We start from the raw sequence: 144,179 nt of genomic DNA, 5'->3' as shown, positions 1-144,179 counted from the left end.
CATATAAGTGAATTGATCTGGATTGATCAGAAACAAAATATGCAGAAGAAATTCCTTTAAGATAGAATGAATTATATTAGCAAAATTGGCTTTATTTGGAGGTGAAACTAGCGCCTATCCAACTACTTAATGGTATTTGAATGTCCTAGAAGACCCACCCCCACTAAATATGTTTGCACTTAACCCACCAGGATATGTCAATCATCAGAGCTAAAATATTGCCTCCAAAAAGGCTAAACATGTCTTATTTCTTCAGCTATAAGACATGGCACCAAGTTCAATCAGTACTGTGGATGTTCTCCTTTGTCTATGTGTTAATTTTAATTCTTCTTAATGGAATCCAGTAATAATGGCTTATGTTTATATAATGCAAATAATTTTATAAAGTAATTCCCTCTCAGCAACCCTGTGACATGGGTCATAAAAAAAAAATGTTATTACCATTTTATAAATGAGCAACCTGAGACTCATAGACTTCAAAGGATTTACCCAATGACATTTAGTAAGCAAGTAGTAGAGCTGTGACTTGAATCAAAGTATTCTAACCCAAAACATTGTATGCCAAAGGTGTAACCAGAGAAAATATGATGCTGGAGAGAAGTAACATCATCACCCATTGTGACTGATTATTTCATTACTAGAGAATTGAGCCCTTAAACAGTGGGGAATCAGATGGATGCAGTTTTTATTCAGGGAAGGAAAAGACAAGACAGGAACACTAAAAGAGGACATTCAGGGGTCACCAAAGATTAATTTTGCCTACTTCACAATTTTGCATAGGTCTGGCCCTTACTTCAAGTAATAATCAACATTATGTTCACTGACCTTGCAGAAATATACCTACATACGTAGTAAGGAAAAGAAAATGTGTCAAGGACAGAAAATATGTTAAAGGCTAATATATATTCCCTCCAATGAATGAAATGTAAGTTTTTCTCAAAGGCCAATGAATATTTTTGACAGTCTCTATTTGTCTTTATTTGCATGTGGGTAACTGTTACTCTGGTATTTTCCTATCGATAATCATTTAACCTTTGCATTACTAATTTTCTTCTTTATTATTAGCATATTCTTCTTTACAGAGCATTTGTAGAGGCTATCTGGCAAGGGTCTATTGATTAACTGGCAATTTTTTATACAGTAAAAGAATAAAAGCTTCTCTTTATCCAGACTCCTTTTTGTGAAATAATGCCTTTGGCCTATTTACAGTACATAACCTTTCTACTTTACAAATGAGAGTGTTAGGTTTTAAAGGTCTCTTTCTATTTTTAAAAGGTGATAAAGGGAGGCTAAACAAAGCCCCCTAAGCAAGCAAGCATCACCTCTACAAAAAAAAAAAATGCAGCAGTGATAATTTTCCAAAATTCAGCAAAATTCTTAGCTGTTGTGTCCAAGAATAAACAATGGGCAAATATTAAATCATGAATAAAAGATTTAGAGAATACATAACATTATATCCATATTATTTGAGACTGATCTCAAATGTAGCAACCTATATGAAGCTTTCCTTTGTCAATAATTTTCCCATTATTAGTTCATAAGCACATAGGCACATAGATCCAGAACTAGAAAGGACCTCAGAAGACAGCTAGTTCAGCCAGCCCTCTCATTTTACAGAGAAATAAACTTAGAGTTCACATAATGCCTTCTTTGCACCTCTATTACTTGTTCATTTTTTAGCGTTTTTCCATCATGCTTATCTTTTTGGTATTATATCCTCTAACAGACTGTGTAGCCCACAATTTGCAGCTCACCCTTCCAGCTGCCATCTAACTAGCAGGCTGAGTCCCCAGATGGTGCCTACTACTTCTCTAGGTTGTAGGAATAATCCAGAGGTTTTAGGTATGTGGTTTACTAATACTACAACTCATCAGCCCCCACTGGTGTGCTTCCCTTATGGATTATCAATTGGTAGCAATTAGCTAGCCAGATTTAATTAGCTTATATAAACTAGTAACAAACTAGGGTCTAGTGAGAACAGTTTATTTGAAAAACAGGGCACACTGTCTCACAAATATATAAGAAAGGCAAGGGAGAGTGGCTTCAAGTATACAGAACACATATTGCAAAGGAAGTAATTCAAATCTCTTGGAAGTCCTTTCTTTACCTTCCGTGGGGGGAAGAATGATGAGTGACCTAATTCTCCTTAGGTACTACGTAATGTTCTGTTTGGTTCAGCATACTGTACTAAAGTCACCTCTCCTCAGAGCATCTAGTTCCTCTTTGGCTCCTAATTTAGATACATCTACCAGCTATTCTGTGGACATTGATAGGATGCCCATGGAAAGTCCAAAGTATTCTTCCAACTCTTTTGAGTTCACAAGGTCACCCTCTAATCAAGTTTTGGAGAAAGAAACCAAAGCTCTTCTCCTCCCCTGACCCCCAAATGATTCCTGTTTAGGAGCTTGGCTTGTTGTTGTTCAATTGTTTTTCTGTCATGTCCGACTTTCTGTGACCCCATTTGCAGTTTTCTTGGCTACAGCACTGGAGTGCTTTGCCACTTCCTTCTCTAGCTCATTTTACAGATGATTATGGTGACTTGCCCAGGGTCACACAGCTAGTAAGTGTCTGAGACCAGATTTGAACTCAGGTCTTCTTGACTGTAGCCCCAGCACTCTATCTACTGCACCACCCAGCTGCTCTGGAGCTTGGCTAGAATCCACAAATGAGATGGCCAGGCACTGGGTTGTCTAAGATCCAGAATGGTTTACTATTTTAAACAAGCATGAAAGAACACTGAATCTCTTTGGCAAACTTTACATGTTTTTTTTTTCATTTTTTGATGGCTTTTATTCCTGTCAATTGACTTAGGTCTTTTCCACATTTGGTTGAAATGCTTTTGATTAATTGATTCAGTTGATGTATTCTCACCTGATAAAGGTCTCAGGGTAAAGTATTTTTTTTTATTTTCAAATTTATTTATTAATTTTTCTTTAACTTTATGGAATAAAATAAGCATTTCCATAACATAGTGCAATAAAAAAGATGGTTGCACATGAAACCACAAATTCTCTATGCACTAGTTATTATTCCATTTAAATATACAACAAAGTTATCTTATAAATTTCCTTATTTCCCACTTTTTTCCTTTTCCTTCCCTCCCACCCACCCTAGAGATGGCTATAATTACACACAAATATGTATACATACATATACACACACACACACACACACACACATAATATATATATATATATATTATATATAATATATTATATATATATATATATATATATATATTCTATACATAAATTTATTTATCAGTTCTTTCTCTGGATGCAGATGGCATCTTTCTTCATATGTCCTTTATAGTTAATTTGGGTATTTATAACAGTTGAAATTACTTATTCACTCAAAGTCATTCTTAAAACAATATCACTGTTACTGTATACAGTATTCTCTTGGTTTTGCCCATTTTGCCCTTCATTATTTTGTGCAAGTCTTTCCATGTTTTTCTAAGATCACTGAGCTCGTTGTTTTTTATAGCACAGCAGTATTCCATCACAATCATATACCACAACTTATTCAGCCATTCCCAATTGATGGGCATCCCTGGGTAAAGTATCTTGTTGGTTGTGTTAAGTGGGGGTGAGATCATTGATTGGTTGATTCAATTGATTCTCATATATACAATTCCCATGAAAGCAAGTAGTGTATCTTTTTTTATATATTCTCCATCTCTTCTAGGACATAGTCCAATGCTTAGTATTCAGGAGACATTGTTGAAATGTTTCAACTCTGTTATATTTTCTTTATTAAAACTATCTTTTTCTAGATTTAAATTTTTTTCTGGAATCATTTTGCTTTGCAATTCCTCCTACCTCAATATACTTATCAAATTAATCAGCTGCAAAATGTTCCTACACCTTTTCTTTGCAGAGGTGGAAGACTATGGATATACATCATTGCATAAGCTGTCAGATTTGGTTGACAACTTGATAAGTTTTGGTAAAGTCTTATTTTTTTCTTTTTCAGTTTTTGTTTAAAAAAAGATAGCTCTTTGAAATGTTAAGGCATCAGTAAATGTTGAATCATTTAGGAAAGGACCTTAGGGACCACTCAGCTTACTCACCCTTTATTACAGATGAAGAAACTGAGAAAGAGAGGGGTTAAGTGATTGTGCAGGGTTATAGAACTCATAAGCAACTGAGGCAGGAATTCAACTCAGGTATTATTCCAAGTCCAGTGACATATCCATCATGCTATGCAATTAAACTATATTAGATTCATATGTGGGCAGCTAGGTGGTGGAGTGGATAGAGTACTGGGCCTGGAGTCAGAAAGATTCAAGTTCAAATATGACTTCAGACACTCACTAGGTGTGTGACCCTGGCAAGTCACTTAAACCCTGCCCACATAAAACTTGAGAAGGAAATGGCAAATCACTCCAGTATCTTTGCCAAGAAAACCTCATGAATATTAGGTCACAAAGAGTCAGACATGACTGAACAACAAGAGATTCATGTGTGTAACAACTTTTTTTTTTAACCTTTACTGGGCTTTCTAATTATTCCTCACACACTTAGACTCCAAAAGGATTATTTATGTGGATTGTTTGTTCAGGGTTACTCATGTTTGGTACTAGTGGTATGAACAGAAATTAATTTTGAGGCTGCTTGCTCCATTAAGCTTATTATTAAATTACATATATGTTTGCAAATAACTTGCAAGATAAAAGGATCATGATATCATGGAAGTCTTTCCCCAATAATTAACTACCTCTCTATCCTCCAACCCCCAATATCTTCAATTAATACCACTGCTCAGAAGCCATAGTAGCTTGCAATAATTACCTATGGTTTGTTGATATATACAATTTATCAACATGAAATTACAGAGGTAGATAGGTGGCATAATGGATAGGTCATTGAACTTAGAGTCAGGAGAACCTAGGTAGGAATCCTGTCTCTCACACTTACTATCTACTGGGCAAGTCATTTAACCTTTCCCTGCCTCAGTTTCTTCATCTATAAAATGAGGACGATAAGAGAGTTACAATGAAGTGAAAGTGAGACAATATGTGAAATGCTTTGTAAACATTAAAGGCCTTATATAAATGTTAGCCACTTTTATTATCATCTCAGAATCACTAAGTAAGTTGATATCCAGTTACATTATCCTCCTAACATAAAAAGGAGTTAAGGAACAAAACAATATTAATACATAATTGCTCGTGTAAAAGTTCCCATATTCAGTATCAGGTACAAAATCTAAGCTTACACATTTTGCTAAAAGTCTGATGGGCTTTAACATAATTATATTATTTGTAATTTTATATATTTAGAGCTAGAAAGGACCTCAAAGAGAATCTAGTTAACTTTCGTTATATGGATTAGGAAACACAGTTCCAGAGAGTCTAACTGTTCTACCCCCAGGTGATATGGTCAGAGCCAAGATTGGAAACCCAAGATTCTGACTCAAAATACATTGTTCTATTTCACCCAAGGAATTGAGAGCTTTTCCACAAAAGGGAAAAGTTGAGGTCTCCTACTGGTACAGATTTACTATGCCATCCTCTAACTCATTTAACTTCTTTAAAAATGTGGATGCTATCCCATTTGGTGCATATTGATATGGCTTCATTGTCTATGATTGTTGTTGTTTGTCCTTTGTTCTTGAAGAGGAGCATGACATCAGGGAGATGACACCATGACATGCAAGTGAATTGGATTTAAATGAGGAAAGTGCGAAGTCACCAGCCTTACTTTCTTTTCTGAAGCCATCTGGGTCCAGCAGCAGCAGCATACATATCAGGATGATTGGAGATGGCACCCTTGTCCATGAAACCTTTTAGCAAGATGTAGTTTCCTTGCTTATCTCTTTTAATTAATTGTATTTTTGTTTTTGCATTGTCTGAGATCATGTTTGCTACCTCTGATTTTTTTTTAACTTCAGCTAAAGCACAATAGATTCTGCTCCAGTCCCTCCACTTTACTCTGTGTGTATCTCTCTGCTTCAAATGTATTTCTTGTAAATAACGTAGTAGTCTGTCTGTTAATCCACTCTGCTGTCTGCTTTTGTTTTATGGGTGAGTTGATCTCATTCACATTCATAGATATGATTGTTAACTGTGTATTTCCCTCAATCTTATTTTTCCCCTGTTCTCGTTCTCTCTCTCTCTCTCTCTCTCTCTCTCTCTCTCTCTCTCTCTCTCTCACTCTCACTATCTCTCTCCCCCCTTCTCTCTTTCTGTCTTTCTCTCTGTCCCTCTCTCTCTCTCTCTCATCTTGTCCCTCCTCACAGGTGTTTTGCCTTTCCCCTTCTCTCCTCCTAGTTCATCCTTCTTTCTCACCCCTTACTTTTTTTTTTTACATATCATTCAATCAGTCAAGTCATACCTGCACCCTTTGTCTATGTATATTCCTTCTAACTGCCCTGATAGTGAGAAGGTGCTTAAGAGTTACAAACATCATCTTCCCATGTAGGAAAGTAAAAAGTTTAACCTTATTGAATCCCTTATGGTTTTCTTTCCTGTTTACTTTTTCATGTTTCTCTTGAGTCTTATATTTGAGAATCAAATTTTCTGTTCAGCTTTGGTATTTTCATCAGCTCCTCTGTTTCATTAAATATCTATTTTCCCCTCTAAGGCTTATACTCACTTTCACTGAGTAGGTGATTCTTGACTGTAATCCTAGCTCCTTTGCCTTCCAGAATATCATATTTCAAGCTCTCCAATCCTTTAAGGTAGAAGTTGCTAAATCCTGTATTGTACTGACTGTAGCCCCATGATATTTGAATTGTTTCTTTCTGGCTGCTTGCAGTATTTTCTTCTTGACCTGAGAACTTTAGAATTTGGCTATACTGTTCCTTAGAGTTTTTATTTTGTGATCTCTTTCTGTAGATGATCAATGATTCTTTCAATTTCTATTTTCCCCTCTGGTTCTAGGATATCAGTGCAGTTTTCCTCAATAATTTCTTGAAATATGATGTCTAGACTCTTTTTTTTTTATCATGGCTTTCAGGTGGTTCAAAAATTCTTAAATTATCTCTCCTGAATCTGTTTTCCAGGTCAGTTGCTTTTTCAATGAAATATTTCACATTTTCTTCTATTTTTTTCATTCTTTTGATTTTGTTTTATTGTTTCTTGATGTCTCATTTTTAGAGAATCATTTTCTTCAATGAGTTTTTGAACCTTTTTTTCCATTTGGCCAACTCTACTTTTTAAGGAGCTCTTCAGTGAATTTTTGTGTATCTTTTTTTTTCATTTTTTATATTTCCTTTACCAAGCTGTTGACCCTTTTTCATGATTCTTTTTTGTTACTCTCATTTCTTTTCCCAGTTTTTCTTCTACCTCTCTTATTTGGTTCCTCTTCCAGGAATTATTTACTGTCCCTGAGACCTATTCACATTTTTCTTTAAGGCTTTGGTTGTAGATATTTTGACACTGTTGTTCTCTTTTGAGTTTGTGTTTTGAGTTTTGTGTTTCCTTGTCACCATAGTAACTTTTATTGTCAGGTTCTTTTGTTGTTTTTTGCTTCTTTTGCCCATTTTCCAGCCTATTTTTACCTTTATGTTAAAGTTGGGCTGGGTTCCTGGAGTGGAGGGAGCATTATCCCAAACTTCAAGTTTTTCATGATGCTGTTTTCAGAACTAATTCTAAGGATCTGTAAGTTTTCAGTTCTTCCAAGGTGATATAATCTAAGGAGAGGCATTGTCACTGCTCTCCTGGACTATGTTGTAGTCTGTGAGCAACAACAAATACTCGTTTCTGTTCTGAAACTGTGACCAGAATCTCTACTCCCCTATGGTCACACATTCTAGTGCTCCTCTTCAACCTGGAACTGTGACATGGGTCTGTGATCCTGATCCCCATATGGAGAATACAGCAAAATACTGTATACAGTGCTAGTAACCTTCTGACCAGTTGTTTCACACACCCTCCTTACTATCTGTGACCTGAGAGCTCCAGAATTTGCTGATGATGATTCAGTAGCTCCCAACCCCGTGCTGATTTGCTTAAGCACACCTGCACTGAAATGCACTAAACTCCCACCCCAGTGAAACAGACTTTTCCTATTTACCTAAGTTGTCTTGGACTAGAAAATTGTTTCACCCCACCCTTTTGTTTGTTCTGCTGATGTAGAAATCATTTTTTTTTTGGTGAGGCAATTAGGGTTAAGCCCAGGGTCATACAGCTAGTAAGTGTCAAGTGTCTGAGGCCAGATTTAACTCAGGTCCTCCTGACTTTAGGACCAGTACTCTATCCACTAAACCACCTAGTTTCCCCTGTAGAATTCATTTTGAGGCATTACTTTAAAGTTGTTTGGAGTGGAATTTGGGAAAACTCAGGTGGGTTTCTGCCTTTACTCCATCATTTTCTATTCAACAAATTTCTTATTTTGTCTGAAGAGAAATGATGCAATATTTATACATGCATTTTCCTATATACAAAATTTTATAGGATGAATTTCAAAGGTCTAATTTATAATTTTAGTTTCACAGCAAAAGTAGTTGCTTAGGAATGGGTGGTGTGTTTGAATATAGATGTTGCTCTTATACAAATACTAAGCTGTACCACAAAGACAAAATTATTTGCTTGTTAGTCTGGGGAAAATATAAATGAACTACAAAACAAAGTTTTCAATGATTTTACAATATTTTGAGAGACAAATCATTCGAACATAAAACAATTAGATAACAAGGCAGCATGTAATGAAAGTGGTAGGCATATAACAGATGCTTAAAATGAATCCTTGTGGCTTTCCCAGTTACTGGACTCTCCATTCATTCATAAAACCAATATTAGATGCCTCTAAACTTAAGATACATAAGATATAGATCCTTCTGTCTTACTTTCTACATCAGTTGTTTTGCAGAGATCTGTGTATATGATTCTGAAAGTTTTCAACATGTTTGGACCTCGGTTTCTTCTCTGTAAAACAAGATTGTACTATATGGCTGCTGAGCTTCGAGCTCTAAATTTATGCAACTATGAGAAGAAAATGGACAATCACTTATTGAGGATGTAGCAGAGGACATTTAAAAGATGTTATAGTGGATGTCTTTGAATGTCCTTTCCAATTCCAAGATTTGAAAACATGAATTCAATCATTTTATCCCTGATGAAAAAAATACACTAAATTGTTCATAATAATGAAGACATCATCTGAACAATCTATGTCACTTTGGTTATTCTATTTTGTATAACCCCTATCTTTTATCCTGATGTCAGAATTATGATGATATATTTTTGTAAAGAATAATATTTAACACTGAAATCTCCCATGTCCTGAAATGTTATAATAGTGTTTAGTGAATCAATATCCTGTCAGAAGAAAGTGTATAAACAAATGTGTTTAGCAGTTCTATTCTAACAGTGCCAGGAAATGTTTGACAGACTCTCAGAGCTAGATGGAACCTCAGAGGACATGTAATCTAACTTAAGCTCAAAAAAAATTCCTTCTTCCCCACACTCAGCAAGTAATCAGAGCTTTTGCCTGAAGAATTCCAATGAAGGGGAAATCCACTATTTCCTGAGGAAGCCCATTTTACTTTTTGACATTTCTAATTGTTAAAAATACTTCTCTTTACATGAAAATTAAATTCACCTCTCTTCAAATTTCACCCATTACTCTTAGTTCTGCCCTTTGGGGCCAAGAAAAACAGATCTAATACCCTCCTCCATATGACAACCTTTCAAATATTGGAAGTAGCCTAAGCTCTCTCCTTAAATTTTATTTTATCCAGGCGTGGTATCTTCATTACCTTCAACTGGATATCATCTCAAGGCTCTTTTCCCTCTGGTCACCCACTTGAGAATATTCTCTAGCTTATCAGTGTCATTTCTAAAATGTGTTGACCAGAACAGAGCATAATAACCCAGATATCTGACCTGCTCACAAAACAGTTAAACTAGCACCTCCTTTGTTCTGAATATTACACCTTTCTTAATTCAGTGCAACATTGTATCACTTTATTGACTATTATTTCACACTAAACTCTCAGTCTTTTTTTTAAGTAACAAGTGCTATCTAGCCATATCTCTCCCACTCTGTCTTTGCACTTCTTACTGTTATTGTATCAAGACTTGTTCAATGAGATAATTTTAAAATATAAGGTAGTAGTAAAGAGTAAAATTCAGGGAGGGAAAAGGGCTCAAAAATTGGCATAAATATTTTCTATCCTGAAACTATTAACATTTATGGATATCCCATAAGCTTGAAAAGGCTAGGGACTGTGAATCCTGTATATCCCTCAGCATCCAATTATGGGGTCTGCATAGAAAAAGGGCTATTACATAGACCTATGATCTCATTGATTCATAAATACCTTCTGAAAATGCAGATCACACCCCATCAATGCCAGTTCATCCTGCATGACTCTTGTCTATGTCTTCCCATAAGCTCCCTAACACTGTATTTTTTTCCTGATATCACAAGAGTACCAGAGGGTGGTACTCTGGCCATCCACTTGTCATTCCTTACCCAGGCCAAGAGACTAGCCCATATTTGCTTTCTAGTGTGCAATTCTTCAATGACATTTATTACTCTTGTTCTTTGGAGATCCTCTTTGATTACATCACAAACTACTCATTCCCACCACATGATGACTCTATATTGCCCTCTATGTGATATTCATTTTTAATTTATTCCCAGGGAGTTGAATTCCATGATTCATTACCACATAGTAACATTGGTAGCATGTTAGTATTGAAAAGATGAGGTTTTGCTTTCATGGAAAACTTGAGTAAATAGAAGAGTTTTGCAATTTATTTAAGGCAAGATAAGCTGCTGTCTTCCATCTGTTCAATTCTGGTTCAAGTACTTGTGACAATCACCATAATTATCATTTGTTAATAGGAGCATTTGAAGGCCCTCACCATCCATGAGACTGATTCTTCAGCCTGGACTCTGTGCTAAACCTCCATCACAGGGACAAATAGCTTTGGCAAACATATATCTCTTTTTTTGTGTGTCTCTCCTAATGTTTATGTTCAGATATCTTCCTTGAATATCTTCCAAGGAATCTTGGATGATTGAGATGTTTCAGTGGGAGACTCTTTGATGTAAAAGAGCTTATAAGGAGGAATGTTGTACTACTGAATCAAATCAGCAAACAAGTACAGTGCTTTTTCTTCTATTCTCTACATCTTTCAGTTAAATATGAAATAGCAAAGATAGAGTCCATTGTTGAATATTGCTTGTGAAAGCTTGATTGTTCCCTACTAATATCCTCATCAAGGTTGTTCTTAGTTCATGTACATTTCTTCAATTTATGTCTCTCACAAAGATTTTGAATAGATGGCAGACTGTGCTCATGGGTCCATAGTTATTAATATTTGCTAAATTGCTTCATCTGGGTTTGATAAATGATGAGATTTTTCTCTCACACCTTTGATTTCTTTGCCTCTTTCAGGTAATTTGTAAAAGCTTCCATTATTTCCCTTAAAATTGTGGCACCCCTAGTGAAGAACTCTTCTGTGTACATTCAACACAATCCAGCTGCTTTTCTCATCTTTGTTCTCTTTAGAACTTATTGACTGCCTTTATAAGTGGTTCTGGAATTGTGATGGTAGGTTCAAGGTTTGGTGTTCACACTGATCTTGATAGAAAAAAAGCTTGTTATAATGGATTTAAATATATATATATATATATATATATATATATATATATATATATATATATATATATATATATATATTCTGATTTTCTTCTGTTATGTTCCTCTTTTATTTTCACACTGAAATAGCTTTGGGATAACTACTTATTCTTGTATCTTACAAAACTTTCCTGAAACTGGTTTTAGCCTGCACTGCTCATCTCTACTTTATCAAATGAAATTGCTCATGGTAATCCATTATCTTTCATAATATTTTACAAATAAATCCATATTATTATCCATTTTTGTCTATATTAGCTCTCTGTTTCACAGGTAAGAAACATGCTTGTTTATCAAAGTGTGTTCTGGGTTCCTTTGGTTTTCTTGTTGCAGCAATTAATTTATGTTGATTTGACTTGTGTATAAAATTATTGTATTTGATGTTGATGTCATTTCCTATTTTTATTTACAATTACTTGCTTAAATAGTCCAGGGTTGAGTTGTTTCAGTCATTTGCCATAGATTTTTGTCTCTTTTTGACTTGTTTTTTCCATTAATTCCAAATTAACTTCTTATGAGTTGATGCTCTGATTGCACACTGATATCTAACTTTAGGAAAATTCCCACATCAATAAGAACTTTTCTTTCTGATAAAGTGATTCATTCTTTATTATTAAAGTAGCCAATTTCATTTCTTATGGGGCTATTTGGTGTTCCTTGTGTCTGGCACCTAACAATTATTTTCCGTATCATGGAAAATATAGATGAAGCTTCTGTGTAAGCTCCAGGTATTTGGCCTTTCTCATTCCCTCTTCCTATATCAAGCTTTCATATATATTGCTCATTTTTCTCACTCTTCCCTTTTTTCTTAATTGATGATACCAATCAGAGTACATGTTGAGCACAATTTTAAGTTGCTGACGGAATAGAAAAGACCAAAGGTGTGGGGAAAATGTTTACACCCTCATTAATACATAAAAAGGACAATCAAGATAAATATCAAGTTATTCATAAAGTCTTTCCACCACTTCATCCTCTCTACCACAGCATCTAATGCCGATACATAAGCTACAATTATTTTGATGCTAGCCTTTTCACAAATACTTATAATTAGTATTGCAATACATGATAATCAAATATTACATGAAATAATTTTCTTCTTACTGTTGGGCATATGATAAAAACCATAGATTATCCAGCTCCTTTTTTTTTTGACGCTCCAAGGATTATCTATGAGATATGGAAAGTGTGGGAGAGAAGAGGTATTAGACTGACTACCAAACTGAAAGTCTACAGAGCTATTGTGCTGATCTCATAGGTATATGAGTGCCTGTGAAACCGGGACAGCATACCTGCACCATGATGGAAAACTGAATCATTTCCATTTGAATTGTCTTAAGAAGAATCTGAAGATCACCTGGCAAGCTAAGGTACCAGACACTGAGGTCCTTTCTTGAGATGAACTGGCAAGCATTCAAACCTTACTGCAGAGAGAGCAACTGGCTGGCCATGCTGTTCAAATGCCAAATGTACTTTGCCTAAAAGACTATTTTACAGAGAACTCACACAAGACAAGTGCACACATGGAGGTCAGAAGATGTGATACAAGGATACTCTCAAGATCTCTCTGAAGAACTTTAGAATTGATTGTGAGACATAGGAGACATTGGCACAGGGCCACCCAGCATGGCATGCCCACACCAAAAAATTCGCTGTGCTCTATGAGCAAAGCAAAGCAGGATTGCAACAGAGCAAAAAACAAAGAAACAAACAAAAAAAAACATGAGATGAGCAAATTTAGACATTTCCACTCCAAACGTTCGTATGGACTATTTGTGACCAACTTGTGGTAGAATCTTCTGAGCTTGCATTGGTCTGATCATCCACACCTGGACATACTGTACATTGACCCCAACATACTAATGTTATTTTAGCCCTCTTAGAATGAAGAACAAAAACCAATTAACTAAAATGTAGGTATATCTTCCTTCTTTCTCCTGGACTTATTTGTACTCAGAATGTCAATATTGATATGATTCAGTTTCTCCAGCAATATGTCGTCTCATTTGTCATTGAAATAAGCTTCTTTCTTATTTAGAGCACTAACAGTCAAATTTAAATATATCATTAGTCTAAAAGCTGAGTGATTCTTAGTACTCTATGCCCCTTTCTATGACATTTGCTACCATTACTAGATGGTTGTAAGAGGGCCACTAAGGGCTAAAGGTTTTTTTTTGGGGGGGGGGTTGTTGTTTCTTTGACTCATGGTTTCCATGCAAAACAACATTAAATAATAAAACAAAATAAAATAATCGCCAGATGGCAGCCCACTGGTGATTTATCACTCCAAAGTTAGCTATGTAGATCCTCATAAAACAAGCTCTGAAAAGAACAAAAGAAAAGCCAGAAATAAGAACAGAGTTTTAAAAGATACAAGATAAACTTATACTTGAAAAGTAAGCTATACATAATAGGGTTTTAGAGTTTCTTGCATAATCTTTTTTTCTGTTCTACTACATACACCGAAATTTGTTTTATTTGTTTTTTTTTTAACTCAGGAAAAAAATAAATTGATTAAAAAATTAGTCTATTACTGGAGTCATACTCAGTGTTCTTCCAATATGGTAGAATATACCACAGCTTGAGATCTATTAACATAACCTTGGAGAATCTTAATTCACTTCCACATCACATTTAAGCATTGAGGCAGGACTTTGTAGAAGTTGGTGCTTTATAAAAGTTTCATAAAGAAATGAGTTGATGGGGGCAGCTAGGTGGCACAGTGGATAGAATACCAGCCCTGAAGTCAGGAGGACCTGAGTTCAAATCCAGCCTCAGACCAAACACTTGACACTTATTAGCTGTGTGACCCTGGGCAAGTCACTTAACCCCAATTGCCTAAAAGAAAAAAATTAAAAAATTTTTTAAAAATTAAAAAAGAAATGAGTTGATAAAGAAAAAATGATAAATGAATGAAAGTTGAAGGAATTAATGAGTTACATTAGGCTTTTGAACATTTTATTGAATCATATTTCCTTTGGATGAGTAAGCAAGGTAAAGAGATTGCTTTCCTTTCTATAACTTCAGCCTTGATTTGTATTTCCTTGTTCTGAATTCCCCCACCCCTCAAATTTAAAATAGTGAAACATGATTAGAGAAATTACATTAATATATTTTTAAAAATTAATGGAAGATCCATTTTTGGACCACATAATAAAACTGGCCTTGAAATGAAGCAGTTAGCCTACATTTAGAGAAATACTTGGGACCATTCAAAACCAACAGGAAATATTTGCCATATTCTTACTTCTCTTTTACATTTTCTTTACATTTGTACAACATTGATCAGAACATTAGACCATAGACATACCTTACTTCCAAGTATTTCTACTGTAGACTTTTCCTTTGGGACCTTAGCAGCTCATATGTCTAATAACTTTCTCTGGAAATGTGGTAGCACAAAACCAAATTACCAAGCTTGCTTCTCCCAACCATCAATGATGGCTGTTATCTATGATCATACTACCATTGACTCAGATAACCAGCCAAATGTTTAGAAAATCTTTAGCAAGATGTGCACAGCCCACACACTATGTTTTACAGTAATTTCAGAAGCCGATGCCTCTCTATAATAAAACTTCATTGGGTTTATGGCTATAGTTTCACTTATTCACATAAAATCATTGCAGCAATTTTCAATGTGCAAAGGAGTAAATTTCATTTATCCGCTACTCACGGTTCCAGATCTCAGACTGTACTCAGCTTCCAGTTTTTAAGTGAAGATGTGCACCTGCCTGAAATCAAAAGCCCAGAGCAATAGCTTTCCCCTTCAAGGAAATATGCAAATCGAACTATCAATTTAGACCAAACTTCATTGCTCACAAAAGCCATTTCATTTTGCAATATGAATTACGAAACCTAAAAAAAATTATCCAATGCACAAAGGAAGCTTATGTGAAATGTTGAAGTGAAGCTTGGCTTTCAAAATAGACTTTAGGATTTTAAAGAAAGCCATTTTCCATTCTTAAGCACACAGAGTAACAAATCCTGCCAGCCACCACAGACCAGGACATGTTTCTTATATTACAAATAAAGTATATATATATATATATATTCAATCCATATAACTCTATTATTTTTATAAAGTTTTAATATATTATACACATATTCTATATACATGCAAGTTTCTAAGAATGTGATTTCCATTAATATAAAGGGATTTTTACTGTATTAGCTATCTCAAACATGTTACCCTAGTCCTGTTATCCCTAGTTTTTACCACTTCTGAGGCAGCTAAGTGGTCCAGTGTAGAAAGTGGACATTTGGCCTTGAGTCAGGAAAATCTGAATTTAAATGTGTCCTCACACACTTAGTAGCTGTGTGACCCCAGACAAGTCACTAACCCTCTGTCCATCTCAGTTTCCTCAACTGAAAAAAGGAGATAATAATAACAACTACATAACAGGGTTGTAGAGAGCATCAAATGAGAAAATATTTCTAAAGTACTTAGCACAGTACCTGATACATGGTAGATGCTTAATGAATGTTTTCTTCCTTCCTTCCTCAGAGTTCACAGGAGTTTGGGGGAGAGCTCAGGTGAGTTCCTGCCTTTACTCTGCCATCTTGGCTCTACTTCTCCATAGCCTATAGGAAAGAACTGAAACTGGCTCTAGCTCTGGCTCCATTGGCAATTTACTGGGTGACCTTGAGTAACACAAGTAAAATTTCAAAGTATCAGTTGGACAATGTGATACAATTCCTTAAATTTTCAGTCCCTCACACATATAAACCATGAGGTTTGAGGATGATGTAAGAGAAAATGTAGAAATATTTTGGGTATAAAAGTGTTGTATGAGGGCAAATAATTACTTGAGTGTTGGGGAGTTACTTGAGGGCTGGGACAGTTTTATTCAGCTTACCACAGTCATAAAAAGTGAAAAAAAAATAGATTTGCCCAAAGTCTTTCTTAAAACAATATTGCTATTACCATATACAATGTTCTCTTGTTCTACTGTATTTGCTCTTTGTTATTTCATGTGAGTCTTTCCATTTTTTTCTAAGATCATTGAGCTTTTCATTTTTATAGCACAGTAGTATTCCATCACAATTACATATCCCAACTTGTTCAGCCATTCCCCAACAGATGTACATCCCTACAATGTACAGTTCTTTGCCACCACAAAGAGAGCTACTACAAACATTTTAGAACATACAGATTCTTTTCCTTTTTCCCTAATCATCTTTGAAAATAGACCTAGTACTGTTATTGCTAGGTCAAAGGGTGTAGCCAGTTTTATAACTCTTTCAGCACAATTCTAGATTATTCTCTAAAATGGTTGGATCAGTTCGCAATTCTACCAACAATGAATTAGTTTTTGTATAAATGGGACTCTCCCCAAATTGACAAAAGCTATCCATCCAAAAGCATCACCACACCATATACAATGGTGACAAGCTAGTAGCCCCATCCCCAATACCCAGCAAAATCAGGTATGAAAGAAGGATGCCAAAGATCACCAACACTACTTAACAACACTCATTATTTTCCTTCTCATCCTCTTCTTTTACCCTGTCCCTGTTACCTTATCTCCTCCTTAACCTTCCTATTCCTATTTTGCCTACCCCCTAAGAGTCCTTCCCTTATGTTCTCCCCCACCCTCCTAAATCTTAATCTATACACCCTTCTAAAAATTCCTGCCCCACTTTTTCCCCAGTTTTCTTATTTCCGTACAAGTTCAGATGACTTCTACACTCTTCCAGATGTACATGTTGTTTCCTCTTCAACTCAGATGAGGGTAAGTTTCCAACATTGCCAGCCCTCCATCCCCACCTGCTTCCTTTGTGTTAGTTCTTCCTTTCATACCCAGTTTTTGTGAGATAAGTGCTCCTTTTTACCTTTTCCTATCCAAATTTGTTTCTTTTAGAATCACTCCACTATACATAACTCAGGCCAAACGTTTCTTTCAAACTACCTTAGTAATGATGACAGCTTTAAGAATACTGATAATATTTTCATATATATATATATATATGTGTGTGTGTGTGTGTGTGTGTGTGTGTGTGTGTGTGTGTGTGTGTATGTAAACAGTTTGACTTTAATGAGTGCCTTATAACTAGTAGTTAATGATTTCTTTGTATTTCTTCTGGATCTTTTATACTGAATTTTCCATTCAATTTTTGTCTTTTTGTTACAAATAACTGAAAGTCCTTCAGTTCATCAAATATCCTTTTTTTCCTTGAGGAACTTTGCTGGATAGTGGTAGCATCTCTAGGTTGGGTGGGGAGAAAAGAAAAAAATAAATTTACATGATAACTTTATTACATATTTAAAAGGAATAGCAAGTTGTACATAATAGATTTTCAGTTTCATGTGCAATCACTTTTTTATTATATTGTGTTATGGATGCTTGTTTTATTCCATAAATTAAAAATAAAAGATTTTTAAAAGTAAAAGGTTTGTAGAATGTTACATTTAGAGGGAAATCTAGACTCATTTTGTTCATTTAAAGAAATTACAAAGAATAAAGTTTTGCCTACTATGCTGTTATTTGGAGTGAGATTATTAAAGGAAATCTCATGGCTAGTTAGGGTCAAAGCTGGCCCTAGGTCCCAGGTCTCTTGACTCCTGGTTTGGTTCTTTTCCAATTATGCTAAGGCTTCCTTTGGTGAGCTCAATAAATATTTGTTGAATGAATTCTTCTTATTAGAATCACTTTAATTTACCTAATATTTCATATTCAATAGCAATATTGAAAAATATCCATTCCTCTTTATCTTTCAAACTCTTACCATGCTGATTGTAGTTTTCTTCTCCCCAGTTCTTTTAGTTCTCTGTTCATGATTTAATATGGAACTAAGAGGGGGGCGGAGCCAAAATGGCGGAGTGAAAGCAGTGACTTGCTTGACCTGTCCTCCGAACCCCTCCAAATACTCATGAAAAATGGCACTAAACAAATCCTGAAGCAGCAGAACCCACAAAAAGACAGAGTGAAACAAATTTCCAGCCCAAGACAACCTGGATGATCGATCAGAAAGGTGTATCACATCGGGCTGGGAGCACAGCGCAGCGTGGCGTGGGCGTGCAGGCGTCAGAGGACTGAATCTCAGGCAGCTGTGGAGGTTTCCACACTCCTCAATCCACCAATGCCAAAGACAACTTAGAAGGCCAGTAGGAAAAGTCTGTTTCTGTCAGTGCTGAGAAAGGAAGGTGGGGTTTCAGCTCCATTCCCCAAGAGCATGGCGGGGGGTGGGCAGCTGCTTCCTGAGCTTTCAGCCCACAGACTGAGGGGGAATCCAGTGGCTGATCAGAGAGGGATTGAAGGGATCTCTTTGCCAGTGCTGAAGCAGGACTCTCTTGCTTTGCCCGTGTTTGGATCTGGGTCACAGTTCTGGGCAGCAGTGCTAGGCTGAGGAGGAGCCTTGGCTTGGTGGAGCTTGTAGTGGCTGTGGAGAGGAACCCCTCCTCACAGTTACAGGACAGAAAGGACTACTTGTGGTCACAGGCCAGGAAAGGAGTAAACACCTCACCCCTTATCATACCACCTTGGAAGAACTGAAAATTTACAGGTCCCTACAAGTATCTCTGAAAACAGCTATACAAACCCCTGAAGCTTGGGACAGTACACTCTCCTCATTGGAAGCAGATTCTTACCTTAACAAAGAGTTTAAAACTCAAGTAATTGACTGGGATCATGAGCAAGCAGCACAAAAAGAGTCAGACTATATTATCTTACTTTGGTGAAAAAGAAGATCAAAATATACAACCAGAAGACAACAAAGTCAAAGCTCCTACATCCAAAGCCTCCAAGAAAAATATGAATCAGTCCCAGGCCTTGGAAGAGCTCAAAAGAGATCTTGAGAAGCAAATAAGGGAAGCAGAAGAAAAACTGAGAGCGATGAAAGAAAATCACAAAAAACAAGTCAACAGCTTGCTAAAGGAGACCCAAAAAAATACTGAAGAAAATAACACCTTAAAAAATAGCCTAACCCAAATGGCAAAAGAGGTCCAAAAAGCCAATGAGGAGAAGAATGCCTAAAAGGTAAAATTGGCCAAATGGAAGACATCATCTTTCAAGAAATTATCAAGGAAAACTACCCTGATATATTAGAACCAGAGGGCAAAATAGAAATTGAAAGAATCCACAGATCTCCTCCTGAAAGAGATCTCCAAAGAAAAACTCCTAGGAATATTGTAGCCAAATTCCAGAGTTCCCAGGTCAAGGAGAAAATATTACAAGCTGCCAGAAGGAAACAATTCAAGTACTGTGGAAACACAATCAGGATAACACAAGATTTAGCAGCTTCTACATTAAAGGACCCGTAGGGCATGGAATATAATATTCTGGAGGGCAAAGGAGATAGGATTACAACCAAGAATCACCTACCCAGCAAAACTGAGTATAATCCTTCAGATGAAAAAATGGTCATTCAGAGGACTTTCAAGCATTGTTGATGAAAAGACCAGAGCTGAATAGAAAATTTGACTTTCAAATACAGGACTCCAGTGGAACATGAAGAGGTAAACAGGAAAGAGAAATCACAAGAGACTTATTAAGATTGAACTGTTTGCATTCCTGCATGGAAAGATGATATTTATAACTCATGAGGCCTTTGTCAGTATTAGGGTAGTTGGAGGAAAAGAATTATATGTATGTATATGTAGACAGATAGAGGGCACAGGGTGAGCTGAAGATTAAGGGGTCATATCTGGAGAACAAAATTAAGGGATGAGAGAGGATTATACTAGGAGAAGAAGAAAGGAAGAGGTAGAATGGGGTAAATTATCTCACAAAAAAACAGAAAAGAAAAAGCTCTTACAGTGGAGGGGAAATGGGGGAAAGTGAGATGAATGAGTGAATCTCATTCTCCTAGGATTTGGCTTAAGGAGGGAATAATACACATTCAATTGGGTATGGAAATCTGTCTTACCCTGCAGGAAAATGAGGGGAGAAGGGGACAAGAGAGCAGGGGGATGATAGAGAGGAGGGCAGATTGGGAAAGGGGGGTAATCAGAAGCAAATACTTCTGAGGAGGGACATGGTCAAAAGAAAGAATAGAAATAAATGGGAGGGCAGAATAGGATTAAGGGAAATAGAGTTAGTTTTTCACAACATGTCTACTATGGAAGTGTTTTGCATAACTGCGCATGTACAACCTATATTGAGTTGCTTGCCTTTTCAGTGAGGGTGGGTGGGGAGGGAGGAAGAGAGAAAATTTGAAACCTAAAGTTTTAAAAACACATGTTTAAAAAAATGTTTTCACATGCTACTGGGAAATAAGAAATACAAGAAATGGGGTACATAAGTCTATCCTGCCTCACAGGAAAATAGAAGGGGAAGGGGATAAGAGGAGGTGAGAGAGAGATAGAAGAGAGGACAGACTAGGGGAAGGGATATTCAGAATGCATGCTATCTTGGGGTAGGGGAGGGGGGGAGACGGGGTGAAAATTTGGAACTCAAAAACTTGTGGAAGTGAATGTGGAAAACTAAAAATAAATAAATTTATATTAAAACAAAAAAAATATGTTGGAACTACAGAAAAAGATACTATTTTCTTGAAGGCAAAACAAGGTTCTTTTAAGAAAGATTTACTTTTGTCAATCTCCAAAATATTTTTTCCAGTATTTCAGATCCTTGGAGCATATAACTGGAAGGGAACATAAAGACCATCAATGCAAAGAAAGAACACTAAAATATACCAAAGTAAACATTACAAACTTTTAACTTCTATAACATAATAAAAATTATTCCACTGTGGCTTTGACTGAATATTGCTATTACTATGCTGTCAACTACTAATTCTACTGTCAATGCATAAATTTGATCAAACACATTTTGTTACTATGGATGCAGTGAACACAATTAACATTGTAAAAAAGAATTAATGTGCTAGTTGACAGTGAGGATGCAAAAAACTTGACAGATTGAAGCAAAGGGCCCAATGTAGTAAGATGAAATTCAGTATGGAAAACTGAATTCAGAAATATAAGATAGGAAGATATGTCTGCAAAACATTTAGTGTGAAAAACAACTGATGGTTTTGTGCTCCAAAAATCTAGTGTGAGTCAATTTAAGCCCCCAAGAGTTCACTAGAACTTAAGATGCAGAAGGAGAAATCAAGGTTGTTGGCTTGATAACTACCTTTTTCTATCACCACAAACAAGAGGTCAAGGAGGTAGAGACAGCAGTCTCTATACTTTTTAGGTTAGCAAAGAACCAGCTATGCAGATGATAACCCTGGTTAATTTGACAGTAATTCAGAGCTGGGTTAGAAGCTGAGTTTTTCTGCTCAATGAGAGCATGGGCTCCTCACACAAACTATTCCCACGCTGTGCTGACTCAGTTCTGATCAACAAAATAGGAATGATTGCTCACCCAGCTATATGCACTCCCTGTTAGGAAGATTATATGTTGCTATATAACTACTGCTTATCCTGTCTTGGGACTTAGAAATCAGACATATAGATGGATATAACCATGCTGGTTTTTCTTCTTCTTTTGTGACTATGGCTCTCTGCATTTTACACTTTTTTTTTCCTTTTTCACCCTCTTCATGACCACTTCTCTATGTTGCATCACGTCTTTGAGTTCAAACCGATGCGGGCCAAGTAGGAACCAAAGCCAACCAGAAAGTTTCTGAAAGTTTCTGTGGAAACTCTGACTTCTTTCAAGACTCAGCTCAAATCTCATCTTTCTGCAAGTATGTCCTCCGTCTGAGACTACCTTCTTTCTAATATTATCTAATAATCTGTGGTTATGGTTTTGTCCTTTGTTCTCAAAGATGGCCATGACATCAGGGAGATGATGACATGACTTGCAATTGACTTTGATTTGAGTGAAGCGGAGCTGTGCAAGGTCACCAGCCTCACTTTCTCCTCTAGAGCCATCTGGGTCCAGTGGCCATATATTGATCAAAATGACTAGAGATGGTCCATTCGGTCAATAAGCCTCTTTAAGAAGTGAGTCAAGGGATGGTCCCTTTAATTAAAAAAAAATTAAACTGGGAGGAGAAGACTCTCAGAATTGCTGACCAAAAGAGAAACAGCTACTATTTACATTCACTCTGAGCCAGGAGGGCCCAAAAAATAACCATTAAGTGATGCTTGGGCAGGGACCTGTTGTTGACCAATCTATGAGATTCAGAGTGAATTGGGTTTAAAGCATGGTCTTTGAGAAAGAAATCTAGGCAGTAAACCCCAAGTTAATTAGGTACCTGTTAGCCATCAAAATTTGTTTTCCTTTGGGCAGAACATGCTCGGGTAAGGGTGGAGGAAAGGAGAGGAGAGGAATCTAATATCTAATTATATACATACATATGTATATGTATACATATATATATCATATGTATATGATTGTTTGAATATTGTTTCCACCATTAGAATGTGAATTCTATGAGGACAGGTGCCATGTTTTCATTGTCTTTATATCTTCAGTATTTAGGGTAAAGCCAAGATTATAGTAGGTGATTAATACTAGCTTTTGTTCTAGTTTCTGGTGTTGGTGATGGTGTTAGATATATTGTATCCCCAAAGACTCATTTTCTTCATGTGTTTCTCCCATTTTCAACAGCAAAAATGGAGAAGCAACATTCCCTTGGAGGGAAATGGAATTTAAATTTCATTTACTCTCCTCTAAATAGCAGTTTCATGTACATGCATTATTGGAATAGTCAACTTGTAAGTCATTAAAGACACTGAGGATTAGCAGTGAACTATTTTCTTCTCTTTGTGAGGAGAAGGAACAGGACAAATAATAAAAACATTCCACTTATTTATAAGCAAGTACAGATCCTACAGAATATGGTTTTGCACCAAGATATTAGAAAGCAAAAGGAACAGAAATGTTTACTACGTGGCCAGCATGAGTTGCTTTTTTTTCCAATTTGAGAGTTTGAAATGTTTACTTGTTTGTTTTTCCAGTAGACATATACTGAGTTAGTCAGATTCTCCCTATGCCTCAGCTAGTTTCAACTAATGTCAAGTGTCTTTTGAAGCCAAATAGATTCCTTAGGCTCAATAAGTGAAATGATCCTTGTGGATGATATGGTTTTGTGTGACTTTTGGCTGGGTACTGATTCTCTTGAAATGAAAGCATCTTCCTCCTTTTCTGTTAAAGGCTGCGAAGGGAAGCAGAATATACACATATAAGCCTTGATTTACCCTTTTGTTTGTAGGGACTTCAGGGACATATTTAGTGCAGGTGATGAGGGGTGAGGAACCTGCTTTCTAGCTTATTTGGGATTGTTTTGTATTTAGAATTAAAGAGATGTTTAGATATATATTTCTATCACTTTTACTCATCACTTTTATTACTTGCACATTTCTATACCAACCCCCGTCCATCTTCACCATTTTCTCTTCTTGAGAAAGATTAAGAAAAATTTTCTCTATACATTTGTGTAAATCCAACAGTTTCTTGTTTAAAAGAGGCTTAAGATATAGCTATGTATCTGTCGGTTTAGAATTTGCAGCTGGATCACACAGCTTAACCCTGCCCTCAAGTTATTTATTTTCACCAAATGAAAGGCAAATACAGACTCTTAGGCTAGGATTTAGAGTTGAAAGGAACATTGGATACCATAGAGTCCAATTTCCCCTTTTTATAAATGAGGAAACTGAGGTCCAGAGACAGTAATTGACTTGTCTAAGGTAACTTAGGAATCAAGTGACAGAGCTAGCTGCCAAATGCAGTCCTATGATTTTGAGTCTGGAACACTTGTTACATTTTCAAAGTTAAGTCAGACTACTCCAGGTAGACCAGGGACAATGTGGTACAATGGGGGGGGGGAACAAACAAACAACTGGATTTGGGATCAGGAGACCTGAGTTCATTTTCCAGCACTCCTGCTCAGATGTGTGTGATATTGTGCAAGGCACAGCCTCCCTTGGGCTCCAATGCCTATGAGGCATTGCCATGCCCCTTGGAAACTAAAAGAGGGAATAATGCATAGTTCTGACATTAATGTTAAGATAAAAGGAGAGTTGCTTAAAACAGGTATCTTTCCAAATAAGTACCCCAAAACTGATTTATGCAAAACTTGAGTACAATCTATAATCACACACTTTTGTCTGGATTACCTCTGGTTTTCTCTAGTAAGTGACTGAATTTATTACCAATCCTTATTATCTATCATTCATTTTTAACTCTATCTGTCTAGATGTGAGTTTTTTAATTTTCTTTTTTTAAGGAAATGTTTGTATTTTTGTTCTAGCTATAACTTTGAAGAAAATTTTCCTTTGTTTTTACTATATTTATTTAATATTTTATTGTTCTGCAATGAAATGTAAAGTTTTTTAGCATTCTTTTTTTTAAATTTGAGTTCTAAATCTTTCCCTCTCTCCCTTTCCTTCCCCATCATTGAGAAGGCAAGCAATAGGTTATAAATGTGCTTTCACATATGGGGTCTCTGAATTTTCTGAGAGGAAAGGTATAACTAAAATGGAGCAAGTGGGGCTTTGCCCCAGGGTAAGATTATCCTAGGATAATGAAATTCAAGGAGGGGGTATGCTTCCTCCTTTCAATGGTCCTCTGGGATGTTTTCCATCATTGGACCATCTCTTATGGTAATATGGTCACAGGGATGGTCCAATCTCCTGTATGGAGCTATCCTTGTAACTTGAGATCCTCTACTCTTGTGTCATTTGACTCTCACTAAGGCACCAGCCCTGCCCAGTCCAAACTGACTATCTCATTGCCATAGAGACCCCCATCTTGCTTCCTTTTCTAGCCTTTGCAGTATCCAAGGTTCTCTAACTAAGAGTGCTATTCCCGGGTTTCTATCTCTACCCAGAGTATAGTGTCTTATGTGTCTCTTTTCTCTATTGCTTGTCCCTTTCCTCAAGTGAATGCCATGTGGACTAGAAATCCTAGATAAATGATCTGGGGGAAAGTGTTTCTTGTCATTACAGGTCTTAGGACCACCTTCTCAATATCATCTAGAATAGTTTCTTACTGTACACATTCACCCCTACCTTTCCTCAATCACCCACTTATTCAGAGAGAGATTAACACAGAGAAACAGAAACAGACAGTGAGAAGTATTTCTTATGTGTATGTGTGTGTTTCCTCTCTTTGTATATTTTCCTTGCAAAGAGAACACATTTAGAGCTGTGGCATTTATAACATTTATTTTCCACACAAAATGGCAATTATTTTATTTAGTCAAGCATCCTATAGTAACGATTACATTAAGCCTCTGAAAGTATCTAGAAGCACCTTTTCCATGAGGAAGCTATTGATATTGTCAGGAAACTAGGAATCCTGCTACAGCTGTCACCCTTGGGAAAAGAGAACCACTTGGTCCAGTTATGTTAGTATATACCAGCAGCCAAGCCTGAGGTATGTCTTACATCATTGGAGCATTCCCTGTAGGTATATGAATGTTCCAGTTTCTGCATTAGTTGGTATTTTTTTCCAGCTTCAGGGAAATGAGCCATGGGCATTCTGTTCTCTCAAGAGGAAAGCAGACACAGAAACGTCCCTGGCATTTTGAGCTAATTGATCTTCCTTCCTGGTAACCCATGAAGGCACAAAGAATGATCACACAGAGGGAAGGGCAAGCACTAATACCCAGGATTCCTCAAGTAACAGTTGCTGCTGCATCAAGTCCCATGGAAACTTAATTTCATCTTTCTCTGGATGAACTCACTCTAAACTCTATTTTGACTTTAAGAAAATTAAGTGGTAATTAAGTACACATTAAGTACATGAGGGCATGAACATGTACACACACACACACACACACACACACACACACACACACACACCAGTATTTTGCTTGTGTTCAAAGAGATAAAAAAAAAGAAACAGGAAAAGGACAAAAATATTTATAGCAGTGCTTTTTTTGTTGTAGGAAAGAACTGGAAGCAAAGTGGGTGCCTAGCAACTGGGGAAAGGCTGAACTATTTATGATATATTTGTGTAATGGAATATTATAAGTAATGAAAGGGACAGATTCAAAGAAACCTGAGAAGACTCATTTGAGCTGATCATCTGGAACTTAATGACTCTCCCTAAGGAGCATAGATTAATGAATTGCTCTCAACCTGGAGGCTTTTATTGGCATATCACAAGGCTCTATCCTCACCCTGCTTTTTAATCATCACTTTTTCTTAGTTATTTGAATTTGGACATGGATGGCTTGCTAACTAAAATTTTGATGAAACAAGAATGGAGAATGGATAACAAAATTGGAATCAAAAATTTTGACAGCCTAGAAAAATGAACCCAATCTGATCATATGAAATACTATAATGATTAATACAAAGTGCTATGTTTAAGTTTCAAAATCAAATGAAAAAGTACAGGATAGTGGATATAAAGTTTCACAGATGATCATGGGGAAATCATGAATAGGAAATGTAATACAAATCAACATGGCCCCAAATAAATGTATTTTAAATTGAGGCTGCCTAAACAGAATATGAGACTGATAGTCCCATTGTACTCTGCTCTTATCAGATCACATCTAGTTAGCTAACATTTATATAGTGCCTACTATATACCAGGCATTGTGCTAAGGACTTTAAAAATATTATCTCATCTGATCCTCACAACCATTCTAGGAGGTAGGTGTTATTATTATTTCCATTTTTCAGATGAGAATACTGAGACAAACAGAGGTTAAGTGACTTGCTTAGGGTCACACAGCTAGTGAGCATCTGAGGCCATATTTGAACTGAGGTCTTCCTGACTCCAGTCCCAGGGCTCTAATCCACTATGCCATCTAGCTGTATCTGAAATACTCATGGAAACTTAATTTCATCTTTCTCTGGATGAACTCACTCTAAACTCTATTTTGACTTTAAGAAAATTAAGTGGTAATTAAGTACACATTAAGTACATGAGGGCATGAGCATGTACACACACACACACACACACACACACACACACACACACACACAAACCCCAGTATTTTGCTTGTGTTCAAAGAGATAAAAAAAAAGAAACAGGAAAAGGACAAAAATATTTATAGCAGTGCTTTTTTTGTTGTAGGAAAGAACTGTAGTTCTGGGTGCCATTATCTGAAGTTGATGTAATTATGCAAATAAATGTAGTTTGTATGCTTCTGTTGTCTGTGTGTGTGTGTGTGTGTATAGATATATAGATATAGATATAGATATAGATATAGATATAGATATAGATATAGATATAGATATAGATATAGATATAGATATAGATATAGATATAGATATAGATATAGATATAGATATAGATATAGATATAGATATGTGTGTGTACATACATACACACACAGATGCATATACATATATACACATATAAACTGAATATTTAAGAATAATATATGTGTAAGTATATACATATTAGCACAGTGACTCATATAAATCATGTACTATTAAAACCATGTTTATTTCCTTCCTTCCTTAGAACATTGTACATTGTTATTTGTTTGCATTCTTTCTCTCTCATTAGATTATAAAAACTTTGAGGACAGGGATGATTTTTTTTCAATTTTTACGTAGTGTCTAAGAAAGTTATTTGTAGAGATACTAAAGAAATGATTCCCAAATAAGATTAGCTATACTATTGTCCCTCAGGGTTACTTCTAAAATTGGTACTTAAACTGAAGTGTTTGATCCCCAGAAAGTGGCTTTGGGTTCTGAAAGGTTATCCTGTGGTATTCACTTCTTGAACATTACAGTTCACAAGCCACTACATACCTGTCACACTAACAATCTTCCTGTACATACAATCAGCTTAAAGCAAAGGCAATTACTAAGACTACATATTGAGAACAGTAGCTATAAAACATTCCCTGTGTAAACCTGAGATACACTCTCATGAAAGTTCACAGTATCTATGGAAGAAGTGAGTTCAAACTTGTTTTTGTATATTGTTTTGTTTATTGTTCATGCTTCATTCTGGAAGAGGACCGGTGACATCAGGATGGTAATGTCTTGACTTGCAAGTGAATTAGATTTAAGTGAGGCCGAGCTGTGCAGTGATCAGCCTCACTCCTCCACACCCATCTGAGTGCAGTGATAAAGACATAGGTCAGGATGACTGGAGATGACCCCAGATGCAATGGGAGACCTTGGCCTTTTTAAGCTAAGATCGCTCCCAGGTCTCCATGTTAGAGCACAATAATGACTCTATTGTCTGATGTTGCTTGTTTTTTATTGTTCTATCAAATAGCATTGATAAGGATGCACAGAGGTAAGGAACACATGCAGCCAAGGCAACTCACAACTCTGGTACTCTCCCCTTACATTTGAAAACACCATATAACACAGTAACTTATTTGTCAATCAAAAAGCAGTTATGAAGTACTTGTAATGTGAACTGTGGTACGTATTGGGGATAGAAGCCCAACAATCTACATTATTGAGCTTGCATTCAAATGGGAAGGAGAATATGTATATAATATATATATATATATATATATATATATATATATACTGCTTAAATATCAAGTTAAATAATTATATACATATGTATATATTCATACGTATGCAACAACTGAGAAAAAATGGAAATTAAGCATATTTTCCCTTTCCATCTCTCTTGCTGCCTCATTCTTTCTAAATTTGTTCTTTCTCTTTATCCTGATTTCTAGTAACTCCACTCTTCCTTGCCCTCCCAATTCATCACTGCTACTCTGACTTCACCCCCTTTGAGTTTAGAGTTAAACACACTGAGATCTACACTTGAATTTCTTGCCCTCTTGTTCTATGACCAATCATGCCTTTCTCACCTTTAGCTTACCTCTCTACCCTCTGCTTTCTTCACTTTTACTGAATCCTGCCAAAAACTATTGGAGGAAGACACACAACCTGACTAAGTGAGTCTGATATAAATTTATGTTCTGTAATCTCAACTTTCACTTTAGCCTGATGGACACTTAGTCCCACTGCACATGTTGGAATCTCTTCCATCCTCAAGCTTTTTACACCATCCTCTCCCCTTCTCTAATTAGAAGATTTCATCCACTATTTTATTGAGAAAATAGTTAGCAGTAAGCTCCCAATGCTCCCCTATGCTACATTCCACAATCACTATCTGCTTTTTTGTGTTAGTTTCTGGTGAAAAAGTGACTTCTGGTCAAGGCTAATCTATCTCTTTGCATTCTTGATCCAAATCCTTTTCACCTGCTCAGGGGACTTGGTCCTCTGATCATCCTCTCTCTCCCATCTTCAGTCTCTTCTTATCTACTGCTTCCTTCCTCAAAGAAAATAAACACACAGGAATTTTTCTTGCCCTGAGGAAAATATTTGACACTGCAGTCTTTTCAAGCTGTTTTCCTACTTCTCTCCTGGTTTTCACTACCACCTTCAAAGAAGAAAATATGAAGTTCTTATATACTTTTTTTTTCAATAAACAAGTATTTTATTTTGAAAGTAAATTTGACATATTGTGTTTTTACATTGCCTATGTTTTCTCTGGCATCCCTCCCTCTTCTCAGAAATCCATCCCTAAATCATAGAATTTATTTTAAAAAGGAAAAAAAGAAAATGGAGAAGAAAATTCAATCAATACATTAAAATAATCTGATGATATATGCAATGTGCCACATATCTGGACTTTAACCACCTCCCCCATTCTTATATCTCTTTTTGGGGAGGCCAAGCTTGTTATTTGTAATTTTGCAACACTTATTTTCACTTACTTTCTGCTTGTTTTTCTTTCCTTTTACATTGCTCTAGTCACCTTGTATATTTGCCTTAGCTTATTTTACTCTGTTATTTTTTTGTAAGTCTTTACATGCTTCTCTATATTCATCAAACACATCATTTTTTTTTTGTTTTGGCTAGGCAATGGGGTTAAGTGACTTGCCCAGGGTCACACAGCTAGTAAGTGTTGTGTCTGAGGCCAGATTTGAACTCAGGTCCTCCTGAATCTAGGGCCGGTGCTCTATCCACTGCGCCACCTAGCTGCCCCCACACACATCATTTTTACAGCATAGCAATATTCCATTACATTCATGTGTCATAATTTATTTTGCCATTCCCTGACAGATGGGCATTTACTTTGCTATTATAAAAAGAGCTGCTAAAAATATTTTGGTGTAGATGGGTCCTTTCTTTTTGTCAATGACCTCCTGGGGATGTGTATCTAACAACAGAATTTCTAGGTAAAAACGTATGGACATATATGACAGTAATGTCAAATTGCTTCTATGTGTATGAAGAGTCAAGCCAGGATCAGAGTTGATAAAGCAAAAAGAGGAATGTGTCAAGATAAATAGAATAATTTTGAAAGAGGTAAGAGAACCAGGCCATTAAATCAGCATGAAAAACTTCCACTTTGCAACATATTTAAAGATTTAGTAATTTCTACTAAATGAAATAATAGGTAAATTAATTAATAGTGATCTCATTGTAAACAACATTAATTCTAAATTAAGATCAAACATTTAAAAGTTAATGCAGGGACTTCTGGTGCCAAGATGGTGGAGTGTGGAAGAAGCTCTCTGAAACTCCCAAATTCTCCTCCAAATAATTAAAAAAACTGCCTCAGAATTGATCGAGGAGCAGGGAAGTAGCTTACCAGCATGCCAGGAAAGGTCTTTCTCACTGGGCTGGGAGGGGCTGTCCAAGATTAGCTGTAGCAGCCAACCCCACAGCAGATAACCTGCAAGGTTCCAAGCCTGGGTAATCCAACAGTGAGACCTCGCCTGCAAAGTATCAGACACCTAAGCAAGTGAGCATTCTGTGCACTGTAGCAAGGCCCCATCCCAGTGATCCCATCCCCAGCACAAGCCACCAGCCAGGCCTTGAAGCCATTGTTGAGCAGTAGTGAAGTCCAACCCCAGGGGCCTGCCAGCAGAGAGATCCATAGCAAACCAGCAGCAGGGCCCCATCCCTGGGGCAGAACAGCAACAAGATCCCACATCCAGGTTCAGCCACCAGTAAGACTCGGATACCATGGCAACCCCCCCCATCAGGCCAGTAGCTAAACCCTACATCCAGGGGAGGCCAACAGGTAGTGCCACCCCCCAGTACAAGCCAGAAGGGTAGCTACCCTCCAGTGAAAGCAAACAGCCAATCCCTGAAGCCCAGTGAAATCCAATGAGACAATGAGACTCAGCACAAAAAGCCTGGGATAGTGCAGGACCAGAGTTCAACTCTCACAAAAAAAAAAAGGTCACACAAAAGTCGGAAAAATGAGCAAAACACAAAGAAAATAACTTGACTATAGAAAGTTATTATGGTTACTATAGATCAAGGCACGAACTTAGAAGAGCACAACTTAAAAATGGCTACATGTGAAGCCTCAGAGACAAATGTAATTTGGTCTCAGGACCCAAAAATAATTCCTAGAAGAGCTTCAAAAAATTTTAAAAATCAAATTAGAGTAAAAAAAAAATTGGGAAAAGAAAGAAGAGTAATGCAAGAAAATTGTGAAAAAAGAATCAACAGCATGGGAAAAGATATATAAAAATTTAGTGAGGAATATAAATCCCTAAAAGATAAAATTAGCTAAATGGAAAAGGAAGTAATAAATGTCACTGAAGAAAATAATTCCTTAAAAAGTAGAATTGACCAAGTAGAAGCTAATGACTCTTTCAGAAATCAAGATATGATAACACAACATCAAAAAAGTTTAAAAAAAAGAAGAAAATGAGACATTTTTCATTGGAAAAACAACTGAACTGGAAAATAGATTCAGGGGAGATAATATAAGAATTATTGAACTACCTAAAAGCCATGGTTAAAAAAAAAAGACCTGGACAACATCTTTCAAGAGATTATCAAGGAAAACTACCCTGATATCCTATAACCAAAGAGAGCAAAATAGAAATTGAAAGAATTCACCAAACACCACCTGAAAGAGATCTCTAAATAAAAACTCCCAGGAACCAAATTCCAGAGCTCACAGGTCAAGGAGAAAATATTTCAAGCATCCAAAAAGAAAAAAAATCAAATATCATAGAGCTACAGTCATGATTACAAAGAATATGGTAGCTGTCACATTAAAGAACCAGAGGGCTTGGAATATGATATAGCAGAAAGCAAAGGAGTTAGGATTACAACCAAGAATCACCTGGCCAACAAAATTGAACATAATATTTCAGGGGAAAAATGGATATTTAATGAACCAGAGGGCTTTCAAGCATTCCTAACTAAAAAAGCAGAGCTGAATAAAAATTTGGACCTCTAAATACAAGGCTCAAGGGAAAAATAAAAAGATAAAAAAAGAAACAAGAAAGGGAAAATATAAGAGATTCAATAAGGTTAAATTCTTAAATAAAGTTAAATATTTCTATATGGCAAGATAATATTTGTAACTCTTAAGAACTTTATTACTATAAGAGCAATAAGGAGTATAGACAGACAGAATGTATAGATAAAAGGTGACTTCAACGGGATGATACCTTCCACTCCAAAAAAACTAGAGGGGTAAGAAATAAAATTACACTGGAAGAAGGAGGGGTATGATTGAAGAAAGTAAATTATCCCACATAAAAGAGTCATGAAAGAGCTATTATAATGAAGGGAAAGATAGTGGGGGTGATGGGCAAAGCTTCGCTGTCATCAAAATTCGCTCAAACAGAGAATGACGTACATGCTCAGTTGGATATAGAAATCTATCTTATCCCAAAAGGAGTAAAAAAGAGATGGGGATAATAGGAAGGAGAGGGGAGATTGATAAAACAGAGGGTATATTGGGGAAAGAGTGATCAGAAATAAAACACTTGTGAGGAGGGAAAGGTGGGGACTAATGGGGGCGCAATAAACAAGGGAAAATAGCATTGAGGGAAATATATAGTTAGTTGTAACTATAAATGTGAATGGGATGAAATCACCCATTAAACAGAAGTGGATAGTAGAATGGATTAAAAAACAGAATCCTACAATTTGTTGTTTACAGGAAGCACACCTGAAGTAGAGAGATACACACAGGATAAAATTAAGACCTGGAGCAGAATCTATTATGCTTCAACTAAAGCAAAGAAAACAGTGGTAGCAATCATGATCTTAGACAAGGCAAAAGTAAAAATAGAGTTCATTAAAGGAGATAAAGAAGGAAACTATATCTTGCTAAAATGTTCCATAGACAATGAAGTCATATCAATATTAAACATATATATGTATGTATATATATGCTCTTTTGTTCTATAACACTAAATACACAGTGTGTGTGTGTATGTGTGTGTGTGTGTGTGTGTGTGTATGTACACCAAATGGCATAGCACCTAAATTTTTGAAGGAGAAGTTGAATGAGTTACAGAAGGAAATAGATAATAAGTTGAAGGGGACCTCAACTTTCCCCTCTCAGAATTAGATGAATCTAATAAAAAATAAATAAGAAAGAGGTTAAGGAGGTGAATACAGTTCTGGAAAAGTTAGATATGATAGGTCTCTGGGGAAAATTGAATGGGAATAGAAAATAATACCTTTTTCTCAGTAGTAAATGGCACCTACACAAAAATTGAGCATGTATTAGGACATAAAAACTTCACAACCAAATGCAGAAAAGCAGAAATAGTAAATACATCCTTTTCAGATCATAATGCAATAAAAATTACGTTCAATAATAGACAATGGAAAGAGATTAAAAATGAAGTGTATATTAAATAATCCAATTTAAAAAAAATAGGTGGGTCAAAGAACAAATCATAGAAGCAATTGATGTTATTAAAGAAAATGACAAAAACAAGACAATATGCCAAAATTTATGGGATACAGCCAAAGCAATACTTAGCAGAAAATTTATATCTCTGATTGCTTACATTAATAAAGTAGAGGAAAAGCAGATCAATGAATTGGGCATGCAACTAAAAAAAAACTAGAAAAAGAACAAATTAATAATCCTCAATTAAACACCAGATTGGAAATCCTGAAAATCAAAGGACAGGTTAATAAAATTGAAAGTATGAAAACCATTGAACTAATAAATAAAACTACAAGCTGGTCTTATGGGAAAAACATTAAAATAGATAAACCATTGGTTAATTTTATTTAAAAAAGGAAAGAATACCAAATTATTAGTATCAAAAATGAAAGGGGTGAATTCACTACCAATGAAGAGGAAATTAAAACAATTGTTAGGAGCTGTTTTGCCCAATTATATGCCAATAAATTTGACGATGTAAATGAAATGTATGAATATCTACAAAAAATATTAATTACTCAGATGAACAGAAGAAGAATAAAATACTTAAATAACTCAAACTTAGAAAATGAAATTTAACAAGCTATCAATGAACTTCCTAAGGAAAAATCCCTGGGACCAGATGGATTCACAAGAAATTCCAACAATTATTTAAACAACAATTAATCCCAATACAATAAACTATTTGGAAAAAATAGGAGAAGAACGAGTCTTACCAAATTCCTTTCCTGACACAAATACGGTGCTGATATCTAACCTAGTCAAAACAGAGAAGGAAAATTATCAGCCAATGGCCCTAATGAATATTGATACAAAAATTTTAAATAAAATACTAGCTAAAAGATTATAGCAATATTTCACAAGGATCATGCACTATAACTATACATTATGGGATTTATACCAGGAACACAGGGCTGGTTCAATATTAGGAAAACTATCAGCATAATTAACCATATCTGTAACAAAACCAACAGAAATTATATGATTATCTCAATAGATGCAGAAAAAAGTCTTTCACAAAATATAACACTCATTCCTATTAAAAACACTAGAGAGCATAAATGGAGCTTACCTTAAAATGGTAAGAATTATTTATCAAAAAAAACCCATCATCAAGCATTATCTGTAATGGCAATAAGCTAGAAGCTTTCCCAATACAATCAAAGGTGAAGCAAGGATGCCCCTCATCACTTCTATTATTTAATATTGTACTAGAAATGTTAGCTATAGCAATAAAAGAAGAAATAGAAATTAAAGGAATTAAAATAGGCAATGAGGAAACAAAATTATCACTCTTTGCAGATAGTACGAGCTTATATTTAGAAAATCCTAGTGAATCATCTAAAAATATTTGAAACTGTTAACAACTTTAGCAAAGTTGCAGGATATAAAATAAAACCACAGAAATCATCAGCATTTCTATATATTACCAACAAAGTCCAGCAGGAAAAGATAGAAAGAGAAATTCCTTTTAAAATAACTGTAGACAATACAAAATAATTGTGAGTCCACCTGCCAAGACAAACCCAGAAACTATATGAACACAACTATAAAACACTTTTCACATAAATAAAGTCAGATCTAAAAAATTGGGAAAATATTCATTGCTCATGAGTAGACTGAGTCAATCAAACAAGAACGACAATTCTAGCTAAATTAATCTATTTATTCAGCACCACACAAAACTACCAAAAATTATTTTATAGGGCTAGGAAAAATAACAAAATTAATCTGGAAGAGCAAAAGCTCAAAGATATCAAGGGAATCAATGAAGAAAAAAATGCAGTAGAAAGTGGTCTAGCCATATCAGATCTCAAGCAGTATTACAAAGTAGTAATTATCAAAACAATTGGGTACTGGCTAAGAAATCAGTGGAATAGAGTAAGTATAAATTACATTGTAGTAAATGACTATAGTAATCTAGTATGAAAGAAACCCAAAGATCCAGGCTTTTGGAACAAAAATGTATTATTTGACAGAAACAGCTGGGAAAATTGGAAAAAAAAGTATGGCAGAAACTAGGTGTAGACCAACACTGTACACCAACATAAAGTCAAAATGAATACATGATTTACACATAAAGGATGATACTATAAGCAAATTAAGAGAGCAGGGAATAGTTTATCTATCAGATCTATCAGATAAAAGAAGAATTTAGGACCAAAGAAGATATGGAGAGCATTACAAAACAGATAATTTTGATTATGTGAAATTTAAAAGTTTTTGCACAAACAAAACCAATGCAATCAAAATTATAAGGAAAGCAGAAAATTGGCGGTGGGGGGGACTTATAAAAGATGTGAACAGGCAGTTTTCAGACAAAGAAACCAAAGCTATCTATAGTCGTGTGAAAAAACATACTTGAAATCACTATTGATTAGAGTAACACAAATTAAAACAACTCTGAGGTACCAACTCATGCCTATCAGAGTGGCTAATATGACAAAAATAGGAAAATGTTGGACATTGGAGGAGATGTGCGAAAACTGGGACACAAATGCACTGTTTGTGGAGTGGTGAATTGATCTAACCATTCTGGAGAGCAATTTGGAACCATGCCCGAAGGGTTATAAAACTGTGCATACTCTTCGAACTAAAAATAGCACAGCTAGGTGTATATCCCAAAAACATACAAAAAAGGGAAAAAGACCTATTTGTACAAAAACATTTATAGTAGATCTTTTTGCGGTGGCTAAGAATTGGAAATGGAAAGGATACCCACCAACTGAGTGGTGGCTAAACAAGCTATTGTATATGATTGTAATGGTACTTTTGTGCTATAAGAAATCATCCTACAAGCAGGATGATTTCAGAAAAATCTGGAAAGATTTATATGAACAGATGCATAATGAAATGAATAGAACAGAAGAATATTGTACACAGTAACAGCAATATTGTATGATGAAGAACTGTGAATGACTTAGCTATTCTCAGCAATATGATGATCTAAGACAATCCCAAAGGACTAATGATGAAGCAAACTATCCCCCTCCAGAGAAAGAACTGATACTGTTTGAATATAGACTGAAGCATCTTATTTTTCACTTTCTTTTTTTTATTCAAGTCTTCTTGTACAAAATGACTAATATGGAAATGTCATACCTAATTGCACAGTTATGACCTATATCTGATTCCTTACCATCTCAAGGAGGGGGAAGGGTAGACAATGGCAAAAGGATAGAATTTGGGACTCAAAACTTTAAATAAAAATGTAAAAAAGTTAATTCCAAAAATTAGTAATTTTTTAGAGGAAAGCAATAGCTATCAAATAAAATTATAAATCTTTACTCTATTTTTTGACTCAGTAACTGAATAAGATCAAAAAGGTTAAGAGTCATAATTATCAATTAGCCCAAATTTCTGGAGAAAGTAAAAAAGAAATGATTGGCTCATTCATCTTGTAAAGGAAATTATGATTATATTACTATCAATTAAATATCAACCTCACTTATAAAAATGTAAAGTTGTGTGTAATTCAATACACTAATTTTTTAAAAGTGTTGGCAAAAGCAACTAAATTTTATTTAATAAAGTCCTAAGTTTTATTTTTTTCTTCAAGGAAAAACTGTTGGTATAGTTTGGTAGACTATTTTATTTTTAACTTTTTTGCCTCACACTCAATTCTAACATCTTGCGATGGAACCCTGAATGTTCTTTACTCAGAGGTAGGTAGATAGAAAATGAAGATAAACCACTTTTCACATCTGTGGCTTCCCATAAGAGCCTGCCAATACCACAAAATTAAAATTTACTACTGAAGCCATAACATTTTTTCCTAGGGTCCTACAGGAAATCATACTTTCATTTCATTCCTATTGCATACTCAGATGGGCCACAAAATTCTGATGATGCGTGTGTTTATTTGGCATACGCCGACCCTGGAGGCAGCCTTGGAACCTCAGGGATTTTCTACATGATTCGGTAGTGGCTATCCAAAGCCATCCGAATCCTGCTTCCCTATCCCTTCCTCTTCCTTCTGTCTTGCATTCATTTCCAGCATATTTTCAAATGAAATGTACAATGGGGAACAAAGACATGCCACTGGAATGATGTTAATAAACATGAGGTCCAAAATACAGTACAGTTCCAAGGAGGGTAGCAAAAACAAAGCAGTTGATCATGTCCCAAAACTTTAATAAAGTGCTGGGCCTCCTCTAAACATGTGCTGCCGTAATCTCCTTCTCTAATTTAAGAGTACTTGGAAGGTTCATAAAATATATTCACATTTCAATGTGGCCTGGCAACCTCACCCCTAGACCAAGCAAGAAAAGCCTGATTTCATTTTCTCTTTCTCCCAGCTCATTCAGGGATGGATGCCTTGGCTTGAGCTATGCACAGGGATTAGCAATAATCAAACACCAGCTTAACACAACAGCAAAACCTCATCATTTGTGCTTCTCTCTTCCATCTTTCTGACTAGGAATAAAATGAGAGAGAAAAAGAAAGGACATTTAGCTTCTAACCTGCTTAGGGACCATATCCCTTTGTCTGGATCCACAGAGTGGCAAATCCACTTAATTTTTCTTTCATCCAAACAACAGAGCAAACTGTGTCAAGTTGTCACATCACAGTGCAAGCATTTATACCTCCTTTCTGAGTCTTTTTACTATTATCCTGTAGAAAATTCATGAAAAATTAAAATATCTCACTGCTTCTCTCCTCTTAGCTATCATCTTGTCCTCTTAGCCTTCTGATAAGTCTGTTTCTGAATCCCATCACTCAAAAGCTTTGTAATCATTGGTGAAGTCATCAGACTAGACACTTGTCTGTAGTTAAAAATACTGAATCAAGTTCAGTCAGTCTGCTCATCTTGTCTCAAGGTACTGTTAATATGGATTGTTATCAGATCAGTTCACCCATACTGCTGGGTTGATCATTTGTCGCAATGAACAGATTAGGTAAGTAGCAAACAAAGCACCATAGCTAAATAAGGCTACATAAAGGAAGGATAAGATATAATCTAAGTTGCCAACATATGAAATCATTATCATCATCATCATCATCACTGCATATTTTACATGGCATTTTATACAGGGACAGCAAAGTATGGAGGAGTTGGCTTCAATACAAGGAAAGCCACATATTGGTTATGTGATGCTGGATAAATCACTTAACTTCTCAGTTCTGTGGTAACCTTCCAAGGTGGAGAGAAAGTGACAACCTTTATTAGTGAAAAGAGTTTGCTTCCCTATATACCAACAAAATCATAGGTTTATTTCCTATCTTTTATGCTGTATAGTGCTTCATTTTCCAGTTTCATATATTGATTTCCTCCTGAAATCAAACTGTTTTATGATTTTTTTTTACCACATTGCTAATGGTCAAAATAACTTTTAGAGTTTCAGACTAATTAATGGGCTCTCTTATTTTCTGCACATTGAGATAGTCAAAAGATAGAAATAAGACAGTGCATGATGTTTCAAAGCCACTTCATTTCACTGTACATCTACTGCTCTGCCAGGTTTCAACTTCATGGAACAAGATGCCATACCAGGTTAAGCTCATTACCTCTAATCTCATCACCATGGGGGCAGCTAACTCAAGGCTTAACTAACACCAACTCCTTCAGCCTCCTTTACCCTCTGATTAGAGGGCTGGAGGATACAATGCCAAAATTCTCCCAATGCCTTTCTTTATAGAAGACAGAAACGGGACTTTTGATCTCATTCATCTCTCCACTGGCTTCCTTGCCTGGCTTTTTCAGCTCCACCAAATAACTCCCTGGTTCCCGTCCACTAACCCCATTCCATGCCTGCTTCTGTGAGTTGTCTTCCCCCATTAAATTTAAGATTCTTGAGGGCAAAGAATTTCTTTTTATTTATTTCATACATTTATTTATTAATTGTATCCATAGGCTTAGCACAGTGCTTGGAACATAATAAGTGCTAACAAATATTTATTGGATTGCAATGGGCTGCTAAACAAATTTGCCATAGTGAAGTGGATATATCCAAACAAATAATTGATTAGTTCATAGGATCATAAATTTACAACTAGAAGGCAAATCAAACTTTAATTAGTCCAATGCTCTCATTTAGCAGGTGAAAATACAACAATTTAAGTTTAATTTAAAGGAATCAGGACCAGAAAGATGAAGTGATTTCCCCTAGATGGTACAGGTAGTCAGTGTCAGCACAGGGATTCTAACCCAGGGTTTGTAGTTTTCCCCATGGTACTAACCATCCAAGCTCCCTGAATAAATTAATGAGTAGTTCCATAGCCTGTGGAATTGAGATGAAAAGTGCCAGGTCTAGGTCAATATGCCTAAAATCATTTTACAGTTAGGCTACAGATAATTCTTCTAAAACTCTCTGCCCTGTCTTCAGGTACTACAGACAAAAATCTGCACTCTCACCCATGCAATTTCAAGAAGCTAACTAGGCAACCTGGACCAATATCAATTGTTACTGAAATTGCTGGAACCACTTTTATATATTGTGTTGTTATTATAACAATTTATCTAAGGGCCAACTTACCCCCTGAATGCCCAGTTATACAATGCAAATTTGTTAGTGAAACCAAAAATGATCAGATGTGTCACAAGTGACATAATTGTCAGCACATAATGGCAATCGTAACTGAAGAAAATGCATAATCATTAGAACAAATGCAATCATAAAGGTTATGCTGCTTACAAATAAGCAGAGTACCACAGCCGCTAATTCCAAGTCTTTATAAACACATTCTAAAGAGAGCAAGGTGGAATAGAGAGAGCATTGGATTTAGAGTGAAGGTCTGGGTTCAGTTCCTAGCTGGGGGACCCTGGATAAGTCACTAAGCTTTTCTGTACCTCCTTCTCATTTTAAATTTATGATTATATGAACTTATGACCTGCTCACAATTTCTTTTTCCTCCAGTTCACCAACCGCACAAGTGTCAAAATAATCTCACTATACTATAACTCTGACCACATCACACCACTGCTCTAGGACAGTTAGTGATTCCTTATTATTTTCAAGATATGTACAATATAAAGTTCCTAACTAAATAGTAACAATAATAGTTAAGATTTATGTAACATTTTAAGACTCGCATATGTATTGAATATATGTTCACTTATCTGATCTTGATAGCAACTCTGCAGGTTAGGTACTGATATTATCTCCATTTCAGGAGTAAAGTGAAGCATAGAAAGATTTAGTGACTTGTCCAGTGTTACTCAGCAATTAAATGTTTGAGGCAGGATTCTAAGGTCCTTTTGACTCAAAGTCTTGAATTTTATCTATTCTACCACCTAGCTGTCTTTTTGACATTTAAAGTCTTCCACAATCTGATTCTAGTTTATCTTTCCACACTCACTTTGCATCAATCCTTTTCATGAAAACTATATCCCACCCCCTACCTCACAGTCTCATCATTGTTCCCAAAATTTGTTATTCCATTTTCCCCTGCTAAACCTTCTTACAGGTTGTCCCTGTGAATGTACTCACTATTCATCTCCTCCTTTAGGAATCTTTAGTTTCCTTCCAGGTCCAACTCAGGTACCACATCCTACAGGAAGCCACCTTTGATCCCTTAGGTGTTAATTTTCATACTTTCCTTCCAGTATCTTCCATTTATTTACTTATTCATTCATTCATCCATTTATTCATACATTCATTTATCTAGCCACTCATCTATTTATTCTTTTATTTATTTGGTCATTCATTTGTTTTTGCATGTTTATTGTTCATTCATTCATCCATGCATCTATCTATTTGCTTATTTATTTATTTATTTGTTTGTTTGTTTGTTTGTTTGTTTGAATGATATATCTTACCTTCACCCCAACCCTGGGAAAAAAAAAGAAGTTCCTTCAGGTAGGAACTATCTTTCCCTTTGTCTTTGTATACCCTGTGCAAAACAGAGGACTGCACACACAGTTGGTACTCAATAAATGCTTGCTGAATAGAAATGAATGCTGATGGAGTTGGAGCTGGCCAAACTATGGCAGCACACCTTCCTCTATTCATAAGAGATATATGTTATGGAAAGTTTGTATAAAATAAATAAACAAAAAACAGGGCATATCATCATTAGTGATCACTGGGGCATTCTGCTTCCATCAGAATACTGATGAAGTAGAAGAGTTCCTTTTACTTGAAGCCTATCACACAGAGATAGATAGCAAGAAAGACAAGGAGACAGAGACAGATAGATAGACAGATACACATGCATATATCAACTCACATACATGCATATGTACATAGATATTGCACGTGTGTCTATTGACTGAATCCAAACTTCACAGAACAAATATTGTTCTGTGAAATTTGGGGCCACATTTGAGAACCTAGAGGGCCACATATGGCCTTGAAGCCACAGGTTCCCCACCCCTGAAACTCTGTTATTCAGATAGTTTCTTGAAGACAGCTCCATTAATGATTGAGCAGCTATAAGCATTCAGGGACTCAGGAAAAAATGTATTTAAGCTGTAATATGAATTTTTAGCACACAATAGATGTGTGTTAAAATCTCATCACCTTCTTTAGTGATTGTGGCAATGGCAGAAAAGGGAACTTGAGGTACTAAGAATAACATAATTTTTAGACTATCTATAAGTTTTAAGTTGGCTGTTAGAACCGTAAATATGACTGTTATTCAAGGACCAAGAAGGAGACATGTTACTAGAGGAAACAACTCATATTAGACTTGACATTCTCCTTATAAATGAAACAAGAAGAAAGTGAGTAGTCACAGCTAAATGGAAAGATGGCTCACAGGAGAGGCAAAGTAAGATGTTGGAGTACTTGATTTGATCCTGTCCTAGACAACAAGAAATATTGTTTCACCATGCAGAGGTGAAACCTAACAGTTGTTCACCTTTACTTTACAAAGATATGTGTAGTGTGTTGGGGGAGGGGGCAGGGCACAGAAGATACTTCACTAGTAAGAATGGGCATTGTGTATGTGCTATTTTTCTTAATAATAACACATTTATATAACATTTTATGGTTGATGCACTTTGAAAAATAATCCTTTGAGTTAGGAAGAACAAATATTATTATTACCATTATATAGATTAGGAAACAGGTTTAGAGAGATCAAATGATTTACCACTATCACACAATAAATACTGTCAAACCCAAATCTCCTATCTCTGAGATGCTTCAATTGCCTCTAGGTTAAGAAATGAATAAAATGCAAAAAGGCATGTACAACCAGTTTTTAAAATAAAGAGGAGATAAAGATGCTTAAAAGGAAATCATGCCATCCCGTCTGGTATTTCTTTAGCCTGAGGGAGTAGATGTTGATAAAGCCAGTGGCATCAGAGGGCCATCATCTATCCAAGGGCTCGTAGGCAACCCACGCAATCATTCTCACCAGCTCTTCATTGAATAATGAATGGAGACTCCTCAACCCAGAATGTAGAACTGGCCTTTGAATATTGACACCTGGACTTTGATCTCAACACCATCCTAGGACTTGGCAATGCAATGGTTGATGAATTCTTACTCTGGGCTGTGCCAGAAACCATTATATAAAAATTTAGAGAATTTCAAGCCTCAGACCATTTGATTTTGCACACTTTCCAATCCATGGTGAAAGCCTTAATCTCTAACTGAGCATGGTAGAAGATCGTTCCCACTGGATCTCATCCATACCTATGGATTTCATTCCAATGAAGTAAGTTCTCCACAATGCCAATTCAGCTGACTCCATGTTTCCCTATCATTTTATTCAGGTAGAGGAAGAATTCCAATGATATGTGGTGGGATGTGTCACTTTGACATTGGTTACCCACTTGGAGGCACCTTTCTTGAACTGAACTCTAAGATATCTAGGATATCAGGAGTCTGTAGAGCTGTGAGTCTTTGTGTAAAGGCCATGAGAGGGTTGGTTCTTGGAGTTCTCCAGAATTCTAGCCTTGTAGCTGTTGTGGATAAGGTTCTCATCCATGTTCTATGGATTCCAGTCATTACGTGTTTTAGTAGAATTAGTAGAATTCAGGCATCCTCTGGGAAACAATGACCTTAATCTGAGGTGTCAATTAATGAGGGAGCTCCAGCCATATCTGGACATTTCCCTTTCCTGTAGCTCTACTGACCACATACCTGTCCCCTCCCCAGCAGATAAATTTCTACCTGTTTTCAGTCAAAGCAGTGTCTGGTGAGGGAGGTGCTCAGGAGATATCATTCCTGATATAGAGCACTGGGATGGACAGCTGACCAGATGAACTAATCTGCAAATTCCATACTGATATCCTCAATCAAAACATTTTTTGGCCTCAAACTTCAGTGCCTCCTTCCTGACCTCTTCAAATTCTTCCTTCTCTCCACTATTGGCCAGATAGGCAATAACATCATAGCCCTGTTCCTTCAGCTACACCAGGATATAGGATATGCCGAGGTCCCTGCCTTTTCTGACATCTTCTTAGCACTTGATGAGGCTGGAGGCATTAGACTGGCTCCAAAGGCCAAAGATTGAACTCTATAGTAGTTATTCAAATGTTTTTGGACTCATCTAGCCATTCTGAAAACTTTATTACTTTAGCTATTAATATTTTCCTTGTTGTTTTATCTGCCTGTACGTATTTTTAAAATGAGTTTTCTTCTTTCTGAGACTTTTGGTAACCAATATGTTTTTGTTTTCTGGCCTTTATATGCCTCTGCACTCAGAAAAGTGCCAGAGAAGTGGCAGTCAAGGCTGTCTCAGCTTCCTATGTTGGGAATTTACATGCACTGGCTTTTGTCTCTACCTCCAAGTGATTTATGGAAGGACAGAACTGGCCTCAGCTGTATGTCAGTCTCCTTTTCATCAGCCCTGGTGGAGCTTGTACATAGGCAATCACAATACCCCCACTCCCTCTGTTCTTTCACTCTCTGACTAAGCATAGCTACAGAGCAGTGCGTGTGTACTACCCCAAGGAGACCATACTTCCACTTTTCTATAACTGTACTTTCTCCTTATAGGATAGAAATAGGCAGAGTTAAGATCTATTGCTTGTTGGCACAAAATATTAGCGTATGGGAAGGAGTGGGGGAGAGGGGCCTACTGGCAGAGATTATAGCAGTAGAAAGGGAACTGCTGAGTAGATCCCAGAGTGCAACCCATGAGAGCTGGTGGGGCAAGGAATGCTGGGTGAACATGTTAAGGATTAAGGATTGGACTTCTCTGCTATTAATTCATCAGGTGGTTACCTCATTAGGATTCTTGGTATCTTCACCTAGAGATACAGCTGTGATTATTTTATCTCATATCAAAAAGCTTACATTCGCTCTGGAGATGCAACATATACCTGTAGAATATGTGAATATACAAAATGAATACAAAGTAATTAGAATTTGAGGGGGGTTAGTAGCTGGGAGATTAGGGAAAATGTCATAAAAGCTATGATGTCTGAGTTTCTTTGAGGGCAACTAGGGATTTTAAGGAGCTGCTGGGGGTATGGTAGATAGACTCATCTTTGAGTTGAAATCCAGCCTCAGAAACTAGTTGTGTGAGATCCTAGGGTAGGTCACTTCACTCTGTTTGCCACAATTCCTCATCTGTAAAATGATCTGGGGAAGGAAACAGCAAACCATTCAGGCATTTTTGGCAATTAAGCCCCAAATGCATCAAGGGTCAGACATGACTGAAAAAATGACTCAACAGGCTTAGATTCTTAGAATCTAGCCACTGCTGGAATTCTTATAATCTAGCTACTGCTTAGATTCCTAAAATCTAGTCAATGCTTAGATTCTTATAATCTAGACAATAAGCCAATAGCTTACTAATATTCAGACTCCTTAAGAATCTACCCAATATGACAGATGTTCTAATAAACTTTGTGTTTTGCTGAGAGAAGGCTTGGGTGGAATTCTTTCGGGCAAGAGCTGCATGTTGTGATATTGGGGTCCCAGGACCCCTGAACCCCTAAACCACAGCATTTTGGTGGCCCATATGGGGAAACTGCCTAACCCAAAGTTCTTCTCCAGCCAAGAATGGAAGGTGTGTAAGCTTCCTCTCCCTCCCTTTCTTGCTCTGCATTTGGGGTCACTTTCCAAGCACCAAGGCTTGGGAGGTGCTTTTCAGACAGACAGTTATGAGGCCGTCTCACACTTGGCCTGACGCTCTCAGGCTCTCGGTCCACTGTGTTGGTTCAAGGTCCTGGACCTGGGTACACGTTCTGCTGCACAGAGGACAAGGACAGATGCCCTACCTGGAAGTGCATGCCCAATGTCAGTTCTTTAGACACTAGAGAAGTGGGTAAAACTGCAGTTGCTTTTTTGGTCCCCTTGGGCTCACTTACTCCCTTCCCTCTGCACCTCTGAATCCTCCTTCATGGAGGTTACAGGGAAAGTTAGAACAGCTAAAACTACCTTGGCATATTCTGGAGGTTTTGTGATTGATCATTAAGAAGTTTTGAAACACCTGTACAACCTGGTCACTCCCTTCCCTTAGTCAAGAGGGTATCTGTTAACATCTCTCACAGGAGAAGAGAGTTTCACCCTTTACCCCTCACCTTTGATTTCCCCCTCCCCCACCTGGGAAAGGAAGGTGGGAGGAGAGGCAGCAGCTACAATGTGGGCCCCCTGGTAATGGCCTTGAGCCCTAGGGCAACCTTTGCCTGGAAGCATCACCCAGGTTCAGCACATCCTGCTCAAGGTAATGAAGCTAGCCTCCAAACTTGGGTAAGCATGCTGTCTTGAATTTGTAGTTTTAACCGTTAATGATGAGATGCTGATTCTCTGTGTAAAGTGATTTGGAAGTGCATTTAACAAAACTGAAGTCACCTGATTGGTCATGGGTTTATTTCAAGTTTCAAATTGGTGAATTTTCTGTATCACTTATGTTAAGTAACTTTTCATAATTTGGTTACCCCTAAAATAATTTAGCTATTGTTGGTTATTGTTTTAATGTGTAAACTAGCCAAAAAGTTTGTTTGGGTTATATACGGCTTGCTGAGAATTTGCAGGTGTATAGAGATTTCCATGATTGGCTTTTTACAACAAGACAAATTTAAGTTTGAGATGTAAGTCCTGGAGAAGTTTTCCTTCAGCTATGATTAGTAAAACTTGCTGTTTGAGGTAAAAGCTCATAGGATTTTATTTTGAGTTGTCTGATGGGTCATAATCCATCAATAATCAATAATCCACCATCTGAGAGAAATGCCACAAGCTACTCAAAGAAGGTGATACTGGTGGAAAGTCAGCATTGGGAAAAGCTGAGAGGACAATTTAGCCTCAGTCTAAGATGGGATCCTCCTTGCTCAGTTTCCACCTTATGGTCCTTTGAAAGGGAATGTTACCCACTTGACTATTCCTGAGTCTGACTATGAGGTGGATTTCATACTGCATGGTTGGAAAACTGAATTATCTGAATCCAAACAGAGCTAAGGATGTTTTATCCTCTCACAGTTGGGCCCTAAATCTAGTCCCTGCTTTATATCTGGGCCCTGCATTTTTTTCTGTGAGATTTATGTCTCCCAGACTATGGGCCACTCACCTACGGTTGGTAGCAAACAGCGAGTACCAGCCAATGTCCCCACATTGTTCCCTGGATGCAGCCTGTGCTCAGTTCCAGTCAACGTCCTGTTTGGGACCCCCTTGAGACAGGAACAGCTTTATGCCTCTTTCCAGCAGGAAGCAGTTTCAGAAGCTGAGACCTTCCCCCCTTACTCCAAAAGAATTTGTGTCCCATTTGTTTGAGGGGGGAATGATGGGGTTGGGATCTGGGCCCCAGAAAATAAAAACCCTGGACTTTCCCACATGGCCAATCTTATAGCCTGAGGCTATAATCCCATCAACTGGCCTTTCATTGTGGCTACACCCAATCTCCCCTCCATTGTCTCCCCTCCCTATGGCCCCTGGCCATTTCCCACCCTTAATCCTAGCTAGGCTCCATTCTCTAGGTCCCTGTCCAGGGAGTTCTGTTCACCCTAGTTTACTGGCCACTCCTAGATCCCTTCCACAGTCCTTCTGTATGTATATAAAGTACACCTTGTCTCCATTAAGATGCTTAGATTCTTAAAATCTAGCCACTGTTGGGTTTCTTATAATCTAGCCAAGGCTTAGATTCTTATAATCTAGCCACTGCTGAGATTGTTATAATCTAGCCATTGCTTACTCATATTCAGACTCCTTAAGAGTCTGCCCAGTATGACAGATGTTCTAATAAACCTTGTCCTTGACTGAAAAAATGACTCAACAACAAGGAATTCTAAGGGGTGGAGGTAAGAAGGGAGAACATCCCAAGCATGGTAGAAATCAAATCTCTGTGCTTTTGTACTGATATGGGGAATAGAATATATAGTATGTGAGGAAGAGTAGAAAGGCTAGTTTGACATGAATAAAGAACATGAGAAAAAGTATATGGGGCAGCAAGGTAGCGCAGTGAATAGAGCACCAGCCCTGAAGTCAGGAGGACCTGAGTTCAAATCTGGCCTCAGACCAAAAGACAAAACACTTGACACTTACTAGCTGTGTGACCCTGGACAAGTCACTTAACCCCAATTACCTAAAGAAAAGAAAAGAAAAAATATAATGTATAATAAGCTTGGAAACGTAATATCATAGATCTAGTCAGAAAGGACCTCAGAGTCATCTAATCTAATTCTCTCATGTAACAGATGGGAAAATGTAGGTTGGAGCCAGGTGGTAAAGCACTTTAAATGTCAGATGGAGGAGTTTGTATTTAATCCTAGAAGTAATAAAGAAACACTGGAGTTTACTCAGTAGAGGATTGAGATAATTCAACCCTTTGCCTTGAGAAAATCACTTTGGCAGCTATTTAGTCAACTGACAGTAAGGTGATACAGATTTGTTAAGGACCAGCTGTGTTCCAGGCACTGTGCTAAGTACTGGGGATACAAAGGAAAGCAAAAGATAATTCTTCCTGTCAAGGAATTCACAGTCTAACTGGGGAGACAATGTGTAAAGAACCACATGCAAATAAACTGAATATAGGATAATAAGGAAAAATAAATAGAGGGAAGGCTAAGATGGGCAAAGGCCAATAGAAGGTGGGAGGTAGAGATGAGGAGGCAGATCATTCTATGCATGAGGGACAGCTAGTAAAAATGTCTGGAGTTGGGAAATGGAGTGTTTTGTGTGAGGAGCAGCAAGGAGGACACTGCATGGCAGAGAACATGGGAGAGTTTAAAATATAAAAAGACTGGAAAGGTAGGGGGAGCAGGTTATGAAATGCTTTGAATGCCAAACAGAGTACTTTATACTTGAAGCTGGAGGTGATAGAGACACTAGAGTTTATTGAGTAGGGGTAAGATATGGTCAGACCTGCACTTTTGGACAATCACTGATGGATGAGTGAAGGATAGACTAGAGTTGAAAGAAAGTTGATCTAGGTAGACCAACCAAGACATCATGGAAATAGGCCAGGCAAAAGTTGATGAGGATGATCAACAGGACCTGGGAGCAGCCTTTCAGTAGATTATCAAGGACTTCGCCTTCTTGCTAAGGCCTGAAGATCATGGTACCTGAGCCTCTCAGGTACCTTCCCTAATATTGTGGAAAGAAAATCAAGTCACAAGTCACAAATATAAGGCTTTATTGTGATCCTTCACTGCAAACCAACATAAGAAGAGCCAGCTGGTTCATAAGAAAGATATCTCTCTGGAACAAGTGGGCTTCTGAATATCTTCCATTTACCACAAGAACTTGGGGAATACAGGAAGCACATTTTCATTCTGCAGTAGTTTGTTGTGTTTCAGGAGGGGGAAGACAGAGTCTTTCTATTTAACAGTATGTGTTTGGTTTCAGAGGTTTGAGACAGAGTAAACTTTCTTTTTTCTCTCTGTTTTCTGTACATAAGAATTGGAATAACGAAAGGGAAAATATAGAGGCTAGATGTGAAAACTGACTTGAACTAAAATGGAAGTTGTTTTAAATTCTAAAATGTCATTACTCATGTCAAGATGAGTAAAATACAGTTTTGCCTTCTCTGACAACCACACTGCTCCTTTGAAGGATCACTTTGAGGGCCTTATTTCCAGCTCCATTATGAAGAGGTTTCATGGGCTGCCCTAGTTTGGAAGCATCCAATTAGGCCACAGCATAAAAGGAGGAAGGAGATCTTCCTCCTTTCTGGTGCTGTTCTTGTGTCTTACATTCTTTGATAAACCTAGTTAAGGCATATGACCTTGTCTTTCAAGACTTTCTTTAAACAGGTCAAATTTTAAAAGCGGTGGGGTGGGGAGAGAGAGAGTTCTGCTTTCAGCATTGATCTGACAGCCTAATTCTTCTGGAAAAACCTTTTAGTTTTATCTATAAACATTGCTAGTATGAATTGGACCAATTAAATCAGCTGATCACATAGATCTCCTCAGGGATGAGAACTTTGGGCTGTTGTCTACTAACAGAGAGGCCCATTACTGTGGAATCAATTCTCTGAATGTTAGAAAAGAGGTTGAAAGGGATGCTACTTCTTGACAGGTAAACTAATGAAACCGTTGCTCTTTTCATTGTATTATATATAAATACAATGGATTGTGTTCTCTCTAGGGCCTTGCTGTAAGTGTTAAATTAATTGCTACTTTAAACACCTTAGTAACAGAACTGACTGGCCTCCTGAATAACCAAAGGTAGTTGAGTTTAATACTGAAAATGATTTTTAGGTGGTGGGGATAGAAAGCAAGAAGAATGATTTTATTAGCATTAATGTCAGGTTCTAAGACTGTATTTGGAATTATAAGGATGAAAGATACCAAAATTACTTCATAGTATTTTTTTACTGCTCATATTATTCTCATCAAGATTCAAAAAAATAATGCAAGATTGCTAATATCCCTCTGGGGGCCTTCTACTGAGATGACTGTGGGAGAGTAGAGATGGAAGAGAGCCTGCAAGGAAAGTAGAACAAAGTAATTTTCTTAGAAACAGAGCTCAAAGAATTCCCCTGATGCCTGTGAAGAAAGATAATGGGATATTTCCTGTCAACCAAAAGAATCATTTCCCAGAATGTCCTTTTACAGCTATTTATTTTCAGTAAAACCTTGTTAATTATAACTTTGCTAATCCAGAAATTTGATATTTCTCACAAGAAATCTGGTGTTTTTACTCACTCCTCAGTACATTTAACAGAGCTGAAGTTAGCATTTCCATTTCAAATACTTCTGGAATACTATGAAATACCACTATGAATAATTAAAACTAAATGACAATCATCAAAATAAATGAACCAAGCATAATTTCCTTGAATAAATACATATCAGTTTGTTCATATCCTTGGAATTTTCCCAATTTTGTAATGTATAAGAATACTTTCACTTAAGTAAATTAACAACGTTTTCTATTTGGTCTCTAAATTAATCCAAATCCCTCTTGCTCACACATAATGATGGGTAAAGATAACGCAGAGATGGAAAAGGCTATGTCTGCACAGTCAAAGGTGAAGAAAAATTTGGCATTCCTGATTTCTTTAATTAAATCAATACACAAATCAAAATAATTCAAGTCCCAAAGGCGATTTTTTTTTCCCAAGAGAATCATTTGGTTTGACCATCTACCCCACCCCAGAAATGTCTTACCCATCACTTCAGTGTGGATTTTGCCAAAAATCTCTTCCAACCATGTTCCCTTATCTATACAATGAAGATAATACTACCTTATCTACTTATGTATTATATAATAGAATTAGTTGATGGCTGGCTACATATCTTGTTACATATAAATTATTATATAAATCTATGTATGCATATATTTACATATAAAGGTCATTGTTAACTGCAATAATGATGATGATGTTGCTATTATTATTTTTATCTCATCCTCATTTTTTAAAATGATTTTTAAATACAACATGGTCTTGGGAATAGTTTCTATCCTCCTATGAATCTTTTATATTTAATGATCTGTAAATTATTGTACAGATGAATATAATAACTACTTTTTAAAGTAATTGAATTGAAATATTGGGATATAAGTTCATGCTCACGTTAGCTGGGACAACTCCAGTAAAATAGAGGATGACTGGGATGATATATACTTTATCCTATTCACATATTGCTTTAATTTTTTCTACTTGGTCTGTATATTTTTAAATATTTAAGCCCCCCATAACTTGGAAATGATATATATTTTATATTGTTTGGGTAATATTATTTTGAGTTAGTTGTAGGTAGAAGCTTAGTCTGTGATAATTTTCTTGCACTGGTATTATTTATTTGCTGAATTTGTTTGAGTTCTGTTTTTATAGTATGTGGGTTTATGATTGATTTATGAAAGATAATAATTTTCTAGAGATACCACCAACAGTGTGTGAATGGCAAAATGATTATTTCTAGGTCATTACTTCACAAGTGTCTGCATAAACAAAATTTGGCCGTCTGGACCAATCACGTACTTTAATCTGATCCAATTTATTCATTCACAAATAAATTTTGGGGAAAAAAAAGATTTTTTTAAATTCCTAGGAATTATTTATCTGATAAACTATAAAACAGACAGATTCCTGAAAGTAGGAAGAAGTCTCTTAGAAAATAGTTGCATGGGCTTCTGAGAAATGTAGTCCAGCATTGTGCCAACCCATTCTGAGAGGGAAAGAAAGATCAGGAGGGGGAGCAATATGAGCGATGGGGAATTCAAAGGCAGGGTAAAAGTATGGTTGACAGTAGTGCCATAGTGGACTACGACAAGAAAGAAAGAGCTATTCCAGAAAGCAATTGGCAACACAAAACTAAGCCTGGAGGCAGCTTGAATTATCTCCCTGATCTGGACCTTTATCTATTCAAACCCCTAAGAAGAGGTATGACTGGCATGGACTCCACCAGAAATCTGAGGAAAGCTGGTCAAGGGTTTAATTCCTCATCCCCACCTCTCTGCCTTTACATAATAGACATTTACTACATGATTATTCTGTCCCTTAAGTTTGTTCATCATCCCTGCTACAATGATTCATTGAACCTTAAAAATGATATCACTTTTAATTTAAAAGTATGACCATTCATAACTTTTTTTTTTTAGATGTGTGTATGTCTTTACCTGAGAATGGTGAAACTATAAGGATATGAGCCAGTGAATTTCAGAACATTCTCCTCAAAGGCACTTAGCCTCAGGTAAATTCATCATCCTTTCATTAAAGCTAATCTAATCCTGAGTAGAGAGACAGGTATGTGGTGCTGTAAATAGAGCACCTGGCTTCAACACTTAATAATTATATGATCCTGGGCAAGTAACTTAACCCTGTTCATTTCAGTTCCTCATCTGTAGAGTGAGTTGGAGAAGGAAATGACAAACCATTCCAGCACCTTTGCCAAGAAAACTCCAAATGGGGTCACAAAGAGTCAGACACCACTGAACAATGACAAAAATCCCTGGGTAGGAGTAGAGTGGAAGGGTTGACTAAAGGAAACTCATGCCTCCCAGAACTCTGTAAGAGAAGATCCGGGAAAGATAGAATGCAGATAGCTATTTATATATACTTTATATAAGTGGACTGTTCTGCAGACCTCTATGTAAAGAGATTTTTATGCAATATGAATTTGCCCCTACCCATCCACTTCAATTGGCCTATATAACAATTGGCCTATATAAAATATAATAAAATTAAGACATATTAAATACTGTACCATGATAATAACCAGAATTATGAAATGAAAAGTAAAGTTAATGATAAAGTATACATAGTACTGTATAGTAAATTTAACATGAGTGTGTAGGATGTTGCCCCTTTCCCACTCACTGCACCTAGCCTTTATCACCAGTGATTGGCTGAGCAACTTTTTTTTTTAATGACATTATCGAGATGTTTAGACAGTGGATCTCTTTTCGCCCTTTTATATTTGACTGTAGCAAGCAATATTATCCTCAATTAGTCTTTGAACTTTAAAAAATCTTGAAGTATTTGGATTCATATTTTCAATACAAGAAAAAAATTCAAATGATGAACTGCTTCTGCCAACTGTTTGGCTGTGAATCTTTTTGGTTCAAGACTGAATTCTGAAGCTTCCCTTTCTTCTGAAATCTTTACAGGTAGCGGTTGAATCCATTCTTCATTCAGAATCCTCGTTTGGATTTCTTTCAGAACTCTTTACATAAAGCAGAATTTGCATAATGTAAATATACATGAAGTAAGCGGTATCTGTATATTCCACAGGTGAAGCCATCCAGGAAGAGTGGTCTTTCACCCATACAAATAGCCCTGCCTCTCAGTACCAAGATGTGGCTACAATGATACTGAACCAAAGAACATTTCCATTTAACTGACCATTTAGTTAGCCAGACATTTGAATCTTTTAAAAAAAATTATCATGATTCAGAATTTGATGATGTTTTGTCTACCTTTGTTTTCAATGGAAATCGCAGTATTTCCTGTGATCAGTAACACAAGAACATAGGTAACATCCAGACTGAATTGACAAAGTTATTGTTAGTTTAGAGAGTGTTAGCTGTGGAAGTGTCTGCTATGAGCCAAAGGGCTGAGAACCAGAGGATAAAGGCAGAAAGCAAAGAACTATTATGTTACCATTAGAAAAAAATAAGCATCTATTAAGTGACTACTATGTCCCAGGCATGATGCTAGAGACTTTATAAATATCTCATTTAAGCCTTATAAGAACTCTTCATGGTAGGTAATATTTTTATCCCCATTCAGCACTTGAGGAAACAGGCAGATAGAAGTTGAATGATTTGCCCAGAGTCACACAGGCAGTAAGTGTCTGAGGTCAAATTTGAACTCAAGTCTCCCTGACCCCACACCCACTGCTATATCCGTTATGCCACCTACCTGGCAAAGGACAGAAAGAGGCACTTATTCTCTAGGGTCAAGGTAGGGAAGGATTAAGAGTTCTAAGAGTAGGTCATTCAAAGAAATTATATTTAAAAAATGTGTCTATATAAAATTTTGCCATACTTAGAGTCACCTAGCCATTCATCAGGAAGAATATATATTGATGAAAATGATATTGCTTTTAAACTGACATGTAGAAAACACCTGAGCTAACCCATTCCTAGTGCCTCATTTTCTCTGCTATATTTCTGCTTATATAGAAAATGGTATGAGGAACTGGAGATGTTGGAATGGAGATAATAGCTACTTGCTGTTAAAAGACAAGATTCAGAAAACAATAACTTTTAATGGACTCCTGAAGACTCATTCTTATGCTAACTTGGTCTAGAAATATATTATTTCCTATTAAATATTAGAAATATTATTAATACAGCATCATAGAATACTATATTATACATATAATGTATACTATATACATGTGACATCATAGAAACCATATGACATAATGGAATACTAAACAGATCTATATGTAAATATAGATCTGTTTAGTATTCCATATTGTTAGATAGACTACTTATCTATCTCTGTGTATGTATATAAAATATGCATATAAAAATATGTCATAAATACATACATATGTTTTACATATATATAAATGTGTGTAAATAAAAGTTTAGTGTATTTAGGGTCACCTAGCCATTTATCAGATAGAAGGAATATATATTGGTGAAAATGATATTGCTTTTAATCTTTTAGTTTAAATAACTAAATTAAAAAACCTTTCAAATATAGAGTTCGTATTAGAAATTCCAAAATCTTTTGGTAATAGTAAAAGGCAAGGGTTCCAGATAATGCTATCCAACAAGATGCATATAAAAAAGATTTAAATCTTATCTATAATTTCTTTGAAATCAATAGATCAGGATGAAATTGTGATGGGCCAGGATCTACATATAGACCTAGGAATGATGCCAACAACTAAATGCTTTGTTGAGTGAAAATTAAGGTCAGCATTTTGAGATCATTTGTGATGCTCTCAATATTAAATTGTACTTTATCTCCTCTAAGACAAATACTTTACACTATCCTTCTTCAGTTAAGCATGGGGTTACCTTTTGAATGGAATTGATCTGTTTTTTCCCATACCTTGAATTTCATTGTCCGTTACTATAATGTTTCATCAAATATTAAAATTGTTAAAAGGTAAAAGAATCCAGAAGTCATCCAATGAAAGTAATTGAATCCAGAAGATTTTTACCTTATCCAAATATCTTTTTCTTATGATTTCATTCATGAATCTTATAGATTCTGAAAGCTCTTATTTCATATTGAGGGTCTGACATTTCTTTCAGAGTGAGGTTAATTTTTTTAATTAGCTTAGAGTCAAGGGGCTCTAATAGGTTACACACATACACACATATGTAGATAGATGGGTAGATAGATATACATAGATATAGATATATAGATATGCATGTATACATATGTAGATGTGTATATATACATGTCTTATATATCAATTATATATTATTTAGGCTCTCTATATACATACACACACACACACACACACACATACACACACACATACATACATCTCTTTTTCCATCAGAAGGCAAACTCTTTGAGAATAGGGCCTTTTATTTTTGTTTTTATATCTCCAGTACTTAGCATGGTGCCTGGCACATAATAAACATTTAATAAATATTTGTTTATGAGTTAAATATGAATGTTAGGACTGAAAATATCTTTAGACATCTAGTCCAAATAACTTGTTTTAATGATAATAATTGGTAACATTTATATAGCACTTCAAGATTCACAAAGAATTTTACAAATATAATCTCATTTTATCCTTGTAACAACCCCAGGATCTAGGTGCTATTATTATTCCCATTTTATAGATGAAGAAACTGAGGCAAATAGAGGTTAAATAATGCTTCAGATCAGTCAGCAGTCAGTCAACTAGCACTGATTAAGTACTTACTATGTGCCAAATACAGTGTTCCAGGAGAGGAATGAGACATGACAGGCATGGGTGACCTCTTTAAATGGAGAATCTAGGAGAAGCCATCCAATCAGGTAACAGTGGAATCAGTGTATAAATTCCAGGCCTAAAGCAAAGCTTCAGGATGTAGACCTGGTGCATGATGTCTCAGTCAGGTCAGGTCATCCTGACTCCAAGTCCAGGGCTCTATTCATCGTGCCACCTATCTGCCTATTTTTGCAAGAAATAAAAGGTACAGGAGGAAACTGAGGTTCAGAGAAATGATATGATTTCTCTTAGGTGACAAAAGACTTCTCTACCTGTTACCTCTTATTGACTCCCACAAGTACCATCCATCTCCATTCCAACATTTATTCTTCCCTCCTGGAATCTTCAAAAATTACCTGGTATCATTGCTAGTTTCTAGAAGCAAGCAAATATCTGCTGCTAACTCTTTTCTCCTTGATTGATCTTTTCATTATTAAGTAATTAAGCCTGTGGGATTTTCACCCTGGACACTTTTCACTTTTCAACTCCATTTTGCTTTTCTAGGATACTGGTTGTTTTCTTAAGCAAAATAAGATCAGATGCAAACACAAATGTACCTGCACCAGCATCGCCCTTTCTGTTTCTGCTTTGTTTTCTCAAAGGCAATCATTTCAGAGATCGTAAGCAGGATTTTTTGAGGCTGCTTGACTAACTAGACACTCTGAAGACAGTAAACAATGCTACCTATTAGAATGAAAATGAGCACAGAAAATTTTCGTTTATTATTTCTACCACAAGGATTTTGGGGTTTGCAGAAATCAAAGTGTTAACTTTTTTATATGAGATAAACTAAAAATTATCTTAGTTTTCCTGTTATAAAAATGATTCAAAAAAACAGTAGTAAGAATAAGGTCAGGAACTTTAGCAAAGTGTAATAATAATATTAATGATAATTCACACTGCTACAGCATGTTAAGGTTAACAAAGCACTTTTCAAATATTATTTCATTTTTAATCTTTAAAACGACTCTAGGATGTTAAATTCTATCATTATGTCCATTTTGCAAAAGAAAAATCTAAGATAGACGGTTAAGTGACGTGTCTAGGGTGAGAAAGCTAATAAGTACTTGAGGTCAGATTTGAACTTGGGTCTTCTTGACGCTTGGGTCAACACTCAGTCCTCTGAATTACTATTAGAATGAAGACTATTTGTCTAGAGTGGCTCTATGCAACAGGTCTGGATTTTTTTTTTTTTTGCAAATGGGCTAGAGAAACTCAAAAGGAATGATTAATAGTTAGGGTTCCCCCAAACTTTTTCACTCAAAAGATAGTGATGTTGAAAATTGACCATGACTTAGCCAATTTATTTTTTGTTCTTGACTCCATTTTTAACATTTCGGCCTTAGTTCCTATTCTTTGCAACCTGATTGGCCAGGGGTCATTGATATAAGTTGTTAGGTGGGACATGGTAAATTATATTTTATCTCCAATGAAGCCATCCACATAGAACATTTTATTCAACGTGTTTGTGCTACATTTAAGAGGGTGAGTTGCAGAACTTGAGGATAGGATAATATACTGCCATGAACATACAGAATCAGAAAATTATAGGCAGCTAGATAGAGCTCTAGGCCTGGTGTCAGGAAGATCTGAGTTCAAATTTCGCCTCAGACACTTACTAGCTGTGTGACAATGGACAAGTTATTTAAACAAATTGAAAAAAAAAATGCATCAGTTTCCTCAACCATAAAATACAGGGCAATAATAGCACTTACCTCACAGTGTTGTTTTGATGATCAATTAAATAATATTTGTAAAGCACTTAGCACAGTGCCTGGTACATAGTAGGGGCAATATCAATGCTTATGGCCCCATCCCTTTCATAAAATTGTAGATTTTAAGCTAGAAGGGACCTTAGAAATTGTAGTGTCCAATCTCGTCATTTTATGGATGAGGAAACTGAGACCCAGAGAGATTAAATTACTTTCCCAGGGCCAAACAGTTAATGACATAAAAATAGAATACTATACATGTAGCAAGCTTGATTTAATTATTAAAAAAAAAAAAACATTTCTCAATGCTTTCCATTTAAAGGAGGTTTTATGTAAAAATATTATTATGTAAAAATAGTACTTAATATTCAGATTTACATTTGGTATTTACATAATAGTAATTTGGTATTAGATGTGTTTCTCTAGCAAATAGCCCATAACTGGATTTTAGAAGTTTACTTCATTAATAAGAATTATTTGTATCCTTAAAGTAATTGTAGGGTGCAAATTAAAAGCAAAGCATATCCTTTTCTGCTAACAGTCATAGCAACTATGTGTTTTTGTGTGTGTGTGTGTGTGTGTGTGTGTGTGTGTGTGTAATTTCAATTCTTTTTGCCATAATCATACTGCTTCCCACGCTCTCGTGGATCAAAATCTTAGAGCACTGTGGGAAAAGCCTCTTGGTTATATTTGCGTTACTATTATAAGCGTCCATTAACAGAATATTTTAGTGCCTCATCGTGACTTGGAGGTGACTATGAAGGTGGCATTTTTAAATACAGGAAAAACAATTTCTATTAAGCTACTGAAGTTTCAAGTGTGGGGCCTATGATTGACTGTATGTTTTAACATCCAAAAACAAGAAACATAGGGTATTTTTTTTCTTAGTCATGACAACTCATGAAAAGGCACCATGGTCTAGTAGAAAGAGCCCTTGCACTTGAGATCAGGCCCTCACTCAAATTAAATTTGTATTACACTAAGCATGGTGTAATGGAAAGAAAATCAGATTAGGAGTCAGAAGACTTATGTTCAAATGCCAATTCAACCATTAACTGGCTATGTGAGCTTAGACAATTCATTGAAGCAGCTAGTTGGCATAGCGGATAAAGCATGGACTTGGAGTCAGGAAGACCTAGCTTCTACTGCTACCTCAAATGTTGTGTCACCCTGGGCATGTCACTTAACCACTCTTGGCCTCAGTTTCCTCATCTGTATTATGAGACTATAATAGCACCTACTTCACAGTTATTATGAGGATCAAATTAGTTAACATATGTAAAAAAGTTTTTCAAATTTCAAGTCATTATATAAAGGCTAGCTATTATTATCATTTGATCTACCCAGACTTCAGTTTCACTATCTGTAAAGTAAGGAAGTTACATTGAGTCAGGGTTCTTAACCTTTTTTGTGTCATGGACTCTTTTGCTAGTCTGGTGAAGTCTATGGACCCCTTCCAAAGAAATATTTTTAATGTATAAATTTTTTATTAATTTTAAATTTTAATTTAATTTAAAATTTTAATTATGTTTAATGTATATATATAGTAATACAAAGGAAACTTTATATTGAAATATAATTGTCAAAATATTTTTTAAAAAAAATGTTCATGAAGATAGGTCACTTTACCACCATGAACATGTAGAGTCCTAGAATCATAGGCAGCTAAGTCATGCAGCAGTTAGAAAACCGGGCCTGGAGTCAGGATAATCTGAGTTCAAATCTGGACAATTCATGTTCATAAACAACAGGTTAAGAAGCCCTGCACTTGAAGATACCTAAAGTTTCTTCCAACTCTGATAATCTGTGAACTACCAGTTTTTTTTCTCTCACCTATTTGTGCTAAAAGTTAAAACACAAAAGCAAATTTGCCCAAAGATCAGCTTGTGAACAACAAACATGTTAAGAAATACACTTTAGGCAAGAGACACTTTTTTTAGGAAAATAGTTGCCTAAATGACAAAATACATAGAGACGTTTTTAAAATATCGAACTTTAACAAAAATGAAGTGTGATTTGAATGAATGAGGAATAACGAATCACCAAACCAAAGAGGTCATTTTTGCCTGATAAATGAAACCCCTCCACAACATTTCTGACAAACGTTTTTTCCACCTTTTTCTTGTCTTTTTTTTTTCTTTGAGGCAATTGGGGTTAAGTGACTTGCCCAGAGTTACACAACTAGATACTGTTATACATCTGAGGCTGGATTTGAACTCAAGTCCTCCTGACTCCAGGGCTGGTGCTCTATCCACTGTGCCACCTAGCTGCCCCTTTCCACCTTATTCTTGAACATCTCCAGTGACCGGCAATTTGACACTCCTGCAAAAGCACCCTGTTTAAGTTAATGATAGTAGCCAGTATTTATGCATCACATTGAGGTTTGCAAAGCTTTTCACAAATTTTATCTCATTATATGACAAAGAGATTTGCATGGTTTTAATTCTTCTCTCTTCTTACTTCATATTGGACGTCACCTGATCATGGTTTTCAGATTAACTTCAGGCAACATTACTCCTATCTTTTCCCTAACATTTTGTAACTCTAGCTCACTCTTTTTTGTCTACTGCTCTAAACTTTCCTAAAGCTACCCCCTTGCTTCACTTTTTCCCTTATGTCCCTTATTTCATGGGTTACTTGGTTCCCACCTGTCTCAGCCATTCCAACCTAAAGTATACCACCATGGAAAGTCTAGTACTCTCTACATGTCTTAGCCCCAATACTTGGACTATATACTTAAGCAAACTTCCACAGTCTAAATTGACATTAAAAAAAAAAAGAAGAAGAAAAATATAAAAGAAAATGTACTGATAGTTACAAGGAAAGAACAATCCTTTCTCTTTTGTTAAAAATTACATTTTTTAATATGCTTAAGATAGTTTGGCATTATAAAAAAGCAATTTTAGGATTCTGGAAGTTGACTACTCTCCATCCCAGTGATCTTGAAGCACCACCTGCCATCATACGAACCTCATTCTACATCTTCTACTGCCCAATCCTTTATTCATGTTTCCCTCATGTCAACCTTCCCCCCTCAATGTACCAGTCTAAGGCTGCATATCCCTTCTACTGTGTTCTCTGGAATGCCTGATTCGTAAGTAATAAACTTGTTTTCATCTTAAATCTTTTCCTTTCAGACTTCTTCCAACTTCTGGCTCTCAATTAGACCTGTCTCCTTTCTGCTGGCATAGACTTCTAGGCCACCCTTTTTGTCAGTGATTCCACATTCACTCTTTCCCCTTCTCACCCCCCATCATGATGTCATTAATCAAGTTGGAAGAGTTAAATACATTTTGGTCCCCATTTCCAGTTCTAGACTCTTCCTCCACCATCATCACTCAGTAACCTCTCCTTTGCTATTCATTCAGTCCATACTTACTATGCAATCAAAATTCTGGTAGCAACAGGATATGCACTCTGCCACATACACAGTTCTTTCCACAGTGAGTTCAGTACCTAACTCATAGTCTTTCTCTCCTCCTCTCTTAATAGGAGACTTCAATATACATATCGATTTTCTGTAGAAGGCCCTAAATTCACAGTTCTTCAACTTACTCATTTCATTTGCATGATCTACTCCTCCATTTCACCTAAACTAAACACCAAGGTGGTCATACCCTTGATGTTGCTATCACCTACAAATACATCACTTCCATGTTCATGAACTTGGAAATTCCTGTATCTGATCAAAATCTGTTCCCATTCCACCTCTCCTTCTATGTCAACACTCTAAATTTTGTTCTTTATCTTCAACTGTGACCTCCAATTCCTCAACAACTCAGTTATTTCTCAGGTCATTACCCCTATGCTAGCTGAACTCTTGCCTTCTCCATATTGACCTCTGGATGAACCAAGTAAACTCAGCACTTTCTTCTCTTCAGTCCCTTCCCCTCTTACCCTATCACTCATCTGACCTTGCCTAGTCTTAACCTTGGATTACTCTCACCACCCACTACCTTCCTTCCTACTCACTTGTTGTTGAAGAAAATCAAGAAATCAAACAGACTAGGCTCACTAAAAATTTACGTTACATAATCTCAACTGGGACCTCACTATGGCAAGGCAATCATTTTAGACTTTCCAAATGAACTCATTATGCTACTCACCACAGTGTCTCTTCTAAACCTTTTTATCCCTCCTCAAACTGCCCACAACTTCCTCCTCCATTCCCCCTCTCAGCTGAAATCCTTGCCTCATATAATGCTGAAAACATTGAAGTCATTCACTGAGAACTCTTCTGTCCCCTCATTATCATATCACAACTTCTACTTTCTTCTTCCACTTGTCTCCTCCTTCACCCCTCTCTCATTTGAAGAGGTGACTCTTCTTGCCAAAGCTAGCTCCTCTATGTGTAGAACGTATTTCATCCCATGTTCTCCAGCATATTACCCTATCACCTTATCACTGTCTCATGTATCTACATTCTCTTCCTGTCTACTGTCTCCATTCTTATTGCCTACAAATAGGTCTACAGAGCTGTCATCCTAAAAAGAAAAAAAAAACACCTTATTTGATTTGTAATCCCCACTAGCTATCATCCCATTCTTCTTTTCTCTTTTTGGCCAAACATATACAGTTAAACAAAACAATTTACAATCTTGGCTATATTTGAAACAAAACAAAACAGAATTTTTTTTTTAAAGGATGCAATCTGCATTCTGAGAATTCATTATGTTTCTTCCCAGACCATCACCTCTTCAGAACTTCTTCATTACTTTGGATGGTACTACCATCCCATTCACTGAGTCTCCCAATCTAGAGGTTACAATTGACTACTTACTCTCTCTCTCTCACCATCCCCATATCCAATCTGTGGCCAAATTGATTTTACCTTCTTAACATCTCTTGTATCTGACTCTTTCCCTCCTGTTATACCACTGCCTCCCATTTAGGCTCTTATCACCTTACTCAAACTATCACAATTGCCTTTGGTTGTTCTGCCTCAGGTCTCTCTCCACTTTCGTGTGTCCTTTGCTCAGTTGTCAAATGGATTTTCTTAAAGTACACAGATTTGACCATGTCCCTCCACTGCACAATAAATTCCAATGTCTCCCTATCACCTCCAGGATCAAATGGAAAATCTTATGTTTGGTATTCAAAACCTTTTAAAACCTGGAAAAATTTCCAGTCTTTTGACACCTTCTTCCTCTCTGCCTCACATATTTTGTGACGAATAGTACTGGCCTCCTTACTGTTCCTTGCACAAAACACTTCATCTCTTGACTCCAGGCACTTTCAATACCTATCCTTCATGTATGGAATTCTTTCTCTCTTCATCTCTACCTCCTGACCTCTTTAACTAAAATCCTGTCTTCTACTGAAAGCTCTTCCTAATGCCCCTCACTGTTAGTAACATTTCTCCCAGCTATGAGATCTATCCCTTCTAAGATTGCTTTCCATCTACTATATATGTGTTTGTACTTAACACTTAACTAGAATGTAAACTACTTGAATTTGGTGAGTGGTTTTTTTTTCTTTCTTTGTAGCCTCGGAACTTAGCACAGTGCTTGGTGTTCCTTAATGAATTTTCTCCATTTCTTTAGTACCTTCTCCTCCTTCAAAGACCTTGTAACCCCTCAATGATCTCAGAATTGCATTTCCTTAAGGATGGTTTTCTTCTATGTACACTTGGCTTAATGTGGTTGTTTTTTCTAATGCTGCTCTCTTTAGTTTCATTCTTATCTTTTCTCTAAGCACACTTGAGCCTGGGATGTATTTATCTAAATTTGGTGGCCTTCTATTCTTGGTGGTGAAAAAAAGTTTGTCATTAAAAAAGAATCCTTTGAGGAGTTTTTTTTTAAAATTAATTTTGTTTGCTGTTATTCCATTTTCTCTTTTTAATATCTTTGAGAAAAATTGGCTCAATTGGGTCTCTCATCAAATGCTTTGAAGTACCTGGAACATAATAAATGCTGAATAAAAATGTTTGTTGACTGAGTGACTTTAAATGGGTTTTACCCTTCACTGCTTCTCTCTGTTTTAGGAAGCAATGTTGTTCATAACCTTTCATTATCTTCCTCCATAAGATTTTACAAATGAATTTGTATTCCAAACTGTTGTTTCTTTGGCTGCCATATCTCTTCACTTGGCAAGTAAAGCAAATATATGTTGCCTGAGGATCTTTTGGTCTCCTTGTTGTGGCAATTGGTTTCCACTGGTCATATTTCAGTTTCAAATTATTATCTGTGCATTACCTAGCTTTCATTACTAATGATTATTTAAATAGGACAAGGTTGAGTTGTTTCTGTTGCATGCCATATATTTTTAAAATTTTATTCCTTCTTCTAGCTAGCTCCATATTTTTAAAAAATCTTTGTCCTAATAAACTGGTAATCTGACTGCACCATGGACAACTGATTCAAGAACTATTTCAGCATCAGAAATGAATCCTGTCCTGACTGATATATAATCATTTTCATTTTTTTTTCTGATGTTGTTTGGCCTTGTCAAGCTCCTTCTAATTATTTTCAGAGAAAATGCTTAGGATATATAGTCTTGCTTCAGTTTTCATATCTCATCCAGTCATTTGTCCAAACTAGAATTCACCATCTTCTTGTCGCTACCGACTTCCTCACTCCCCACACCATCCCAAACTTGAGACGGCACAGTCCATGTTGGATCTGAGTCCTGGACCTACAGACCTAGTTCTTCTAGAATTCAGATTCTATTTGTATTAATCCAAGCCTGGTACCATTAATCCAATCATCTTTGGATCTATCTCCCTAGGATCCAACCCAATTGATTGCTGACTGAGTGGTAATAGGTAAGCCAATTCTGATCAATCTGTCAATCAGTCAATAAGTATTTGGTAAGCACCTACTATCAACCAGGCTTTTATTCACAAATGGTTGTGTAACTAAATAAAGGTTTTAGGGGACACATGATGAGGATAGAACCACTTCTCATGAAGTGGTGGAAATTCTGTCTGTGTCAATTCTTAGCATATGAAATGCTTCTTTTCATAATCACTAGGAAATTATTTTAATGATCATAGGACTCAGAGATGGAAAGGATCTTAGATCCTTACATTGCTAAGAGGTAAGTCTATCAAAGCTGGTCATCATACAATATTGCTATTACTGTGTACAATGTTCTGGTTCTGCTCACTTCATTCAGCATGAGTTCATGCAAGTCTTTCCAGATTTTTCTGAAATCCACATGCTCACCATTTCTTGGAAAAATAGTATTCCATTACATTCACAAACATATATGTATGCATTCATATATTCATATACAAGTTGTAACTTGTTCACCCATTCCCCAATTGATGGACATACTCTCAGTTTTAATTCTGGCCACCACACAAAGAGCCGCTATGAATATTTTTGTACATATGGGTCTTTTTCATACTTACAGCCCTTGGGCACAGTTCTAAATTGTTCTCCAGAATGGTTGGATCAGTTCACAACTCCAAGAACAATGCATTAGTTGAACCCAGGTCTTCTAATCCTAGCAGTCTTTCCACTATGTTTTGCTTATTCTACCCCAGTGAGACCCAATGTACCTCAATGAGACAAACTGAAATACACTTAACTTGGTCCTTCATCTGAATCAAAGGTATTGTTTTATTTTTCTTTTGCCACAATACCTAAGTGACATGGGAGGACATATAACTGAAGCTCAGGAGAGAATCAAATCTGCTATCTTGTAACCACATAATTTTTCCCACTATATTTTTGCCTCAAGTTATTTTCTCTTAAAATGCTGCAAGATGATAGCATCCACCTTTCATATCTATTAAAATTAAAGGAAAGAGATATTTCTTCAAGGTTACATAAATCCATGGGGGAATCTTTTTTTTTTTTTCTTAAATCTGGAGGTTATTACAATTAGGTTGTACTGCTTCCAAAATAATTGGGCAAGGCCAACTTAATGTATATAGATCAAATTACTAAATTTGTGAGCAAAAGAGACCTCATTCATTCATTCATTAAACAAGCATTCATGAAGTAGCTGCTATATGTCAGACAAATGCAAAGACAGAAAAGAAACAGTTCCTGCCATTAAGGAAGTCACATCCTATTGGGGGGAAACAGTTAAAGCTCAATTCATGAGGGAGTACAATCCAGAACTGGGTATAGGAGATAGAATGTTGTGTACAAGAAATATCAAGTAGCCTAGCAGGGTTATAAAAAAAAGAGTGTATAATAGATTAAAAGATATAGTAATCCTGAAAAAGAAAAATGGAACCAGATTTTGCAGGATGTTAAAAGCTAGAGGAGTCTGTATTTTTCCTAAGGGCAAAATAAATAAATAAATAGACAGAAAGATAGACAAAACAAAGCAAAACAAAAACATTAGAGGGCCTTGAGGAGGGTGGTGACATGGTCAGATTATCACTTGGACATTTGTTTAGGGAATGAATCAAAATAGGAGAGAGACTGGATGCAGGGAAAACATACAATATTTAAACATTTCAAAAATAGCATGGCAGTTTAGAATCTCACTAATGCACACATTTCTCTCCATTGCTATTGCCACCCCTCTAGTACAAGCCTTCTTCACTTTGCTCCTAATCTATTGCTGTCTCAAATTTCTATTCCAGGCAATCCTCCACTCAGTTGTCAAAGTAATCTTCCTAAAGCCCTGGTCTGAGCACATCATCTTCCTCCCCTCCTCATTCAATGAACTCCATTGGCTCCATATCACCTTTGGGATCAAATGTAAAATCTTTTCGGCATTTAAGGACCTTCCCAGTTTGGCCCCTTCCTACCTTTCCAGTCTTCTGATGCCTTTCTCTTCCTGCCCCTATCCCCATACACTATGATGCAATGACCCTGGCCTCCTTGCTGTTCCTCAAAAAACACACTCTGATTCTTGATTCTAGGCACTATCACTGGCTATCTTCCATGCCTGGAATGTTCTCTTTTCTCATCTCTGCTTCCTGGATTCCCAGACTTTATTCAAGTCCCAGATAAAATCCTACCTTCTGAAGAAAGCCTTTCCCTATCCTCTTTAATTCTAATGGCTTCCCTCTTTTGATTGTCTTCAATTTATCTTGTAAATGTCTCGTTTATAGTTGTTTGCATTACGCATTAGACTGGGAGTTCCTTAAGGGCAAGGGACTGTCTTTTTCCATTTCCTGTGTAACGAACCCCAGAGTTTAGCACAGTGCCTAGCACACAGTAGGAAATTAATAAGTGCTTGTTGAGTGACTGTTATAGGATTATGGAATATGACAAATGGTGAGAAACTTAAAAATCATCTAGTTCAACCATCTCACTTTATTAAGAAATGAGCCAATTGAAGTACTGACTGGTGAAGTAATTCTAAAAGAGATAATTCCAATATGCTTTTAATTATGGTAGCATTAGGGGCAGCAAAGTGGCACAGTGGATAGAGCACCGGCCCTGAAGTCAGGAGGACTTGAGTTCAAATCTGGCCTCAGACACTTGACACTTACTAGCTGTGTGACTCTGGGCAAGTCACTTAACCTCATTGCCCAGCCAAAAAACAAACAAACAAACAATTATGGTAGCATCACTTAAGTAAGCATATAACCTACTCAAGGTCACAGGGAGTAGTAACAGATTCAGTGCTAAAAATTGAATCTCCTAACGGTGTTGGGCTCCTCCAGCTTCAGGATTCTGCCTCCAGCTAGATCAATTCAACTTGGCCTCAGAATAAGGGAGTGGTGGTCAGGGAGGGCCAGGAAACAGCCCATTTGATTGGTAACTTGATTGGTCAATAATAAGGAGATGCATTGACTTAAGCAAAAGTCCCTTGCACACTGCCACAGAGATCGATGCCAGTTCTTAATTTGTAACATATTCATTAATGATTTAGGATGCAGGGAAACTTGGATCCTATCAGTAAATTATATTAGTTGTGAAATTTTATATGTGAGACAGAGGAGCAAAATAAGACAAGGAGGGCTGGGGGTGAAGTTTGAGAGAGACTAATGCAACAAGATACAACTTAAAAGACATAAAATAAAACAAGGTATAACTGTGTAAGCATTAGAACTTTTGAAAATGATCATACCAGAACTTTTATTGTCAAATGACCACTGTTCCCTTCAAAGTAGTCATCGTGAAAGATTATATACAAATCTGACAAATTTGAAATGTCATGTTATTTTAATTTTAAAAGACATGGGACTCTTAAGACAATTCTAAAAGAGTTCCAAAAATAAGAACATATATTCAAAACTAGAGGAGCTTTAGGGGCCATTGAATCCAACCTGTTTCAAGAAATGACAAATTGCTAGGATGTCTCCAACTTTGCAGGGTTACTATACTAAAGACTGACGTTCATTTGAAAGCATAAATTTTGAAATGTTTATTTTGAAAAGTCAGTCTCCTAGATCCATTGGTTCTTTTTGTTTTGTTTTGTTTTGTTTTTGCAAGGCAGTTGGGGTTAAGTAACTTGCCCAGGGTCACACAGGTAGTAGGTGTCAAATATCTGGTTTGAGACTGGTTTTGAACTCAGGTCCTCCCTGGAGTCAACCGGTGCTCTATCCACTGTGCCACCTACCTACCCCGATCTGTTGTTTTATTTCCTATATTTTAGACAAGAGATGTATGTCAGAACAAAGTTCTTTCATTTTTTATTTCACGCTATTGAAAATCCACAATACATTAAACATAGTGATAATTGATTTAGAAAGAAAGCTTTATAAATGAATATTTACTCTCAAATACCAAAGGCTCTGACAAAGGGGCAGAGCCACATAAATAGTGGATAGAGGATTGACTAGGGCCTCAAAAGGCCTATTATATATCCTGCTTCTAAAACTTAGAAGTGTAGAAGCATATTAAAAAAAAAAAGCAAAAAACCTCTTCTATTAGTTCAGCTGAAAATATTAAGAAATAAATAAATATGTCTCCAGGGTAAAGTTCTTTCTAGGCTTACCTAAAAGAAGGAAACTTTATCAATAGTACTTAATTAAACTTCTCAAGAAACAAGGTCCTCCACTAAAATAGTTTCTCTCAGGTCTAATCTTATTCTCTTGGGAAAGTGTGGAAAAGGTCAGGAACAAAAGCTAAAGCTCCAGGAAATAGATTAAGGGAGCAACCAAATTTAGGATTAAAAATACCTTGAGTCTAGTTATGTTAATGTCTTTCCTTATCCCCTAAAGAGCCCAACGAGTTAGTGTTTAACAACCTGCTCTCTGTGGGAAAGAAGGGAACCTGACTCATGACATTTTTAAGTTTAAGTCACATTATTAATGCTTTCTCCCTCACTGTCTTAAATTAGGCAATCAATAAAACAGTAACTCAATGCCTGATTTGTGGCATTTGCCAGTTTCAGAGCTATAAATGTTCACACTGAAAATTTAACAATCAGGTTAGAGCTGACACCATCACACCCCTGGAACCAAATTTAGAGTGGAGAATACCTTATATTTATTTATGATTAATGTCTTCCTCTACCCCCTAAAGGGACTCAAGGGACCTACCTGAAAGCAGTACCCTATTTCCCCACTTCCTGAAGGGATTAGGGTATTGATCAGAGAGAGGAGGTTCCTTTAATCACTTTAGGTCAGCAGTGCCCACCTGGGAAAAGCTCTTGGAGCAAGTGATCACAGAAGAATGAGTGATTTTAAGAGAATAATTTCCCAAGGGGTTTCCTTCCCCAAATCAAATGATTATTTTTTCCATTACACAAGGTAAAATGTTAACACCAAACTGTGTTTTATCTTTCGTATTGTGCCATTGTCTTTGTTACAGATTCCTATAAATGTTAGTTCTAAATGTTTTGTGTTAGAGATGTGTCCAAGGGCATGAGGAAATTCTACCAACTTGGACACCTCTCTATAAGCTAGAAAAGCTTGCATTTTGAATGATATTAAAGTTTTGAAAGTTGTCCCCAGAGGATATGCCTATAATACAGAGGAAAATATTTTTTTTTCTTTGACACTGGATTTGAGACCATGAAGAAATCATTTAACCTCTTACTGAGTCAGAGAACTCTCTAAGGACATAAATTACAGGTTAGTTGTCAATCTGCATTGGTGGGGGGAATTCCCACAGCTGGAGTTCTATATACTGATAAAATCATAGGTTTTAATATATAACAACTGATGGCTTACTATCAGCTTTGAAATAAGACTTCTCAGAAAATAAATTTTTAAAAAGGCATCCCTGGCAGAGAAAGAAGGCAGGGGTCTTATTTGCAATTTTCTTGAATTAGCCTCTATAGTAACAGTTCCCTTTTCTTAGCCTTAACTAAACCTACAGAATTTTTAAAAGTAAAAAAAGAAATATAGAGGAAGAATATCAGAATAAACAGCAACTTTATTGAATTTCATCTGAGACATCCTGAAAGTATATTAAAAGAATTATTTACATAATTGTTTCACTGACTCCACCTAAAACTTGCAACTAAGCAGATAGAATTAAAGGAGTCCCACAGAACTTTTTTTTATATAAAATCCTTTGAAGAACGAAATAGAATTCACTACTCCTTGCTGCCTGAGAGATATGCAACATGCAGGGTTTGGGGAGAAAAAGAAAGCTTGGAAAATTATAAAGATAAGTGTCATAGAGAACACACTGCACACTGTAGACAAGCTCTAGAATAGCCATATAATATGAAGGAAGCTACAGGCCAAAAGGGTTGTGAAGCCATTCCTCTGAGGGCATTTGGAAGAGTGAATATCATGAGCATTAAAACATTATCAACCTCTACAATTTTTTTTTCCCCAAACATGAGAGGTGAAGAAAAGAAATATAAAATCTATCCAGTTAATTTTGATAACAGTAGATAGAACATAAGACTTAGAGTTAGAAAGACCTGGAATTCAAATACTGACTCAGGAACTTACTTGTTGTGTGACTCTATGAAAAGCACTTAACTTCATTGTCTCAGTTTCCTTATTTGTAAAATGATGATAATGAAGCACCTACATCCTAAATTACATACAAATATAAAGCATTTTGCTACTTTGAAGCACTATAGAAATCTTGGCTGCTATTATTATTAATTATACAGTATGAAACATTTAAATTCAAGGTTAACAAATCAACCTCAATGATGATACAGGATTCATGTAAGCTCTTTGAGAATAGGGAATATGTTTTTTTTTTTGTATATGTAACTTTAGAGCCTAGCACTGTATATACAGGACTGTAGGCACTTAATAAATGTTTCCTTGTCAAATGATATCTAATTAATCCTGTATATATTTTATTTATGCACAGTTATTCACATGCTGTCTACCTCATTAGACTGTGACCTTTTTGAGAGCAAGGACCTGTGTCTTTCTTTTTATTCTCAGCACTTGGCACTTGCACACAGTAGGCACTTAATAAATATTAGTTGACTGTCTGACTGGTTGATTGATTGAGATGAGGGTATGAAGAAGGCAAGTAAGAAGAAAGGTGGAAACCTACTCTTGCAAAGGAGATAAATGTTTGCCTTGACTTCTTAAGAATTAGCATTTGATTTCTTAGTTTGCAATGTTCCTTTTCTTTATCACTTCAGCACTAATGAGCTGAACAAGGCAGGTAACCTAGAAAAAGAGATGGATATACTTTACAGCTAGATAAAATAAAATGTGATCAGATTTCTGGGAAAGCTTTATGAGAAAGGAAACCTTATGTGATTCAATAACTAGGATTCTTATTAAGACCTTGTATCAGAAGATACTCCAGGTCCTACAACATATGGGATTCCTTCTTCAATTGGCCATTGGTTTGACTTTGTGTCTTTCCTCCTGGGTAATGATCTCAGGTTCTCCCATAATAGATGATTGTGTAGTCCCTGTATTCCTGACCAGAGTGGAGATCCTTGGGAGATGGAAAAATCCAACTATACTCTATGCATATGTGTGGCTGGAAGGGATTGGCACCTTCTGTGAAATGATAAGAGTAAATATGGAGCATTGGCCAATGATGAAAACTAGCCCCAGAATAGGATTAATTAGGATTATCTGAGAGTGTAGCTCTGAGCTTCCCTTTCTCTGTAATCTCTACCATCAAGGAAAAATACTTAAGGAAGGAAACAGCACCCTCTCATGTTGTTTCAATTAAATTTACCAAGTATATGAGACACTTTACTAGGTTTTGGTAATACAAAGATGAAAAATGACTGCCACTGTCTTCAAGAAATTTGTAGTCTATTATGAGGATAAGATATATGCATACCAAACTACAACACATGTTAAAAATATAATTAAATACACAGAAAAGATCAGAATGTTATGAGATTCATGGATGGAGGAATTAATTTTAGCTAGGAACATTAAGGCAGATAATTGGGGAAGTTGGCCCCAAAGACATTAAGGAAAAAGAAGAACCCACATGTACAAAAAAATATATATAGCTGTTCTTTTTGTAGGGACCAAGAATTAGAAATTGAGAGAAGTGTCCTTCAATTGAGAAATGGCCACATTTTGATATATGAATGTAATGAAATACCGTTGTGTCATAAGAATTATAAAAAGGACTGTTCGGATAAACCTGGGAAGATTTATTTGAAATGATGCAGAAAAAAACTTGACTGAACAAATGATATATGGATATAATGAAATATTAATGTGCCATAAGAAATGATGGAAGGGAAGTTTCAGAGAAGCCTAGAAAGACTTCTATGAATTGATGCAATATTAAACATGCAGAACCAGAACAATTTACATAACAATGATACTGTAAAGACAAACAAGTTTGAAGGAATAAGAACTCTTATCAGTGCTATAACCAGCCATGATCCAGAGGACTGATGAAGATGCATGTCACCCATCTCCTGACGGAGAGGTGATAGACTCAAGTTACAGAATGAGATAATATTTGTTACAAAAGTTTTGTTTTCCTTTCTTTTTGTTTCCTTATGGGAAAGAAATGAGAAGAGAAAAATAAATGCTTATTAATTGAAAAGGAAAATTAAGAAGAAAGAAAATAGAGAGGCATCACTTGAAGTGAGTTTTATACAAAGTTATTATTTTATTAATGCAGTCCTATCTTCTGTTTTATATGTGCATGTACTATTTGCTGGGTTAGATTGTCATATTCTTGTGGATAAAGATTTTGTTCTATATTACCTAATATAATTCTAGTTAGTCCACAAGATGACAAGGATATATTAAGTGCTTATTATATGCCCAGCACTTGGCTAAGTACTAAGGATACAGCAAAAGGAAATAAACAGGGGTCTTGCCCTCAAAGAGCTCACATTCTAATGGGAAGAGAATATGCAAACAGCTAAGTACATATAAGAATACACACACACACACACATACACACACTATATACAGTATGTGTATATGTATAGTATTATATACGTATATATACATACATATAAAGTGTGTGTATATTAAAAGGAGGTAGCTACTTCTCCCTCAACACCCCACACACCCAGCAGAATGGGCAAATAAGAACAATTTGTTCCAATGGCCACAAGGGTGGCTAAAGCAGGCACTGCAAAGTGCTTAGAACTTGGTCAGACATTGAAAATGCCAAGGTCATCCACTGCATCCCAAGCCATTGCCAATCAACTTGACTTTCATCTTGCCACTGGATTTCAATGACTCTGGAAAAGAGAATGAGGTTGACCACTTTGTGCAACTCTGCCTCACCTAAATCCACTACACATACAAGTCAAGACATCACCCTGTGCTGTCATTGTTCTTTTTCCAAAAGGAGGGATGAACAATAGCAACCTTAGGATTATTTAGAAGGTATTTTGAAAACTTTTCTAATACTATTCTTCCTGTCTTACTTATATTGTGTAAGTAACCCCAGTAAACAAAGGTACACTAAGTTTAAAGGGAGGTACTCTCTACAAAAAGGTGGAAGTAGTTGCTATGACTAGTAAACAGAAACTGAAGTTAGATACTTCTTTGAAATTAACAGAAAGGAGTCTTGTTAGTACAAAAGCTCAGGGAAGGATAGTCCAGCTGCTTAGTAAAGAATAATGTCACCTGGGGGAATCATAAATAAACGTTAAAAAATCTCCAGCCAGAAGTTCAAACTGAGAGCTTACCAAATCGCCTCAACTTTCCTGCATTGTCAGAGCACTTGGAGTAACACTGCGGCAGGCTTTGTGGATAGCATTTTAAAATAGCCTCAATTTTCAGTGTGGCTACCAACCATTGATGGTGTTTGTACCTAGTGACTTTTCTGCCCCTTGCATAGGTTTTCTTTGGTTTTCCCTAGTTTCCTATTGAGGAGTTAAAAAACAAAACAAAACAAACAAAACAAAACAAAACAAAACTGTGAGAGGTTTCCATTTGTTTCTCCATATCTATGTAGCCAGAGCCATAAACCAGGAATTCAATCTGCATCTGCTAAATAAAATCACTGATAACTATCATGTAAGGAGATTAAGTACCTTGCTTACCTCATAGCTGAGAAGATCATCCAGTTCCTTTTTAAGCTTCTGCCCTTATGAAAACATCAGAGATTGGGCGCTAGGTTCATCATTAATCTGGATGTGAGGCTGCAATGCTATGTTGTGGTGGGCGTGGGGACATACGCTTCCCTTTGCCAAAAGTTTTATACCTCTTTTTTCCCTACAATTTTTTTTTGTGCCAGCAAATCATATGTCTGCCTATCTGCCTCTGACTGAAAAATTTATTGTATTGATCCTCTTCCACCTTCTAAGGGAATCACTCATTGAATCACTGAATTTGGATTCAAATATCTACGTTAAAGTACAGAAGTATACTAAAGCCATATTAGCTCAAAGAGCAGATTGTTAAATGTTCAATATGAGCATTTTCACCTCAGAAATAGGCAAATACTACCACTGAGGGCTTGATTTATTGTTCTGTTGATTGCCTAGGGCTCTGGGCTTAAGAATGTAACAGAAATATTAATAATGCAGATTAAATTTAAAAATGTGTTGTGTGCATTTTTTTTTCCAGAGGTAATTTGCCATTGTCCCCTCATGATGGAATTTTCCCTTATGAGGGAATTTTCATTTGGATTGCTGTTTTCTCCTATGACTCCTTTTATTTGCTTTTTCCATCTTTTGGATTGCTTTTACCACCTTCAAACTATTTTTAACAATTGTTAAACACTTACAAGAACACCACTGAAGTCAAAGGTTTAACATTTATTAGTTGTGTGACCTTGAGGAAGGCATTTAACCTGACTAGACCCAGTTTCTTCATTTGTGAAAGGAGGTCCCTTCAGACTCTGATATTCTATGAGTCTCACAAAAATAACAGTAATAATACTTTAACACTTGGTGAATCTCTCCTTCATTTGTATGGGTTTATTTTCTAGGAACAGAGATTATAACCTGTCTTATCCTGCTCTATTTTTGTACATATTCTCCTGTAAGTGTTCTGTAACATGCTAGGGTGTTTTTCTAGATATTTAGACATCACGTGGCTACCAATGTATGATGATAGTGGTGGTGGTGATATCACCTCCAAAGTCAAATCTATTGTTCACATCATGAGGGGACAACGGCAAAGTAAGGGAATGCCAAACAGGCTAAGGGACAGAATAGACTGCCTGCTCTGGGACTTTTTTGGTAGCTATGAAGGCATGGCGAGAACACCGAAATGTTGGCCAATTGGACTCTGACGCTATTGATTGGATTGGTATTCTACCGCATGTGGTGTAACTGCTTCTATGAATCTAAGAAATTGATCCACTTAGAACCATCATAACGGTCAGCTTGACACAAAGGACAATAGAGTGCATGTTGTTCTTCTACATTCTGCTACCCCAAGAAGGCAAAATAAATCAGATCAAACCAGAAGTATCATACCTCACATATTAGAAATCTTTCATTGCCAATTGTGGTAACAATTAAAGTGGACAAAATATAAATGAGCATAAAGTAGCCTGAAGACATGAATTTTTATATTGTGAACTAGCCAAAAAAAAAAAATACAAAAAAGAGAACAAAATCGAAAACAGATTTTTACTAGTTATAGGCAAGGGCATCATACTGTTCATTATCAGTAGTATCCTTAATCCTAAAATATACAACAATATTCTAAAGATTAATGCAGGGCAACCCTAAGAAATTAACCCATGTTAGATGAAATGTATGTGGAAATTGAGGAGTTAACAAACCTTAAGAGAGAAAAGCTACAGAATCTGAAGGCATAGAAATCTATACTTAGTACAAATTGCAGAAGTGCTACCTAATAATGTAATGGATGGTAAAAATAATGCCAAAGACATGCATGATTTTGAAGAGGAGATGAGCACATCTAGACTGGAATTTTGAAAAGCCTTTTGTGAATTTTATGACATAAGTTCAGCTAATATCTAATAAGGCAATATTGTAAAGCATTTAGCACAGTACCTGGCACATAGTAGGCACTATATAGATCTTTATTTTCATACTTACCTCCAATAGACCAACTCCACTGAAACAATGAACTAAAAAGAAAAAAAAACATAACCCTGGTTTCTGCTATAATCATCATTAATTAATGTGTTCTCTCATAATATTTGATAGAGAGAACAAAAACATGTCATTTAGAGATGTATTGAGAAACTTTTAGTAGTGAAAGATCCCCTAGAAAATTGTCTCAACTTTAACACCATGGGGTGGGAAGTAGTGGGAGTCCGCGGATGCTCCTGGGACTGTTGCAACATTTGTGGCCACAGCTAGTCCTCCTTCATGCTTCTCGAATCAGCACTACCCCCACTCCATATTGCTTTATTCTTCTGGTGGTGTGATCTCACAGCAGTATATGCTACAACTACTGATGTGGTAAAGCCCATGAAGAAAAGATAGAGCTATCTAATAAAACTCTAAGGGACAGGTATCAAATATTGCCATTACAGCAATGGCTTAAGAAAAATATTGAAGACTTTGTGGGAAGCCATTGGAAGATTATATCAGTATTTGGCTGGTATATACAGCACAGTACTTGAACAACACACATATCATCCAGCTGAGTGTGACACAAAAGAAACCTGTGAAACAGAATTCCAAAAACAATAGCATATTGGAAGTCTTGATGTCCTTCATCAGCAAGAGAAAGTAAAAGTCAAAAGGTTAAGACATCACATGAATCAAAGCAGTGCAAGGTGAGGGGAACTAATTCAACAACCATCAGAAATTATTATATAGGCTTAAGAAATAAAGAAATTGGGGCAGCTAGGTGGCGTAGTGGATAGAGCACCGGCCCTGAAGTCAGGAGTACCTGAGTTCAAATCCGGCCTCAGACCAAACACTTGACACTTACTAGCTGTGTGACCCTGGGCAAGTTACTTAACCCCAATTGCCTAAAAAACAAACCAAAAAAAAAAAAGAAATAAAGAAATTAGAGGAGAGAGAACTGCCAAAGATGGAGAATGTGGAAAATACCTGACACTATATATGAGCAAAAGAAGCTCAACATAATGAACACAGAAGTTGAATCTAATGTGAGATAGAAAACTTACTGTTACTATAATAAATGAAAGAATGGTTACATTGAGAAAGGTGACTAATATTCTAGTTTCCCCAAAAAAACTTAAAAGCAGCAGAACTAAATAAGCTTTATAATTATCAACTCAAGTAATCACCTTCCCATTGGCACACAACTTACTAGCAAAGCACTTTTCTAGCTTCGTCTCTGACACAAGTTCATACCCCTTTTTCTTGACAGAAGGCATCATTTATTTATTGCCAAAACTTGAGAAGACCAATTACCCCTCCCAATATTGGCCAGTTATGTGTTTATGTGTCATACGTAAAGCATTTGCGATTTATATTACACAAACAAAAATTCTGTAAAACTTATGAGAAAACAATGTATTTGCTGAGTAGCAAAGTAAAAAGATGTGCTAAGAAGTCCAAGTGGTGTCAATAGCAACTATTGTAGGTAAAGCCTAAATTTAGATTATTCCAACAGGTTTTAGTATTTTTTTCCTTTTTACAAATGCAACATGTTGTAATGAAATATGAATTCCACTGTAACTGTTTTAATAATTGAATAATTAAAGCACATAATGCAAAAGTTTTAAAGGATATAAAATGCAACTCTGTTGTAGTCATTGAATTGGGAATTTTAGGGGACTTTATTATAAGAACTTAGAGCTCAGGAAAAATTTCTAAAAACATTCCTTGTCAGGCTAATCCTTTTAGAGATCACACCACCAGAAGAATAAAGCAATATGGAGTGGGGGTAGTGCTGACTCGAGAAGCATGAAGGAGGACCAGCTGTGGCCACAAATGTTGCAACAGTCCCAGGAGCATCCCTGGACTCCCACTACTTCCCACCCCAAGGTGTTAAAGTTGAGACAATTTTCTAGGGGATCTTTCACAACTAAAAGTTTCTCAATACATCTCTAAAAATCAGACCGTTCTATGACATCATTTCCCTGAGACTTTTAAGGAAAATGGAAAACTTAACAAATATGATGAAAACTGGCACAATCCTATACCATTTTTTAATAGAATAGTTTGCCTTGATCAGAAGGCACCAATGAGAAAGAAAACTATATTCTGTAAAGGTCATGACAGTGGCTAAAGCAATAATGAAATTAACTGGCACTGCATTTCCACATCTTAAATGGGTATTGACTGCAATAAAGGTCAATCTCTTACCTTCACATAGAGGAAGGGGGGCAATACAAATGGTCAATGAGTGGGACCATACCAAACTTGTGTTTCAGAGGCAGGTGAACATTTGACTATTGCGACTATTTTGACTACTTTGACAATTATGAATAGCATTGTTGAATAAAAGTGGCTATAACATTCTTAGTTAAGGGAATCACATGGCTCCCCACCCACTGCAACATATTATCAGAGCCTACATGTCCACATTGCTGTGAACACAACCACTGGTCTGTGTGTCCCTTATAAGGACATCAATTTGGTTATTCAGTCCTCATGGGCATTAGGCTAGAGGAAGAGGCAAAGCACTGGGGTTGGGACTTGAGGTCCTATTCAAGTAATAGTGATTCTAGTAATAGTTGAGAGCTTCAGTTATGGGTGATATCAGACATATCATTCCTTTTTAATGATGGAAGCCTTTTGTGCCTACATGTGACAGTCAATTCTATATGAAGGATAATACTATCAATAACAATCAGGGTACAATAACATGAAAGTAATCATTTCTCAAACATAGTCTACCAAGTAGCCATAGTAGGGCATTTATGATTTCAGAAGCCATTTAATAGGACCACCACTTGGTCCTTATTAAATACTTCATCTGGTCTGGTCCTTATGAGCAGAGACTTCCAGGAATATAAACCTCATAAGATCATACAGGCCCAAATCAAGGGACTTTTGGACAGCTTGATTTAAATTTCCTGAGACTTTAACCTGTTCCACGCTACCACTAAAAAGAGGCAAATATACTACTAACTCAAAAAATAGAGGTCAGGGGTGAAATTTTGTGGGCCAGGATGCTAATGGAACTGGGGTCGCTTGGATTAGCCCCCACATTTCCATACTACCAACCAGGGTTATTGCAAGCCAATACACTTGGGAATAAGCCTGTGGCTATTTGAGTTAATTTTGTCCCCAGGTATATTGTCATTGGACTGAGCTGTGGGTCCTTTAATAGAGAAATATATCAAGACTGGTCTAGGACTCTGAAAGGAAACTCCTGAATCTTTAGGGACTTTAGGGACTTCCGTTTTTTTTTCCCTATGACTCCTTTTATTTGCTTTCACCATCTTGTGAATTGCTTTTGCCACCTTCTAAATTTCTTGCCTTGGAGTAAATGAGTAGAATTTATTCAATAATTTTCACATCCTAATCCTCAGGTTTTGAATGGCCCATTGAACTGAATGTGAGAACATCTACTGGTATAATTGTGGTACCCTGGCTTTCAGTAGTAGCCAGTACCAAGTAACAGTATTGGTACCCAGGCCCTGCCCCAAATAGGATGGTGACAGCCAGCCCACAGACAGCAGTTCAGATGGTACCACCAGCAGGGGAAAGCAGGGGTGCCCTGGCCTCCTGGACAGTAGTTTTGATAGGACAAGACACCAGCAGTGACATAGAGACATTGACAATGGCTCTCAGTCTGCAGAAAGTAGCTTGAATATCACCAGCCAGAGGACAGTAGAAACGGCAGTGGCACCTTGGCTTCTGGGCCCTGGTCAGTTTAATGAGTGGGCCTGAAGCAGCCTTTGGTGGGCTCCAGCCAGTTGGATTAGATAGAAGTAGAGTGGGTCCCTCAACAGCTGGGAAAACCAGCAATGAGGAATCAGCCTGTTTCATTCCTTAGGTGGCATTTTGATGGTGCACACTCAGCTTTGCTAGAACTGTGAAGGGGCGGGAGTCGTGCTTTGAAACTGACACTTAGGATCATTGACACTGAGGTTATTGTAAGCTATATGTCAGGGACTGGATCATTGTGGGCTAAGATATCAGTGGAAATGGGGCCTACATACTCCTATACCACCAACTTGTTGCAAGCCAAGACACTCTGGAACAGACCTGGGGTGGTTTGAGTTAAGTTCAGCCCAAGGTAGATTGGCATGGAACCCAGAAGTATACCCAGTAAGCAAAGACTATGTAAAGACAGCTCTAGAACTCTGACAAGAAACTCCTGAGTCCCCAGGGAAATTCTGTGTGAGCTGCTTTTATCGCCTTGTAAAGAACATTTATTTATTTTTTATCTTTTCATGGTCTACTTTTTCCTGGGGAATGACTGGATATTTTTATTAAAATAATTGCATTTCTTAATCATCAGGTTTTGATTTGGCCATTGCAGTAAATGTGGAACCATAAAAACGTAACTATCAATTTGATATTTATTGGACAATCCTCCTAAAGGAAATATAATATTCACAACTTTTTAATTGGTTGTCACAAAGCCTATGACTCAGTTCAGCACTTATAATTTAGTCATAAATTGAAATATGTAAAGTAGAATGCTAAAGAACTTGATATTCACGTGTAAAATTCTTTATTATTTAAAGCATACTACCCTCAATGTATCATTAATAACAAGTTATATAAAATATGGTATCTTTAGTGAAAACATTTTAAGTCTACTGTGGTTCTGCCTAGCCATAAACCAATTATCACTACTCCTGACAGAATTGTGTCTGGCTTTTAGTCAAAGACAGAGTCATATTAAAACATTGAATTAATCAATTGATGTACACGGATGACATTAAGTACTATGGTTCCACCAAAAATACATGAAATAACTCCTTCATCTAGTGGGATTTTTCTCCAATGATATAAAAATTTCCTTTGAACTTGAAAGTACAAATTTCATTTTTTTAAAATTTATTTATTTATTTTTAGTTTTCAACAGTCACTTCCATAAGATTTTGAGTTCCAAATTTTCTTCCCCTCACTCTTCCCCCCCACCCAAAACTGTGTGAAATCTGATATAGACTCTATATATACATTGATATTAAGCATATTTTCACATTAGTCATGTTGTAAAGCAGAATTATAACTAATGGGAAGAAGCATGAGAAAGAAGAGAGAAACAAGAGGGAAAGAGAGACAGAGAGAAAGCGAATAGTAAACTTCTATCTGCATTCAGACTCCATAGTTCTTTTTTTCTATATGTGGATAGTATTTTTCATCATGAGTCTTTTGGAGTTGTCTTAGATCCTTGCATAGCTAAGAAGAGGTAAGTCTATCAAAGCTGATCATCCCACAATGTTGCCAGTACATTAAATGTTCTCCTGGTTCTGCTCACTTCATTCAGCATCAGTTCATGCAAGTCTTTCCAGGCTTTTCTGAAGTCTACCCGCTCATCACTTCTTATGGAACAATAGTATTCAATTACGTTTATATACCACAACTTGTTCAGCCATTCCCCAATTGATGGACATCCCCTCAATTCCTAATTCTGGCACCATGAAAACAGCTGCTATAAATATTTTTGTACATGTGGGTCCTTTTCCCATTTTTATGATTTCTTTGGGATACAGACATAGAAGTAATATTGCTGGGTCAAAGGGTATGCATAGTTTCATAGCCCTTTGGGCATACTTCAAAATTATTCTCCAGAATGGTTAGATTAGTTCACAACTCCACCAACATTAGTGTTACAGTTTTCCAACATCTCCAACATTTATCATTTTGCTGTTTTGTCATGTTGGCCAATCTGATAGGTATACCTCAGAGTTGTTTTGATTTGATTTCTATAATCAATAGTGGCTCAGAGCATTTTTTTTTCATATGGCCATAGATAGCTTTAATTTCTTCATCTGAAAACTTTCTGTTCATATACTTTGACCTTTTATCAATTGAGGAATGTCTAGTATTCTTGTAAGTTTGACTCAGTTCTTTATACATTTTAGAAATGAGGCCTTTATCAGAGACACTGGTTATAAAAATTACTTCCCAGCTTTCTGCTTCCCTTCTAATCTTGGTTGCATTGGCTTTGTTTGTGAAAAAATTTCAATTTAATGCAATCAAAATAATCCATTTTGCATTTCATAATATTCTTTATCAGTTGTTTGGTCATAAATTCTTCTGTTTTCCATATATCTGACAGGTAAACTATTTTCTTGCTCTCCTAGTTTGTTTATAGTATCAGCCTTTGTATCAACTTGGTATATAGTTTTGGTCTATACCTAGTTTCTGCCATATTATTTTCCAGTTTTCCCAGTAGTTTTTGTTAAGTAGGAAGTTCTGATCCCAGAAGCTGGGGTCTTTGGGCTTATCAAAGAGTAGATTACTATAGCCATTGACTACTGTGTCTTGTGTACCTAACCTATTCTTCTGATCCACCACTCTATGTCTTAGCCAGTACCAAGTAGTTTTGATGATTGCTAGCTAGGCCACCTTCCCTTGTACCTCTTTTTGGTAATTCCCTTGATGTTTTGGACCTTTTGTTCTTCCAGATGAATGATATTATTATTTTTTCTAGCTCTATAAAATAATTTTTGGTAGTTTGATTGGTATGGCACTGAATAAGGTAAAATAATTTAGGTAAAATTGTCATTTTTATTATATTAGCTCTGCCTACACATGAGCAACTGCTTTTTTCCCCCAATTATTTAGATCTGACTTCATGTGTGAAAAATGTTTTGTAATTTTGTTCATATAGTTCCTGGGCTTGTCTGGGCTGGTAGACTCCCAAATATTTGATAATGTCTACAGTAACTTTAAATGGGATTTCTCTTTCTACCCCTTGCTGTTGGGCTTTGTCAGTAATATACAGAAATGTCAGTGATTTATGTGGGTTTACTTATATCCTGCAATTTTGCTAAAGTTGTTTATTATTTCAAATAGTTTTTTGCTTGATAACCTAGGATTCTCTAAGCAAACCATCATATCATCTGCAAAGAGTGAGAGCTTTATTTCTTCTTTGCCCATTCTAATTCCTTTAATTTCTTTTTCTTCTCTTGTTGCTAAAGCTAATATTTCTAGTACAATATTGAATACCAGTGGTGTTAATGGATTTCCTTGTTTCACCCCTGATCTTATTGGAAATGCTTCTAACTTATCCCTGTTACATATAATGCTTACTGATGCTTTTAGATAGATTCTACTTATCATTTTAAGGAAGACTCCATTCATTCCTATGCTCTCCGGTGTTTTAAATAGGAATGGGTGTCGTATTTTGTCAAAAGCTTTTTCTGCATCTATTGAGATAATCATATGATTTCTGTTAGTTTAAATGCAAAATTATTAATGCACACCAAGGAAAGATAGAGACTGCAGTCTTGTAGATTTAATCGAGAGGTTAAATGGAAACAATGAACAAATGTAATATTTTATCTTCATTAGACACATCAAGCCTAAAGCTATAAAGGAGAAAGTTATTATTCAATGTGTTAAGAGACTTGCTGACATCCCAAAATCAAAGGTGAATGGGAAAAACTTACTTACAGCAATTAACATCCATGCAATAGCAATCTGTATATAAGTATTCAAAATACTAAAGTGGCCCATAACAGAATTAGAAAGTATCCTAATAAAAAGTCATACTATATGAATAAAACAGAGGACTCATAACCCTCCCTAAGCAAAAACAAGGAAGAGGATTGATATGGATTCCCAGAATATATGATACATGGATGAAAAGCCTATAGAAATACTTTTGGAATAAGCAGTCATCATTTTGCTAAGCAATGAAAGCTCAGAACAGATGCTCCCAACTCTAATCCATGGTTGCATGACTAATATTCTTTGCCTCTCCCCCCTCCCTCATTCCCTTCTCCATGCTGCCTACCTTCATTCAGCAGCCCATTCTCTGTTACCATACCACCATCTGCCTCTCCACCACTTTTCACCAGTTGTCTCTGCCTTTATGGGCTTTTTGTCCCCATACCCTCTGTGTTTAATTAAAATGTGTTTGCTGCTTTACTGAACACTACAGATCATGGTCTTTCCTGGCAAGTACCCAGAGAACTGGGTGTGCTTGCCCCTATTTCATAATTTCATAAGTTAATTATCAATTCAATTATACAAGTCTAATATAATGATTGCTGCTGAGTCCAAAGGGTTGAGGCACTATGCTTCACTCCCTTTCCATTAAAGGGTCCATCACATCTGGATTAATGTGGTTGGCCTACCTGTCCTGGTTCAATCCTGGGGTGATTGGTCTTTAATCAGATGCCCTCTTTTCTCATATCCTTCAGAACCTCTCTCCTGTACCCCAGAGGAAAACAAATTACTTTAAACTTAGGTTCTAACTCGTGGCCCAGGTCTTTCCAAAAAGGGAAGTAGAAAGATACTCAATATGTAATGTTGAGTTATGAGACAAGAATATGTTTACTACACACACAAAAAAAAATTAAATACAGAATACTGAAAAATCTACATTTGACGAAAATAAACTTAAGCAAGTGGTGTTAATAACTTCTTTTATGCTCTCCTGGAAATTTGATACTTAAACCTCATCTAAACACAAATCCTTTTGCAGAGATCTGAAATGGACATTTAATATTTCACCTGGGTTTTATACTATACCAATCATGATAGATATCTTCTTCCAAGTCATGCCGAGGATTGGGTTTGTGCCCTTGTTGGTGGCCAGGCTTCCTCCCATTCCTACAAGTCAATTCTGACCAAAGAAGCCAAGATCCATCAACCTATTAAATCCTCAAGGTGACCTTCAAGCTGGTATACCTCCATGTTGGGATCACTACGCATTCACCTAAAATCAGGAAATAGCAAAATGTTAGACTCTTCTAGAAGATTATATGCTTTAATCATCACGTACTTCAAATTTCATCATTTATGCTGAGGTAGGGGAAAAGGTAATCCCTTTCTGTAGTCCTCACTGGGGATGTACTTGCCTTATCAGGTGTCTAAGGAAGAAGGGATGCAAAAGCAGAATTACTGCCACAATTAAAGATACACAGTCATTTGCCCTTCCTATTCAGTGATCAATAAGAGGAATGCTTCCTTATCACAAAGCTCCAAAGTACCTCAATGCTGCAACATTTATGTGTGGTCAATCAGAAGCAGAGAAGACAATTTCATCCATGCCTCATTCAACCTGTAGTTATTTAGGGAAAGGTAACAATTGTATAAAATCTTTAAAAGCTACAAAAATTTAGCACATATGAAATATCTTACAAGACACACCCTGGTAGATACAATTTATACACCAGAAGCTCACTATCTTTTACAGATAAGAAGTCCTCATACTTCAAATACAGGCATATCTCAGAGATATAGCAGATTCAGTTCCAGACTGCTGCAATAAAGCAAATATCATGATAAAGTAAGTCACATTTTTTTGGTTTTCCAGTGCATATAAAAGTTATGTTTATACTATACTATAAATGTACATTACTATTATATATAAAAAATAACTTACAGATCCTAATTAAAAAATACTTTATGAAAAAAATGCTAACAATTAATCTGAGCCTTGAACTAAATGTAATCTTTTTTTGCTTGTGGAGGGTCTTGCCTTGATGTTGATGGTTGCTGACTGATGAGAGTTAAGTGGGTGCTGAAAGTTAGGTTAACTGTGGTAATTTCTTAAAATAAGACAACAATGAAATTTGTAATATCTATTGACTCTTCCTTTCACTTGAACACTTAAAGGCCATCATATAGTTATTAATTGGCCTAATTTCAATAGTGTTGTATATCAGGGAACAGAGAGGCCCAAGATGAGGAATGATCAGTGATACATTCAGAACATATACAGTTATTAATTAAGTCCACCTTCGTCTATAGACTTGGTTCATGAAGCCCCAAAGCAGTTACAGAAGTACAATATTATAATAACAATTGGAAATAATAACAATGAAAAATATTGCAAGAGTTGCCAAAATGTGACAAGAGACACAATGTGAGCACATGCCGTTGGAAAAATGATGCCAATAGACTTGGACAATGTAGGGGTGACACAAACCTTCAATCTGTTAAAAAAAAAAAACCATAATATCTGCAAAGCACAATAAAGTGAAGTATGCCTGTATAGAACTCAAAATGTTCTTGAGAACTCAACAAATAAACTCTACTGGGAGCATTGTCATAATCCTGAGGGGAAGACATAGCAAGCTTCGCTCTGGGAAAATGAAGTTAGAGCATACTTGCTAGATGAAAACACTTTGTAAACCATACAGCACTACTCACATAAACCTAAATTATTAAGAACAAATGAATATCTATTTTATGCCACTGAAAGCTTGTAATTATCAAAAGGTAACCCACATTAAGTTTTAGGCTATGATTGTAAGTCAACGTATCAGTACCTATATTCATCTGTACAATGAAAACAATACTTCAATAAGTAGCAGGAGCAATTGATATATTTTGAGGTTAAAAAAATTGAGAGCAGAGGTTTCTCAGGGACAATGGATTAGATAGATAGATAGATAGATAGATAGATAGATAGACAGATAGATAGATCTCTATATCTATCTATAGCCATCTAGATAAATCTATCTCTAGAAATCTATTTATATTTATACCTATAACTATATATGTATACACCTATATCTATACTTATATAGATCTATCTCTGTATCTATCTATACCAATAAAATATCCATGTAGATAGATCTTTATTTATCTTTCCATCTATCTATAGTTATATAGCTTTTTTTCTCAGTCTGTCTATCTCTCTTTGTTTCTCTCTTTTTGACTTTGATTCTAATGGTGTAAATTCCTAGTTTGGAAACTCTTTTTTGTGATCTTAGAAACTCAGCTATAAAATATTCCTAGTGAGTTCCCTGGGGAACTGAGAGGTTAAGTCACTTCCTCATCATCACACAACTATTATGCATCAGAAATTGGACTTGGCGGACCCCTGGTCTTCCTCCCTCCAAAGCCAGCCCTCTACTCAGCATGGGGACAGGCTGCCTCTCTACATGTTTACAAATACAAAATAACGATGTCATCTCAGCATTTTATTGAAATTCTACAGAAACCCAGTGTGCACAGTGCCATTCAAAGAACCTTTAACAGATATTGTCTCTGTTCTTTAGTAGTTTACAAGCAGTTTTTAATATGTAATGTTAGGATGCCTTTCATCTTTATAAAAGCCTGACATTGCAGTAGAGAAAACAGTCTGAAACTAAAGCAAATAATTAAAATAAATATTCTTCATCTCTCTCCTTTCCCTATTAATGTAAAAATTTCCATATACCAAAATAGTATGGGAATCTTCCAGAAAGCAAATTAAATGAAACATATAAGATATCTGAACTTGTTTTCATGTAGCTTTGTAGGAAACAATGCATCCTAAAATGAGATAAGATATTCAACTTTTTGCTATGAATTTTTTAAACCTTTTTAGGGATTATTTTATTTTAGCTTCATATGACATTTAAACTTTTTTCTAATGCCTTTGCTGTGATATTGCTCTGCAGATACCTGAATTATGTCACATCTACAGATCACATGAGTTTGTATCCATGGCAACAGACAGCATAGGTAATGGTTCTGAATTTATTTAGATTCATAAAATGTGTGTCTGAACAAAGATAGGTCTTAAAACTAGAACTTTTTAAGCTTAAAAAATTTCATATTTAGCAAACATAGCAATCTTTTTTTTTTCAGATAAAAGAATGATGTATTTAAATGCATTTGTTTACAATGAGGCCTTCGGAATAGATATGAAATAAAGACAGTGTACGGATGATATGTACCATGTATTTTAACATTTCTGACCCATAGACTATTCTTTAAAAAGATGCTGTAAATTCAAATACTTCAAATTTTATTAATTCAGATTTAGGAAGAGACTCTGAATTATGGAGTATGTTGAAAGTAACTATAATCTTATGACTCTCAAACTAGTTAAATTAATTAAATACTGTATAATCTGGTAGAAATCCTTATTGTACTTGATTAAATGAGTAGAATACAGTGATTTGAAACATGTTTGGAGATGGGGAGGGACGCATGCTCAGGATACTGCTGATCAATTAATTTACTCTATTAGCCCAATTGATGGAATCACAAAAGCACTGGGAAACAAAGTTGATCAGAATTACTATGCTAATCAAAGTGAAAATATCTGTCTATATTTTGTTAACCCTTTACAAAGTCTGAAGAAGTTCCTTTTGATGCGAGTAAGCAACAACTAGCTATTAATTAATTAAGGAGAGTCCATACCATTGTTGTCAAATTCAAAGAGAAATGTATCTCCACCCAAAGCATGACTTAGAAAACCAAAAATTAACATTATCTAGGTTGTAATGTATTTTTATATATTTCATTAAACATTTTCCACTTACATTTTAATTTGATTTTGCTCCCTCTTGGGAGCTGTGCCAACCCCTTGTGGCCAGGGCCTCAAGTTTCACACCTGTGGATCACATCCTTAATGGCCTTTTAAAAATAGGACACATTTTGAAGAAAGACATACTTTAAGCGGCTGATTAAAAGCTGTGGAATGTGGGCCTTGGCAATACAGAAGAGAGCCATCTATAAATAACAATCCAGCTCTTTCTTTTTCAATTTATTACTTATTTATTTTTAACATTTTTTTTTTTTTGAGTTCCAAATTCTCACCCTTCTTCCAGCCTCTCCCACTCACTAAGAAAGCAAGCAATATGATTTGAATTATACATGTGAAATCATGCAAAGCATATTTCTGTATTAGCCATTCCACTATAAGAAAAATAAAAAGATAAAATTCTACTTCAATTGGCATTCAGAGTTCTCTTTCTGGAGGTGGATAGCATTTTTCAAGAATCCTTCAGAATTATCTTATACAGAATTATCTAACACAATTATCATTGTATTAGAGTATTGAATTGATTGAGTCTTTCACATTTGATCATCATTACCATATTTCTGTCATTGTGTACAATAATTTCCTGGTTCTGCTCACTTTACTTTGCATCAGTTTGTATACGCCTTTCCAGGTTTTTCTGAAACCATCTTGTTCATCATTCCTTATGGTACAATAGTATACCATCCCAAGCATATACCACACGGCTTGTTCAGTCATTCCTCAATTGATGAGCATGACCTCAGTTTCTAATTTTTTGATAAAAAATATTTTTATACATATATGTCCTTTTCCATTGATCTCTTTGGGATACAAACCTAGTAGTGGTACTGCTGGGTCAAAGGATATGCACAGTTTTATAATCCTTTGGGCATAGTTCAAATTGTTCTCCAGAATGGTTGAATCAGTTCATAACTCTACCAATAGTGTGTTAGTGTACCTATTTTTCCACATACTCTCCAGGATTTGTCAGATTTATCAGAGAAACTTGCTAGATTCTGGTTTCTAATCCATTCTGTTATCTACTTCCATTTTATGGATGAGTTCATCTCATTCACATTCACAGTTATGATTACTAGCTGCATATTTCCCTTCATCCTATTTTCTTCTGTTTCTCTTTCTTTTTGTCCTGTTGCTCTTCAAAAGTTTGTTTTGCTTCTGATCACTTTTTCTCTTTTATAACATTCCCCCTTTCTCTTATTCCTTTACCTTTCTACTTCCCTGTTATATAAGATAGATTTTTATCCCCAACTTCATGTGTGTTATATATACATGTGTGTATACATACATACAAATATATATTTATATAGTTTTCCCTCTTTGAAACAATTCTAATGAAAATAAGGTTCAAGCCACCATTCTCTTATCTTCCATTCCAATACAAAAGTTCTTCCTTGCATGCCTCTTTTATATGAGATAATTTCCCACATTCTTCTTCTCCCTCCCCCCTTCTTCTAGTGCAGCTCTTTCTCATCTTTTCATCTTATTTGAGATCGTCCCAACATAATCAATTCACACCCATGCCCTCTTATCTATGTAGACTCCTTCTAATTGTCCTAATAATGATAAAGTTCTTAGGAGTTACATGCATCATCCTCTTACTATAGGAATGTAAACAATTTAACTTTACTGAGTCTCTTATTAATTCTTTTTCATAATTACCTTTATGTGCTCCTCTTGAGTCTTGTGTTTGAATGTCAAATTTTCTATTCAGTTCTTAGTTTTTCATCAGGAACGTTTGAAAGACTTCTATTTCATTAAAAAGCCACTTTTTTTCTCCTGAAGAATTATACTTAGTTTTGTTGAATAGATTATTCTTGGATGTAATCCTAGCTCCTTTACCTTCTGAAACATCATATGCCAAACCCTCTGCTTCTTTAACATCGACGTTGCTAAATCTTGTGTAATCCTGACTGTGGCTTCACAATATTTGAATTGTTTATTTTTGGCTGCTTGTAATATTTTCTCTATGATAAGGTAAGTCCAGAATTTGGCTATAATGTTCCTGTGTGTTTTCATTTGGAGATCTCTTTCAGGAGATGATTGATAAATTCTTTTAATTTCTATTTTACTCTCTGGATCTAAGATAGCAGGGCAATTTCATAATTTCTTGAAATATGATGTCTAGAAGCTGTTTCATTATAGCTTTCAAGTAATCCCAAGAATCCTTAAATTATCTCTCCTTGATCTATTTTCTGTTTTTAGCTGTTTTTTTAATGAGGTATTTCACATTTTCACCTATTTTTCTGTTCTTTAGACTTTATTTTATTGTTTCTTGATGTATCAAGGAGTCATTACCTTCTTTTAAGGAATTATTTTCTTCAATGAAATTTTATACCTCTTTTTCCATTTGGCCTAGTCTGCTTTTTAAAAAGTTCTTTTCTTCAGTGAATTTTTGTGCCTCTTCTGTGGTTATACCAATTCTGTTTCTTAAGATAATATTTTCTATAGTATTTCTTTTTTTTTCTTTCTTTTTTTTAACCAACTTGTTAATTCTCTTTTCAAAATTTTCTGGCATCACTCTCATTTCTTTTTGCCATTTTTCTCTATGAATCTTATCTGTTTCTTTAACTCTTCCATGAATTCTTGTTGGGCTTGTGTCAAATTAGCATTTTTTTTTCCTTTGAGGCTTTACTTATATTGTTCCATATTGTTGTCTTAATCTTTGTTTGTGTCTTGGTCTTCCCAGCCATTGCAGTAGCTTTTTATAATCAACTTCTTTTTTTGTTGTGTATTCATTTTTCCATTTGTGGGGCTCTGCTCACCTAGGAGTGGGAAGCATTATTCAAGTTTCAGAGTTTTTTGGGGGGGGTTTATTTGTTTGTTTGTTATTTGTTTGTTTGTTTTGCTCTGCTGTTTTCAGAGCTAGTTCTGGGGTTTGCAAGTTTTTGGTGCTTCCAAGGTGGTACAACCTAAGGATAGGTGTGGTCACTGCTTTCCTGGTATTCAATCTGGTATTTACCCAAGAGGGGGCCCTGATCCCCTGCAGCCACAAGTACTAGTGTTTTTTTTTTTTTCAGCATTGAGCCTGTGACCAGGTACCCAGCTTTCCTGCAACAGTGAGTTCTAGTGCCGCTCTCTGTCTCAGAACTGTGACCAGTTCCCCTGCTCCTTTGTGACTGACCACAAGCACTGCTCTGCAGGCTAGAGTTGCAACCCAGAACTACATATGGGCAATAGAGTTCCCAAAATGTGCCAAGTCCTGTACCCAGTGCTAGCAAAAAGTCCCTTGTAATCTCTTTCTGACCAGTTGTCCAACCCTGTTACTGTCTCTGGGCTGAGAGCTCCTGAAGCTGCTGCTGCTACTTTCTCTGTCACCTCCAAGACCCACCTGTGACACTGCTTCTATGTGCCCACCACCCCAATGTCACAGACCTTTCCTGATAACCTCTTAATTTGTCTTGGGCTGAATGAATGTTTCATCCTGACCTGTTGGCTCTGCTGCTTGATTTGAGGCATTATTTTAAAGTTGTTTAGAGGGGAATGTTGAGAGTTTAGCTGGGTTACTGCCTCTACTCTGCCATCTTGGCTTTGCCCAAGAATCCAGTTCTTGAGATGGAAGCTCCCATTAATTTTCCCCTTGCTCCCCTCCAACAGTGGGAGAGGATTTCTTTTTCTTTCTTCCTCCAATAGCCATGGCACTTTGAAGCAGAGATCCTGGTCTAGTAGGAAGCACCAAACAGGGAGCAGGCTCAAATGAAAATCAGTGGAGATAGTTCCAAGAAGTAGGACAGATCTCTAACAGTGAAAAGAAAAAAGCCAAATATGGATTCAAGAGAGAATCAGCCTTGGTAGTCATAGTTGAGAGTCTAGTTTCAAAGAAGAGTGGGCCCAGGTGGACCACAGAGTAACTTGCCAACAAAGATTCCATATCCAAGATGTGCAGCTTGAGGACATCATGAGAAGAGAAAGGATTTCAGGGACCTGAAATGCCAGAGGTATGAGTTACCTGGGCCAAATGTCTTTCCCCTATGTGTGCCTTATTAAAGTATGCTTTATATTTGTTCTCACTCTTCCCACTAATGCTGTTTGCAGTTATGGGAAAAGGAACTCAAGGCTTATGGAAGAAAGGATGATGTTATATAGCTACCATTCTTATTACTTGTTGTTGTTCAGTCATTTCAGTCCTATCCAACTCTGTAAGACTACATGTGGGGTTTTCTTGGCAAAGATACTGGAGTGGATTGCCATTTCCTTCTCCAGCTCATTTTATAGATGAGGAAACTGAGGCAAACAAGGTTAAATGATTTACCCAGGGTCACACAACCAAGAAGCGTCTGAGGTAAGATTTGAACTCAGCTGTTCCTGATTCCAGGCTAATTAGCTGCCTAGATGTGCACATCATGCCTTGTCAATCACTAAAAAGTCAAAAAGGCAAATGTATGAATCAGGCTTCATTTATATAATAGCTTAACAATTTGAGAGGAGTTAGAGCACAACATCAATGTAGATGGATGGGCCATTCCCATTCGGAATAAGAATTCTAGCTTAGCGTTTTTCCCTGCTGCAGGTACCTGGGAAGTGTGACAAGGAGATCAAACAGTGTTAGGCTCCCATATGGTCCATTCAGTTGATTTTACTTGGATATTCTTCTTAGGCTTTTCTAAATAGGCAATGTGGCGTAGTAGAAAGGCCTGATTTGAAGTCAAATCCATCCTCTAATAATTGCTATCAACTGTGCAGCCCTGAACACACATTCTATATCTCAGTTTATTCATCTGTATGGCAGAGTGGAGACAATGCTGGACTGAGAGTCAGGAAGAAATGAATTGGAATCCTGCCTCAGACATTTACTAGTTCTGTGATCCAAGGCAATTTTCCTAACCTCTTGCAATTTCAATTTCCTCATTGATAAAGTGGAGATAATAAGCACCTAGCTCACTAGTTTGTTGTGAGGATCAAATATAATAATACACATAAAGTGCTTTGTAAACCTCGAAATGCTATATAAATGCTAATCATCGTTATCATTATCATAATACCTGAAATGTCTCCCTCTCAGCAGTTTTGTGAGGATCAAATGAGATAATGTAAATAAAGTACTTTGTATATGTTCATACACGTTTTTATAAATATCAGCTATTAAACAGAATCCCAATAAAGAAAGTGACACTAAAACAAATGAGAGACTATGCTGTCCTTGAAGTTTTGGGGGTTTTGTTGCTTTTTTTGGGGGGAGGGCCTGTTTTATGTATTTTCTTGCTAATTGGTGATGCACTAAAAACACAAATGTCACTTGTCCTAGAGCAGGATACAAAAATTGACTGTGTATATATTCTAAGTTAAAATTGATTTCAACAGCTTCATCCACTCACTATTCTGCTGCCAATTAGCACCTTGAGAACAGCATGTAAATATTTCTTTTTTTTTTAACTTTTCATTTATTTTATTTTTAATTTATGGAATAAAAGAAGCATTTTTTGAAGTTTTCTTTTAGCTTCAGGTATAGTCTTATTTATAGCTTCATTTCATAACTTTACTATTGATGGGGTATGGGTCCAAGCCAAAATTTTTACACCTCACCCCAAAAAGAACTTGGGTCCAGTTTCTCTACTGGCCCCAGAAAGCCCTTAAGCTTTCTTTGAATTCACTTCGTCAAAGAAGTCTCAGAGGTTGCCTGTAGGCGTAATCCACTCCACTGGCCTTTCCTTATCTCTTATTCTTATTCCAATCCACTGGCTCTTCCATATTCTAGGCCCTGTCTCCCTTTGATACACTTATGAAGGCTAGTCTTATACAGACCCCATTCAACCTCCTACTTCCTTATCTTTTGGTTCTTTGTTATGCTAATAAAGCCTAGCCTTCCATTGCCTATTCCTGGATGACCCCATTTCACCTCCCAGACACTCCCATTGGGATTCTCCCTAAACTCCTGCCCCAGTCACCCCACCTTCAGGATCCTCCTCCCCACCCCTCTTCTGGTCACTTCAAATTATTTGACTGTATATAAGATACATCCTGGTCCCCATTTAAGTGCTGAGATTTCCTCATGCCTGCTTGTTCTTATGAGTGTCACCAATGTTGAGGTTGGTAAGAGTCTGGCCTGTATAATCTGTAATAAACCTTGTCTTTGTCTGAAAGAAGACTTTGGTTGATTCCTTTGGGCAGGAACCACGTGTCATGATTTTGGTGTCCCAGCAACCCTAGCATCTATACCTCAACACTATGATTCACCTATCTAACCCATTCATGCTCTCTATTTCTTTATCAAGTCCATTCTCAAGTTCTCCAATCACATATCAGCATACCTCTAATCTAGGCCACAGTTTGGGTTCTACCATTTATCCTTGACCCACACTAAACCTCATCTCTGTCACTAATACCAATCCCAAGCAAAGTTACATCCCTCAACTATCCTCATTCATGTTTTTGAGAAATGTAGAAGGAGAAGTAACAAGACAGTAGAAAGACTATCAGGCTTACCTGCCTTCATCTGTAGGAAATCTTTTGTGGTCCTCCACAGGCTGTTAGTGCAATAGAGTTTAAAGTTACCTAGTATCTACTACTTTATGTGTATGTGTGTGCGCATACATACATATACATATACACACACACACATATACACACATACATACATATATGTATAATATCCATATTGTATGTTTCTAAATATTTACTTATTATTTCCTTCATTAGAATATAATCTCCTTGATGGCAAGGACCAGTCCCCCCCACACCAAGCCCATTTTTTTTCTTTGTATTCCTAGCATTTAATAAAGTCCCTGGCACATACATCAGTGTACAAATGAACTGAAACAAAAGCATTTAGGTGGTGCAGTGGCTAGAAAATTAGACCTGGATTTAGGAAAGTCAAAGTTCAAAACCAACCTGAGACAATTACTAGCTGTGTAACACGGGGCAAGTCACTTAATCTCTTTCTATCTTAGTTTCTTCATCTGTAAATTAAAAGTTAAGACTAGAACCTACTTTCCAGGGTTGTCGCTAGGATAAAATAAGGTATTTGTAAAGAGGTCTGCAAATTTAAATATTCGCTTTATTATTAACAAAGTAAAATAAGTAAATCCATTTACATACGATAGACATCAGAATGTTTTATAGCTTTAAAAAACTTCTAACATGCAATACCTTTCTTTTGCTTCAATCATTTCCTTTATGTGATTTGGCATTGAATTCATAAGATTTTGACAATATTCTTTAATATTTTATCATGAAACTATATTTTTATCACATTGAATATTAGGCACACTTTGACAAACAGTCCCTTTTTCAAAGTTTAGATTTGACTATAGCTTAAGGTTTCCAAAAGATTTTTAAATTAGTAGAATTTCTAAAACACATTAAAACATTTATCTCTATTTATACGATAAATTTCTTTGCTTTTTTTGACATGTGACATTGTGACATATGGATTGATGCAAGGTCATATCACATTTATTCAATCGCTATATGAAAAATTCTATAAATTTTAAGTAATTCAGCTTCTCAGCATATCAATAAATTTATCAGACTTCAAATTTTCTTCAATGGGTGCAAAGTTTTCACATCCATTTGAAATAAAAAAAAAATCTCCAAATATATTCAGTAAACATCTTTGCCATCTGTTGGAGATGCTCTGATTTTACAGGTTTAGAAGCATTATTTTTTTCCAAAAATGGTTTTTGCATAGTTTCAAATGCAAAAAAAAGTTACATCACTAAAAATTCCACTTTTTGGAATTGTTTTGTCCTTACAAGTGCGTATTTTTCTTCTTCATGGTTAATAGATTGTTTTTTTTAATGCTCTTCTTATGGTTCTCATTACTTTAAGAAGATTATGCCATAATTTAGAATAATTTTTGACTGTGTTGTCCTTTATATTTAAGACTATGACTGATGCTGATTTATCACAGACTTGAATGATTCTTGAAAGTTTGATTTACCTATTGCAATATAGTCATGGAAGTATTCTCTTTAAGAATTATGACATTTAGGGGTAGGTAGGTGGTACAATGGATAGAGCACCAGCCATGGATTCAGGAGGACCTGAGTTCAAATCTGACCTCAGACACATAAGACTTACTAGCTGTGTGACCCTGGGTAATTCACTTAACCCCATTGCCTAGCCCCACCCCCCAAAAAAAGAATTATGACATTTATAGAGCCTGTATCAGATTGCGTGCCATCTTGGGGAAGGGGGAGTGGAGGGAGAGGAAGAAAATTTAAAATTCAAAAGCTTATGGAAATGAATGTTGAAAACTAAAAATGAATTAATTAATCAAAAAAAAGAATTATGACATTTGAGGGGCATCTAGGTTGTGCAGTGGATAGAGCAGCAGCCCTAGAGTCAGGAGGACCTGAGTTCAAATCTGGACTCAGACACTTAACACTTACTATCTGGGTGACCCTGGGCAAGTCACTTAACCCCAATTGCCTCACAAAAAAAAAAAGAATTATGACATTTGCATTTTGATGGGGGAATATCCATTCTTCAAAAGAAGTAGGAATAAGCTGGGTAATGATCTATTTAATGTATGAGTGTGTGTGTGTGTGTGTATGTGTATGTGTACATGTGTGGTGTAATAGATTCAGGGTTTCATATAACCAGTTTTCCTGGCATTCTTTGCCTGTGGAAATGTTAATTTTTGTTGATCATTTGATCATTTGAACAAAAGTTCATTGAATTTTTTTTTAATTAGAGAAATGAGCTAGAAAATGTCTGACATAAAAACTCTGCCATTTATTCACTCAACATTTGTTAAGCAATTGCTATGTCTAGGGTACAACGTTGTTATTAGGATAAGATAAAGAGTAACATTTAAAATTCATGCATATTTTGTCAGATATATGTTATAATACATATTTTCCCCAGTGGAGAATTCTTAAAAGAACTTCATAGATGTAAAAATCTCTCTATTCTTTCTGATTTAATCTCATGATTTTCCTCCCGAAAAACCCATTACTGTCCTCCAAATATGATTGAAATTATTCAAATCTTATTGAAATATCTGCCACCATTTGAATCCAGTCTATAGCTCTTTTGTCATCCTCCTACTATCAGCTCTTATTGTTCTAAGATGCCACATATTACTAATAAATATCAAGTCTTTCTCATTGTCCCATGTGGTAGGCACAATGCCCCTACTTCCTAGATGAAGTCTCTCTTTCCCATGTTATATCAAATGTGACTATCAAAGAATCAACCACCATACTCTTGGCTTTTCTTTTTAACCTCTCAATAATGCTTAAAAATATAATTAAAAATGAAAAACTATCAAAAGAGAATATCACATATCAGATTTGCAAATACATTATATTCCAAACATGAATAGGTCCAGAAAATTTGTCTTCCCACTCTTGCCATTTTTCTTGTCTTTATCCATTAAGCCTCAGAAGGCTAAGAAAATAAAAGAAACTACTTACACAGCTCACATTCTCACTTACCCTCTGCCTGCTCCTTTCTCCTCCCAGGCAGATTTCCATCAAAAGGCAACAAAAAAGAAATTGCAAAGGAGTAAGATAAATTAAAGTATTCATTAAATCCTATTCCTAATACTTATTTGTCCTAATCTAATTTCCTTTAGACCCTGAGGACACAATGAAACTTTTAAATGTTCATCAACACATATGGATCTGTTTGCCTAAGTATCTTTTACTATAGCCACCATATACACTGCCATATGTGTTATTTGGATGTAGACATTGATAGATACACAGATGTGAAACAAATAGATTAGATAGAAGAAAGAATTAATCAGTACAATTCTCTTACGCACTTAGTAAATTTACAGGGTGGTGAGCTTTTTGGCCTTTTTATTTTTTTTAATCTCCATCTAGAAGTAGTGGGAATGTCCACTGGATTAACACCCTTGGTAAGCAGATTGGGGAACTCTGAATGGTACATTCTCCTTTGTATTTTATTGAGGATGGATCTCAGTGATTAGAGAAGAGCTACCCATTCCTGCTGGCCCCCCAAAAAGGTGTCGATCGCTGAGTCACAGCCTTTTTTTTTTACCCTTTCTTCCTTTTCCTGATAGAACCTGAACGAATAGCAAAACCAAGATTAGACCAGGTCAAGGGTAGTGCATGAGTGGTAGTCTCCTTCTTATGGGTGAACAACTACCTTGTCCCAAGTAATCAAGGAGGAGTGTTTCTGGGCCTGAATTATGGAGAAGCAGCATTGGAAGTTTCTGAAAAATCTAGTTTCTTGGAGATAGTAGGAATTGGGTATATTTATGCAGAACTTTTAGGGTTTGTCTCATGATCAAGTGGCACGTTTGAGACTTCTGCTGCCCAGACTTTTCTGGAGGGAGAAAGAGGGGTTCAGGATCAATGTCTTGGTAAGAGAATGATAGTTCACATGGTCCCTAAAGCCGGAATGGCTGCAAGGGACTACACCAAACCGTGATTTACTCAGACAGTTAAGGTCAGTTGAAAGGGCAATTTCTCATCTAGTAAGTACAGGAATATAATCTACTCAAAGGCAAGGATAGTCTCACTTTTGTGTGTTCAAAGCCTAATACAGTCATTGAAATATAGTAGATGCTTAATAAATGCTGACTTGTAATTGATTGCAACCCTAAAGTTCTTTTCCTTCTGGAAGCAATCTAAGCCTCAGCAGAATGTTGAGAAGGGTTTCCTCTCCAGTAATGTCAAATTTATTCCCATTCCATAGGTAAACTAAACCATGGAGTGGTGTTATAATTCTAGGGAACCTGTTAGGACCCTGGGGGAGGATGGAACTCACCAAAAAGTGAAGAGAACTATTTTGGGGTTACTGTGAGTTCTTTATCAGTTTTCTTTATTTTCTTTGTTATGAAATGAAGACAATCTTTTATGACACCAATGGAGCAGTGGATAGAATGCTGGGGGATAGCAATAGCACCTTTCTCCCAAGGCTGTTGGGAGGATCAAATGAGATAATAATGATTATAACACACTTAACACAGTGTCTGACACATATTAGACTCTGTATGAATGTTGGCTATTATTATTATCATTATTAATATTATTAATACTATTGCCTTAAAGGCTTATATGAGAACTCAGGATCATTTACCAAAATCTTTGGACATGTAGACATGAACTAGATTAAAACAATATGCTGATATTTCCCAGAGAAATTCTAGTTTGGGGCAAAATGAGACAAAGAGGGGGTTGTCCAATGTTGAAACTGGTCTATGTAAGCCTGGATTCTGGAGCATCAGGCCACCAAATAAATATAATACAGTTAAAAACAAGTTGCCAGTTATTACTATATACCTAGTGCAAAAAAAGAAAAGAAAAGAAAAGAAAAGTGGAACCCAAGAAGAGAAAGACTTGCATAAGTTTTATGTACCATAGAACCATCTGGGCATATAGCAATTAGTTATCCATGAAGTATCAGCTGTATCTGTGTGTGTATACACACATATGTTTATGTATGTGTATATACAATATACATGTATGTGTATATGTGTATGTATGTATGTGTGTGTATGTATATATAATCTGAAAAGGTTTCTGTCTCATACACACACAGACACACACACACACACACACGTTTAACTCACAATGTGTTTTACTTAAAATAGCCTATACAAATGAAGAAATGAAGACTCAAGAACCTGAAATGAATTGTCCATGGTCACAGATGATCACGCTATTGAATCAGTGAGCTTATATTCCAACTCAGGGCTCCTGATTTCAGATCCATGGCTCTTACCACTGTACCCCATTGAATGGAAAGAAGTGTGAACTTAGGAAAATGTTAGCTAAAACTGGCTTCATGCTGTGAAATGCAAAAGCTGTGAAATTCAAACATTCAGAAATGTGACAACACTTTTATTTAATGTACATATCAAAGCAGAAATTTATTGAGTTCTTTTCCAGATAAGAGGGAGCTAAGAACAAGCCCCTGCAGAGTGAGATACACAACAGACAAATGTTGACAAGTGGGAGGATGGAAAGAGTGATACAGAGCCAGAGGAATGTGAAAGACAGGCAGGCCCATGTGTGGCATGTGGGTGGGAGCAGCCTGGGGACACCCTAATATTAATAGATCAAATGTAAATAATGCTTTACACTTGAAAATGCCTTATGTTTGTTAACTCATTTGACCCTCATTAAGAGTCTATGAATTGCGGAAGTATGTAATACAAATCTAGCTATCTGAGTTTTTCCTATGAGGAAATTATTACTCAGAGTGCTTAAGTGTTTTTTCTATTAAGATTCCACAGGGTGTCATGAGCACAATTGGGAATCCAACCAGGACTTCTGCCTCTAAGTTGCAACCCCTCAGGATTGGAGGCAGCTAGGTGGCTCGGTGGATAGAGTGCTGGGTTTGGAGTCAGGAAGACCTGAGTTCAAATTCCAGCCTCAGACACTTACTAGCTGTGTGACCCTGGGCAAGTCACTTAACTTCTGTTGGCCTTGATCCACTGGAGAAGGAAATGATAAACCCTCCAGTATCCTTGCTAAGAAAACCCCATGGACAGGAGCAACATACTGTGGTCCACAGGGTCATGGAGAGCTGGACATGACTGAACAACAGCCAGCACCACCTTAGGATTACCCCGAGAGCCCTGAGGGAAGAAATAGTTTTCTCTACTTGAATAACCTAAGGAGCCAGTGCAATGTGGGATAGACAAGTGGCAAAATAACACAGGGGATTTTGTCAAAAGTTTTGTTAAAACTCTAGGTAAATTGTGTGTGTGTGTGTGTGTGTATGTGTGTCCACAACATTCTTCTAATAAATTGATAAGCATTTATTGTCTGCTGTGTGTCAGGCCCTAAGGATAATAATAGCTAGCAAAAGACTTGATAAGTATTACCTCATTTGATTTTCAGAACACCACTGAAGAATAGGTGTTATTATTATCCCCCTTTTACAGATGAGGAAACTAGGGCAGTCAGAGGTTAAGTGACTTGCCCAGGGTCACACACCTAATAAGTGTCTCAAGTTGGATTTGAACTCAGGTCTTTGAGACTCCAGGTCTAGTGTTTGATGCACTCATTGTTCCATGGAGCTGCTTGAGGATGCAAAGATAAAAATCAATAGTCACAGATGTCAAAGAGCTTATATTCTACTACAACTCACATTTATACGTGCAAATAAAAAGAAAACATACAGATCATTTTAGGGGAAGGGCAGTAGCAATCAAGTGATCTGAAAAGGTTTCATATAGAGGAGGGATTACCAACACATTGCCTGACACATAGTAGTTACTTAATGTAATGCAGAGCATTATTTTATCATTTAGGTAGTAGGGCCCTTTAAGCCATGGAAAGCAGAAATTACTGCTTAATCTTGCCCCAGACCTCTTTTCTCCTAAATCTAAACAGTAGTGAAATGTACTCTTGCATAGCTCAGCATAGCCCATACCTCCAATGCAAATGAATAAGAAAGCTTGCCAAACAATTGCTTTAGATAATTGTGTTTATACCAGAGACCAGGATGCCTGGTCTGGTTTGTGTGATCTCTGACCTGGGGGTGCTCGGGTGCTTGTGCTTGTATTTGTGCCCCAATTTCTCCCTAGTCTCAGAAACACTGTCTCTGACAACCACTCCCCAGCCCAAGGACATGGGCCTCAGCATGACCCTTATCTCTCTCCCTGGTACAGCTACACAGAGCTGGGCTGCTCAGGCCCCAGCCCTCACATCATGTCTCTGGAAGCCTCCCAATTCCTTAGTAAGTTCCTGTGTTGTGAGAAAGCTTTCCCTTGTTGCAGAGCATTCTCTCATCAAGACAGAGGGAGAGGGTGTCCTTGGCCAGCCCAAGGACTCTTCCTCCTGCCAGACTCCAAAGATCCATCCCCCTCCCTGTCCGGTATACTCCCTGTACTCTCCCATCCATAGTCCCCAAAGACACCAGCACCTTTGGATTACCCCATCAGTGTTCCTGGCATTTCTTTCCCATGCTCTTTTCCGTATAAACCCTAGCTCCACCCCTGATCGGGGCTGTTTGATTTGGTGTGCGTACCCGTTGCAGCCACAGGCTAATAAATCCACATTTTAAATTACATCTGGGTCTCGCTTGCTGATTTCTCGATACAACATTAATAAATGTTTATTGATTGACTTATTGACTGACTGACTGGTAGGTGGGGGAAAGCTACCTAGTTAATTTGGGGTATACTGGCTAGATTTCTTTCTCAAAGACCAAGCCTTAAATCCAATTCACTCTTGAGCTTCTGGTTGGGACAACAAAAGGTCCCTGCCCAAGCACCACTTAATAGTTATTTTTTGAGCCCTTCAGTCTCAGAGTAAATGTAAATAGTAACTGTTTCTTTTTGGGTGAGCCACCCTGAGGGTCTTCCCCTTCCAGTTTAAATCTTTTTTTTTTATTAAAGGGGTGTTAGAAATATGCTTTAATATCAAGGAGGTTTATTACAGAGAAAGTCCAGAGGATTTAGATGTTTCTGACCAGAAGCGGGCTCTATCCCTCTTCAGGAGGGGTGGGCCCTGAGTGTTAAGGTTCAAATACTTTTATACAGTTAAATTCGATGAGAAACCTCCCAGGCCTGGATTGGTCCATCCCAGGTTACACCTTTCCTTACATGTTTCCCCTTGATATGCTCAAGTATGTTCCCCCTTCCTTGGTCATATGTCCAATGACCTATTAATTTTATGCAGGGTATGTCAGATAATAGTAATGAAGTTCATTAAGCAGGTGCACTAACATTTTTCAGGTGTCCTCAGGTTGACCCTAACTGGTCTGAGCTGGCTCGACCCTTATCTTGATTTTGGGGTCTTTTTGGAACCATCGACTTACTTATTATTGGCTAAACCCAAGGCCACCTACAGTGTACTACTTCCTGGAGCTGTTGTTCTTTAAATCTCTGCATTATTCTCTTTGCCTGTGGAAATTCAAACTTTACCTGACTCTCACAAGCGGCCATCCCTTAACTCACTTCTTAAAGAGGCGTTTTCACTGAGGGGCATTGCCTCACTCAAAGTGAGAATGTGAAAAGACCTTAGCTTAAAAGGGCCAAGGTCTCCCACTGCATCCTAGGCCATCTCTGGTTGTCCTGATCTATATCCAACCACTGGACCCATATGGCTATAGAGGAGAACCTTGCACAGCCCTCCCTCACTCAAATCAAAGTCAACTGCAACCCATGCTATCATCTCCCTGATGTCATGGTCCTCTTAGAGAAAGACGGACAAACCACAACCACACAACTGACTGATGAAAAGGAAATAAGCATGACTTACTCTTGAGGAAAAGCAAAACTTTGTGATCATTTCTATTCCTGGATGTTTCCTGATACTCTCAGTATAATCTAAAATTTTATGAGGAGTTGAAGTCAAGCCTATAGTATCCAAGCTCCATTCTTTCTTTTTCTCCTTTTCTTTTGAAAATAAGAAATTTATCCTCCAGGTCTCTTCTGTTCTTCATGATCTTTCAAAAATCACTGATAGTCACTCAGCAATCATATTCAATGCTTCTTCCCTTACAGGAGGACATTCTTCATCAGATCATGTGGCCTTCCCTCATCATCAAGGACAGCTAGCTTCTCTTACTAACTCATCTCAGGTACGGGCAGCTAGGTGGTGCAGTGGATAGAGTGACAGAGCTGGAGTCAGGAAAATTCGTCTTCTTGAGTTCAAATCTGGCCACAGACACTTATTAGCCCAGTCACTTAGCCCTGTTTGCCTCAATTTCCCCATCTGTAAAATAAGCTGGAGAAGGAAATGGCAAACCACTCCAGTATCCTTGCCAAGAATGTGGATCACAAGGAATTAGACATGACTGAATGACAACTCATCTCAGGTAACAAGAGCCTATTAACTATTTTTTTTTCCATCCATTTGAGTGTGAAGATATTCTCCTTGGCAGAGAAAACAAAAGCAAAATAAGAGATGAGCATATCTGCCTTCTCAGATCAGTCATCATTTCCCCCTTGTCTGATTTTCTCTAATAGAATTGTGAGCCAGTGAAAACCAGTTTGATGAGGATGGACCCACTTCCCCCTCCCCCACCCCATTTCAGCCTTTTGCTAGAATGGTACTGCTAAGGTTAAGTCTCTTACTCCCTTGCATATGTTTCTACTTCTCTGTTCCACATTCCTTCCTCCTTATTAGGTAATTTAGAAAATAATCTTTATTCTACTGGTTCCATAGATAACTGAAGAGCCTCTCACAGGTATCATAATGGCTCAGTTATGTCAAATAATACTTAAGTTTGAGCCCTGAGGTTCTCTGGGCCTTTGACTGGATAGTGGATATCCTCTCACCACCCTCCCCCCTCCAGGTGTGCTGCCCACTTACAGCATAGAGGCCTCACACTGAGACTTTCCCTGCCAGCAGCTATTTTCCCCGCTTCCCTTGTGAGTAGTAATCAAGTTTGTTGAAGCTATCTCTGTGTGGGATCTCACTTTTCATCTGGACTACCCTGTACTATAAAGAGTTTAAAAAACAATCTCATTTCTGTAACTTAGCTCTAAGTTTTCAGTGGTCCTTCCTCAATTTTTCCTCTGTGCCAAATTCTTCAACTCTCCAGTTCCCTGTCACAGATCAAGATTCTCCTTTGCCACTGTGTTATTTTTCTTCATTGTTTTCCCATTAAAGCCAGTCTTGTGTTTTGTTTTTCTTTTAGTTCAAAAGGAAAACATCGTTCTTCAAGATGACCTTGAGAGTGGAAAAGCATTCCTCATGTCCTTTTACATTATCATTATAGCTAACATATATACAGGCATAACTTGTTTTATTGTGCTTTACAGATGTTGTGTTTTTTTATGAATTGAAGGTTTATGGCAACCCTGCATGAAGCAAGTCTACCAGCACCATTTTTTTTCCCAACAGTGCATGCTCACATTGTGCCTCTGTGTCACATTTTGGTAATTCTTGCAATATTTCGAACTTTTTATTATTAGTATATGGTGATCTGTGATCGATGACCTTTGGGTTACTATTGTAATTGTTTTGGGCTCCACAAATGTGCCCATATAAGATGGTGAATTTAATTGACAAATGCTGTGTGTTTCCTGTCTGCTCCACCTACCAGCCATTCATCCTGTATCTCCCTCTTTTCTGGCCTCCCTAATTTCCTGAGACACAACACTATTGAAATTCGGCCAGTTAATAACCCTACAATGGCTTCAATGTGTTCAAGTGAGAGGAAGAGTCAACCAATTTGCAAATTTCATTGTTATTTTAAGAAATTGCCACAGAACCCCAATCTTCAGCAACCACCACACTGATCAGTCAGCAGCCAACAACACTGAGGCAATACCCTCTACACACAAAAAGATTGCATCTAGCTCAAGGCACAGATGATGATTAGCATTTTTTATCAATAAAACATTTTTATTTAAGACTTGTACCTTTTTTTAGATATGATACTATTGCACCTTTAATGGGCTACAGTATAGAATAAACACAACTTTTATATGTACTGGGAAACCAAAAAAAAAAAAAGTCATGTGACTCACTTTATTGTGAGATTTGCTTTATTGTAGGAGTCTAGCACTGAACTTGAGATATCTCTGAGGTATGCCTTTATACCACTTACTCTGTGCCAGGCAAGGTGCTAAGTGCTTTACAATTATTTTATTTGATCCTCATAACAACTCTGGAAGGTAGGTGCTATTATTACCTTCATTTTACAGACAAGGAAACTGAGGCAAATAGAGGTTAAATGACTTGCCTAGGGTCACACAGCTAGTAGATGCCTGAGGCCAGATTTGAACTCAGATCTTCCTGACTCCAGGGCTGGTGCTCTATCCATTACACCACCCACCTACCACATCATGTTTGAGTAGACTCACTAGGCCATGGCTATAACATAGACTATACATTCTATGGACCTCAATGCAAATTTTTTTCTCTTCTCCCTATTTGGTGGAAATGAAAATCTTAATTCTTTGTGTTTCTTTATACCATCTCCCCTGAAGAACTGCTGAGACAAACTGGTGCTATTCTTCAGTCCCAGAGGTGACACTTCTCACATAGCTGACATTTTTTCATCTCATTAGCACTACCTCAGATTGATATCATCTTAACCAGGATACCCAGCTTCCTCTCTTTCTTCTCTTACTCCTAGAATGTTCATCCGGATGGGGCTGCCCATCTTAAAGTGTCCCTTAATACTGGTTTCCTTCTTTGTACAGTTCTCTGTCCTACAAAGTTCTATGTCCTACAAAGGCTCACCCTTTCCAGCAGAACCTCATATTCTGAATTCCCAGCCCTAACCATCAGCTCCCAACTATTTATCCTTCCTATATCCCTCAAGTCCATTGCCACAGTCAACTATTCCATAATAAAGCAATCATAAAAGAAATGGATATTTAAGTAACATAGCAGAGAGCCTCCAGAGAACTTTCTTACATTTCCTTCCCTTGATGAGGTAGGTGGGGCATTCAGGAGGTACATGCAGGGTATTTTGGAGCAGACATAGCAATGGTAGAATATTCTTAGCCCCTGAAAGCTTATGCCACCCACAGGAGAAGGTGAAGTCCCTACAATTTGGGCATACTGGTGTACTGTCATTGCTGGTCCCATGCATGGCAGGTATAAGGGTCCCATCTCATCTCCTGGTAATGCAGTCTGTTGGCTCAGCCTTCACAGATGCCATTCAATGGCTGCCACTGCCTGGAATGTTCTAACTCGGCAGCTCTTCCTTATGGCCCACCAAGCCAATGATACAATGTGGCTACTCTTATTGTATCCTTTCTACTTCCTTCCTCCCCACCTACTCATCCCTCTGCAGCCACTGTTTGGCACTTTTTTCATATACCTTTAATCCATAGCATTCTGGGAAAATGAGTTTCTACCACTGCTATGTCTGCTCCAAAATACCCTGCACGTACTTCCTGAACGTCCCACCTCCTTCATCAAGGGAAGGGGGAAAATTAAGAAAGTTCCCCCAGATGCTCTTGCTATAGGAAAGGGTGAGCCTTTGTAGGACATAGAACTTTATAGGACAGAGAACTGTACTAAGAAGGAAACCAGAGATCAAGGGACATTGTAAGATGGGTAGCCCCATCAGGATGAGAAGGCAGCTTGAAAAATAGAGGCTGGATATGAATGCTGTGTTTTTGCCTCTTTCATTATCTTACTTAGGGAAAGCCTTAGCTAGGTATGGAGATGTGTCATTCAATGTGCAGATACAGATGTGTTGCAAGGACTGTATACAATTTTGAAATGTCTAGAGGATACCATTTGACTGAAGGAATATCAGATATTGAATCAGAAAACTTGGTTTACAATATTGGTTCTGTTATTTGCACATCTTGGAGCAATCATTTAACCTTTCTAGGCTTCAGTTTACTCTATTCATTGAAGAAAATGGAGTCAGTGATCCATGAAGTCCTTCCAATGCTAAATCTTATAAACTAAAGGCTAGAAGGGATCTTTAAGATCACTTAATCATCAATAACTAGAGGATTACGGGATATGTCCAAGTTCCCACAGATGCAGAGATGAGACTAAAACCCGATTCTCTAAACTTCTGGTCCATTGTTATCTTTGTGTCTTTGGTATGTTCTATGTTGTGCCTTCAAAGCCAATAAACATTAATTGAAGCAAAAATGAAGTCTTGATTTCTTTAGTTCTAAATTAACACAACATAAGAACTTTCAGCAAGAATCAGCAAGAATCAGTCACGGTAATTGTTTAACTAATTCCCAGTTATAGATTATGCTCATATGAAATTGCATATCACTAGAAGAGTCCAGGCTACAATAATACTTTTCCATGGTGAATGGTAAAATTCATTAAAGTTCATCCAATTTTTCTGTAATTTGTAGAGTAAGTAAATAGTCCTGATTTCTCCCATTGTTTTTCTAGCTAGCATGTAATGCCATCTGTCTACAAGAAATAGATATTTCATTTCCCACATTAAGTGATTAAGCTGCATGGCTTTCACCTTCTGCCAATTTCCATCCTTCAATTTTTAGTTTTCCTTTGTTTTTTCACATATCATCCCACAAGATGAAATCGAATGTTAAGGTATGTATGGAGTGACGTAGCTTTAATACCATCTTCATTTTTGGAGAATTAACTTTGTACTAGAAATATGCTACAGTAAATTGAAAACTGCAAAAGCAACAATTCTACTACTTTTAATCCATGAAATCTAAAAATCATATGTCTTTTCAAAACCTTCAGACTAAATATGGTTTATCTTTTATCTTTGTAATACTGCCAAATATATGCTTTTTAGCCTTGAGAATGGAGGATTTAAAAAACAATTTTGAGTACGTTTGACCAAAGACATCGTTAAAGGGCAAACTGAATACTACATGCCACCTGGATTGCAAAATATAAAAGGAACCAAAAAGACAGTGTCATAATAGAGATATATCAGTGAAAATGGCGCCTGTGAGAATTTGTTTCAAATCCTTCCCCAGAAACTTATTAGATGCGTGACCCTTGGGCAAGAAAGTCTTTCTGTGCCTCATTTTCTTCATCTGTAACATGAAGGGGTTAGACTCAATGTCCTGTAAGGCCCAGGTCTCTCCCAGCTCTAAATTTGTGATCCTGAGCAAGTCATTTAACCTCTATATGCCTCAGGCAGCTTCCTAGGACTTGTCCAGTGAAGGGGATTCCCATCCCTAGAGTGGAAGGACCATCTATCCCTAGAGTGATGGTTAGGAGGGAAATTGCTTTGCACCAAAATTCTACTAGAATTATTCAAAGGTCTGAAGACTATAAATGAGGAACACCAGCTTTACCCAAGCTGGCAAGACCATGAATGTGATTTAAGACATTGGGATGTGGTGGGGCTCATGCTACCAAATTCAATGTGGCTGAAAAGTTCCTTCTAAAACTCCTACCACTGAGAAGCAGCTGGCAAGGGCAGAAACTGATGACATCAGCACTTGCACAGGGATGTTGAGGGGTGCCAGAAAGTAGGAACAATGACAATCAATGAGTGGTGTTAGATGCCAAGGCAAGAGTGTGTGGGCAGAGTCAGATGGGAAAAGTGAATGTAGTAGAGGACAGCACTAGTCTTAGATATCGTCCCTTACATTGTCCTAGGGTGAGATATTCACAGGTATTGGTGTCCTTTGTTGGATATCAAACACTGGAGTGAATATGGGGAGCAATTGATAATTGCAGATCCCATTCTGTACTCCCTATTTGAAATGTTTTAGCTGAGCTGTCTCTAGATAAAGGTATCTAGCAGCTTCCTTGGACTCACTAAATAATACATGCCGGCAATGGACTTTTTATCTGTCATGAGAGGTTGTTGTTTGTTAATGTTCGTCCTTCATTCTCGAGGACTAATGACAATAGGAGGGTGATGTCTTGACTTGCAAGTGAGGCAAAGCTGTGCAAACTCATCAGCCTCACTCTCTCCTCCAGAGTCATCAGTGTCCAATGGCAAGAAATAGGTCAGGATGACTGGCAATGGCCCAGGATGCAGTGGGAGATCGTGGCCTCTTTAAACTAAATATATTCCTCATATAAAGAGCAGCCTAGTGAAGTTTGGAGACTTAACTTAGGAACTTGGCCACTAGGTGATGAATTCATTCAGCATCAGAAACTGCTGAAGACCACCTAATCTAAGTGGGTGCAGTAGGCATGGATCCTCGAATTTAGAAGCATGAGAAAATGCTTCTGATGTTGAAGATCCTATAGGTAGACTGCCACTTATACTTCATGAAAATCTTCTACATGTCACACAGAGCTAGTTCTAGGCCTATTTTTAGGAGGTCTATGGTATATGGGCATTCCTATAGCATAAGTTTCAGTCAGTTGGCTCACCCCCATCTTACCAAATACCTGCTTCTCCTGGCTTGCTGTGAGCTGTGGGGGATTCTAAGAATTGCAGGGGAACAAATCTCTTGACAATCTATTTGGTCTAAGATTAAGTGAACTCAAGAGGGAAAGGCTCAGGCTAGCTGAGGAACAAGTGGGAAGGAGTTCAGGCAGCCAACATACACGTCGTCGTCGTCGTCGTCGTCGTCATCGTCATAGTCGTCGTCGTGGTAGTAGTAGTAGTAGTAGTAGTAGTAGTAGTAGTAGTAGTAGTAGTAGCAACAGTAGCAGCTGCAGCAGTCATAGTAGTATAGTGATACAGTTAATAAGATTCATAAGTGGGACCAAAACCCGGGTCTCCATGATTCCAAGTACTGAATTCTGGTAAACTATCACCTGCTTCCTGTCAAATAGATGAATATTTGGAATATTCAATCCACATAGCTATTAATCAGGAATTCTTAACCCGAGGTCTGTGAATTTATTTTGTACTTTTGGGTTTTTTTTAATATTTTGATAATTGTGTTTCAATATAATTGGTTTCCTTTTGTAATTCTAAATATTTTATTTTATGTATTTAAACATGTATTTTAAAACTTTATTCTAAGAAAGGAAGGGTTCCAAGACACAAAGAAAGTTAAAAAAAAAAACTCTCTTAGCTAAATACATTTGGTCCAAGGTAATTTCTAGGAGCATTTAAGTGTGACAAATTTTATACTGTACATGAATAAAGAATGTGGAAATAGGTGCTCAAAAGTAGTAATAATAAGAGTAGTGATAGTTATCATAGTGGTAGTAGTAGTAGTCATAGTAGTAGTAGTAGCAGCAGCAGTAGCAGCAGCTAGAATCTTTTTTATGCTTACTATGTGCCAGACACTGTGGTTAGGGTTTTACAGATACCTTTTTTGATTCTCACAATAACCCTTGGAGGTAGGTGCTATTATTATCCCCATTTTACAGATGATGAAATTGAGGCTGAGAAGGGTTAAAAGACTTGCCTAGGGTCACCCAGCTAGAGAGTGTCTAAAATTGGAACTGAACTCAGATATTGATTTCATTTCCTGGGCTCTATCCACTAAGTGTGTATAATGTGCCCAGCACTAAAGAAACAAAGGAAAGTAAAGCACAATCCCTTGCTTTGAAGGAGCTCACAATTTATTGGGAATGACAACATGGAAGCATCTATGCACCATCAAATTAAATGTAAGATAAATCTGATATAATCAAGAGAAGGAGGGTCCTCTTCAGTACTTTTTGTCCATTCATTCTGACTTATTTTTGTTTCTACATGTTTTTAGTGTCTTCTCTATTTTTCTGGTTTGCTTTCTTTCTTTTTTCCTTTCCTTTCCTTTCCTTTCCTTTCCTTTCCTTTCCTTTCCTTTCCTTTCCTTTCCTTTCCTTTCCTTTCCTTTCCTTTCCTTTCCTTTCCTTTCCTTTCCTTTCCTTTCCTTTCCTTTCCTTTCCTTTCCTTTCCTTTCCTTTCCTTTCCTTTCCTTTCCTTTCCTTTCCTTTCCTCCCTTGCCTTGCCTTGCCTTTTCTTTCCTTTCATAATATTCCATATACAGTGCATCCTCATTATCCAAGAATGCATTTTCTGAGTCCTACCCCTTCCTCACATCTTCAAAATTTCATTATGCTTTAGCCATAATCAAAGATTTCATTGGTATTGAAAAATGCCTGTATGGTGACACCCTCCATCAGTGTACAACAGTGAATTATTCAGTGTATAAGAGTTGTGTGGGGAACTAAACAATTAAGAAGTATGCTATTCTGTGCTGGAGGAGGAAGGATTTTAACCTAGGTTTTCATAATTATGAGGTCAGGTATCTATCTACTAATGCCAAGTTGATTCCCTTTTCGATACAGAAGCAAAAGGAATTATAACATGAAAATATTCAAGAATGAACTGATCACTTACAAAATTAGTCTCTACTCAAATATCCCTACCCACTTAACACAAGTATCTATTCCCACCAATCCATCAAAGTCTCTGACTGTTAATCTCTGGTTGATTATAGGTCCTTCACCTGAGAATGGTTTAATATCAAAGGATTAAAAGAGGCCCTTGAGAAAACTGGTGAAGACATTGAATATTATTGCACTAATGACCTTCTCTATGATCTGTTACAAAAGTCAAAGGTGAAATGTGGAATGTCTCATTCTGCTATCATATAATTTTGCTAGAAAAACTAAACAAAAATGCACAATTGATCCATTCTAAAAAAAAATGCATAGTGGCTATTAGAACTTAAATTTTGTTTAAAATTAGTTATTGTCATAATTTTCATTTTAATTTTTCAAGCTAATATCACAACCACCTTCCTCCCCTTTTCCACTATTTATTATGAAATGTTGGTCAAATTTTTTAGTAGATTCACTTTAAATGGCCTTTCCCTAGTACCGATTATCCTCATTTAATGAGGACCTCCTGTAGATCTTCCTAAGTTTCCTTGTATACTTCATACCTGTTGCTGTTAATTAGGTTATACTATTTCATTTCATTAATGTACCAACATTTTGTTAGCCATTCCACTTAAGCTGTTTCCATTTTTTTGCTTTTGTTTTTATTTTTTTGAAATTGCATACGCTGTTACTATGAAAATCTTTGTTCAGAGATACAGATCTATATAGAGAACTCTATAGACATATACAGGCATACATACAAATATATGTGTATGCATATATCTCTGTCTATAGGTCTTTATCTTAATATCTAGATAGATAAAGATAAAGATAGATTAGAGAGATAAGGGTTGGGGTAGAGATGTAGAGATACAGATAAATAGTAATATACGATCTTTTTATTGTACTGTGTTATGGAAATGGTTTTGTTCTGTAAATTTAAATTAAAATTTATTTTTAAAAAGAAATTGCAATACATCACTTTGGGAGTATATTCTCAACAAGAAATGAAAATACAGGAAAGGAATAAGTATTTATTAAGCACCTACTATGTACTGGGCACTCAGCTAAGCATTTTCCAAATATTATCTCATTTAATTTTCACAACAGCCTTGGATAAAGGATGGTATTCAGATTTGGGTACCTTTTACTGTGTAGTACTACTAAGCTCTCTCTCTCTCTCTCTCTCTCTCTCTCTCTCTCTCTCTCTCTCTCTCTCTCTCTCTCTCTCTCTGTTTCAACTTCGGCTTCATGATTTTCACAAGTATCTTCAACTACCACAGGAGCAAACTAGAATTATCATGTATAAGTTAATTGAAAAATGAATATAGCATGATCAAGTTTCTTTTTCAGAATATAGGTCACTTTTATTCAAGGAATAAACCATGTCAAGGCTAACAATGTCTAAAAAGTTACAAATCTCAGACTTTGTTTACACCATAAGTATGGTAAAGAATCCATGTGAGTATGTATCAAACTTGCCTAGTGGCCCATTCGGCTCAACTAAAAGTTGAAGTTGAATATTTTTTATAAAGAAAATAAAAGTATTATTAAAGTTCATTGGAAAATATCTAAAGGACTCTGGCTTCAGTTATTATGGTACTGCTATTAAAACTTGACACCTCATATACAACAAAATATTTATAGCAGTGTCTATGTGTGTGTGTTAACAAAACAAACAAACAAACAAAAACCAGAAACAAAATAGATGCTCATTGATTATAGAACAGCTAGACAAATTATGGTATATTAATGTAGTAGAATATTATTGTGCTATAATGGATAATAAATACAATGAATACAGAGAAACAAGGGAAAACTTATATGAGCTGATATAAAGTGAAGTAAGGAAAGTCAAGAAAAAATATACATGATGACTATAACAATGCAAATGAAAAGAATAACTATCTCCCCAAAATTGAAAACCAACATAGCAAAATTACAAAGAACAAGCATGGCATGAAAAGAAGAAATATGAGCAGAAAACTTCCCTCACTTCTTTGCAAAAGTGAGAAGTCCCTAGGTATAGGACAGGGGTAGAGAACCTTTAGCCTCAAGGCCACATATGGCCCTCTAGGTCCTCAAGTGCAGCCCTTTGACTGAATATCAACTTCAAAGAACAAATCCCCTTAATAAAATAATTTGTTTTGTAAAATTTGGACTCAGTCAAAAGATTGTACCCTAGAAGGCCACATGTGTCCTCAAGGTCACAGGTTCCTCACCCCTGGTATAGGATGTTGCATATATTTTCAGATGTTTTTTTCAATATTGATCAGTTTTGCTAATTATTTTCTTCCTCTTTTTCTTGTTTTCTATTAAAATATTCTTTGTTATAAAAGATGACTATCAGAGAGAGAGGAGGAGAAGGAGTGACACAAAGGCAAATTTTTTTAAGATAGCAACAAAGATATATTTTTATTAAAAACTTGTTTCAATTTAAAATTCTCAGCTGTTCCAGCAAGGTAGGTAAAATCCTGACTTTGGAAACTATAGTGTGGAAATAGATGTAGCAGGAAATATCTCAAGGAAGCCTATTCTCCAGGTTTGATATACACTATGCATCAATTTCAATGAATTATGAATATTGATGAAGTATCCTGTGAATAAGCAAAACAAAATTATGGTTAAATGCATTGGACCAGAATTATACATAATAATTTCATTGTACACAAAAATGTATAATGTTGGCAGTCACTCTACTACATGAAGCCTCAAACCTCCTTCTTAGGGTTTGAAATATATTTTTCAGCTCCATGACTCAAGGTTGTTTTGAGTCTGGGGCAGCTTGCATTTGCTTTCACTAGTTTCAACATGTGTGTGTGTGTGAGCACTTATGTACACACACACACACAGACAGACACGCATACAGTCTCCTAATTTAACTTGCAAATCTTTCTGAGAAGAAAACAACTAGATGATTGAATGGATTATTAACATTTCATTCAAGAGTTTCAATGTCTTATGGCAATAGCCATAGTTTATTTATCTATTTATCTATCTGCATAGGAGAATCCAAGCCTATGGGTGGTCTTTGGCCTTGTAGACACCAAGTAAAGGAAGACTGCACATCCTCAATATGCTTGAATGAGAAGGAAGATAGGAAGATCAATCTACATATAAAAGCTGGGCCCCTCATTGAAAACCTGCAAAGGCTATGGCCTATTGTTGACAGTCTTGTAGAAGGGATTCTTGGTCAGGTTTGGGTTGGATTGGATGGCCTCTCAGATGTCTTCTAACTCTGAGAGTTTGTGATTTTGAAAGGAAAGAAAATGAATCCCTGCTAAGCACGGGATATACGAATATAAATCAAAAGTAAGATAGCCATTGCCCTCAAGAAGTTTATTTTCTAAAGGGGAAGACAACACAATAAAGGAAGCTAAAAAGGATAGGGCACAAGGGCATTAATAAAGAGGAAGTTTAAAGTGCATTTTGGAGAGGAATAAGACATGCATGCCCTCCTTAAATGGATGTTCTAGGAGGAGCTACTTAATCAGAGGTTGAGGCCACAGGAGTAGAGGATATTTTAATGTGTGCTACAGGGCTGGAATGAGGTTCCAGCATGAAGACGTGGGGCATGGTAAAGCTTCATGATGGCATATGAAGTCCATGTGTAGCCTAGAGAGTAATGAGAACATTCACTCCACATACCCAATGGTTTACCAACTCTTGTGATCTCTGCCTTTACAATATGTCTGGCATATATCCCCTTATCTCTACACACTGTGCTACTACCCTGGTGTGGGCTCTCATCACCTTAGGCCTAGACTATTGTAATAGACTGATGATTGGTCTTCTTAACTCACATCTCTCATGACTTCAATCAATTTTCCACTCTGCTGTCAAAGTGATTTTCCTAAAGTATAGGTCTAACCGTGTTCCATCCCTTTGTTAGAAATAGAGCCCCTTGAACCCCCTCAGAAGGGTTGGGAAGTTAGGCCATTGCTTTCCCAGTTGCAATGCCAGGTGGAATCTCACTCTTAATCACAAAACTAAGTCTGGAGTGAAAGAAGAATCATTTATTGTGGTTCTTGGAAGAATTGGGTACACCCTCTGGTGGGAGAGGCTCACTGTTTAAAAGTGAGAGCTAGCTTTTATACTGTTAGTATGATCCTGATCCTCCTGTCAGAGCTAGGATTGGTCCAGTTCATCTGAGTTATACTCTTCCTAAACCACCCATCCCATGTTATATTAATTCCTTCTAGTTCATGCGTCCCAGCTTCAAAAATGGAGGCTATCTCTGCCCTCGGAATGTGTCAGTTAATATTCAATAATCTTATTAAGCAAGCACAGGGGAGAAAAGCCTTTGCCCCATTCTTGACCCCAAAGGTTTGCAACCAGTTTAGCCTCCAGGGCTCTTTCTTAAGAAACCAGTTGTTTGCAGAATGTTTGGGGGCACTTTCTGATTGGTTGAGGGACTATGCACAAGATCTTGGAATTCCCTTGTTCTGCTGTGGGAAGCCTAACTTCTACATTTTCCCCACAACTTCACTCAATAAACTCCAATGACTTTCTATTACTTTGAGAATCGAATGCAAGATACTCTGATGATTTAAAGCCCTTCAAAACCTGACACCTTTCCAGCCTCCTTACACTTTATTCCCTGCCATTTATTCTATGATCTGGCAACACTGGGCTACTTGCTGTATTTCACATACAATACTCCTTCTGTCTGCCTTTTCACTGGCTATTCCTCATACCTAGAATGCTCTTCATCCTTCCACCTCCTGACTTTCCTGGCTTCCTTCCAGATTCAGCTCAAATCTTTTGCAAGATGCTTTTCTTGTTATCTCTCTCTCCTCCTTCTTACCGTGAATATCTTTCCTCTGAAGTACTTCATTGTTTGCATATTTTCTCTCCCATTACAGTGTAAGCTCCTTGAGGACTGTTCTGTGCTTTTGCCTGTCTTTGTATCTTCAAAACCTAGCAATGCTTGCCACTAGTAAACATGTAATAAATGCTTATTGATTGGAGGCCACAAAAACTTCTTCGGACAGTTTCTCCTTTATTTTGCCCTTACTAAAATAATTTATTAGAATTTTACTCTTTAGAGTATCTCATCCCTCAGAGTGCCTTATCCTTTCTCCTAAATCTTAGAAATTAATTCTCCTAATCTCTAGGGTTTGCATCAGATCACGCTTTTCATTCCATTCTTAGAGTTTATTATCTAATGAGCCTCAAAATCTAAGATAGCTAGTAACTTCTTCCCAATGCTACAGTCATTTCTAATTCAGAAGCCAGTACCTCTTTTTTTTTTGTTGTTTTGGTTGGAAACACATCAAGAATAGCAATTCCTCTCACTGATTAATTAATTTTTTTAAAGGAAGAGCAAATTATCCTTAAAGTATATCAAGAATGTATCAACTGCTCTGCTTTCAGCAAAGAGAGAGCTTCCAAATATTTCCAGATACTTATTTGTTGCTTCCATGTCAGTCTCTGATCTGCTTATAAAATTCACCCTCCATTTCTTACTTCTGGCCAAGCCATCTACAGTCTTCTTCCATGACACTATAGTTGCTGTGTTTCCCACCTTTGATCTTTGTTAATATATTTTCTATCCCATTCATGGATTTTCTTATAAAAGTACTTCTTGACATGTGATATTCCATAGCAGCTCTTATCTAATGTGTTCATTTTGAGTAAATTATACACTTCCATTAATAAAAAAAAAATCACACCCTACCATATGTCAGTGATAACTGGCATTGTTTGCCTACTTTTGTTAAGATCTTTAGTTCACTTTATTACCTACTCATCATCGACACATAGGAATTTGTGAAAGCAGAACTATTGCCCTTTTTTTTGCATACTGACTCCCATGAATTATTGGGTTTCCCCACTACTTTTATTCTTCCTGTAATACATGTTGTATTCAGAGTTATCTATAAGTCTTTAGGTTCAATAGTCTCCTCATCCTCCATTGTTCCATTAAAACCCAGGTAAATATATCATTTCTTGCTCTCTTTAGATATATTCCACTGGCTAGTAGCCTGACATTTTGGTATCTGAGGCCCTAGACTAGGAATCCAAATCCTATTGTTTAATGCAGTCTTTTAAACTGTATGTTCACTTATCGAATCTCTTCTGAAACCCTTACCTTAGATAATTAGCATTAAGAAAAACTGCAACTGTGACCGGAAGGTCTTGAGATTCCTGCCCTGAGCTTCATATTTCCTTAGTGCCTTTCTTCTGTTAATTATTTCCTATTTATCTCATACATATTGGATATATATTTTTTATATTCTTGGTATATATTTTTTGCATGCTGCCATTAGATTGTAAGCCTCTTCAGGGCAGGTATTGTCTTTTGCCTCTCTTTGTATCCCCAGTGATTATCAAAGTAACTGGAACATCATAGGTGCTTAATAAATGTTTATTGCTTGATTGATTGATAGGGAATCCTGTAATTCTAAGTTTCCTAGGTTCCTCTGGCAAAATAATTTTTGCTAAAATGAATCATCAGAAAAGAATGGATAGCAATTGTCAGATTGATCAAGTTTTGGATGGCTTTCCATCACATCTCATTTATATGCTCCAAGAAGGCTCCTGGTTATCTCTCTCTCTCTCTCTCTCTCTCTCTCTCTCTCTCTCTCTCTCTCTCTCTCTCTCTCTCTCTCTCTCTCTCTCTCTCTCTCTGTATATATATATACATACATACATATATACATATATATATACACATACATATATATATGTATACACACACACACACGTATACATGTCCTATACAGCTATACAGCATCATCCTTCAGTATGAATTCATGGACAGTTAGAGCTTATCTTTTAGAATGTATAGGATGAGATGTCCTTGTTCCTGTCAGAATCTGTGGATCTTCAATCTCATTTGTTTGAGCTAAGGAAGCTGCTCCACTTTCCATGGAAAGAGCCTTGGACCTATAACTCTAATAGTTTGGTGTCCTACTCTCTTTCCTTCTCTGTGTTAATTCTTCTACAACTATATTCAATTCCTTGACAAAGGTTTGGATTCCTCATTGCTTCTTAGTTTTCCTCTTACAGTACTCCTTCCATTCTTTTATTTATTTAATTTTTTGGCTAGGCAATGGGCTTAAGTGACTTGCCCAGGTCACACAGATAGAAAGTGTTATGTGCCTGAGTCTGAATTTGAACTCAGGTCCTCCTGACTCCAGAGCCAGTGCTCTATCCACTGCAACACCTAGCTGCCCCATTTCTTTTTTTTTTAACTCCTTCCATTCTTTGAAGGATCTCTTCATACTCTCTAATAAGTCTGATTATGGAGAGGCATTCCTCTGACCCTTTATTTTTGTCCTCTACAATGAAGAATAACATGCATTTCTTTTTTATTTTTTTTTGTTATTTTTATTTATTTGATTTTTAATTTATGGAATAAAACAAGCTTTTCCATAATATAAAAAAGATGATTGCACATGAAATCACAGAAGAACTTGCATTTCAAATGTATGTAATAGTTACTTGGTTCCAGAAGGAGGATATGAATAGATGGGATATCTATAGGTGCCTGGAATAGTATCCTTCCCTTTTATACTTGCTAAAACTTATTTAAAATATTATATAAATATAAAATATTATATAAATATAAAAATTATAAATTTAAATTATAAGAAAATAATAGTGACTCAGAGAGTAGCAGCCTATGAGAGAAAGGATTGCATAGTGGCTAGGGAGCTAGCCTCAGAGTCAGGAAGACCTGACCTGGGTTCAGGTCTTGCCTTTAACACATACTAACAGTTGTGACCTTGGTTAAATCATTTAACAGCTCAGTGCCTTAAGCAATGCTCTAAGACTACAGGTTATTGAGGGGAATCCGACCTACATTGATAAAGAATTTCTTCATCCAGGAGTTCTCAATACCAATAAACCACAGGTTCAGTCCTTTTCTCAGTCTCAGTTTCCTTATTTGTGAAATCAATATGATAATAATAGCACCTACCTCAATAGGGATAAGGGCAGTGAGGTGGCTAAAAAATACAGCAACAAAAATATACAAGCATATGTAAATATGTAAGCCTTAAAATGCCACATAAATGATAGCTATTGTTGTTACTGTTGTCCTTACCCCTACCTTATTGAAAACTCTTAGTACCAACTGCATGTCTTCGTCCTCCATGGAAGCTCTGTCTTAAAGGATTGCCTAAGTGAGGCTTTTTATTAATGGGATTTCCTACCTTTTTTAAAGTTTTTCATCTTTTCTTTCATTGTGGGGTACTAAGCCAGATGTATTTGAACTATAATTAGCAACTGCCTACCACGGCTCTGATTAAAATAATGTCCTTCCTGAGTGATTGTCTGAATTATAGAACCACATATTTTGGGAGTTGGAAGGGATCTCAGCAGTCACCTAGACATAACCCATACCTTAAGGAAATCACCATTAAAATATACCCACTACCTGGTCAAGCAGTTTCTTCCTGAACATGTCCACTACTTTTCAAAATAATATATCCCACTTTTGTAGAATTCATTATAGGATTTTCCCCCTGACCTAATTTCCCTTTGTACCTTCTCTCATTGCATCTGGTCCTTCTCTCTAAGAGAAGTTTAATCATTATTTTACTTGACAACCCTTCAGATATATGAAGACAGCTATTATGTCCCTCCCAAATACTTTACTTTTTTTCTAAACCAAACATTCTCAGTTCCTTCAACCAATCCTAATGACAATCAACACCCTTTGACATCACGGTTACCATTTCTGGACACTCTCCAGCTTTTCACCATCTTTATTAAACCATGACACCTAGATTTGAACAACATACTGTAACTGTGGACTGACCAAAGCAGAATACAGAAGGACAATTATGTGCTCATTCTTGAAAACTATACCTGTCAGTGCAGCCTAAGATCACATTAGGGTATTTGTGTGTGTGTGTGTGTGTGTGTGTGTGTGTGTGTGTGTTTTCTAAGCACATCATATTGTTGACTCATATTGAGTTTGCAACCCATTGGTCCATTCCCAGATCTTCCTCAGGCAAACTGATGTCTATAGGTACTGAAGAAGTCAACTTTCTTAAAAGATTAAAAAAAATTCCTCCATAGGAAGGTCTGTTGTGTATGTATATTTGTGTATTTGTATGTACATAAAACATGCATCAGATTATGAGGAACAGAGGAGTTAGGGCTTTAAAAATTTCAAATTATACAAGTTTTGAGTATTCCAAGCAAGTAAACCAATAGACATTGTTCAGTTATTTTGTTGCATACCGTGGAAATGGATTTCAGGAGTGCGATGGGACTTAGTGTAATTGAAAAAAAAAAGTTTAATTTCTGCGCATACAATCATGGATTATAATGAATTTTTAAATTTGAGAAAATTGGTTAGCATGCATATTTACACACATCTCTACATGAAAAATGTAGCATATTACAAAAGGGAAAACAAACAATTCAAAACTTTAATTAAAATTTTCATTTAAAGAATCTCCTAGGTTCTTGAAGTCAATTTTATTATCTGGTATTAACATGATGCTCAGAACAAAAATACAGACTCTGAACTTTTATTCTATTTATATATATAAATATATGTATGTATAAATTTTTAAACCATGATACATTATAACTAGATTGGAAAACAGTGCAGGGTACTTATGTTAAGATGAGTGTTTGTGTTCTTTTGAGTAATTTGAAAATATATTGTTTGGATATTTCTGAGTTTTTTATTTTGTTTGTGTTTTTGTTTGTGATGAATGACTTCTCTGATTTGGGGATAAATACACACATATTTACATTTATATATTCTAATTGAGTCTTGTTTGGCTATTTTTAGTTTCCTGTACAATTTTGTGAAAAGCCATCAACCCAGGAAAATGAAACATCTGATTGGAGATGTCAGTTTTTACCAAATGAGAAACAATTTCACTTGGCAGGATGATTCATTTGCAAAGCACAGAAAGCAGCAGAACTTATAACATTTCAAAGAGACATTTCCCTTGAAATTTCCTTTCACATTAGGCCTTTGGGAGCAACAGTGAGCATCTCTTAATTTAGATGAGAGTAAGGTTATTTTTTCAAATGGATTCATTCAAGAAACTCTTCTAACTAGGCATTATTTTCCTCATCACTGGCTTGTTTTCAATATCATATGTACACAAGTAAAATCCAAACCAAAGTATTGCTTCAGATGTAAATAGGTGATGGTGTACACATAAGTCATGAGCATTTGGCTGGCAGTGGAGGGTCAGCTACTTCGCATAATCTGGGCTTATTTTTTGTTTGAAAGCTTTCCTGTGTGGAACATATTAATAAAATGGTATGGCATTTATATCAAACTTTGCATTTTCTAAGGGCCCTGAAGCATTAGCTAATTCACAAGCTGCCCTTAACAAGTATTGTCTTTATTATCCTCAATTTAAAGATAATGAAATTCTGGTACATGGAAGGTAAATGGTCAAGGTGATACAACATGTCAAGCAAAGATTCTACAATAGAGTTTCTGACTCTTAGCACTGATTCGACCATTATCCAAAGCATTTTAATTAAATGTTGCCTGTTATGAATACAATATACATAGAAAATGAAGCAGAAAAGTGACAAATGCTTGAAACAATTTTTTATCTCTAATGGAACTTCCAAACATTACCATAAGTGAGAAAACATTAACATTTAAAATGCAGAAACATAAAGCAGCAATGTTGTCTGTGGCAATGAATTGCATAAAGACACTCCAAGTTGTATTGCTGTTTGTGCCTCTGATCTGCTTGGAGGTTTTAGAAAAGCTGATTTTTCAATGCTGCCTGCCATTTGCAGAACGGGCATAATACCTCCTCACTTCCTCCCAGCTAAAATATAAAGAAAATGTAATAAAGAAACCAAATTCTCCCTACTGCTTAAATAATATCTTAATAATGTATTTAATCTCCAGCAGGCATATTAACTCTCTTAGGTTACTGGAGTAGTCTCAGTGTTCAAGTAGTCAGCTAGAAATCTGATGTGATCTACACTCGTCAAATTTGAACAGGTTCTCTGCTGGCCTAAAAGCACTTAACTCAAAGGTTCTTAACCTGAAGTCCATTAACTTTTTTTTTTAATGGGGAGGAGGGAGAGAAAGAGAGAAAGAAAGAAAACTGTATATTATTGGTTTTCATTTAAATCCTATACATTTTTATTTTATGCATTTTGAAACTTATTTGGAGAAGAGGTCCATAAGTTTCACCAGTCTTCCAAAGGAGTCCATGACACAACAAAAATGTCAGGAACCCTTGTCCTTACTTATTGGTCATATTACCCGAAGATTTTTTCAAAGAACTACTACCAAAGCAAATGGCAGTTTTGCCCCAAATGTTGCTATAATGGTCTCCTGTACTTCTAAGAATTTTGTCATTTAGCTTTAATCTTTTATTTTCTTAAAAATTATTTTTTGTTTTTTATAAAAGATATATCTAATTTCTATCCCCTCCACTCCCAAAAAATCCATACAGGACACTAGTCCCAAATTAAAAAAAAAATGTAAGCAAAACCAATGAGCAGAGTGATTAATCTAAAAGCAAACACAACAATCCATACCACTAGCCCTCTATTTGTGTGTGTGATTTTTCCTCTTAGAGTTTATTTTTTTCCTATTTTTTATTTTATTTTTAATTTATGAAATAACACAAAGCATTTCCATAATAGAGTAGAATAATAAAAAAAGATGATTGCATGCTAAACTGCAAATCTCTTATGTACAGCTTACTATTCCTTTTAAATATATAATAAAGTTATCATGTAACTTTCTTTTTTTTCCTTTTTTTCTTCCTCCCCACCCCCCAGCCCTAGAATTGGCTATCTTACACAAATTATGTATGTAAATGTTAAATCATTCTATACATATTTCTATCTATCAGTTCTTTCTCTAGATGCAGATACTATCTTCTTTCATAGGTTCTTTGTAGTTAATTTGGGTATTTTTAGTAGTCAAAATGACAGTTGCTCAAAATTGTTTTTAAAAGAATATTGCTGTTATTGTATACAATGTTCTCTTTGTTGTGCTCATTTCACTCTTCATTATTTCATGCCAGCCTACACATGTTTTTTTTCTAAAATCAATGAGCTCATCACATTTCTTATAGCACAGCAGTATTTTATCACAATAATATACCACAACTTGTTCAGCCATTCCCCAGCTGAAGGGCATCCCTACAGCTTCTAGTTCTTTGCCAGCACAAAGAGAACTGCTATAAATATTTTAGAAACATAGGTTCTTTTCCTTTTTCCCTAATCATCTTTGGAAGTAGACTTAGTAGCAGCATTCCATTTCTCCATGAATGAGGTGTTTCCTCACCTGTTCTCTGAAATAAATATTGGTCATTGCCTTCAATCTAATTTCTGCTGCTTCTTAGTGTTATTTTTATTTACATTACTAAAGTCATTGTATATATTATTCACCTGATTCTACTTTCTTTGTTCTGTATCAACTGATACAAATCTCCCATGTTTCTCCGAATTGCTCATGTCCATTATTTCTCAGGGCATAATACTATTTGGTAGATAAAAAGTCAGACAGAAAGAACTAGGTTAACGTCTTATACGTAGTTTTGTGACCCTAGGTACCCTTAAAGTGCTCTTGGCAACTGTGCAAGACTAAGTTACAGAGAAGATATCAAATTGGTAAGAGGAGTATATTATCACTGAAATTGCAAGTCCAATCCCTATACTACTTTCATGTAAAACAATATGTTGTCTTTCCACAAATGGGGACCCCTATTTCCTTTTGAGTTTTTGCTACCCCAAAAAATAAATGCTACTATGAATATTTGAGTAAACATGGGATCCTAATCTTTTCAAGATACCTTTTCTAGGAACCAAAAATCTTTATCTACTCTTTTAGATCCTCTGTCCATAGGATTTTAGTTAGAAGGGGACTTAAAGAACAATTACAACCCATTCATTTTACATACAAGGAAGTGGAATTCTAGTGAGGTTAAGTGATTTTTAAGTTAGTTAAAGGTGCAGCTGGTGCTTAAACCCAAGCTTCCCAACTCCCAGTCTTATGCTCTCTGGTGAAATAGACTTCTACTTTTTTTTTCCTAAAAGTACATTTCTCCCCTTAAAAAAAATCTTTGATGCTTTATCTTTTCCTTTTTATCTTTATATAATCCTTGTTTGAACACTATTTAATTTTGCTTTCCTCTATAACTGCTTTTGAAAATTCAACAAAAGACATCACTATTTGAGAAATTTCAGTTACTTCAAACAGTCAAAGCTTTGTGGTGCCTAGAGAGTGTTCAGAAAGGTATCATCAAAGATTAGGCTCTCATGTTTACCAAAATTGTACTAGCAGTGTTTTTTTTTTTCGGTAACAAAAACTCAAAATAGGGGCCCAATTTTTCCTTTCAGAAGTCATTTTCCATATAATTAGAATTAAAGCATGGGTTTTAGTTCTATGATTAGATCTCTGCTTTAAAAAAATAAAATCTTTTTTCTGTCTGCATACATACACACATATATTCACATATTCCTATAATATACAATTATGAATATGTAAATTATAACCACCTCATTATGTACTAAATGTTGGTCATTAAATGATGAAAGAAGGGAAGAAAGGAAGGAAGAAAGACAGAAAAGAAGGGAAAATAGAAAAAGTCCTTTCCTCAAGGAGATTACATTGTATTGTAATGCACATATACACAGGCACACACATGTAATTATATATGCATCATTGTACACAGTGTATACACATGTATATGTGTACATTTACCAATTTTATATACATAGATTAGTGTACACAGCACCAACAATATCCCAAAATGCAGCTATCCATGGTGGGGAAGGGAAGAGAAAAAGGAGGACATAGAGCAATCCTTCTATGTCACATAGGATTGATAAGACCTTCACTGATATGGATATTTTGTTTTGTAATCTTCTCTGTTCTGTCTGAGAGCCATTTCTTTATTTGACCTTTCCTTTTCAATGACAGAAATGGTTGATTATCTGTCCTCTAAGGTGAAGTGCATTAAGTACCCACAAAAGTTTTGCTTACTGATAAAAAACAATAGTTCTGGCCGTCTTTTATTTTGTGCAATGATTCTTACTTAGCTCTCTTTTTTGTTCATTTGTTTATAGTTGGTGTTGAACTGGACATCATAGCTTTGATGAACACTAAGACTCATGTTTCAGCTTACTATCCAGGGGCACTGATGATTCTAAATAATTTGTTTTCATTTTTGTTACAGAAAAAAATCAAGTTCAGACCAGAATTCAAATACTGTACAACAAACCAGATGAGAAAAGGTTGATGAAACTTCTATGATAATATTTATTTAAAATAATTATTTTATAATTTAATGTGTAAACTCAGATGTGAACAGTGATTAACTTCAGAAGTGATTCTCCACTCACCAGAGAAGCTCTCCCAAACCTAATCATCCCTTCTCAAATTTCCCTAGGCTCCTCATTCCCTCTATACTCCCAACTGAGAACCTTGCCTCATAATTTACTCAAAATTGAGGTCATACATGAAGAGCTCCCTCTTCTCCGCTCCTCCTCATCTTTTATCACCCGGATGTCTTCTGCCACTATTTTCTACTTTACTCTGGCTCACACAAAGAGGTGGCCCAATTGTTTGTCAAGGCAAATCCATCTACCTGCATTATTCCATTCCATTCCATCATCTCCAGCAGTTTGCCCCCTTTATCACCCCCTACTCTCTCATTCATTTCCAATCTCCCTGCATATTGGCTGCTTTCTCCCTACAAACTACCTACTGACCACAAACTGCCTACAAGTATGCTCATGTCTCCCTATTCCTCAAACAACCCTCATTTGAGTCATACATTCCTGCTAGCTATTATCCTACATCCCTCCAACTTTTTGTGGCTAAATTTATTGAGAAGGCCATCAAAATAGGTGATTTCATTTCCTTTCCTCTCATTCTTTATACAACTCTGTACAATCTGGCTTCTGACCTCATCATCAACTAAAACTGCTCTTTCCATACTTACTAACCATTTCTTAACTGTCCAATTTAATGTCCTTTCCTCAGTCCTCATCCTTCTTGAAACTTCATAACAGCCTTTGACATTGTCAATTACCCTCTTTTCCTTGATGCTCTCTTCTCTCTAGGTTTTCAGGACTCTAATCTCTCCTGTTTATCTTCTTAACTACCTTAACTATGACTACCTGATCACTGCTCAGTCTCCTTTGCTGGATCTTCATTCAGTTCATACCTGCTAACCATAGGTATCCTATAAAGCTCTGTCCTTGGTCCTCTTTTCTCCTTCCATACTATTTCACTTATCCGCTTCCATGGATTCAGTTATCATTCATGCTGATCTATTTATCCAGCACTAACCTCTCTACTGCCTTCCAGTCTCCCATCTCCCACTGCCTATTGGACATCTCACACTCAATGTGGCCATAAATAAACTCATTATCATTTTCCCCAAACCCTTTCCTCTTCATAATTTCACTGTTACTGTTGCGCGTACCATCATCCTCCCACTTACTCAGGCTTGCAATGTAAATGTAATTCTCAAATCCCCTCTCTCTATCTCTTATATCCAATCTATTGCCAAAGTCTGTTGATTATACCTTCATAACAGCTTTTGAATATGTCTCCTTCTCTCCTCTGATACTGCTACCACCCTGGGGTAAGTCCTCATCCTTTTATACCTAGACTATTTCAAAACCTGCTGGTGGGTCTCTCTGACACAAGTCACCTTTCACTCTAGCCCATCCTTCATTCAACTGTCAAAGTAATATTCTTAAGTGCAGGTCTGGCCATCTCTGTCTCTCTGTCTTTGTCTGTGTGTCTTTCTGTGTGTCTCTGTCTGTCTCTGCCTCTGTCTCTTCCTCTCTCTCACACACACACACAAACACACACATACACACACACACACACACACACACACACACACACACACCATTCAATAAAGGTTCCTTTATCAGGATAAAACATAAAATAATCTGTTTGGCATTCAAAGTCCTTTATAACCTTGGCCCCTCTCAATTAATCCCTCCCACTTATTCTACAATCCGGTGACACTTCCCACCTTGCTATTTCTTGTGCAAGATATTTTCACTTTTGGTCTCTTCTCCCTCTTTATATCCACTTCTTGGCTTTCTGGCTTTCTTCAATTCCCAGATAAACTCCTACCTTCTCTTAGGAAGCCACTACTAATCCTCCTTAATTCTTGAGTCTTCCCTCTGTTTATTATTAAAAATTTATTCAGTATATAGTTCTTTGAATGTTGTAACTCTTATTATACTATAATCTCCTTGAGGTCAGGCGCTATCATTTGCCTTTTCCTGTATCCCCAGTATCTATCCCCAGCTGAGTGCCTGGCACATAGTAGGCACTTATTAAATGTTTGCTGACTTAGTGACTGACTACCAACACATGTATTTATGGAACATGTGCTTGCACTGCTTAATGAAACAGCATTGGCAAAGTCTAAAATATCCTTTTGAAATACTTGAGTGCATATATTGGGAAAATGCATACTAATGTTCTTTTACAAAGTACCAAATTATAGCCCCCTAAGCAATAGAAAAAGTCGCGGTTGGTTGGAGAATTGAAGGCAAAAAGGACAACCCAAATGTGCTTACTGTGCCTAGATGCAGTCTCCTAGATGGGCTGCTCAGTTAGGTTCCTTTTATCTGTTAAGTGGAGCTATTGACACTATCTGCCACAGGAATATCACCTTAGAATGGAAGAGCACCTGAAAAGTAGATGACTGATAATTGGACTGTGTGGCATTGACAGTGAAATGATTTATTTGTACCAAAGGCTCACTTTTGTTCTTAATCATTCCAAATCCATTAGCCCTGTACCTGAAGGGGAAGGTCACAGTTCACTGGAATTTACTGGCATAAATTTTCAATTGTGCTACCCTGATTCATTTGAAATCTGGCATCCTTTAAGAAAATGGTAGTAAAGAACTTGTTAAACCCTTGGGTATCCTCTCTGAATTCTGAATGGAGCTATTGATGGACTCTCTTGTGTATTTTGCTAATTATTTATAAATTACTACTGCATACAAAGCACAAATATAAATAAATACCCACAGACCAAACATATACATACATACACAGATACACATGCAACAACAGCTACTTGGTACATTTGGTAGAGTGCTTGATTTGGATCCAGGAATTCCTGGATTCAAATCCTACTTCAGACAGCCACTGTGTGATCCTGGACAAGTCAGTTAACTTCTGTCTGATTTTCCTCATCTATAAAAATGGGATGATAATCATACTAATCTCAGAGGGGTATTGTGAGGACTAAATTAGATCGCACATGTAAAATATTTTGTAAACCTTAAAGCATCATATAAACGCTAGCTTAAAAATGAAGATATGTATGTGTGCGTGTGTGTGTGTGTGTGTGTGTATGTATGTATATATACGGATATACATTTTATGAGAGACTCACCCAAGTATGGTACCCTCATCTCCAATTTAGTAATCCTTGCTTTCCAATAATGAAACATAGCAATCTAAGATGTATGCTCGGGGTATAGTTTTGGAGATGTTTGTATTACTGTTTTTAGATCAAACACAGTAAATCATAATTATAGGACTTATTCCATGGTAATAAATGTGGCACTGTCTTACCCCATGCCAGCCCAGAAGCAGATTGGTATGGTAAGCTGTGACTGTCCCACTTGCTGGGGTGAGCATGAGGCAATGAAATTCTCAGTTTAGCAAGTAATCATAAGTGCAGCAGCCTATATAAAAACAGGGGCTGAGAGCCAGAAGTTAAACCAGTATGTTTAAATATAAAAAGCTGCAATAGTCTGGCTTCCAAGCTGCATGATTCAAGTTAGAGACAGTAGATCACAAAGAGGTGCTCAGGGAGCAATGGGACTCTCATGGGGGAGAGGAAGAACAGCTTAATCAAAGTGGAAGCAAAGGTTTCATGCATAAATTAAATTTATAAGATCTCAGGATTTGGAGTTGGAAGGAGCTTCAGATACAGCCATGGAGTAGACTTAGAATCCAAGTTTACAAAGGCAGTAAATAGTGGAATTAGGGTACAAACTCACCTACTCTTACTCCAAAGTGTTCTTTCCTTGTCCCAAATTCCAAAGCAAATTAATGGGATTGGGGTGAGATCTAATAAGGAAATATTTGAGAAGTACCAGTGATCAAAATGCCATTTAGGGGAACTTTGCACCCTCTGCGGCAAAAAAATCTACTTAGGCATGGTGCTGACTATGAAACCCCATCCTCTCCCATGTCATGCAATGCACTTGTTTTGTGGGAAGTTCTGAAACCATCCTTTACCTTAGAACAAAGCTGCTGCTTCCAGGACTTTCGGTTGGCGGAGCCCTGGTAGAATGCCCTCACTAAGTTGTTGGCATGAAAGTCACAGGTGGGATCCTAGCTTTTTTCCTTAGACTAAAAGCCTCCCAATCTATAAAGCGGTAAAAGTATCCCAACTTCTCTGAATCCAACATTGCCTTGACAATGAGTCTTACTTGATCATCTACCATAACTAGTGGATGTAATCTGGCTCAAAATGTAGACCGGATAACAATGGAGTAAAACTAAGGAGTCTTGGTAGTTTCAATCCAAGGCATATCCTTATGCAATGTCTTCCCTTGAGAACTCCTCTCAGCAGTAATGTTTGCTTGAAATATATATTTGGGAGCAGCTAGGTGGCGCAGTGGAGAGAGCACCAGCCCTGAAGTCAGGAGGACCTGAGTTCAAATGTGACCTCAGAGCAAACACTTGACACTTACCAGCTGTGTGACTCTGGGCAAGTCACTTAATCCAAATTTCCTTAAAACAAAACAAAACAAACAAACAAACATAATATAATATATATATATATATATATATATATATATATATATATATATATATATTATATATATATATATATATATATATATATATATTTGGCTACTCATTGATCCTAGCCCAGGCTGCTTTCTGTTTGTCTTATTTTTGACTGTTGTGCTCAAATCAGTAATTCTCTAATTAGTAATACTCTAGTTGGCTCAACTTAAATTCTCATATTTCACCATATTTATGCCTGCGTACATCATACTCCAATGACCCTGTGGAATTATAACTACTTTACTAGCAAACATGAGACTTATTACTAAATCTATCCTTAAGTATAGTTGAACATATCAAAAAAATCAACAAACCTTTATTAAATGTGTACGGCACTAATCTAGGTACTAGAATACACACAAAGTTTGGATAAGATAAGTTAGTCCCTTGCTCCTATGGAGCCTAAATGGAAGTAGGGAGATGGGCTAACAAATCAGATAACTATGATTTATGATATTACATGGTAAGTTTCATTAGAAAGTTGCAAAACAAATTGCTGTGTGAGATCTAAGGGGGGGAAGTCATTCACAACAAAGAAAATAGGGAGGCTTCATGAAAGAGGTGATATTAGGCTTTAAATGAGTAAGAAGAATTAAATTGGCAATAATGGAAGCATGGTGGGGACAGAAGATATCCAGGCCTAAGGAATGAGCAAAACGGCATGGAGGCAGGAAGCAGGAAAGCATAGATGAGGAACAACAAAAAGCAGTACGTTTCTCCTAGAACATAGAGTATATGAATGGAAGTATTATGGAATAAGGCCAAGAAAACAGTATGGTACCCACTTATAGAGGGCACAAGATGTCAGACAAAGAAAGGAGTTTGAACTTGGTAGGTAAGTGAGACACTGAAGAGATTTGTGAAGAGGTGTGTCAAGACTAGATCTATGCATAAAAAAAAAATATATCCTGGCAATGGAGAGAAAGTGAAGGTAGAAAGACTGGTTAAGAGGCTATTACAGTAGCCTAGGCAGGTGTTAATGGGGCCTGTACTAGGACAGTGGCAATTGGAACAGGGAGAAGGGGATAAATGCTAAAGACATGGCAACTACAAATATAAAACAACCAAGTGACTTTAAAGTCAAGATTAAAATGTTCCAATCCATTAGAACTGAGAAAACATGTAGTCTAGAATATCAGATCTGGCACACTTGTTTTCCTTGGCTTTCCTACACACAGATAGACCTTCCGGTAAAAACAATAACTTGTAGTAATCTTAGCTTCTATGTGGTTTTGGCCTTAATTCTAACTGTCCACATCACTTCTTCAGGGAAAAGGCATTAGCAGCTCACAGCAGATAATGTTCATCCTGACTTGGATGCCTCCTTTTTGTTGATGTGTCAGCAACCAGCTAGTTTAAAATCTCTCTTCCCTTGATATGAAGGGCAAAATTGTACAAAGTTGTAAGGAACAATTACATGGATGGAGTGAAAGGAAAAAGATTCAGTAAAGATAGGATTACAGATTTAGAGCTACAGGGAAACTTAGAGTTCATAAGCTCCAATGCCCCCAATTTACAGATGTGGAAACTGAATGGGAGAGAGGTAAAGAGACTTTTCCTAATGTCCCAGAGATGATAATTCAGAGAACTAGCATTTGATCTAGGTCCTCTGCATTCTGAGCTCCTCATCCCACTGCACCATGCTGCCTCCCTTTCAAAGTCACTGGGGAAGAATTATTGTTTCAACAGAATGCATTGTGTCATAAAGGCTAAGAGATTGTAGTTTCAATAACTATAGAATGGTTAACAGTTTTACATGGTACAAGTCCACAAGCTTTTAGTAAGCTTCTACTATGTGCTGGGCCTTATTCTAAGTGCTGGGGATACAAAGAAAGGTAACACGCAGTCCTTGGTCTCAAGAGGTCAAGGTGGGTGAAGGCTGAAAAAAGGCCATTGGATTCGGCATTTAGGTCACTAGGGACCTTTGATAGAGTGGTTTCAGTAGAGTAGTAGCCTTGACTTATACCACTCCCTCAGCCTCCTCTCCCTTATGATTAGAGGGCTGGACGGTGGAGTACCAAACTCCTCCCAGTGACTTCCTTTATAAAGCATAGAAACTGCCCGTTTTTGTTTTTGTTTTTTTTAACCGCAGAATAAGATGCTCTCTGGTATCTCCCCCCATCCTGTCTCAAGGGCAGGGATTGCCTTTATTTTTAGTGTTTCCTCAGCACTTAGTACAGTGCCCGGCACAGAGTAGGCACTTACTAAACATTTAATCAATTAGATTAGATTGGATTGGAATCTGGACTATCATGAGTTAAGGAGTAAGTAGATAATGACTATTCGACATGGAAAGTTAAATACTTTTTAATGCAGAGACATGCGATCCACAGGTATCATGAAGATTTGGAGCAATTAAACTGATAATCAAGACTCAAGATGAAACAATATTTTAGAGGGAAGTTAGTTCCAAAATGTCAATATTTTTCCTGAGCAGTGAAAATTTGAAGCATGTGGGGCATCCCAGGGTTGGTATCTGTCTGCCCTCTTGGTGCCATTCTGGGGCTCGGGACCTCTCCCTGGCTTCCTGAGGCAGGGCCTGCTGCTGGTTTGCAGGGATGTTTCATGTCCTGGACCATTTTCCCACTTTGCCTGAGTGAGACAGAACTTTTCTGCCAATCTTCCAAGAAGATTGTTTCACCCTGCCTTCTCGCTGGTTCTACCATTCTAGAATTCATTTTGGGGTGCTATTTTATAGCTGCTTGGAGGTGAATATGGGAGGATTCAGGTTATTTCCTCCTTGCTCTGCCATAAATCTACGGGATTTGTAGTCATAAAATTGACAGGGTGGAGGGAGTCTCATTTTCTCAAGGACAGGAGGACAAGAGTTAAAGACTCCAAAGAAATTGGGAAGAAGGGATCCCTAAACTCCTAGTTAAGATCTAGTTAAAGGTGAAAATTCTCTGATGAATTTGAGCATTTTTCTAAAAAAAAAATATTGTCTACAGCTAGGGAAGATGCAATAAATATCTACAGAGAAAAAAAGCAAAGGAAACATATTAAACCTTAGTAAAACATGAAAAAATAAGAGGGTAATTGATTAAAGCAGGAGCTTGGGGTTAAGGAACCAACTGCCCGGGGCAATGCAACCATGAAACAAAGATCTGGAGAAATTGGGTCATGAGTTTTTAAATATCTTTTTTTTTCTTGTTTTCCTTTCTTTTGTGCTCCCAAAGCAGTAGGTGGAGCAAGTTAGAAATCTTGTTGCCTTGGGCTAACAACCTGCTAGACATTTCCAAAATCTGAATAGACCACTAGCACCTCAAACTCAACATGTTTAGAACTGTACATGCCATTATACCCCCAAAATTTCCCTTCCTCGCAAGCACCTTATAGTCCCATATTCCCCTCTTCTCTTTCTCTAACACTCTTCATCCAATTATATGCCTAGTCATATGCTTCTATCACTCTCTCCCATCCATCCTCAGCTCTCCACTCACACATTACCACTGTAGTTCAAATTTCATTATCTCTCATTGGGACTACTACAATGGCCTCTCCATGTCCCTCTAGTACCTGTCTTCTCTAATCAATCCTTCACAAAGACGCAGAAAAAAGTCCTCTTAATGCATAGATTTGACCATATTGCTCACATTTTCAAAACCTTTCAGTGCCTTTCCAATTGTCAAGAAAGAAAGAAAGAAAGAAAGAAAGAAAGAAAGAAAGAAAGAAAGAAAGAAAGAAAGAAAGAAAGAAAGAAAGAAAGAAAGAAAAAGAAAGAAAGAAAGAAAATCATTGCACTGGTATTTATTGGTCCTTTATAGTTCTGTGCTAATCTATGGTAGCTCAAGCCTGGCTTCACACTATTTCACTCACTTTGCATTCTAATCAAATCGCACTATTTCTTGCTGCCCAGTCTTTTCCTTAAAATCTCTTAAATATCCCCACCCCCATGCACACACTACCATCACCACCATATGATTATAAGGATCTTGAATGCAGAGACTATATAGTTTTCATCTTTTTATCCCCCACTGTGCTTTCCTGCATATAGTAAATGCCTAATAATAATTGGAATATATAAACTGTTTTAAAGTTTATAAAGATTATATATATATATATATATGTATATATGTATGCATGTATGTATATCTCTTATGATTTTCACACAGCCCTGTGAACTAGAACAGCAACTTTGTGAACTGAGGATAAAGAAAGCACTGGAGTCAGGAAGATCTGAATTCAAATCCGGCTTTAAACACATATTAGCTGTGTGGCTTAACTTTCTGCCTCAGTTTCCTCACATGTCAAACGGAGATAATAATAGCATCTACCTTCTAGGATTGCTGTGAGGATAAAATGAGATCATATTTGTAAAACACTACATGAATGCTAGTTATTATTATCATTCGATTAGGTACTGAATATATAATCAGCATTTTATAGTTAAGGCCCAGAGAGTTTCAGCAACTTAACCATCTGTTCTAATAAAGAGCTAATTCTCCCATTCATTCCTCAATATTTAGCTATTGCCCTTTAAATGCATAGTTATGTGATACATAATACCTCTATACCACAAAAAGGAGAAATAAATCAAAACCTAATTCATAACTCATTTATATCTCAGTGGGATTTATTGAAGGATATGTTACAGCTGGTCAGATCTCAGGTGAATAACGAGTACAAGGCTGAAGAAAGTTCCCAAAGTCCTCTCTCGTGCTTCTGGATAAAGGGCTCCTTGTTCTGGTCCTTGAGAGCTCCTGGTCCTTCTCCAAACCCATACAATCTATGGTATGCACATGAGGCTTACAGTATGAGTTCTCTGTTGGAATTTGACTCAAATTTCAATTGCTCTTTCTCATAGAGAGAAAAAAGGTCCATTCTTAATTTAGTTCCTTATTAGCAAGTCTTTGTTTTCTGCTTGTTTTTGTTTATGTGGTTGTTATTGTTACTGTTGTTGTTGTGTAGCCTTGAAGATTTAAGATTATTAATTGTCCAAGGCATGCATTTCTGTTGATCATCAGTCTTTTCTGGACTTTCAGGGTGATTTGGCCATGGCACAGTCCCTTAGCAGCCTCAGATATACATACCTATTAACAAGGGGCACAAGTTGGGGATCCTATGATAAGCTGTTCTTATAATTAACCTAAGGATATATATAGTCAGTGACCTTGGGAGGTGATAGTTATATTAGGGCTAACAGATTTTTCAGTTTACGCACTAATAATTATCCTGGCAAAAATGTTTTGTAGTATTGCTATTATTGGAGTGTGGGGAGGTGTTGTGGGAAGCAAAGACTTTTGCCAAAGTTACAAAGAAAAAAAACTCAGCTTTTGGATTTATGAGGATACAAGTGGCTAGAAAATATAACAAATAAAGCATTGGAGTTGGAGTAAGGAAGCACTGAGATAAAATCCTGCTTCAGACATTTACTAGCTGTGCAATAATTAGCAAGTGACTTAACCTCTCTGTATCTGACTTTCCTTATCTGTAAAGAAAGGATAAAAATAGCACCTATCTCACAGAGTTGGGGGGGGGATCAAATGAAGTAACATGTAAAGTGCTTAGAAAACCTAAAAGCACTATATAAATGCTAGCTATTATTATTATTATTATATTATTCAAAGAAAATTCTAACCCAACATTGAAGTCAAAAGAATTACAATAAACCTCTGTTGTTCAGTTGTGTCCCAACTCTTTCTTTTCTTTTTCCTTTTTTTTTTTAGGCAACTGGGGTTAAGTGACTTGCCCAGGGTCACACAGCTAGTAAGTGTCAAGTGTTTTATCTGAGGTCAGTTTTGAACTCAGGTCCTCCTGACTTCAGGGACGGTGTTCTATCCACTGCGTCACCTAGCTGCCCCTGTCCCAACTCTTCATGACCCCATTTGGGGTTTTCTTGGCAAAAATATTGAAGTGGCTTGCCATTTCCTTCTCCAGCTCATTTTACTGATGAGGAAACTGAGACAGAGTTTAGTGACTTGCACAGGGTTACATAGCTAGTAAGTATGTGAAGCCAGATTTGAGCTCAGGAGAATGAGTATTCCTGACTCTAAGCCAATACTCTATCCACTGTGCTACCTAGCTGCCCCACAATAAGCCTAACTTGACACACATGGGTTTACCAGATCACAGTTCCAGTTAGGAGTATTTTGTGTTGAACAGATTTTATTTGGTCCCTACAATCTTCCATGGAGGGAGAATGTAATAGGAGTTCAAAGGTTTGGGGTGCCATGATGTTTGTAAATTGTGAGTGCACCAATAGTATAAGCACATGCACAGAATTGTGGACATCAGTTAAAGCATATTGCAGGATCTTGTTTTATTAACAAAAATATTTGTTATAATAAACATAGCCTCTCAGTGATTCAAGTCTCCAGGGTGCTTCTAGATGACCATGGACAAGTCTAGACATGTAGATCCAATAATCCACTGTTCTTCACATGCCACATGTTATGCCCAATATACACACTGAATCTCATGTCCCTAATGGTATTAGATTACATAATAATGACAGTTCAATATTCAGGTTGATAAACCTAATATTCTATGAGCAACAATAGTGCAGTTAGTAATAATTTTTGGAGCATTATATCATTTGGAACATTATATCATTATATCATTGGAGCTAGCTCTGCGGTGCTAGGTAAGCATGCCACTTGGTGGCACAATGGCAGTTTGTGCAATAGCAGAAGAGACCTTTGCCAGACTCTTGTCAATCTACCTCTTTAGGGACATAGATGTTTGAAGGACCAGATGGACATCTCTTGTATATCCCTTTAACAGTTGTGACCAAAATTCAAGAGGCTGCTGTTGGGGGTACTAATGCCCAACCAAATTCCTCATTAGGTGTAGCAACATCTAGTTCATATGGGAAACTATGGTCTGCAACATATAGTGCGCTGACTTGAGCCACCAGTATCTTAGCTTTAGTGAAGGCAGATAGTTCAGTTCATTGCTCTACTCCCACTTAGCCCCCTCCTTATAATAGCATACAGTGTACATGAGCATTGAGTAAGATGGGGGATAAAACCCCTTTAATATTTCAACAATCTCAAAGAGGTTTGCAACATTTTTATAGAAGTAGGATTAGGGAAAGCTTTAATTTTGTTAATTACGTCCTTGGATATAGCCTGCATTTTATTTGACCACACCACATAAAGGAACTTCATAATATGTATGAATCCTCATAGCTTTCTAGGGTTTGTTTCCCATACCCTTCTAAAGAGATGATTATGTAGCTGATCAAAATATTGCTGCAGTAATGGCAAATCATCAGATGTTAGCACAACATCATTGATATAGTGTTCATGGTGAACACCCACAGGAGCTGGGATGGCATTCAGATTGTGGGCAACCAGACCATGGCATGTGGTTCAGCTGTATATATTTTCCTGGGGTAGGGCTTGGAAAGTCCATTACTGTTCATCCCACGTAAACATAAACTGTTACTGTTGTTGTTGTTCATCAATGACATCATGAGAATGATGTCTTGACTTGCATTTGGATTGGATTTAATTGAGGCAGTTGTGCTCTCTTCTCCAGAGTCATTGAGGTCCAATGGGCAAGACATAAGTCAAGACGACTGGTGATCTCTGCCAAGGGAATGCTAAAAAAGGCATTTGCCAGAGCGAACGCAATATGCTGTTGTCCCACCTTTGTGATCAGTATCTAACATAGTAATTATGACTGGGACTACAACATATATTGGAGGAGAGAACTTGTTTAATTCACTACAACCACCATAGTTCTCCAAATCCCATCAGATTTTTCCATAGGCCACACTGGACTGTTAAAAAGGCTCTGGGTTCACTGTATATTACTTACTTTAGCCAATTCCAAAATTACTTCTGATATTTCTTGGTTTCCTTCTGGCAGCTTGTACTGCCAAATTTCACTACCCTCCTTGATGGTGGAAGGGAAGAGGGTATCTATTTTTTTTTTTTGGTGAGGCAATTGGGGTTAAGTGACTTACCCAGATTCACACAGCTAGTGAGTGTTATGTGTCTGAGGTGGGATTTGAACTCAGGTCCCTGATTTCAGGGCTGGTGCAGAGGGTATCTATTTTGCAAAAGCCCAACGGATTGCTTTTACAACTCTTACTGTTGGCTGGAATTACAAGGCTGCCCCCAATAATAAATCTATTCCTAAATGTTCTCAAGAATTGATGAAATATACGTTCTTGGGGGTGATGAGCATGCAATTTGTAACATAAACTTCATTCTTTTGGTCAGAGTTTCAGTACTCTTAACCTAGGGTACAGCAGCCCCTTTGGTTCATGTCAGAGGACATGAAAGGTGACACAAGAGATTTCCCCTGTGACCCTTCCAACATCTATACACATAGAGGGGTATATCAATAATGGTTTTATTTTCCCCATCGTATAAACCCCCACTTTCACCAAACAGCATGTTTACCCAGAGGACTGGAACTCTCTGTCCAATAGCTCCTTTAATTGTACTCTTTTTACTCATTGAAATAAGGTTTATCAACACGACTATTGAATTGTTAGTTGTTATGCTACCTGACCCCAATGGGGACATGAGAACAAGTACATAGATTGGGTGCACCATATGGCACATGAGGAACCATATTAGTTGTTGTATCTGTACATCTACGCCTCTCCATGGTCATGAAGGAGAACCCTGGAAAGTTGGACCACTGAGAGGCAATGATTCTTGTAACTTGCAGAGTTTTGTTAATGATACCAAGACTGTGCAGTGTTCTTTAATTAATGTTCTATTATACTTGCCATTTTATGTTCTCTTCCCTTATGCTGTTCATGTGGTTATACTGTTGGTGTGCTTTATGCTAGCAATTTACAAACGTCGTGGCAACCAAAGCCCTTGGATGTCTGTTACATCATCCCTCCAAGGAGCCCTGAACACATTGCAGAAAGAGTGGGCATGAAAATTGTATGGGCTAACCATATATCAAAAGTGTTATATTTGGAATCAAGATACGGTTACAATTCTGCTTCCTACACTTGCTACATATGTGATATAGATATGTGAGTGGCCATTTTCATTAACCAGAACCCTGTTTTGGATGCTATGATCCATCTCACATGTTGCCAATATATTTCTAATAGTAGAAATGAAGTTAAATGATGCATCAAGCTAGTGTTATCATTTTCACCACCACCACCATCATTGTAACTACTACTACTATTATGTTTTTACATATAGAAATTGCAAATGGAGTCTCAATTTGAGAGCAGTCCTAGTAACAGTCCTAAGGACTAGGAAATTGAAGTACCGCATAGTATACACTTGTGATGCAGCGGTTTTGAGGAAAGAGGCACACCAAGTAAGGTCAATCAGTGCAACATTTATTCACGAATTTACTTATAGGAGACCCCAACAATAACACTTTGACATATCACACAGCTTCCTTTAATAAAGAATTATCAAATTGATTTAATTTTGCTGTTATAATCAGTGAAATGTTATGTTCAGGAAGGCCTGAGCTCAAAGCCAGCCTCAGAAATTTGCTGTGTGACACTGGACAAACCACTACACCTTTGCTTGCTTCAGTTTCTTCATCTTTAAAATGGGATATATTATAGTATCTACCTCCCAGGATAATTGTGAAGATAAAATGAAATAGTATTTATAAAATACTTTGTAAACCTTAATATGGATGGGGAACTAGACTTGGAAACAGAAAAACCTAGATTCAAATCTTATTGCAGACATTAAATAGCTGGGTAGGTGGGAAGATGCTGGAGTAGAGGCAGCAACATGGTGAAACTCTCCAAGTATTCCCCTCCAAACAATTTTAAAATAACACTTCAAACTGAATTCTGGAGCATTAGAGTGAAGAAAAGATTAGGGTGAGACATTTTTCCAGCCCAAGATAAGTTAGCAGATTGGTGGAAGAGGTCTGTGACTTTGGGGTGAGGGCCAACCTGGAATTCAGAAGTGACAGCACCAGCAATGGGCCATGGAGGTGGCTGCAGCATTGATACCAGCTGCTATGGATGCTCTTAGCCCAAAGATGGTAAGGAGGTAAGACAACTGGAATTACAGGGGACTCTGAGCTAACACTGTGTTGAGGACCTGTTTCATTACTTATGTTCAGTTCTGAGTGACAGTTCCAGGGCATAGAGAAATGCTCATGGTGACACATGAAGAAAAGAATTATTGAAAAAGCAGAATTGGCCAAGTGGAAGAAGCGATACAAAAGCTCACTGAAGAAAATAATTGCTTAAGAAATAGAATTGTAAAGGTGGAAGCTAATGACTCATGAGACATCAAGAAGCAATAAAACAAAGTCAAAAGAATGAAAAAAAAAGTGAAATATCTCATCAGAAAAACAACTAACCCGGAAGATACAGAGAGATAATTTATGAATTATCAGACTATCTGAAAGCCATGATCAAAGAAAAAAGCCTACATACCAGATTTCAAGAAATTATAAAGGAAAACTACCCTGATATCTAAGAACCAAAGGGTAAAATAAATATCAAAAGAATCACCAATGACTTCCTGAGAATCCCAAATGAAAACTTCCAGGAATATTATAGCCAAATTCCACAGCTCCCAGATCAAGGCAAAAATATATCCAGCAGCAAGAAATAAACCACTCAAACATTGTGGAGCCACAGTCAGGAAAACACAAGAGTTAGCAGCTTTGATGTTAAAAGAGTGGAAGGCTCAGAATATGATATTTTAGAAAGTAAAGGAGCTAGTCTACAACCAAAAATAATCTATCCAGCAAAACTGAGTATATAAACCTTTGGGGGGGGAAATTGATATTCAATGAAATAGAGGACTTTGAAGCATTTCTAATGAAAAGAGCAGACCTGAATAGAAAATTTGACTTTCAAATATAAGACTCAAGAAAAATATGAAAGGATAAATATGAAAAACAGATCATAAGGGATTCAAAAGGTTATAATGTTTATATCCCTATACAGGAAAATGATACCTATAATCCTAAGAACTTTACAATTATTAGGGCAGTTTGAAGATATGCAGAGGGAATGGGTATGAGCCAATTATGTTGGGATGATCTGAAAAAATAAATGAAAGGGTGAGAAAGAGGGAGGCCCTGGGGAAGGGGAAAGAGGAATGATTAAAATTAGCTCAAATAAAAGAGACGTACAAGGAAGATCTTTTACAGTGGAGGGGGAAATCAGGGAGTGGACAATGCTTGAATGTCACTCTTACCTAAATTGGTTCAAAAATTGAAGAACACACACACACACACACACACACACACACACACACACACACACTGTTGGGTATAGCAAGCTAACTTACCACACAAGGAAGTAGGAAGAGAAGGGGATAAGAACAAAGAGAAGGGGTAATAAAAGGGAGAGGTATATAAAAGGAGGCACTACTCAAAAACAAAACAAACTTTTGAGAAGGGGCAGGGTAAAAGGGAGAGAGAAGGACAAGCAGAACAAAATAGGATTGAGGGAAATGCACACTTATTTATCAGAAATATGAATGTGAATGGGATGAACTCACTCATAAAACATAGACAGATAGAATGGCTTATAAACCAGAACCAAACAATATGTTGTTTACACCAGACACACTTGAAACAGAAAGACACATATAAAATTAAAATAAGGGGCTGGAGCAGAATTTATTATGCTTCAACTGAAGCAAAAAAGGCAGGGGTAGCAATCATGATCTCAGATAAATCAAAAGGAAAAAAATAGACCTAATTAAAAGTGATAATCACTGAAACTACATTTTGCTAAAAAGGTACCATAGAAAATAAAATAATATAAAAAATTACAGTAAACTTCTATGATAAAAGTTTCCTTTCTCAAATATATGGGGAACTGAGCCAAATTTATAAAAATAAGAGCCATTCCCCAATTGATAAATGGTCAAAGGATATGAACAGACAGCTTGCAGAAGAAGAAATCAAATTTATCTATAGCTATACGGGAAAAAAATGTTCTAAATCATTATCAATTAGAAAAATGCAAATTAAAACAACTCTGAAGTACCATTTTATACTATCAGAAATGACAAATGCTAGAGGAGATATGGGAAAATAAGTATAATAATATACTTTTGGCAAAGTTGTGAGCTGGTCCAATCATTCTGGAAAACAATTTGGAACTATTCCGAAAAGGGTATAAACTGTGGATACCCTTTGACCCAGCAATAGCACTACTAGGTCTATACTCCAAAGAGATCAAAGAAAAATGAAAAGTACTTATATATAAACAAAAATATTTATCATAGCTCTATTTGTGGTGGCAAAGGGTTGGAAACTGAGGGGATGCCCATCAATTAGAGAGTGACTGAACAAGTTGTGGTATATGATTGTGATGGAATACTATTGTGCTATAAGAAATGACAAGGGGGGTTTGTTTCAGGAAAAAATAAACATGGCAAGACCTATGTAAACTGATGCAAAATGTAGTACAGAACCAGGAGATCATTGTACATAGTAACTCCAATATTGTTATGATGATCAACTGTGAAAGACTTAGCTATTCTGATCAATACAATGATCAAAGACACCTCCAAAAGAAAATGCTATCCACCTCTGTAGAAAGAACTGATGAACTGAAGCATAATTTTCTAACTTTATTTTTTTTTTTGGCTTTTTTGTGACATGACTAATTTGAAAATATATTTTGCATGATTTTACACTTATAATTGACATTCTATTGCTTGCCTTCTCAGCAGGTAAGGGAAGAAGAGGAGTTGACAGTCTAAGTAAAATAATAATAATAATAATAATAATAATAATAATAATAATAATAATTTTAAAAATAAATAAATAATAAATTTTATTTTAAAAATAGACTCTGAATAGCTGTGTGATCCTAGGAAAGACACTTATCCTCTCTGTACCTCAACTTCTTCATACATAAGAAGAGAGGTTAGATTTAATGACTTCCAACATCCTTACAGCTCTAAATCTATGATCCCAATCATCTCTCCAGCACGCAATCTCTCTATGACTTAGTAGATGCCCTTTAAGAGTGGCAAT

The 144,179-nt window shown here is 36.6% G+C and overlaps 1 pseudogene; it reads right to left on the bottom strand.

Moving 5' to 3' along the window:
• Positions 1 to 38,266: 38,266 nt before the first annotated feature.
• Positions 38,267 to 110,817, bottom strand: LOC110221565 (argininosuccinate synthase pseudogene; annotated as a pseudogene).
• Positions 110,818 to 144,179: the final 33,362 nt, after the last annotated feature.

This window comes from Phascolarctos cinereus, unplaced genomic scaffold, assembly GCF_003287225.1.
Source record: "Phascolarctos cinereus isolate Bilbo 61053 unplaced genomic scaffold, phaCin_HiC Scaffold_726;HRSCAF=1367, whole genome shotgun sequence".
Classification (NCBI taxonomy): domain Eukaryota; kingdom Metazoa; phylum Chordata; class Mammalia; order Diprotodontia; family Phascolarctidae; genus Phascolarctos; species Phascolarctos cinereus.
This window is presented reverse-complemented; position numbering and strand designations above follow the sequence as displayed.